Here is a 144179-nt window from a genome sequence, read left to right on the forward strand (position 1 = left end):
CTGATTTGGGAAAAGAATTGTGGAAGAATTTTTATGGGCAGAAAGAAGACAGAGGGAAGGAGAGTGTTACAGGCTGAATTGTGGCCCCCCTACATTTTGTATGTTGAAATCCTACTCCTAATACTGCAGAATGTGACTGTATTTAGAGACAGGGTCTTTAAAGAGGTAACTGCAGTCAAATGAGGTCATTGGCGTGGGCTCTGATCCAACAGGCCTGGTGTCCTTCTAAGGAGAGGAGATTAGGGCACAGACACACAGAGGGAAGGCCGTGTGCAGACACAGGGAGAAGGTGGCTGCCTGTAAGTCAAGGAGAGGGGCCTCATGGACATATATACACTACCAAACGTAAGGTAGATAGATAGTGGGAAGCAGCTGCATAGCACAGGGAGATCGGCTCGGTGCTTTGTGACCGCCTGGAGGGGTGGGATGGGGAGGGTGGAAGGGAGGGAGACGCAGGAGGGAAGGGATGTGGGAACAGATGTATATGTATGACTGATTCACTTTGTTATAAAGCAGAAACTAATAAAAATAAAATAAAATAAAATAAAAAGGAGAGGGGCCTCAGAAGAACGAACCCTGCCGACAGTTTGATCTTTGACTTCCAGCCTGTAGACTGTGAGAGAATAGACTAATGCTGTTTAAGCCACTCAGTGTGTGGTACTTTGTTATGACGGTCTGAGCAGATGGAGGGATTGCAAGTGCTAGGAGCTGGGTCAGCAAAAGCAGGAGCACCTTTGGTAGGAGAGGACCCTTTGCTTGCAGTAGAAAGTCTCCCGGTGCAAGGATATGATGAAAGAATAGAAGGAGTCCAGGAACAAGGTCCAGGAGCAAATGGACTGGTGGGATAGAGACGGGGCACAGCAGCACCAGAAAAGCAGGAACACCTTGCACTCAGTTGGGTTTTGCCTACAGTATTTCTTCTGGGGGACTAATCATTGCTTCATGCTAACATGAAACCAAGTTTACAAGATTAATCAAGGCCTCAGAGGCCCTGAGGCACACATGAGAGGGAAGTGAAAGGAAAAACAGCCGCAACAACAAAGGCAAGAGACACAAGTTGAAGAAGAGAAAGAGAAGGGGACTTTGCAGGGTCCCTAAAGACTTCCGAACTGTCTGAGAGTGAGAGGTGGCGGTTGGTAAAAGGAGAAACGCACATCTTGGGGGAGGGAATAGATACCACTCCCGACTCTTTTCTGAGATGTGACTGCACATGGTGTTTGTAGCCTTCATTTGGAACGAATAGTATAAGAAGACAAAGACAGCAATCCGGGTAGAGGGTAAGGGTCCTTGCGGAGGCCTCACTTGCGCTCTCAACTGGCGGGGGGTGCGGGGGGCGCGGTGGAGGGGTGTCTCTTGCCCTGGACTCACTGGAGGGCACGGACCTGCCGTGGTAGGGGACAGAGCAGCTGAGGGAAGCCCCAAGTTGTCAGCACTGTACCCCGTGGGAACTGGCCCCCTCTGGGACAAGGGCACCTACCCCAGCATCACCATGGCTTGTAAGCTTGGCCAGAGAGGGAGGGCAGAAGGATGGAGAGAGAGGAAGGGATGAGACAGGAGACGGGAAGGCAGGGAAGGAGATGGTGAAGACAGACAGGGCCGGGAGGAGGTAAGGGACGCTGCCACACGGCGCCTGCCCCAGAGCCTTCCCTTCTGTGCCCACCACGGGCAGTGGTGCTATTACTGACTGGTCTCGACGCTCCCAGGTCCTTCCCGATCAGGTCTGCCCCCTCCACCCCCATCCCATGCCCCACCCCAGCGGAGTCTCATCTCTCAGCCCCGTGCAAACCCGGTCCTGGGCCAAGGGAACGGCACACATTGCTCCCTGCTGGGACAGCCTTCCTCGCTTGACTGCCCATCAGAACTGGGAGGGGCCGGGGAGGAAGCCCCGCCCACAAAGCGCCCAGCTCAGAGAAATATGGCTCCGTCATCCCAGGGGAGGTCTAAATATGTTCCCCATAGTAACGCCATTTCGAGGCTAGTTAGGTCATTTCAGACTTAAACAAAAAGGAAGAGAAGAGAAAGAGAAGGAGGCAGAGGAGAGCGCCTGCTGGTAACTAGCACCAGTCTTTTGGCTGCTGAACTCCCGTTTTGGCACCTCCTCTGGACCCCAGGTCCTCAGGAGCTCCAGGGCAGACCCTCAGAGGCCCGGGTGCCTGCGCTGTGGTGAGAAGGCCTTCCCAAGGAGCCAAGTGTGGCCCCTAAAGTCTCTGGGGACCTCCCTTCAGCAGGCTCTAGGGGGCTGGGAGGGATTTCACATTGACCTTGGTCAAATGGCTCTGATTGGCTGTTGCTTCTCTCAGAGTTGGCCAGATTGTGCTGGGGCATTTTGCCAATGAGGGGAAGGGCTGAAAGACCCCCGTGGATGCCCCTGGGCTTCTGCTGACTTGCTTGTTCTGCAGAATACAGCAGTGGGTGAGGGGATAGAAAATCACAATGACATACTAAAGTTATCTTTTCGGTGGGCAGGTCATATGGGGCAGGAGCCAGCCCTGAACATGAACTTGTCACTTGACCTAACAACTCGTACAGTTTGGGAATGTTAATGTGGTCAAGTGCAGATGTGGCAATGGAATTAAAAAAAAAAAAAGCCTGTATATTGAACACCTAAATCCACTGCTTAGCATTATTTGTACTACACTGTAAAGTAGTAATAGCAGAGATCAAGGATGGTAAATTGTGGCCCATGGGCTAAATCTGGCCCATGGCCTATTTTTTGGTATAGCCTGTGAACTAAGAATGGTTTCTACATTTTTAGAGGGTTGTCCAAAAAAAAAAAAAAATTCAAACAAAGAAGAGTGTGTAATAGATCATATGGCCCACAATGCCTAAAATATCTACTATCTAGCCATTTGCAGAAAAAGTTTGCCAATCCCTGGTGGACGTTAAATAGATTTTTATTTTTTGGTTTATCTGGGAACATCCTTCCCCGTCCCCATTTAAAACAATGCCTCTTGGAAAAATGCAACAGATGAGCTTGGAACACACCCAGATCATAAGCTGGGGACTGTCTGTGCCTTTCTGTATTTTTTTGTACCAAGTGCAGCGCCTGGTGCAAGAGAAGAAGTGAACAGCTTGCTGATGGTGACGATCGGGGTGTATACAGTGCTCAGGCTCACTGGAAAACAAACATTCCCGAAACTCTCTCTCTGGGACCTTTCCTGAAGTCCTTAAGGTGTCAGGCACTGCTGGCTTTGCCTTACGTGTCACCCCGAGGAGCAACCCAAGAGCCCCCCGCCTTGCTAATTTCCTTAGCTCTTGCCGCCTATCTAGGGAGAAACAGAATTGCCTCTGCTTGTCTTTTAGTCCGTGAGAGAACCCTAGACAAATATGCACTCAGCCCCTAGAACAATCTTGATCAGCCCAGCCGCTGGCAGAGATACAGCAGGAGAGAAGGTACAAATAGAGCTGAAAATACGGTTCAAGAGGTGAGTGAGTGAATGTCAGAGTCTCAAGAAACGCAGTGGACCTTGGGGATATTGAAAGCATCATGGAAAAAGAAGTCAGAGGCTGGATTTGAAGATATTCAAAGAAATCCTGAAACCTCACGTCACCTTTCCCCTTGTTTTTTCATATACTAGGTAAAGATAAGAATGCCTTCCTTCTCTTTCTGCCTCACAGGGGTAACTTGAGATAGACAAAAGTACTTTGGACCCATGTGAAATATTATATAAATAGAAGAAAATATTAAACTCATGTTGGAATTTTCTGTAGCTTCTTTTCTATCACATTGGAATGAAACTACTATATTCAGGTTTTTTTTTTTTTTTTGGCTGTACGCGGGCCTCTCACTGTTGTGGCCTCTCCTGTTGCGGAGCACAGGCTCCGGACGCGCAGGCTCAGCGGCCATGGCTCATGGGCCCAGCCGCTCCGCGGCATGTGGGATCTTCCCAGAATGGGGCACGAAGCCGTGTCCCCTGCATCGGCAGGAGGACTCTCAACCACTGCGCCACCAGGGAAGCCCCTCAGGTTTTTTAATAGGTCAGTGTCTTCATTATTTTTTTCCCTGCCAAATATACTATTAATTTGCTCTTAGATTTTTTTTTTACCTAATTAAGTATGTATTTCTTATAGTTTCACAATAATCATTTCCAGCTCATAACGTGCAACGTTGACTGTGATATGGAGGGAAAGTATCGTAATAACTCCTGAGCCACAAGTATAAGAAAGACAACTGTTTTGTCTTTGGAAATGAATAAGCATCAGCTTTAGGGAAGTTCCTCGTTTATCAGTTGCTGCAATGCATTATCGAACAGCTCTGAGCAATGTCCACAGTGAGTCTTCTTCCTCCTCAACAGCCCCCTTCCAACGTCATGACCTTCCTTTTAGGTGGGAGACTCAGTAGTCCGTGTTGCAGTAGCAAAGAAGTGACATTTTCCTATATAGAACAGACAAGGTCCATCCTCAGCCCCCATGACGTTTGGGTCTGGGGAAGTTTGAAAGAGGTAATGCTGATGGGATCACTGGCAAGGGCTGGTGTCCTCTGCTCAAATCCCAGCTGGCTTTCGCCAGCCCAAACCCACAACACTCATCTTGAAGGGACTTTGGAGGACCAGAGGCCATCGCTGCCATTGCGTGTTGAAGATGGCGGACCCCACAGCAGCCTGGGCTCAGCCCTGCTCCACAGCAGTTTGTAGACAAGGAGCATGGGGCCAACAGTGTTCCAACCAGGCTCGACCAGAGCTGTGTGCAGGTAGTTTCATGGTTAAAAGTCCTAGTAGTGTAAAAAGAAATCAGAGTAACAAGTGAGCATACCTCGGATGCCTCCATATTTACCACCGCTCTCTTCTTTTCAGTCTCCCTGGTTTTGCTTGAAGAATTTACTTTCCATGTGCTTGGGCTCCCTTCTCCCTTTGCTGACAAGCAGAGCTCTTAATTAAGTCAACAAGTACTCAGACACAGAGGCAGCGTCTCTTTTGGCAAGAGGATCTGAGCAGAAGCAAGTGAGAATGTTTGTCAAGCTGTGATTAAGCAGCTGTGATTAAAGAGAGAATAATTCCCTGCCCAAGCAAATAGTTCCTAACAAGTTATCGCTCCCAGGCCATAACCGTGAAACCTATTGGGCCAGAAGGTCTGTGTGATGGTTCACTTTGAGGGATGGGAGTAGCTGGGACACTCAGGACTTAAAGCTTTCATTTGTGAAATCCAGGAACAAGAGGATGTCATCTAAGAGGCAGCCATAGCTGCCAACTGATTCTTCATTTTCAAAGATTGCCAAGGTCTCTGGCTACTCGAAGACCAGCATTCTGAACCATTTCCTCATGGTGACAGATATGAAATTCACATATTTGACACACTCTCTGGGCTTTGTGTAATTCCTGGTGAAATATCTATAATTCCTTCTCTCTCTCCAACTCAAAAAAACACTTTGTTTGGAGTACAGGTGAATGTAAGTGAGACTGCATTTGCTTTTTATTTATTTTAAATAGGGATATACTTCCTGAAAGTGTGCTGATGAACTGTGGCTGCGCGTCAATAACTTCAACACACTGCACAACGCATTTTGCATCCACAACTGTGTTTGCTGTTCTAAGCCAAGCCAGCCTCTTCTGCATTCTCTTATATGTCCATCTTCACCCAGTTGGATATAATTTGTCCTTCATGCAAAGCCTGAAGAACATTCCAGGCCATTCTCCCCTACAGAAGTGGTGCCATCTGATAGTTAGAATTCTAGACGCCAAACCCTTCCCATTACGACCTACTCTTGGGTTTGGCTGGGATGGAGATTTGGCAGCATGTTTACTGAGATTGACTGGAAGCAAATCCCAAAGAAACAAAACATTAAAAAGTGTGGGTATGGTTTATATACAATTATATACAATGCTCAGCATATACAATCCCAACTGGGGGAGCTTTGACTTTCATTACTTATGAGGCTGGGGTATTGGTGGAGATCATGCGGGCTCTAGGGTTTGGAAAACCTCGGGTCGAATCATGGTTCCTCCTTGGCCTTGGGTGAGTCCTTAGTCACATTTAACTATCAAATTTTTTATCTGTCAAATAAGAAGAATGGAATTGCTATGATGTTTAGAGGCAATGGGTGCCAAATGCTCTGCCAGTGCCTGGCATACAGTAGCACCTAACCAGAAAGCCTTAAGAATTTAAATTTAAATAAATTTAAAGTATTTATTTACCCAAACATCACTGGCTACTATGGATGGACCAATCCAAGTAGGTGGCGAGAGCATTAGGAGCCTTAATATCTTGGGGAGCGTTAGCAAATCCCAAGTGATTTACAGGCAGAAGCGGTCTTTAAATGAGACACAAGGGAGGTAAAAGGAAGAAAACTTGACACGTAAAATGCTTTTCTGAAATCCCTGCAAAGGTCTGGGGAAATTCTTGAGTAAAGAGATTCAAGGTCTCTCTTAAGGCGTGCAATTTGAATTGCAGGAGAAACTCAAATTTCACCTATCCCACAATGTCAAGTTGATTTTTGGTGATGTTTAGACAATCCCAAAGCAACTGCTTTTTATAACACATTAGAGAAGATATTTTGACCACTGTTACTCTGGGTATGTTCTTCAAACTCCAAATAGAAGCAGTAAACATGTGAGTATAAATATGACGATCATTTATTTAACTGTGACAATTTTAGAGAGCTTTTGGCATGCTCAAAGGTACAGAGATTTTTGTGGATGAGTAAAAATATAACTCGTACATTGTTTATCCCGCTTTGGACTAAGTCTTGGGTGACATTATCAATTTCTTGTAAAATTGGCATGTTTATACCTAATATCATGTCATGGGAAAGGAAAAAAATGTTAAAGTTAGCCTCCCTGGAGGGAGTGGGGATAGAGAAGGGTGTAGTAGACAAGTATTTATGGATAGTTTTACATGAATACAATTGTCATGGCTTTTATCTGATGACCGAAAGATTTTCGAGTTATTTTTTTTGTTTTGTTTTCTGTTTTTTTTTTTTTTTTTGCGGTACGCGGGCCTCTCACTGCTGTGGCCTCTCCCGTTGCGGAGCACAGGCTCCGGACGTGCAGGCTCAGCGGCCATGGCTCACGGGCCCAGCTGCTCCGCGGCATGTGGGATCTTCCTGGACCGGGGCACGAACCCGTGTCCCCTTCATCGGCAGGTGGACTCTCAACCACTGCGCCACCAGGGAAGCCCTCGAGTTGTTTATTTTGATTAGAAGTGGAATTAAGTCTAGCTTTCCGGTGGTCCTGAGCTTCCTAGTATCTAAAATTTAAATTTGCCTGAAGAGGTGTTCAAAGAACATCTCAAATATGGAGCCATGTTCTGCTGAAGAAAAGCTATTACCCTTCTTTTCATGGGGACACACCTCCTGTAAGGGGGAGCCTGGTAAGATTTAAAAATTCAGATCCTAAAAGAAGTTCTTCTCAACAATGAAGCTGAAGTGAGGTTTGCCTAGTCAAGTCCTTCCCTGATGCCTACAGGCATAATAGGACACCTACATCTGGAAGAGCTGTCAGGAGACATACAGACAGACCAGAAGAGTCTAAAAATCCAGCCAATATCTACTGCCAGAATCCAAGTTACGAGCACAAGGCACAGTGTCTATCTGGTCAACAACGAGACACTTTCCAGAAAGGGCTGAGAAAGCAGTAACATTCTAGGTCAAAACACAACCAACAACCAAACTCAAATCCACACTCAAGGATACCTTCCAGGGCACTATGCAAAGAAATTAGCCTTTTAGAAAGATTTCAGGAAATTATCATTTTGCTGCAAGAAAAGAAGGAAAGGATGATGGGGACACTACCTTTGCTGTGAAGGTTAAATAATGGCTACAATCTGCCTTGAAATTCTTAGAGGGAATTACCCCAAATAGGGGAAAAAGGCCACAGAAATGGTCAGGAGTTTAAGACCAGTGATTCTAGTCAAGAATTATTTCAAAAACATAAATCTTCTTTTAAATTCTTATTGTGGAATGTGAAAATATTTTAATTTTTACATATAGTCACCATCTGTATCTTTGCAATATATGGAATTATTAAGGTTGACCAAAATTTGGTATACATAAAGCAAAAAACAGTGTGTTCCCCAAGTTCTTGTAAAAAGTGGAGATAGATTAAATAAACGGACTATTGGATATTTTATCAGCATAAATAGGCTTCTGTCAAAAACCATTTGCAAACTTCTGTTTCTGATGGGTTTTTGGTGACCAGAAAGCATCCTCCCAAGCTAAGCGTGTGTATCTTTCAAAGTTCTGGATCATCAGACTCATTCCAACATGTCCCATGTGCCCCGGAGACTGTGGACTTCACTCATTATGCAGTAGTGAAGCAGCTGAGAAAAAATGGGAGTCGTGATGTGCCTTTCAAAATATTATAAGCTCTGGTTTTTCATAATGGAATTCTGGAAAAGGTAAGTGATTTGCCAAGAAAAGCCTTTCTAGGCCATGTTGAAAAGGCTGTGGAGTAATTTTGCAGCCTCTATCTTAGCATGAAATTAGCATACCCCAACCCAACCTCTTGATCTTTAAATATGTTACACAAGAAGCCTTCTTCCACCTGATCTTTGAGACACTTAATGGAATTCTGTCCGTAGAAGTCAAGTTGAAAAATTGACCCTCATATTTACTGTCTTCCATTAGGAAAAGCCATCTTTCCCCGACTGGTTCTTTGAACTCTTTCTAGACCCAAGTGTAGGTGATGTGCCTCCATTATATCAGAGACGTAATGCGTGCCCCTCACTCTCATCCTTAGGGAATCAGAAGCAGTCACATTATAGCCAAAGGTAACTCTCACTGTCAAGTTTCACCCAAGCCGAGAAACTGGATGTGTCAGAAATGGTGGAGTTTAAAACTTGCTCTAAAAATAACGTGTCTGGATACCGGCCACCATCTTAAGGCTCTTCCTCTCCAGGCCCTTTCCCCGTAAAAACCCAAAGTGGTTCTCAGTAAGTTTAGCCTGGAAATAAAATCCCCTCACTCCATCAAGAAATAGCTCCAAACTTGGAGTGCGTGCTCAAAATATTCATGATGAAATCATAATCCTATATTTATAGTCTTTTGGATTGTGTATGAAATTCTGTTTCCCATGGTGTTTTTCGTTGAAAGGGCCAGACATGGAAAGCGGGCTCAGCGGATGACCCAGAGAGCATCAGCCTCAAGGAAATGCTGTTTATCATCATTGTGAATGGGATGGTTGTGTGACATCCTCCCTCTTCCCTAAGCCCTACCCACTGCCCAAGAGTGGGGTCTCCTCCCCAGCCCATTCCTGGTTTAATGGTCCTGTCTCATCATCCACAAAATGTGAACTGGCCTTCCCAGTAGGAAGTGGAGTGGGTGCCTAAGATCATGCCCCTGTCCTTCTGATCTTTCCTGTCCTCTAGACATCCTCCCCATTTTCACTGAGGGAGATGGTATGGATCTTAATGGTTGGAATTTGATGATTCTCTCCATGGCTGGGTGTCGAGGGCCCCATGCAGCAGCAGACCTGCAAAAAGCTTTTACTTCTCACCCGGGCAGTGGTGCAGGCTGATTGGTCTTTGGGCACTGTAATCCTGGCAGATCCACGGGGCAGGGAAGAGAAAAATTTCCATTCACAGACCCCATCCGTCTTGGAGATCTTATAGAAGGTCTCTCCGGATCCCACTGGAATGCGCACCAGGTCCTTGTGCTGCCCCTCCAGGGCATGGCTGGGTGGGTGCAGAGTATAGCCCAGAGCATATTTGGAAGACTGCTTTCGGTGCAGACACTGGATTCTCAAGACATTCTGAAAGGCCTTTTTAAACTCTTGACTGGAGCATGGGTATATAATGGGGTTGATGCAGCTGTTTAGGTATCCGAGCCAAAATGCTATTTTAAAAACTGTTTCTGAGGGCCTGAAATCAGGAAAGAAAGACCCTGGAAGAAAGCACACAGATTCATACATGTTATTTGCAAGCCAACGGGCCAATTGGTTAGGAAAGTAAAGCAAACCAACCAACAAACACCTTATTATATCTTTAAAAAGTTTCAAATGATTCCCAATGCATTTGAGTTTTCACATTTGACTGATTGTCCCCTAGGAATGTAACCCTTTGGTAATATCCTCAAAGTCCATTCTCACTTGGTCTACATGTGCAATATTATTTAAGGGAAAAGACCCAAAGGGTTAGGGCTGTGCTGGATCTTAGTGATAAAACATTACTTGGTGTCTGCTATAAAGCTTTAAAAAATGAAAACATGAAATTTAGGCTGAGTCTACATATGCAAATTGTTTCTCCTGAATTTAAAAATAAGTTGAAATCCATTCAAAAAGTCATAATAAAATAGGGTTACCTGAATGTTCCCTTTGTTCTTTGATGCAGTATTATACAGGCACGGCCTAAATAATTATGAATGCTTTCTCTCCTGAATATTGGAGTTGTATATTTTAATGAGAATCGCAAATTTATAAAATATTGACTTGGCCAACTTTGGCCAATTATTTTTGATTATTTTCCTTTGATGATGCCTTTTGACATTACAGTATACTTGTCTGCTCAAAATACTCCAGTAGCAACCAAATGCTTGTCAATAGGTTGACATGCAGTGTCCTCCACAGTGCTAAACCTACTCTAGATTTCTAACATTAATACTTCCACTCTAAGCAGACTCACTACAAACTTTTCTCCAGATCATTGCTCATGTTTTTTGTTCTCTTAAGTTGGGTCCAGATGTCTAAAATGCTCTTTCCTGTCCTCTTCACCTATTTTAGGTGATTTAGGTGAAATCCACTAATTTACACGGCAGGGATCAAGTTTCAGGCGTCTTTACATCTTATGTGGTCACTATCTCGTAGCTCTTGGAAGCAGAATGGCAAAAGCATGGAACCCTAAAGCAGGAACTGTCTTAGAGGTTATTTTATTCAATTATTCAATTTCCAAATTAAAAAAATGATGACTAAAGTGGCTGTCACAAACTTAATAGCTACAGTACTAACATAGTGATGGATAAAGAGATATAGAACTCCAAGCCCAGTGTTCTTTATTCTCTGCACAACTTTTTTCTTTTGCCTCAGCCAAATAAAGGTCTTGATTTTATGTCTTTCTTTTTGTCTCTGCTCTAGAGACCCATCAGAGTCATGACAAATTGATGGGTAGGCTTAAAAGTCTACTCTGCCAAGCAATGCCCTGAAATTTTGCAGAGAATCTCATAAATATAAACAAAGAATAAAGTTAAATATTGCAGAGCCAGAGAAGGCAAAATGGTACAGTGATTAATGAGAGCATTTTTTTTAATCTCTGAAACACACTCCCTGATAAATTCAGTGTGTCTCAAAGAAATTAAAACACACACACACACACACAAACACACACGCAGATGATGATGCTAAGTGAGAAAGCATTATTCTTTAGCTCCAAAGCTTTTAACATTTTCCTATAATTATAAGTTACTCATATGAAATGTCTGGTTTGGAACAGGCTAAATACTTTACATACAATTTAATCATCATTAGTAACATCAAGAGTTACATGATTCCTACTGTATAGCACAGGGAACTCTACTCAATACTCTGTAATGACCTATATGGGAAAAGAATCTAAAAACAAGAGTGGATATATGTATATGTATAACTGATGCACTTTGCTGTACAGCAGAAACTAACAACATTGTAAATCAACTAGACTCCAATAAAATTTTTTAAAAAGTTATATGATTCGTATCAACATCCCCATTTTACAAATGAAGAAACTGGTTTAATGAGATTGAATAATTCAACTAAAGTCACTCAGCAGATGGTTACTGGTAGAGCTGGGATTTGAAATTGGGAAGTCTGACTTTGGGGCCTATGTTCCTTTATCGAGTCTCAAAATATATTAGAATAATACATCTCTAGGGAATGAGGATGGTGTGTAGAGAATGATGAGGTGTACAGTTGGGGGTGTTAAATTGGAAAGATGTTTCTTCAAACTTAAGCAGAGAGGTGAAGAAAGCAGCCAATACCCACATGAATGGTGGTTTTGTGTGAATGTAGTCAGTTCCAGAAAAAATTCATCTTAATGATGATGCTTATATGTTGTCCAATATTTCTTCCTGATAGTAACAGTGACAGGATTAGGGAAACCTACTTCACAAGGCAGGCCTTGGCTCAGGCTTAATGAGAATATGTGAGAAGGGCATGACCCAAGTTACCTTGTCTTGGAATTTCACTATTCTGTAAATCAGCTAGAGAGGGAAGTGTATTTCCCTTATTTGAAGAGCTTAAATTAAAAGAAAAAAAAACCATATGAATTCTGAATGTGAATGCTAGTGAGGTGATTTGGGGTCCTTAGAATTTCCCACAATTCCTTCAGGGACACTCTTTGTGCTCACAGAGCCCCGTTCTGCATTCAGACATCTCAACATTTCCTTTTAGTCCTTTTCCTCCCATTCCTCTTCTCTCCTTCAAGGCCCCCTTAATGCCAGGTCTGGCCGACCCAGCGCCAAGTCACTCTGGCCTTCCTGTTGTGTCCACAGCTTCAGAGGTAAGTACTGGTCCTTTCCCTCATGTGCCCTGCTCAAAACACCCATTTCCTCACTGCAGCTGAGGTATAGGGTGAGAAAGGAGAGGGTTAAAATGAATTTACACTAAGATTTGAAAGTCAGATAGTCCAGCTCTAACCCTGCAGGAATACTGTGTTGCTAATCCAAGCAAATCTCTAGATTTTTGGCTTTTCAGATAGTGAATGGGAGAGTCTTCTGACCAGAGGCTTTCCCATAAATGAAACCACTTGGTTTATCCCATCAGGTGTGTGACAGCACGTAGATGTGTTTAAACCTAGCATGAGCTGCCCACTCCCAATCTGAGGGGTGGATCATGGGACCTATTTCTCCTGCCTGTTGTGTTCATCCTCCCTTGGGGGTGATTCTCTCTTGGCAGCTCCCAGCTGGGGTTAAGAGAGAGACTCATAACTGTGCTTCCCTCAGAGGCTTTCCAAAAGTTAAGAAAAGACAGCACAAGGCTGTTTCCATCCTTATTTATATTATTCACATCTTTAGACATCTTCCTTCCCTTCATTTTTCCTCTCCTAGGAAGAGAAGATTGAGCTGGGATCAGGCTTGGAAAAGAGTTGTTGCTTCCTGGTCCCGATCGGGGTGTGCTCATCTCGGTATCCACTTCCCTGCCCAAATCTTTCCACTCAGGCACCATCTCCTCTGAGCTCCTCACAATTTCTATTCCCAACCTCACTTTCTTCTCAGATCCCTCTCTTCTTGATGATGATGGTGTTTTTTAGACTAGGAAGGCAGCTGGACCATGCTTCTCTCTGTCGTCCACCCATCATGGCGTGGAGCACCAGGGTTGAACCTGCCTGGCTTAGGGATGGGCACCTCAGACCCAGTCACTAGGTTGTGAACTCCCTCTGAGCCGGTACCATGTCAGTTTTGCTTGCTCATGGAGCTCCAGAACCCAGCACACTGCTGGCATCTCAAAGGCATCCTTCTAATTTTTGCTGAATGAATAGCCGATTCCTTGAATGACCTACCGAATGAATGAACGATCCTCCCCATGACTCTGCTTCACAGTGTGGCCTGGTTTCTGCTGTGCCTGGGTCATAGCTCTTATTTCTCTTCCTGCCCCTGCCTTCCTTCTGTTGTCTCTTTCTTTTTTCTTCAACCCAGTTTCTGCTCAAACCTCTGCTGTTCTCTGGGCTGTTATTACACTATTTTATTTTTCCATGCTGCATCACCTGGTGTCTAACGCTCTAGTTTTTCTCACCATGCTTCATAGGAAGAGCCAGACTTTTGAATTATCCACAGAAGCATAAGGTCTCCTATTTTTCTTGTCACCGTAGGTATGTTGTGCTCTTCAACAACTTCTGTCCAGACTCTGGACAGCTTCAAGAGGAGCAAATAGCTTCCAGCTTAATTCCCGGGAACCCCTCGCCCTGCAGGCCCGGTCATCCTTTGCATATGAATTTGCCTCATTTAATTCTTGAGCTTTGTCCATTCATCAGATGATGGACACTTAGGTTGTTTCCATCTCTGGGCTATTGTAAATAGAGCTGCAATGAACATTTTGGTACATGACTCTTTTTGAGTTATGGTTTTCTCAGGGTATATGCCCAGTAGTGGGATTGCTGGGTCATATGGTAGTTCTATTTTTAGTTTTTTAAGGAACCTCCATACTGTTCTCCATAGTGGCTGTACCAATTCACATTCCCACCAGCAGGGCAAGAGTGTTCCCTTTTCTCCACACTCTCTCCAGCATTTATTGTTTCTAGATTTTTTGATGATGGCCATTCTGAGTGGTGTGAGATGATATCACATTGTAGTTTTGATTTGCATTTCTCAATGGAATATTACGCAGCCATAAAAAGAAACGAAATTGAGCTATTTGTAATGAGGTGGATAGACCTAGAGTCTGTCATACAGAGTGAAGTAAGTCAGAAAAAGAAAGACAAATACCGTATGCTAACACATATATATGGAATTTAAGAAAAAAAATGTCATGAAGAACCTAGGGGTAAAACAGGAATAAAGACACAGTCCTACTTGAGAATGGACTTGAGGATATGGGGAGGGGGAAGGGTAAGCTGTGACAAAGTGAGAGAGAGGCATGGACATATATACACTACCACTCCTAAGGTAGATAGCTAGTGGGAAGTAGCTGCATAGCACAGGGAGATCAGCTCGGTGCTTTGTGACCGACTGGAGGGGTGGGATAGGGAGGGTGGGAGGGAGGGAGATGCAAGAGGGAAGGGATATGGGAACAGATGTATATGTATAACTGATTCACTTTGTTATAAAGCAGAAACTAATACACCATTGTGAAGCAATTATACTCCAATAAAGTTGTAAAAAAAAAAATTCTTGAGCTTTGGAAAATCCCCAAGGCCCTGGGGACTCTTCCCTTCACTGAGTTTTCCTCCATGATTTGATCCTGCTGCAGAATTTCTGACTCTTCTTTTCAGGACCCTCTAAACTCCCTGATCGACTAAAACTTGGCCAGACTGAGATGGGCAGAGCATGAATTTATCCATGAACACCATCAACATCTTCACCCTTGGAGAGTCAAAATCTTGGCTTCCATTCTCAAGGTCCCTAGATTCCAATGAGAAATTGAAACTGATGTGTTCGAAGGATGCCACTTAAGTCTCATCACTTGATGTCCCCTCCCTTGGAAGCATTTGACTTTTTTTTCTGATCTGGGGCTTATCTGTAGTCTTATGATGGTGGACACTGGGGACCATCTTAGTGAAGGCTGTGCCACTAGAGTCACATTTTAGCTACAAAGTTACAGCAAAATTTGCTCTCAATGCCCCCAATACAAAGAAAACCATTTTCCAGCCAGTGTTGGTCTCCTAAGTGAGTTTTCTCCACCAGTGTTCCAGTTCACTCTAAAACACAGTGAGGATAAAAATGGAGTTCTCAAATTCCAACCCAGCACTGGTAATAGAAGGTTCCTCTTCAGCTCAGCTCTTGCAGAATCAGGGGACTCCGTATGGAAGCAGAAAACCATGAGTCAGTCTTCTGGGTTCTAACCTCCCAACTTCTAAGCTTCGTTTCACCTACTTTAAAACTTGACATCTTAATGACAACCTTGAGAGACATTGGGTTTCGACCAACCCTAATTAGCTGGAGTCACAGAATGCTAGGGTGTGAAGAGTGGCAGAAACCTAGCAGGCACTGTCAACCTGTCCTATGCAGATGAAGATAGTATGGATGGGAAGGGAAAGTGGTTTCCACAAAATCATCTGCTCATCTGTGGTCCAGTCAGAATGAGACCCAGACTCTGTTCTGCTTCCCCCATTTCTGCTCCTGATCTTGTGCACCACGTGACAACCCCAGAGTGGCTGGGAAGTGTTAATGGCAATATGTCCAGCTGTGGTCACAGGATGACAACAGGTTCTGCAGCGATGATGAGAAAGAAGGGGGAGGAGAGTAGTATCATCAATAACTACATCATTTTAAAAAGTGGTACTGTTCAAACACTGGAAAAAAAAAACAGTGGGTGAGGATCTTGGAAGGGCTTATCTGAAGGGTATCACATTCTGAAGACTGGAGTTTAAATGACTCCAATTAAAAAAAAAATGGACTCCAAAGCAGAAGCTAATGCTATGTGACCATAGGAGACAATAACCCTTCATCGTTTCTCTTTGTCCAACCAGTAGTCTCTCCATATGTCTGGTACCAGTCCAATGTGGCCGGTATACCTCTAATGAACAAGGGAGAGACACAAGCTGTTACACAAATAGGTGGCCAGTTCCCCAGGCCAAGGAGCTCCAGTGCCAAGCAATATTCAGGCCAGATCAGTTGGCATCTTCTGGCCAGGAAAAAAGTTCTGTCCCATGGATGTAATCCCAGAGAAAAGCTGTTGGAATCAGAGTAGGAGCACAGACAGACCCAAGTTTATTGTCATCCTGGAGTCTACCAGATGCCTCCATGTTTGGCTGCTGATTTCCCTGTGTCACAGTCACTTGCCTGAGCCCTCCTGAAGTTTATCCAGGGGCCACACTTGGGCAATTCTCAACCAGACAAGAATATTTAGGTTAGCTACCTGGAATGGTGGTCAGAAATCTCTAAGAATGCTGACCGGATTAACCGCAGACTAGAACCCTAGGCTCTCAACCCAAGATTCATGGATAGACTTCCCATTAAATGAAATACACTCTGTGTATGAACAGAGGTTTTCCTGAGAACAGGAATTCAGCTTTTGTCAACTGCACACAGTGGTCTTGGAGACGCAAAAGATGGCTGAGCCTGCCTCCCGGCTACTGAGCAAAAGCTGAACCTCTGGCTGGTGCACGTCACTTAGCCCATATGTCCTGATAAGAGCATCCAGCTTACCAACATGGTAAGAGGATGCCAGTTTACACCTCTTTAGAAGGACCTGATCTTTTCTTCTCCTAGTTAACTGGGACTTGAAATAGCACAGCTCTCATCTTGTGCCTCTGAGGGCAGTCATCGGATTGCTCCCTGGAGAGAGTTAATATGTTGGGTCTTTTCTGAACTTTCTGGAAGGAAACTTGAATAGTAATCAAGGCGAGGAAGGATGGTGTGGGAGGGTGTAGTGAGCAGGGGAAGAGAGGCACATTGTTTGCTGGGTATATAGCGTTGAACAGAACAAATCTGGAGCACTGTGGGGACCCAGTGGAGGATGGGAGCACTGCCCCTTTTCTCTTTTTCTGGGACGGAGGCATATCAGCCTATGGTTACTGTTGTCAAAAACCACTGCTTCTTTCAACCATGGTGGGTAAAAAGGTCAGTTGGGGAGACATTTTCTCATACCTCATACTTCTGCAAGTGGGAGACATTCTTCATGGGATCTTTCTGGCTGGTCAAGTGTAATTCTGCAGAATCAGGGATTTTATCCTAGAGGAGTCAAAGCTGCTCGAAGTAAAGCTCTTCAAAGAGTTCCTGCCTCCAGTTACCGAAGCCCCAAACAGTATTTCTCCTTTTAGTAAAGAGGACTATGTCTCCCAGAACATGCATGTGAGGCCCCCGAACCCATGATGACTCGGGAGAGAATGACTCTGACCCAGGTGCACTCGACTCACCATGTACATTTCCGTAGAAGACTTCTTTGTGTTGCCTGTTTCCTTTTGAAATGAATACATAATTCAAACGATTTCAACAGATTGCAAGATTTTTTTCTCCTTTACTTAACAAAATATATTTTGATTCAGGAAAACAATAGTAATTAAGTCACGTGTTCTTTTGTAGGTTGTTTCCTCAAAAGCAATCTCCTTTCATAAACCAACTTATTTTCCAAACTTTGCCTTTTTTCATTAAGGTCACCATTGTTTCATGAGTCTCACATTAGAAGCATCTTCTTATCATCTCTACAAAAGCTTTCTCCTACCACCCAGTGTAAAGAAGAGGCATCCTCAAGCATACACCTGTGAGCATGGTTTATTTCTTTCATGGAGTGTAAGATTTCTTTTTTTTTTTCTTTCAAAAAATTTTTCTTTTTCCTTTTTCTTGTGATGAGGATGTTTAAGATTTACCCTCTTAGCAAATTGCAAATATGCTACTGCATTATTAACTATAGTTACCATGCTGTACGTTACATTCCCAGGACTTATTTGTTTTGTAACTGGAAGTTTGTTATCTTTTGATCCATTCACCCATTTCATACCCTGTAAGTCGTCTTGTTTACTTGTTTTCTTTGACAGTCTCATTCTCCAGAGTGTCTAATAAGCACTCCAGTGGTTTTCTTTTGGAAAACCAAAACTGTCAAAAATGATACCCAAGTCTGTGCCAGGAGGGATGATTAAAGAAATCTGTGGGGAGATGGCCAGAAGGGAAGAGAGCAGATTGAAAGGGGGGAACTCGAGGTCCTAGGTTAGGTTTTAGGGAAAACATCCTGATATCCATCCTGGAGATCTGTGTCTTCTGGAGGGAAAGAAGGCCTGGGAGGAGAAATCCCAGGGCTCTTGTCATGAGGCACACCTGTGTAGAGGCATGTGTGACACTCTGAGGCCCAATGACAGTGAGTCACACTGAGTGGGAATGGCATTTGCTCTTCTGTGGTCCAGGCCGCTGGTGGCTCCAGGGCACCCGTGCTCCTTGGCAACGTGGGGGCTTCACACACGCACATCTAGGGCCTAAAGTGCTATGGCAGACGTCATCTGGTCACATCCAAGGGGACGGGACAGAAAGCAGTGGAAGCCATGAGGGAAAATTCCCAGAAACAACCAGAGGAAGGGAAGGTTTTTCAAGGGGATAAGGGAACCTCATAATAGTGAGATCGGCCAAGATATGTGTTGTACATGATCTTTTTGTTGCTGATAAGATCAAGTTCAAGCTCATCACCTTGTCATTCAAGGCCCTTCATCATTTGGTTTCACCAGCCTCAACACGACATTCTCTCCCGTTATTCATTCACTTAACAAGTAATTTGCTTAGTGCCTTCTATGAGACAGGCACTGTTGTAGACATTGGAGATAGAATGATCAGGAAAATGCACAAGGTTCCTGCCCTTGGAGTTTACATTTTATAAGTATTTCCAATAAATGCCTGTTGAACTGAATTGTGAATTTCCAACAGCAAGGCTATCTTCTTGCCATGGTTGACTTTTCACTGTAACTCTGTTAATCCACCAAGGGAACCATGGCCTCTGCTCTCATGGTTGTCACCTTCATTCTCCTGCTCTTCTCTCAGTGACCTGTCCCTCTCCCCTAGTCAAACTTGGATTCATTCAAAATCTCTGTCTTCAAAATTGTGCTTAAAATCCAGCTCATCCATGAACCTTTCCTTCTTGATAGTGTAACTTGTGTTCTCACCTCCCCTAAGCATTCAACTTTAATTCCTTTTCTCTATATAGCACTCATCACCATCTTCTATGCTTATTTCTTCTTTGTCCCTTTCCTTGAATATGAACTCCTTGAAGGCAGAGGTGTTATTTTTTAATTTAATTTTATTTTTTTTTTGCGGTTCGCGGGCCTCTCACTGTTGTGGCCTCTCCCATTGTGGAGCACAGGCTCCGGACGCACAGGCTCAGCAGCCATGGCTCATGGGCCCAGCCGCTCCACGGCATGTGGGATCTTCCTGGACCGGGGCACGAACGCATGTCCCCTGCATCGGCAGGCAGACTCTCAACCACTGCGCCACCAGGGAAGCCCAAGGCAGAGGTTTTTGTCTTTTCATTTCAGTGCTATGTCCGCAATGCCAACAACAGTTTATAACGTATAGTAGGCTCACAACAAATACTGTTGAACAAATAACACAATCCTTATTTTTTTATTTTTTATTTTTGCGTTACGCGGGCCTCTCACTGCTGTGGCCTCTCCCGTTGCGGAGCACAGGCTCTGGACGCGCAGGCTCAACGGCCATGGCTCACGGGCCCAGCCGCTCCGCGGCATGTGGGATCTTCCCAGACCGGGGCACGAACCCATGTCCCCTGCATTGGCAGGCGGACTCTCAACCGCTGCGCCACCAGGGAAGTCCTCCTTATTTTTAATGTCTCTCTAAAGACACATACTACTCCTATCCTTCATTTAAATTTCCTTCAGTGACGAACAAAATTCTCAATAAATGTGTATCAAATCAATGGATGACATTTGTTGATGGGAGAAAATGACATTTTGTATAAAACTCCTGCTTCAGCCACTTAAAGCTGGAAATACACTCTTAAATGGAGAAAGAGAGCCTGTCTTAACTCCCATTCCAACACTTTATCTTCCCGATCTTCAAGACACTCATATTTACACAAAAATAAAACCATTCTACAAATTAATTTTATACAGCTAAGTTGTAGGCACTTCATAAAATGATTCCTTCCAGTACTTATAAAGACATTTTATAGGGCCCTGTAGGAAAGGTCAGAGCCTGTCATTAAGATGTGATAGTCATCAACAGTCTCTCATATTTGTGGGATGTGAATCCAAGGCCAAACACCACAAATCTGAAGCAGTGACAGAAACAACCAAAATCGGTCACCCAGGGAGGAAGCATGGGAGTTCCTCACGATGATGTGCCTTCATGTTCAGCTTAAAGGCTACTGCAGGCTCTGTTCCAGAGTCTGGTCACCAGGGACATGGGGGAGTTGGCCATGTAAGAGGTGAGAGGTGAGAGGTAAGAGGTGAACAGGGGAGCCAGCAGGGACTGTTGACTCTGGACTGATGGTAAAGATATGGAATCTGAGTTCTCTGGACAAGTCCCTACTTGGAAATGACATCCCAGGTTCTCTCACTGGCCACTGGGTCACCCAGGGGCATGTCCCCTGATGCTGTAGGCCTCCTCCAGGAATGTCATCTAGTTCAGTTCAAGGTAGAATACGAAAAACACTTTGATCTCCACCGGGAGCTCCTGCACATCCCCTTCCCCTGCCTGGGTTACGCCAGGGATAGGGGTTGCCTTTGGCCCCTGCTACTTCTCCCCAGCCCTAAACTCAAGCTGGACCAGCCCAGCAGAATGCCTGACCTCCATCAATAGCACAGAGAGATCAGCTCGGTGGTTTGTGACCACCTAGAGGGGTGGGATAGGGAGGGTGGGAGGGAGGGAGACGCAAGAGGGAAGAGATATGGGGATATATGTATATGTACAGCTGATTCACTTTGTTATAAAGCAGAAACTAACACACCATTGTAAAGCAATTATACTCCAATAAAGATGTTAAAAAAAAAAGCAGATGGTATTCAAACTGACATAACATACACGCATAGGCATTTTACTAGCTTATTTTTCCAAATAAAAGGTGCTTTTGGGGAAGCTGTAATCTGACTTCTAAATATAGCTGGGCAAACTAATTTTAAAATGCAGAAAAGGGTTGGGAAAATTTACTTTTTAATTTTAAAAAGCAATAGAGTATTGCCCTGTTTTGATTATAGACACCTTTGAAAAAAAGAAATGACTACGCCTCCATCTTTTATAATAAATGCAATGCCGAGACATCTCAGTTTTGCTTGCAGGAGACATTCTCATTCTTTTCCAACTTAACCAAGCCTTTTGCAGTCTCAACTGAGAACTGTCTGACACTCTAAGGGGAAAGATAGAGGTCAGGGAAGCTCATCCATTTCCATGGTTTCGATTTCTTTTTTTGCCTTGATGAATTCTCCGATCTCTATCCTGAGACCCTATCTGGCTCCTAAGCTCCAGTTCTGTGTATACTACTATTACCAGACATTTTTCCTGATGTTCCCAAACCATTTCATCCTTAACATAACCAAACTGAGTTCACTGTCTCTCACAAAACCTACTCTTTCTTCTCTGGTCCATCCTCAGTAGATGGCACCCCTTCCTCTTGGTTGTCCTAGCCAGAAACCCACTGTCATCCTCAACCCTTCACTCTCCCAACTCTTCCACTCCATCCAGCCACCCAGTGCAGACCACAGAGCCTTCATTCTTCTTGTCACCATCCATCCTAGTTCAGGCCACCATCATTTCTAGCTAGGATTCCGCATCAGCTTACTAACTAAGCTTCCTGATTCTCATCTCACTGCTTTCCAACCTACTTTCACGTTGTAGCCAGAGAGCGTCTGAGAAAACAAAGCTGATTTTATCTTCCTTGATTAAATCATTTCAGTGACTCCTCACTGCATTCAAGATCCAGCACAAATTCTGTACTAGGACTTATTAGGTTCATGGGTCTGGGAGAGTGAAAATCCACTTTGCTAGATAACTAGTTAGTAGACTATGGTGATCCCAGCGCCATTCAAAGACTCTAGTTCGTATTATAGACAAGTAGGAAATTATAACCAACAGGAATAACGGTGTGTAACCGTTACCTCAAGTGAGTGAGTGATAGAGCATTTTTGTTCGCTAGGATAGGGTTTAGGGTTACAGTGGTTGATGTACCATTAAGGAGTCCTTAATCCTAAGGAACAAATATTTGGCTTCCAGACAGAATCATGCCCACTAAAAAGTCTTCTCAAGGTCAAGGAATAGAAACCACTTATGAATTTCCGGGCGTTCCAGTGGTAGTGATGACAATGGTTCAGAGAGTTTTGCAACATCTGGAAGGTCTGAGTTGGGAATAAAGATGCCTGGAGGATAAACATGGAAAATGGTGAAGAAAAAGCAAAGACACAGACAAATGCCTTCGAGGCTTCCTGAAAAGAACGAATCCCTGGTGCACGGTGTGATTTTCTGTTACCAAAAACAGTCATGTTTCTAAGGAAAGGTTGTTCCCCACTGTGGTGGTTCCCCTCTGACATGCCCACCAAATATCTGCTCGTCAGGTGATTAATTCAGAGCTCACTAGATAATCACAAACAATATTTTTTGGATGCACTGTTAGGAAAAGTAGTTTCCCTCAGCAACTCCAGCCCAGCTGGGTTCAGTCCCCAGGCAAGTGTGGAAGCAGCAGAACTTTTACCTGGATTAGTTGTCAATTTGTCTCTCTCATTCACAGAAAAATGTCCATGGGAAGAGAAGAAAGCTACAGTTTGTCAACATGAAAATAATGATACTCATTGTCTCTTATTCCAATTTGATTCTGGTGAGTTCGAAGTTAGCTCCACTTTACGTCTCGAGATGGATATCAGTGTTAGCAAGTGGCTGGCTTAGGAACATGCTAGAACCTGGGGCTCTGGCAGGTTTCCATTTTCCTAGTATTTTGGATTTTTTCAGAAAGCTTACATATCTAAGAATAACTAAAGAGGGAAGCTATGAGCAGCAGAGAGACCAAATAGGACACTAGTACATTAATCTGTCTTAGATTTCTGACCAATGGCTAAAAGCTGTAGGAAATCAGATTTGGGCTGCCCTGAAAATAAGTCTTAGCATCAGTGAAAGTATCCTAAGATAGGCTGGATAACCACTCACTGAAGCATCATACTGGGGACCCAAGCATCATAAAGCATCCTATTAAAATACTCTTAAGGGAGCCTTCTAACCCTGAAGTTTTAGAACTCCCTAGGAAAGCTAACAGTACTGGGGGACAAAACATTGCTTGTTGTGAATGTCTTGCTTCCTTTTTTTTTTTTTTTTTGTGGTACGCGGGCCTCTCACTGTTGTGGCCTCTCCCGTTGTGGAGCACAGGCTCTGGATGTGCAGGCTCAGCGTCCATGGCTCACGGACCCAGCCGCTCCACGGCATGTGGGATCCTCCCGGACCGAGGCACGAACCCGTGTCCCCTGCATCGGCAGGTGGACTCTCAACTACTGCGCCACCAGGGAAGCCCTGGAAGGATTTTAAGAGGCACATACATATGAGAATATGGACATGTTATTGGATCTGACAATTTACTCAGCTGATTTAACTTTTTCTGGGAATGGGACTAGTCTGCATGTATTTCAATAATCTGTAAATTTTCTTCATAGTCTATTTGGGATCCAGCATACATATGTTGATCTAAATTGTTGTTGAAATTATTTATAACCACTTCCTATAAACTCTTGAGGCACCCAGAGCCAAGCGGACATCTGGGCTACAAATAGATAAGGATGTGAACATGCAGAAAGGCTAAGGCACGTGCTCAGGCTTACACAGCTGGTGAGCAGAAGGGCTAGATTAAGAATTCTTGTCTTCAGACTCCCGGTTCACAAAACTTTCTATTAATTAATACACTGAATTTTTCAATTGCAAGAGTAGAAATATCTCTGATTATTTGGGAGTGCTCAGAGAATCTGCTCTAAGAAATATGGATGCCATCAAGATTATTATCTGTAGCTAGCATTTAGATATTAAGTATATAGCTTGAGCCCTTGCTTATTTTTTGAGCTCATGACCCATACATGCATCTCCACTTAGATGTCGCACAGGAACCTCAATGTTAATCTGTCCAAAATGACACCCTAATCTGTTTGCCTTCCAGTATTCCCCATCTCTATAAATGATATTTAACATTCACTCATTTGTTTGTGACAAAAACATGGCAGTCAATCCTGATACCTTCTTGATATTTCCAGTAGACTATACCTCCTAACATTGCCCAGGTCTTTGCACATCCCTTTATCTCACTGTCATGGCCTAATCCAAGCCACCACCATCAATCATCTGCAAGAGAGTCTTCTCATTGGTCTCCTGCATGCAGGCGTCATCCTCCTTTTCCTCTAGGATGATCTTTATGAAATGCAACTAACTCCAATTCCATGACATCTCTGCCTATATGTCTCAAGCGCTTTCCAGTGCTCTTAGATGAAATCCACAATCGCTAACACGGCTCATCAGGCCATACAATCTGGTCTTGTCTCTCTCTCCTAATCTGCCTTGTATACCTTCCATGACTTCTCCAATCATCCTCACCGTCTCTCAATTCTCTGCCCCAGGACCTTCACACCTGCTGTTCCCTTTACATGCAATGTTCTCTCCATCTCCATCCCCTTTGTGCTTACTCTTCCTCATCCTTTAGGTCTAAGATTAAATTCCAGCTCTTCAGGAAAACTATCTCTGATCTCTCTCTGCCCACCTACACACTCTGGATTCCACCTAGGAATTCTTTTGTTAAACCAAAACATCCTATACTCTTCATTCCTAACACTTGTCACAATTGTTCTTATATGATTACGTGTATATGATTTGCTTAATGTCTTTCCCTATATAAATTTCATCAAGATAGGAATTGTGCCTGGCACAGCATAGGCATTTAGTAAATATTCATGAAAAATACTCACATTCACTGAACACTCATATGCCAGACCTCATGCAATATATTTTGCAAACATTACCCCATTTAACTCCTCCCTACAGCCCTATGTGGACATATTCTCACCCCCATTTTACAGATGAAGAAACTGAGGCTTAAGGAGTTTAATTCACAACTAAAGAAATAGCTGAGCTCAGATTCAAACCCAGTCCTGTTTGACACCAAATCTTATGCTTTTAACCTCCAGATTACGCTTAAGAGTAGGTCTCTGCTTTGGGGGCTTTTTAATGAAAATAGTGTTCACTGTTACAATGCTCAAAGTTCAAAACAAAAACAATCATCCGAGTGGCCAAGAAAATTAATTACACATCTTATGTACTATTTTTCAGAAAGCAGAGAAATGTATAATGCAAATCATTAAAACAACAATAAATTCCTCCAAGTTAATAATTTTGTTTGTTCAGGTTAGACATGATTGGCCCCGTGAAAAACTGTGAACATTATATTCTGTCAAAAAACCTTTGACAAAACTCTATTAATAAAGTAGGCTTAGAAAACAATCAGGTTAGACTAGGTCAGAAGGTATGATTTGTCATTTATTAAAAAAAATTAGAGTTCAGGCCTAAAAGGAGAACTGAAATCTGTAGTTCTTGAACATAGAGAGTAGGAAAAAGTGAAAGAGCAAAGTGAAAATAGTTACCATCTACTGTGGTGCATAAAAATACCAATTCCTGCTACAGACTCTTTAGAGCTGCTCCTTGTTCCTGGGAAGGAAATCCTGAATGCTCACTTACTGGTCTACTGTTAAGGGCAGGTTTCCTACCTTCTCTCTGCCTCAGTTTCCTCCTGCAGGTAAGCACAGTGCCTGGCTGTAAGCACTCAGTACATTGGAGTGATTTCTTCTTGCATATACGTCAGTTCTGCATCTAGTTTCAGGGTAACTCCCTCATTCATTAGTGCTGATCTTGTCTATTTTTAACCTTCAGGAATACTTTCCAAGGTCAGAAACCAGACCTTCTGGTTATCCAGGAGTATATCTTCCTATCGAGATGCATCTGGGATTCTTGCTCTGACAGTAAGGTTCTGGTCTCCTGTGAGCCCTCTCTGACAACATTTCTACTTGAGTATCTCCCTAAACAATGATCAGCCAGGTACCTCACCTGTCATTTTCTCAAAGCAGCTGCTCTGAGAATTCCCAGGTACTTCAAGAGAACTTTGACTCTTATTCACTGTATTGGGGGGAAAAGTACATTCACACTGACGTGGGTTCCCATTTCTTGAATAGCCTGCTGCCTGATAAAACCTAATTTTGGCAACAAAAAGGAAAGGTATACTTTTGTCCATTTGAGAATTTTCTTGGACTGGGTTGAGTCTAATTACATAAGTAGTAGGTGCTTTTCCAAGTTGTGCTGTGTCCAGACTAGGGCTAGAGCCACACGCTCATTCCATTGCATTTCTCTCTTGAATCCCCTCCTCACGAAGGGGCACCTGGCCTTTCTACCACCTGGCACTTTGTTTCTTATTTTTGTCTATATTAGATGAAAAGGCTCTTAGGAATGAGGCATAGTTTTCTTGGTTTTGTCTTCAAAATTTTTAAAGTTTCACGATCCCATAAAACCTGCAAGAATTCTTCAGAGACCATGGGAGTGACAATGGCGGTTCTCATAATAATAACAATAAAAATAAATGTTAATTATTGAGCACTTTCAAGTGTCCAGTACTGTGTTAAGTGCTTTTCATGAATCACCTCATTAACTCATCACAACCCTATAAGGTTATATTGTTATCCCCATTTTGCAGATGAGGAAAATGGGATTTGGAGAGTTTAATAACTTGCCAAAGAACAATCAGCTAGTAAGAGTGAAGCTGTGTTCAAATCCACCTCTGTTTGACTCCAGATTCTGCACTGCACCCCCTAATACTGAACTTCCCAAACAAACCAATCAAAAAATGAGAAAACCTAAATAGACATTTCTCCAAAGAAGACATACAGATAGCCAACAGGCATATGAAAAGATGCTCAACATCGCTAATTAGAGAAATGCAAATCAAAACTACAATGAGGTATCACCTCACGCCAGTCAGAATGGCCAACATCAAAAAGTCTACAAATAATAAATGCTGGAGGGGATGTGGAGAAAAGGGAACCCTCTTGCACTGTTGGTGGGAAAGTAAACTAGTAGAGCCACTATGGAGAACAGTATGGAGATTCCTTAAGAAACTAAAAATAGAGTTATAATATGATCCAGCAGTCTCATTCTTGGGCATAGGTCCCCAAAAGATGAAAACTGTAATTTGAAAAGATACATGCACCCCAATATTCATAGCAGCACTATTTACAAGGGCCAAGACATGGAAACAACCCATGTGCCCATCAACAGATGATTTATTTAAGAAGATGTGGTATAATATATTAAACACACACAATGCAATATTACTCAGCCATTAAAAAACTAATGAAATATTGCCATTTGCAGCAACATGGATGGACCTAGAGAGTATCATACTAAGTGAAGTAAGTCAGATAGAGAAAGACATATAATATATGGAATTAACAGATGCAAACTACTTTACATAAAGTAGATAAGCAATAAGAATTTACTGCACAGCACAGGGAACTATATTCAATATCTTGAATAACTATATTCAATATCTTGTTTTATATTTATATATATATCTATCTAAAACTGAATCACTTTGCTGTACACTTGAAACTAACACAATGTTGTAAATCAACTATATTTCAATAATAAAACAAAAACAATGACTATACACCTATTAGAATGGCCGAAATCTAAAACACTGACAACACCAAACGCTACTGAGGAGGTGGAGCAACAGGAATTCTCATTCATTACTGGTGGGAATGTGAAAATAGTTCACCACTTTGGAAAATAGTTGGGTGGTTTTTTTTTTTTTTTTTTTTTACAAAACTAAACATACTCTTACCATGCAATCCAGTAACTTATGCTTCTTGATATTTACCCAAAGGAGTTGAAAGCATCTCCACAGAAAAACTTGCACATGGATGTTTAGAGCAGCTTGATTCATAATTGCCAAATCTTGGAAGCAACCAAGGTGTCCTTCAGTAGGTGAATGGATAAATAAACTGATACACCCAGACAATGGAATGTTATTCAGTGATAAAAAAGAAATGAGCTATCAAGTTGTGAAACGACATGGAGGAACCTGAAATGCATATTACTAAGTGAAAGAAGCCAATCTGAAAAGGTAAATACTGTATGATTCCAACTATATATGATATTCTGGAAAAGACAAAACCATGCACATAGTATAAAGATCCATGGTTGCCAGAGGTTAGAGGGGAGGGAGGGAGGGATGAATAGGTGGAGCATGGAGAATTTTTAGGGCAGTGAAACATTTGTATGTTACTAGAATGGTGGATACATATCATTGTACATTTGTTCAAACCCATGGAATGTACAACGCTAAGAGTGAACCCTAATGTAAACTATGGACTTTGGGTGATTATGACATGTCAATGTAGGTTCATCAATTGTAATGAATGTAGGACGCTCGTTGGGGATGTTGATAATGAGGGAGGCTGTGTGTGTATGGGGTGAGTATATGGGGAATCTCTGTACTTTCCTCTCAATTTTGCTGTAAATCAAAAACTGTTTAAAACTTTTATATAAAAAAGACAAAGCCTTTCAGAGTTAAAAAAATTAAATATGTACTGTTTGTGAAAGAACCAAAATAAAAAACAAAATATCATTATATGACTAAAAGAAAAATATAGTTTGGAATTACACACACACACAGAAACCAACATGGGGTAGCAATATTAGTGTCAAACAAAACAGAATTCAAAGTGCAAGGCATTTCATGGGATAAAGATGCTTATTTTATGTTGATAAAAGGCATACTTCCCAATAGAGCTATATTTGTTAAATTTTATGTACCAAATGGTATCAAATATATATGTATGTGTGTATATGTATAGATATTAAAATGCTCTTAGAAAAAAATTGATAAAGCTGTACTCATAGTAGAATGACTAAAATATAAACTCAGCAAAATATTTATTGATAATTTTCCAGTTGAAGAGTAAATCAAAACTGCAATGACAGACAACTTAGAAAATACTGAAATCTGAATTTCAAATAATTTTTATGTGTTATAAAATATATTCTTCTTTTGATTTTTTTCAATTATTTAAAAAATGTAAAAATCATTCTTAATTCTCAGGCCTTCAATAAAAGGAAGCAGCTTGTATTTGGCCCGTGGGCCATAGCTTGCTAATACCTAAAGAGGATTTATCCCTCACTTTAAGGGGAATTTATTTGAGATTAGAAATATTTTTCCTGTTCTTTCCTTGATTATTAAAAATGTTTTTTTATGAACAAAGGTGTCTAAAATTATAATTAATGAACAATGTTCTAGAAGGCACAGTCAATGCAATGGCAGAAGAAAAGAAACAGGGGATATAATGGAAAAGACAACTTATTATTATTTGTATACTGCATACTAATGATTTGTTGCCTGGAAAACAAATGGTGTATTTTATCCAAAAAAATCATATTTCTTAGCTTTGACTACTAAAAAGACCTAGAAACAATGAACAATGCAGTGTAATAAGTCTCCTACTAGGCTGTGACCTCAAATACTGTTTCCCACTAAAAAGAACCAAGGATTCCTGGAGAAATCAGGTCTGGGCAGGAAACAGACAAAAACAGACACGAATATGGTAGTCATGAGAAACCATGGGATCATGTCAAAAGGACTCAGGAACTAACTTGAAGAAGTTGCCACTGGCCAAAGCTGGCACAGTTTGAGGCTTGATAAGGATTTTAAAAAAGTGTTAATCATCACAGTAGAAGGATTAATAATGTGTTTCAATCTATAAGTTTGAATCAAGCATTTATCCTGCCTCTCTTGTAAAATCTGTACCTCAACTACTCAAATAGTTGATGAGTGGAAGTTGCTCCTTTTAGATGTTTTCCAGCTAATCATAAATGAAGGTAGAATGACAGAGAATAGAATAGAATGTAACCATTTTGTGATCCTAATAAATAAAGCAAATTGATGAATCGAGGCAGAGGTCCTCATTATCGATAGAGAGAACCAATGAACATTATGTACCTCCTGATGGAAGTACACCATCTAAGCATTAATTTTTAAAAGGAAATCAAACATCTGATAAAGGCTTTTGGTTCTAATGACCAATTTCCAGGAAATACAAGGAGAAAAGGAACATGACAACACAGGGATGAAGTCAGCGGAATCTAGACTACGGAAAACTGTGCATTCAAATAAAATAAAAAAATTTTTAAGGAAAAGGAAAAAAAAGAGTTGAAGGGGGAACTTGTAGGGTGAAAAAGACTTAAGACACATAAAACCAACCGTAATATATGAACCTTATTTGGATCTCAATTCAAACAAAAAGATTATAATAGTATTATAAAAAAATTGGAGAAATGTAAACACTGACTGGATATTTCATAATAAGTAATTATTGTTGACTTTCCTCTTAGAAATGGTAATGATATTATGGTCATGCTTTTCAAAAACGAGTATTGTATAGAGGTACATAGTGAAAAATTTGCAGATGAATCAGTGTGCTGTCCAGAATTTGCTTCGAAAGCATCTGCATGGAGTAAGGAATGTGAATAAAAGAAATGGTCTACATCTCTATTTATAATTGTTAAAATTGGGTGATAGATAGGGCAGCCTCATTACCCTGTTCTCTCTACTTTTGTATTTGTATTTGATAATTTGATAATAAAAATTTTAAAAATTAAAAAAGAATGAAAGCATATAACTATCAAAACAGTTCACTTATTACCTGATTAACTTCTAATATGGTAACATCAACAGATGTAATCCACATAAACAAAAGCTCTTTGAGGGTCTCAATAATTTTTAAAATTGTAAAGGAGGCCTGAGACCAAAAAGTCTGAGAACTGCTGTACTCAAGTGTTTATTAAGGATACAGAGAAAAAAAAGGAAAAATGTCAAGGGAAAAGTGGTCAAGATGTAGTAATTATTTCAGTAAATAATCACTAAACACTCACTATGTCCAAACCACTGAAATGAAGCTGGAGGGTTAAAAGTTATCCTCAGGCTGTCAAGCTGGCTGTCTGATTCAAAGTCAGACACAAATTGTTATCTGCATTGACAAGTAAGTTAGCTTTCAATAATTCCTAGTGATGATCTAAATTATCTGCTCTTTTAGCTGAGTGGATGGACAAAGCTTTGAACATCTCTTACTAAGAAAAGCATAGCTTTACTAACCCATGGAGAAAGAACGTGTTCTAAAAAGGACTCCTAATATATTCAGCAAATCCAAATACACTTATCCCTTTGCTTATACAAGTCATCAACACTAACAGTTCTCACCTACCTCCTGCTTATTCTCATTTACTTTTGTTCCAAGGACATTTTCATAGTTCATTTTTCTTGACATATCATTTAATGCATGGGTAGGGAAAGCCAACTTCTTTGATTATCTGGAGTCTAATGAAAAATAGAGCTAGAAAGGTATATGTCTGCAAAAAAGACACAAAGCTGTAAAATATTCTAAACCTTACAAGAAGAGTATATTTTAGGAATTATGTAGGTTACCATTCTTCAAAACCCAAATGGAGCGTTACTTCTTTAAGAAACTTTTCCAAAACACTTCTCACCCACCACCAACCCCATGTCAAAATTAAATACTCTCTTGTGCTCCTCTGAGCACTTTGATTTTCATTTTACGTCCTTTATTAATTTCTTGTATATGACAATTTATTACACTACTTTCTCCTTTGCTTCCCTGCCTAGGGAGGTCTTTTTGAGCAAGTACTTTACCTTATTCACATTTGATTCTCAACAATGTGGTACATGGTGCCAATTTTCAGTAATGGATGTTAAATTTAATTAGCTAAAAAATCCTAAGAGTTACTTACCTATGTTGCATTTGTTTATTTAATGTGTGTAGTTCTGAACGTTACCAACTGCCTCGATCTACTGTCATTTATATAAAACATTACTTTCAAGGAGCGTGGGGTACATATTCTTTTTCAGTTCACATAGTGCACTCACCAAGATAGATCATAAGCTGCTTCATGAAACAAGTCTCATTTCATTTAAAAGTACTGAAATCATACAAAGTCTGACCACGTAAGAAATTAATAATGATAACATATGTAAGAAAACTCACACTATCTTATAATTATGCAACATATTTCTAAATAATTCATGAATTAAAGATGAAATCGGGGGGATATTAGAAAATATTTTGAACCAATAGCTAATGAAAATAAAACACACCAAAATGAATGGGATGCAGCTAAGGCAAGCAAAGACACAGCTAAAGCTTAGAGGGAAACTTAGAGCTTTAAATGATTACATTAGAAAAGAAGAAAGATCTAAAATCGGTGACCAAAGCTTACACCGTTAGAAACTAAGGAAAAATAAAACCAGAATAGTAAATTAAGAATAAGTAGAAGGAAAAAATAATAAAAAGGAGAAATCAATGGAATAGAAAACTGACGTATGGTAGAGAAAATTAACAAGTCAAAATCAGATTCTTTGAAAAGATCAGTAAAGTGGACAAATCTCTAGCTAGACTGATTCCCCTCCTTCTCTGCCAAAAAAGAGAGAGAGAGAGAGAGAGAGAGAGAGAGAGAGAGAAAATAGGAGTCACCAATACCATGAATAAGAATGATGCTACCACTACATATTATATAGACATTAAATGGATAATAAGAGAATATTAAGAGCCACCCTGTGTCAACGAATTTGACAACTTAGATGAATTGGACAAATTTCCAACAATATATGAAAAGGATATGACCTTTCATGTTATGACCTATTATATCCAATTATAGATTATTCCAGTAATACAAGCCTGGTTTAACCTTCAAAATATCAAGTAATAAAATTCACCATATTAACAGAATGAAAGAGAAAAACTAAATGATCATTTCAATAGATACAGAAAAATCATCTGATGAAAGTAAATAATCATGATAAAAACTCTCAGTAAACTAGGAATGGTAATTGATAAATGACACCTATGAAAAACCTACAGCTAATGGTGAAATACTGAATTGTTTTCCCCTGATATCTGCTCAGGGCATTAGGAACTAAAAGGCATAGAAGTGGAAAAGGTGAAGGAAAACTATCCTTATTTGCAGATGATAAGATTATGTATATAGAAAATCTCAAAGGCTGAGTCTACAAAATACAGAAACTAGGAAATGCATTTAGCGAACTCATAGAATACATGGTTAATATGTAAAAATCAACTGTATTCTTATATGCTAGTGGGAAACATTTGTAAAATATAAAGGTAATCCCATTTATAGTAGCACCTAAAACATAAAATACTTAGGAATACATCTAAAAATTTGTCAAAGACTTCTATACAGTTTTGTGTGTGATAACTGTACTTGAAATCACTCTCTTAGCAAATTTCCAGTGTTTAACACAGTTATTATTAAGTATAGTAATCATGTCTATACATTCTATCTCTAGACTTATTCATCCTACATAATTGCAGCTTTGTATCCTTTAACCAGCATCTCCTCACCCTCTCCCGCCCCATCCTTGCCCAGCCCCTGGACCACTCTTTTATCCTCTGCTTCTATGAGTTGGATTTTTTTTTGTAGATTTCACATATAAGTGAGATCACACTGTATTTATCTCTCTCTGTCTGGCTTGTTTTACTTAGCCAAATGTTCTCCGGGTTCATCCATGCAGTCAAAAAAGGCAGAATTTCCTTCTTTCTCATGAAAGAATAATATTCCATGGTGTATATATACCACATCTTTATCCACTCATCTGTTAATGGACTTGGGTTTGTTTCTGTAACTTGACTACTGTGAATCATGCTGCGATGAACATGGGAGTGTAGTTATCTCTTCATGATCTTGCTCTTATTTCCTTTGGTTAGATACCAAGTGAGATTACTGGGTCATACAGTAGTTCTATTTTTAATTTTTTGAGGAATCTCCATACTGTTTTTCATAGTAGCTATATCAATTTACATTTCAACACATAGTGCACAAGGGTTCCCTTTTCTCTACATCTTTGCCAACACTTATCTTTTTTCTTTTTGATAATAGCCCATTCTAACAGGTGATATCTTATTGTGGTTTTGATTGGCATTCCCTCATGATTAATGATATTGAGCACCCTTCCATATATCTGTTGGCCATTTGTATGTCTTCTTTTGAGAAATGACTATTCACATCCTTTACCCATTTTTAAATCAGGTTATTTGTTTTCTTGCTATTGAGTTTCTTACATATTTTGGATATTACCTGCTTATCATGAATGGTTTGCAAATATTTTCTCCCATTCTGTAGGTTATCACTTCACTCTCTTGATTGTTTCCTTTGCCATGCAGAAACTTCTTAGCTTGATACAATCCCATTTGTCTATTTTTGCTTTTGTTGCCTGTGCTTTTGGGGTCATATCCAAAAAATCATTGCCTAGATCAATGTCAAGACACTTTCCCTCTGTTTTCTTCTAATAGTTTTACGGTTTCAGGTCTTACATTTAAGTCTTTAATCTATTTTGAGTTGATTTTTCTATATGGAGTGAGATAAGGGACAAGATTCATTCTTCTGCATGAGGAAAACCAGTTTTACCAACACCACTTATTGAGGAGACTATCCTTTCCCCTCTGTGTATTCTTGGTACTTTTGTCAAAGATCAATTGACTATAAATACTTGGATTTATGTCTGGGATCTCTATTCCATTCCATTAGTTTATGTGCATATTTTTATGCCAGTACCATGTTGTTTTAATTACCATAGTTTTGTAATATATTTTGAAATCAGGTAGTGTGTTTCCTCTAACTTATTTTTTTCTATTTCTGTGAAAAATGTCATTGAAATTTTGATATGGGTTGCACTGAATCTGTAGATTGTAGTGTGAACATTTAAAAATACTAATTCTTCCAATCCAGAAACACAGGATATCTTTCCATTTACTTGTGTCCACTTCAATTTCTTTAATCAATGTTTTACAGTTTTCCATGTACAGGTATTTCATGTCATTAGTTAAATTTATTCTCAAGTATTTTATTGTTTTTGATGCTACTGTAAAGGGGATTGTTTTCTTAATTTCTTTTTTGGATAATTTGCTGTTAGTGTATAGAAATACCATTGATTTTTGTATGTTGATTTTGTGTCCTGCTACTCTAGTGAACTCATTTATTAGTTCTAGCAGTTTTTTGTTAAGTCTTTAGAGTTTTCTACATATAAAATCATGTCATCAGAAAACAGAAAATTTTACTTCTTCCTTTCCAATTTGTGTGCCTTTCTTTCATTCATTCATTCTTTCTTTCTTTACTCCTCTCTTCTTCCTTCCTTCCTTCCTTCTTTCTTTTCTTTTCTGTCCTTCTTCTTTCTTTTTCTTCCTAATTGTTCTGGCTTGGACTTTCAGTACTATATTGAATAGAAGTGGTGAGAATGGGCATCCTTGTTTTGATCCTGTTCTTAGAAAAAAAGCTTTCAGCTTTTCATCATTGACTATGATGTTAGCTGTGCGCTTGTTATCAATAGCCTTTATTATGTTGAGGTACATTCCTTCTATATCTAATTTGTAAAGAGATTTTATCATGAAAGGATGCTGAATTTTGTCAAATGCTTTTCTACATCTATTGAGATGATCATATGATTTTTATCCTTCATTCTGTTAACGTGGAGCATCACAATTATTGATTTACATATGTTGAACAACTATTGTATCCAAGGATAATCTCACTTGATCATGGTGTAGGATCCTTTTAACGTGCTTTTGAATTCAGTTTTCTAGTATTCTGTTGAGGATTTTTGCATCTATGTTCACCAAGGATATTGGTCCCTAATTTTTTTTCTTGTAGTATACTTGTCTGACTATGAGAATAATTTGGGCCTTGAGATGAATGGATAAGTTCCTAGAAACATGCAACCTACCAACAGTGAATCATGAAGAAACAGAAAATCTGAACAGACAAATAATGAGTAAGGAGATTGAATCAGGAATCAAAAATCTCCCAAAAAATAAAAGCCAGGAACTAATGGCTTCACTGGTGAATTCTACCAAACATTTAAAGAAGTATAAATACCAATCTTTCTTAATTTTTTCAAAATATTGAAGAAGAAGAAACATTTCCAAACTCATGCCAAAAGGCTTTTTTGTTTGTTGAAATTGACAAGTAAACCTGTAAAATTTATATGGAAATACAAAACATCTAGAATAAACAGAGCAATTTTTAAAAGAACAAAGTTTGAAAACTCATATTACCTGATTTCAACACCGTAGAAAGCTAGAGAACTAAGACAGTTTGGTATTTGCAAGACATTAAGTATGTAGATCAACTACACATTATAGTCCAAACAAAAGCCTACATAAATATTGTCATTTGATTTTTGACAAGGATGCCAAGTTAACACGTAGTAGGCAGAATAACAGCGTTCTAAAGATTTCCATGTCCTACTCCCAGGAATCTGTGGAATATATTACTTTACATGGCAAAAGAAACTTTCCAGACATGATTAAGTGAAGGATGCTGAGATGGGAAGATTATCCTGAATTATCTAGGTGGACGCAATGTAATCATGAAGATCCTTGTAAGTAAAAGTGGAGGCAGGAGGGCTGGGGTTAGAGTGGAAGTAGAGGTCAGAGTGATGTGAGTGCTGACTTTGTAGATGGAGAGGGCCATGAGGCAAGGCACACAAACAGTCTATCGAATTCTCCAAAAGGCAAGGAACAATTTCACCTTTAGAACCTTAAGGAACACAGTCTTGCTGATTTTGATTTGATTTTCGTGCTGTAAGATCTATTTTTGACCTCAAGAACTGTAAGACCACAAATTTGTATTGTTTCAAGCCACTAAGTTTGCAATAATTTGTTATAGCAGCAATAGTAAACTAATACATATCCAATGGTAAAAAAAAGTGTTTTTCAACAATGTTTCTGAATCATCTAGTTATCTATATGGAAAAAAAAAGAACATTAACCCTTATTTCATACCATACATAAAAATCAATTCAAAATGGATCATAAATCTAAGTGTATAACCTACACCTATGAAATTTCTAGAAGAAAACATAGGAGAACAGCTTTGTGACCATGGAGTAGGCAAAGGTTATTCAGATAGAATACCAGAAGTATGAAATATAATGAAAAATATTGATAAATTGGACTTTATCAAATTTTTGCTTTTGGAAGACACTATTAAAAAAACAAAAAGACAGGAAGAAACTAATCTGCAACATATATATCAGATAAAGGATATGTGTCCAGAATATACAAAGAACTCTTACAACTCAATAATAAGACAATATATGTCACATAATAACAAAAAATGTGTAAAAGATTTGAAGATATCCTTCACCAAAAAAGAAACAAATGGCCAGTAATCACATGAAAAGATAATACACGTTGTTAGTCATCAGTAAAATAAAAAGTAAAATCACCATGAGATACCATTGTATACCCATTACAATAGACAAAAAAAACTGACAATAGCACATGCTGGTGAAAAGCAATTGGAAACCTCATACACTGTTGGTGGGAATGTAAAATAGTCGAATCGTTTTGCAAAAGACTTTGGGAGTTAAAAAGTTAAAACACACACTGAGCACATGACCCAGTCATTTCTATTTACTCAGGAGAAATGAAAACATATATCCACACAAAGGCTTAGATAGAAATGTTCAAAGCAGCTTTGTTTGTAATAGCCCCAGACTTCAAAGAGTCCAAATGTTTAGCAATAGTTGAAAGTATAAACATGTTATAATATACATACTACTCAGCAACAAAAAGGAACTAACTTGATACACACAACATAGACACACCTCAAAATCATGGTGAATTAAAGAGGCAAAAAAAGAGTACATACTATATGATTCCATTCACATAAGACTCTAGAAATTCCAAGCTAATATATAGTGACAGAAAACAGATTAGTGTTTGCCTGGGGGCACAAGTCCATGACTCCAGAGTTGTGTTCTGAATTACTCAAACATATGTCACTGTTTGTTTAATGAACAAATGCTCATATAAAGTGGAGAATCTCTAAACTAAAAGTTTGGGGACTAATTTCAGAATGACCACTGACAAGTCAGGTAACCTCTGTTCAACCCATCAGAAGAATATCTAACACCTTAGAGGTTGGTTGTATTAGAGATGAGATGACTTATGAAAAATAATAGCAATTATAAGGTCTGATAGAAATTTAATTTATTCTTATTGTTTTGTTATTAACAGCTAGAGAGAAGTCATGAAATTGGGATTTCATAGCTCATCAGTGAGCATCAACCATGGGTGTATATTAAAATCAACTTTGGAGTCATAGACACACACACACACACACCCCACTTGGATTCCACAGATGTTGATTCTGGAGATCTGGGGCATAGCTCTGAATTTTTTTCTAATGTCACCGGTTTAGGCTAGGATTCAAATCCTAAAAGATCAGTTAGATGGGGCTTCATTGTGACCACTGAAATTGGGGTCACGTATGTCTACCTATCTCTTTTACTTAAAGTCACCTTCCTAGTTTGCCCAGGGCAGAAGCAGTTCATGCCGGTTGTCTTGGCATAATTATTCATAGCCTCTCTTTCATTATCTAAAGTGTCATGGGCTGGACAGCAGATTAACATGAATTGGTATTTGCTGGTTAGGATCAACAAGGTGGGTATATCATTTCCACCTTAAAGATGAGGCAAATGATTTGTTGTAATGAAGGGAGCCCAAGACCAGGTCAACCAAGACCCAACATTTATTTCATGTTCACTCTGTGCCCAGAACTTTATAAATGTGTTCCATATATTATCTCACTTAATTTTCCAAGAATGCTATGAAGTAAAGTATTACTACAGATGAGGAAACAGGCATGAGAGGCTAAGGAACCTGCCTGACACCACTCAAGAAGGAAATGGAGGAAGAGGATTTGGACTCACGCAACCCAGTGATCTGGAACCTATGCTCTCAGCCTGTACCCCTTGGCCTTACCACATGCAGCCACATTCTTTTTGTTTGAAGAATAAGCTGGCATGTTGATCTAACAGTTTTCTTCCCCGGAAGGAAGAAAGAAAACCTCTATCTCTCAGGCCACCACTCCTGCCCCACCTCTGCTCTCCCCCCAACCCCAGCATGACCCACTGTGGGGAATTATTACTGTTCTATTTTTAACTGGCTGCAATTCATTCAGCCTCCTAACTGTGTTTGTATCAAAATAATTTCCACCACAGCTTTCCTTTGGATATGGTGAAACTAGCCCCAGAAGCTGAGTGTTTACGCATAAGAGTTTATTTTTTAAATTGAAACCAGGCTTCTGTTTTGCTCATCCTTTGAAGTATAATAGTGAAGAAGGTGTAAAAAGCTCTTTATCAGTTAATACAGTGGCCCTAGGTGGAAAAAAAAAAAGCACTATTCAAGTTTTCTGTGGCTTCTGACTCAGTTTTAACGGAATGTAAGTACAATGCCAGAGCCTGATAAAAATAGAAATTCTCTGGTGTCCAGGCTCTTCTCCAGATGGTGCATGGGAATCCAGATAGTAACTCATCACTGAGAGGGTCACTATTAATTAGTGGCGAGATGTCAAGCTTTACACAGGGCAGTAAGTGAAAATAGCTTAGAGTTTAGAGTCGAGCTGTTGCTATGGCCAGAGAATCGGGGTTGCTCCCTAAGTGTCTTTGGGAGCAAGTCTCTGGATTAATTGACAGCTCGGTCACTATAGAAAGCAGCCACATGCCTTGAAGGATGAAACAAGAAGAGACAGTGTGGTTGGCCCTGGTTAGTTATGGCCTGAGGGCAAGTCCTAGAAAAGGAGAAAGAACCCACCAGGTATCCACGGAAAGGAAAGTGACATTCTAGACCCCACTTAAAAGAATTGAAAGGAAAACAGGGCAGAGCCCTCCACCTCAGGTCACCAGAGTGGATGGGAATAGGGGAAGCAGACCTTGTGAGCACTGAGAGAGGATGGGTGAGTGGGAGGGGGGCCAGGGCTCGGATACGTATGGACCATCTCCTTCTCTACTGAGGGCCTGCAGAGCTTGACTTTGGCCTTGTTCATAATGTAAAACTTATGTAGGGGAAACACTACAATAGAAAATGTGTTCAATGAATGAGCTTAAAATTCCCAAAACCCGTGGCTCAATGATGTCCTATAACCAGGTGCAATCAATATAAGAAGAGAGAGTCTTATAATAGTTTTCACAACGATAATTATTTTCCTTCATAAAGATTACAAGCTTACCTGCCTCCCATTAAGCATAGCCTCCTAAGAGGAATTAGCTTCCAGCCTTGAGCAAGCCACTTACCTCTCCAAGTCTTCCTTCTTTATCTGTCTAATGAGGATGATCATAGCTATTTTCACAGGATTTCTCTTAACAATGAAATAACAGTGTACGTGCAAGAATCAGGGAGGGTGATTAAAATATTAATTTAAGTAATGAAAGAAATGCAAATGATTGGTACCATTAAGTTAGAATCAGAGCAAAACAACTCTTTCTTTCTGATTTGACTGCAGGGTATCTCTCCCCTAATCAATTCTTACTAATTTTCACTATTAAGAGTCAGTGTCATTTACAAGCAGCTCATGCAGCTCAATATCAAAAAAACAAACAACCCAATCCAAAAATGGGCAGAAGACCTAAGCAGACATTTCTCCAAAGAAGATATACAGATTGACAACAAACACATGAAAGAATGCTCAACATCATTAATCATTAGAGAAATGCAAATCAAAACTACAATGAGGTATCACCTCACACCGGTCAGAATGGCCATCATCAGCAAATCTACAAACAACAAATGCTGGAGAAGGTGTGGAGAAAAGGGCACCCCCTTGCACTGTTGGTGGGAATGTAAATTGATACAGCCACTATGGAGACAGTATGGGAGTTCCTCAAAAAACTAAAAATAGAACTACCATATGACCCAGCAATCCCACTACTGGGCATATACCATGAGAAAACCGTAATTCAAAAAGAGTCATGTACCACAATGTTCATTGCAGCTCTATTTATAATAGCCAGGAAATGGAAGCAACCTAAGTGTCCATCAACAGATGAATGGATAAAGAAGATGTGCCACATATATACAATGGAATATTACTCAGCCATAAAAAGAAACGAAACTGAGCTATTTGTAATGAGGTGGATAGACCTAGAGTCTGTCATACAGAGTGAAATAAGTCAGAAAGAGAAAAACAAAATACCATATGCTAACACATATATATGGAATCTAAAAAAAAAAAAAAGTGGTTCTGAAGAACCTAGGGGTAGGACAGGAATAAAGACACAGACGTAGAGAATGGACTTAAGGACACAGGGAGGGGGAGGAGTAAGCTGGGACGAAGCGAGAGAGAGGCATGGACTTATAAATACTACCAAATGTAAAATAGATAGCTAGTGGGAAGCAGCCACATAGCACAGGGAGATCAGCTCAGTGCTTTGTGACCACCTAGAGGGGTGGGATAGGGAGGGTGGGAGGGAGGGAGACGCAAGAGGGAAGAGATATGGGGATATATGTATATGTATAGCTGATTCACTTTGTTATAAAGCAGAAACTAACACACCATTGTAAAGCAATTATACTCCAATAAAGATGTTAGAAAAAGAAAAAGAGTCAGTGTCCCCTATCTGAGAAGCTGCTCTGGAATGCTATGCTACATCATTAACCTCAGTGTCTGTTCTTCTTAATAGGCAGTGAATCCCTTCGAGAGAGGGACTGTGCCTCATTCAGGTGTGTGGTCTGCCAGCATGTCTAGTGAATGGAGGTGCTTGGATATTCACTGAATAAAGGAATGAATGAAAATTGTGTGTGTTGGTGAGAAACACTGGGCAGAGTACTCCCTTTGGTGGGAATGTGACATGAGCAAAAGAAGCAGCATACTTATGATATTCAGGAAGAGGCAGGGGAGGGTGGCCTGGCTGGAGAGCAGGGGTTGGGAAGTACTGAGAAATAGATCTGCCGGAGAGGCCAGGACCCACCTGCTTTTCCTCCTCAGCTGTAAATTCTGTTCCCTTCTTCCTTGTCACTGCCTCACAAGATGGCTAATTCTCTCCATCATCACCTCCTTCTCCCCTCTGGACACAGACCCAGTTCCCAAGCCTCTTAGGCTACATCCTCTGCAATTCCTTATTTTTTTAAGTTCACACTTGAATGGCTAATACATTTACTTGGTTCAAAAATTAGAACAATATAACAAGGTAGGCACAGAGATGTCACACCCCTAGGCAATTCTGATCAGTCCGGTTTGGAAACCATTGGTGGAGAACTTGGTAAAGATGCAGAGATCCAGTCCTTTCGTATGGAAATGATCCTGGCATTTGGAGGCTCCATTAGCTCTCCAGCTGATTCGGACACACAACAGACTTTGAAAACCACTGTTCTAAGAGAGATGTGAGGCCAAATATCAGAGCCTTCCGTGGTTGGTTTGTTTTTAATGCCAATTGTTAAAAGTTTGCACAATCTTTTGAGACCTTAAAGTTCTCCTCTGTATTAGCCTTTTCAGGTGGAGTTCTTATTACAATGATTCTGAAAATAATAGGAGAGTAACAAGTTCTCTGTAAAAATTGGTTTTTATTCATTGGTTTGAACCCCTGTAAAATCACAAATCCCACAAAAATGGGAAACAAGTTGTAAAAAAAAGAAAAGACTCCATCTATGCTATTCCCCCTCAGCCCTACAAGAAACCATTTTTTATTACTTTCTCATTTACTATTCCAAAGCTTTATTTTCTGCAAACGTAAGAAAGTGTGTCTATATAGTCTTATTTGCTTACATTTCCTCCACAAAATGTAGCATACTATATATACTTTTACTCCTTTCTTTTTCTCACTTAATGCATCTTGGTACTCATCTCTTTATCAATGTGTAAAGATCTTTTCATCCTTTGTCCTAGCTGGATAGTATTCCACTGTGTGTATTTAGCATAGCTTATTAAACCAGTCCCCTATTGCCAAATTCTTGGCTTGATCCCTCCCTCTTTTTCCTACTATACACACTGTGGAAATGGATGACCTAGTAATTTTGAAGAGTTTTTGAATTTGGTCTTTTACTTGTTATTGCCTTGGTCCCTTGGTGATCTCAGCCATTCTTAGAACTCCACAGATGACTTCCACACTGGTGACAAAGCCCTTTTGCACATGTATGTCCTCTCCCCTGTTCGAGTTGCTTGCAGAATATTACAATGTTGTTATCTCAGAAATATCTCAACTGCAGCTCTAAAACTGACCTCATTTCTCCTCCACCCTCCTCTGCTTAGTAGGTTTTCCTACTAAAAAAGTATATACACTGAGATGTCATGCTCGCTCCCCTACTCAGTAAGATTTAAAACTTCTGTTGCCTGTGACTTCTTCCCTCCCTTTACCTCTACATCCAGTGGGGCCAAAAAACCTCATTTTTTCCCCCCTTGTACAACATTTTGGACATACATCCTTTCTTTTGGTTCTGATTGCTGCTATCTCGTTCAGGTTCTTGTTAACTCATACCTGGAGACATTTTAAAAACCAATATATAATTAGTTTTTCCACTATAACCATGCAGAAAGCTTTGTGGGAGGCAGATCACCACAATTTTGATGGGCTTACTTCCTGTCATCACGCATATCCCACTGCTGGTGAAGAAAGTTTATATCACTGCTTGTAATCACACTTAGATGTGAGCTCTGTAAGAGTAGGAACCTGTCTGCCTGTTTACCATCCTACCCCTCTCATGTCTCATGGGGCAGGGCATATGGAATGTGCTAAGTATACAACTGCTGAATTTGTCTCTGCAAAATAATTTCAGTGGGATTTTCCAATCTTACCTCCCACATCCTCTGACTGAACTTTAAACCAAAGCCACCTTGGACACTGTGAAAGATGCCTTTTGGGCTTCTATGTCTTGGGTTATGCCATCCTCGCTGCCTGGAATAGTCTTCACTCTTCCTCATACGCCACTCTGGCCACATACTGAAAACCCATTATTCCCCAAGGTCCAGCCTCTCTGAGAAGTACTTTCTGATTATCCTAAAAATATTGAGGCCCCAAAGGAAGCAAGCTACTTAGTAGAGAAAACCAACCCATAATTCTGATGTCTCAGCTTCCATGAGCCAAGAAACAGTAAGAGACTCTGCTGTTGGAAGCTAGTCATTTCTATTTCAGTGTCATCTGGTCCTAGACCCATACTTGCGTTACAATTTTTATTGAAAAATAGGGAGAATCCCATGAAATAATAGATAGTAACCATTTGTAAAAACACAAAATCTTATCTACTTCAGTGATGCACAAAGGACACTTAAACTCAAATAAATAAACAAACATGTATTCAGCTTTTACCTCTACTCTATGCTGGGCACTGTGCTATACATGGAATGCAGGGAGGGTCTGTTCCCTCAAAGAGCTGAGGGACAGTCATGGCCACTGAGTTAGCCTCATAAAATGCAAAGTGATGTCACCTACTCAAAGGAAGATCAAAGAGTGACAATCCCGAACATGGCTTATCTCTGTAAAAGACTTGCTGCATAATTTTGGCAAAATCTCTCCAGCAATTTGGTCCTCAGATTTCCTAAATGGTTAATAGAATTTCTTCCTTAGATTATTAAAGTCTTTCCTGTGTCTCAGCGTGCAAATTTTATCACAGCAGTCGTACTCTCCAAGGAGATCTTCCCCTGGAAACTGGCTGCCCCTCTCTTAACTATGCTCCATTGGCTTGTACATGTCTTTTTTTGTTAACCATTAATGCTTTCAACTCAGAGGTCAAGTCAATAAAAGCCAACATCTTGTAATGTGACTATCTCAAGTACCAAAGTAACTTTTTTTTTTTTTTTTTTTTTTTTTTTTTTTTAAACAAAAGAGTAGTTATGTAGTTCTAGTAATTCAGGTAATTTCCACTGTGGGTTAATTTCACATTGAATTTCTGAATTCCCTCTGCAGTTTCTACTGAATGTAATTGTGATTGCAGATTTTTCTACTTGCTCCATCCTAGGAGTTGGTGACAGGCAACAAGCTTAAAACAGCTGCTCCATTTCAACAGGGAGAGAGGCTGCACATGTACTCTGAATGAAACCATATGTTAGAATCTTCTAACAGTGTGTTAAGGAAGGAAATGGTGGAGAATATTTCAAGAAGCTCAGTTAAAGGTAACTGAGTATGTATGGGATGATCTGAAGCATCTTAAATAAGAAGGCAAACCCTTATTAACATCTCACTCCTAAGTCACACTGGCAAGGCAGACCTGGCATATTCCAGCCTAAAGTATGCAGAGTGATGTTTCCTTGCAGAAAACCAACTAGTTCATTAGAGAGATGGCATGGAGACTTTAGCAGAGACCAGAACTTATATTTCATTTCTACCTTCCAAATCCCATATACCCACTCCTGTGAATCATGTATGGACAACACATCTTTGTTCCTTGGATGGCAGGTTTTGCAATTGTTTTTAATACGTGTGCTTCCTACTTGACTGACCCCAAAGAGTTTGAAAGTAAAGAAAAACAACAACAAAAAAAGAGAATTGCCTTGATTTAAACTATGATTAACCAATTATTTGACAAGTTACCTGAAAAAAAAAAATCCAGATTCACCTGGCATGGCATTTTATTCTTTCACGATTTCCTCCAAATGTGCTTCTGTGCTCAGTTAGGTTTTGGAATGAACGTGACTTAACGTGAGCTAACTCCAGTGCACGAGAGTATATAAGTGGGGCTCTACTTCAAATTTCTTGCATTAGAAAAAAACTGAGATTTAACTTAAAATTTGTAAAGTGCCCAGATCTTCAGTATCCAGCTCAATGGTCTTATATGGGGGTGAACACACAGGAAATTGCTAACCAGATCCAAATACAGAACATCTCCATCACCTCAGAATGACCCCTCATGCCTGCTTCCAGTCAACACTCCCCATAAAGGTAGTGGCTCTTCAAACCTCTAACATTATAGCTTATTTTACCTGTTTCTGAACTTCATATAAACAGAGTCATGCAGTTTGTTCTCTTTTATGTCTGACTTTGTTCACTCAACATTGTCTGTGTGATTCATTCATACTGTTATATATATATCAGTAGTTTGGGTTTTTTATTGCTGTATAGTATTCCACTATATGAGTACAACACAATGCATTTTCCTATTTTAATAGGTGATGGGTATTTGTGTTGTTTCTTGTTGTTGGGCTACTCCAAATAAAACAGCTTGAACATACTTATAAATGTATTTGGGAGACAAAACCCTTAAAAAAATGTCTAATTTGATAAATTAGATATATTTAATGTACTTTCTCTTGGAAGAAAAAGGCAACGTGACCTGCTGCAATAGGCAGCTGAGAAAACAGGACTCTGATCAGATGAATCCAGAGGTAACCTCTGCAAAATTGTGTCTTTTCTGCCTTTGATATGCCTACTCCTGCCTCTTCCTCCCCTTCTGCATCCACTCCTAAGGATGGCCACTCTTACTCACCCATTCTTGTTCTGGGGCATTCTCCGTACCTTCTCCACATGCCTGCAACTTACATTTACTCAGAAAAAAATTTTAATCAAGTGACTAATACTTAGGCTTAAATAATAATGACACCACTCTCCGGATGATACATGCATATTAACAGGAAACAAAGCAAACATAGTGTAACTACAATTTTTAAGCATTAATTACAACCATATACTTCTAGAAATTATGAGCCGAAGGACAGGTAATGAAAGATTATACTCGTTTTAATAGTTAAACATAGTAGAGGAAGGTTTTTCAGTGAAAGCTGTTCAGTTGCTCTGAAAAAGCAAAAACTGATACGTATTGGCTTCCTCCTATTATATCCGTGGTAGGCAACCTACTCCAAGCCACCAAAAGATCAGGTAAAATGATTTTCAGTAACATACCTAGTGCGAGGCTTTTAAAGGCATGATTAGAAAGAAGGCATAATAAATATTTGGCACTCTTCTGTCTTGCCTTTTTCAGCCCTACCCCTCCCAAACTTTCTGCCTCACAGATTAATGAAGACTTAGTGAATTAATGAAGACTCTCCCTGTAAGGGAACCTGTGGCTGAAAGGGATCTTAACTACCCTTGCATCCATCAATCTATCTGTGCATGCATGCATGCATGCATCCATCCATCTATCCATCTGATGCGTAGATCCCAGACCAGTACTCCACAATGTGGACATTCGGTCTGTGTTTCACTCTTTCTAGTGACATAGGATGCATACAAACCAAGCAGTCAGCTTATTCCTGACAAAGTAACAAGGTCATCAAGTAGCTCTGATAAGTTAGCATTCTTTTTTTTTTTTTTCGGTATGCGGGCCTCTCACTGTTGTGGCCTCTCCCGTTGTGGAGCACAGGCTCTGGACGCACAGGCTCAGCAGCCATGGCTCAAGGGCCACGGCTCAGAGGCCTAGCTGCTCCGCAGCATGTGGGATCTTCCCGGACCGGGGCACGAACCCGTGTCCCCTGCATCGGCAGGCGGACTCTCAACCACTGCGCCACCAGGGAAGCCCAAGTTAACATTCTTGTATTCTCATTATTTTATTCTCCATTGCTATAACCATTGTTTCGGCCACTGTGCAATAGGACATTAAAAACAAAAGGCAATTTCGTATGTAAAGGTCTTTTAAGACTGGAATATAAAACCTAGACAAAATGAAGGGCAAGTTTTAGAGCTAAAGTTTTTCTATAAGATTTGGAGCAGGAGAATGATTTCTCTACAAGTGACAAGGTCCTGATTCTCAGTTTTGCAGTGTGGGGCTCACACATTTGCTTTGTTTGGCCAGCACCATATTTCCAAAATAATGAATACATTGTTAAATTTTAACATTAGACTATTTCACATAAAACTTGAGTCTGGCTTATCCTAACAGAAAGAGGATGCTTAATGATTTTCATGATCCTTTTTCATAAATTTAAAAGAATATCTTTAGTGATTACCATCTGATATAGTGAAGAAACCCTCCCTGGAATGAAATGGTTCCTTTAATTTGGCTTTAATGTATTTTGTTTCTGCTAAATAAATTAAATTTAATACCTTAAAATTTAAAAAGCATATATGTCACCATTTTATGTTTCTTTCCATCCATCCATCCATTCATCCATCTATCCATCCATCCAACAATTTTTCCAGACTGTGTTGGCCAAGCGATAATGGCTGTTATTTATGGATGGTAGAATTTTAGATGGCCTTTAACTTTCTTTTTGTATTTTTCTGAGTTGCTGTCATTTTTAGTATTCAACACATATTTTTACATAATAATAGTCATTATCACTTAACAAATTTCTTTAAAATTCAAATATATTTCTTTTCTTTTATCTCTTGAACTGAACTTTTTTTTTAAATTTTTTTTGTTAGTTTCTGCTTTATAACAAAGTGAATCAGTCATACATATACATCCCTTCCCTCATGCATCTCCCTCCCTCCCACCCTCCCCATCCCACCCCTCCAGGCGGTCACAAAGCACCGAGCTGATCTCCCCGTGCTCTGTGGCTGCTTCCCACTATCTATCTACCTCACGTTTGGTAGTGTATACATGTCCATGCCTCTCTTTCGCTTTGTCACAGCTTACACTTCCCCCTCCCCATATCCTCAAGTCCATTCTCAAGTAGGTTTGTGTCTTTATTCCCGTTTGACCCCTAGGTTCTTCATGACATTTTTTTTTTAAATTCCATATATATGTGTTAGCATACGGTATTTGTCTTTCTCTTTCTGACTTACTTCACTCTGTATGACAGACTCTAGGTCTATCCACCTCATTACAAATAGCTCAGTTTCGTTTCTTTTTATGGCTGAGTAATATTGCATTGTATATATGTGCCACATCTTCTTTATCCATTCATCCGATGATGGACATTTAGGTTGTTTCCAGCTCCGGGCTATTGTGAATAGAGCTGCAATGAACATTTTGGTACATGTCTCTTTTTGAATTATGGTTTTCTCAGGGTATATGCCTAGTAGTGGGATTGCTGGGTCATATGGTAGTTCTATTTTTAGTTTTTTAAGGAACCTCCATGCTGTTCTCCATAGTGGCTGTACCAATTCACATTCCCACCAGCAGTGCAAGAGTGTTCCCTTTTCTCCACAACCTCTCCAGCATTTATTGTTTCTAGATTTCTTGATGATGGCCATTCTGACTGGTGTGAGATGATATCTCATTGTAGTTTTGATTTGCATTTCTCTAATGATTAATGATGTTGAGCATTCTTTCATGTGTTTGTTGGCAGTCTGTATATCTTCTTTGGAGAAATGCCTATTTAAGTCTTCTGCCCATTTTTGGATTGGGTTGTTTGTTTTTTTTGCTATTGAGCTGCATGAGCTGTTTATAAATTTTGGAGATTAATCCTTTGTCAGTTGCTTCATTTGCAAATATTTTCTCCCATTCTGAGGGTTCTCTTTTGGTCTTCTTTATGGTTTCCTTTGCTGTGCAAAAGCTTTTAAGTTCCATTAGGTCCCATTTGTTTATCTTTGTTTTTATTTCCATTTCTCTAGGAGGTGGGTCCAAAAGGATCTTGCTGTGATTTATGTCATAGAGTGTTCTGCCTATGTTTTCCTCTAAGAGTTTGATAGTTTCTGGCCTTACATTTAGGTCTTTAATCCATTTTGAGCTTATTTTTGTGTATGGTGTTAGGGAATGATCTAATCTCATACTTTTACATGTCCCTGTCCAGTTTTCCCAGCACCACTTATTGAAGAGACTGTCCTTTCTCCACTGTACATTCCTGCCTCCTTTATCAAAGATAAGTTGACCATATGTGCGTGGGTTTATCTCTGGGCTTTCTATCCTGTCCCATTGATCTAACTTTCTGTTTTTATGCCAGTACCACACTGTCTTGATTACTGTAGCTTTGTAGTATAGTCTGAAGTCAGGGAGCCTGATTCCTCTAGCTCCGTTTTTCATTCTCAAGATTGCTTTGGCTATTCGGGGTCTTTTGTTTTTCCAAACAAATTTTGAAATTTTTTGTTCTAGTTCTGTGAAAAATGCCAGTGGTAGTTTGATAGGGATTGCATTGAATCTGTAGATTGCTTTGGGTAGTAGAGTCATTTTCACAATATTGATTCTTCCAATCCAGGAGCATGGTACATCTCTCCATCTATTTGTATCATCTTTAATTTCTTTCATCAGTGTCTTATAATTTTCTGCATACAGGTCTTTTGTCTCCTTAGGTAGGTTTATTCCTAGATATTTTATTCTTTTTGTTGCAATGGTAAATGGGAGTGTTTTCTTGATTTCTTGAACTGAACTTTTAATGGATATGATTAGTGAAATCTAAATTAATAATAAAAATCATTTTTCAGATTATAAGAAAAACTTAAAATCCAGAGTTTCTCTATTGGGTAGCTTTTACCTCTAATACCAACCCTTATTATTTAACTCATTTTAATAATTTAGAAAAACATGTATTTTATTCCTTTTATTGGTCAATATCATTTAGACATATGGGCCAAAATGTCAAAAATTTTCACTACCAAATTCTCATCAAGACATACTGGATTAACTTCTATGATAAAAGATGGTAAAATAATACTCTTAAAGAGACTTAAAGATAACATGTAGACTTCCATTTCTGGAAATAGGACAGATGAGATATATTGAAAACTTCCTGTAACAGAACACCTAGACATAATGGGTAAAATTTAATAAGACCCCCTGTATGTTCATAGCTAAGTTATAAGATAGCAAAAAGTTCTCCAAGGCCCAAGAACAAGAGGTTGTTGAAAACAGAGTATCAACATAACACTGACTTAATGTTGCCTTATGGGCGCTTACTGTTCTTGATTATCAAGAGATGTGAGTTTTAGGAACCACATGGGGACAGAACATGAAGCTTTGGGTCTGCATAAGAGTTGGGGGAATATAAACTAAGATCCTTGCATGAAACCTGGAATGCTCAAAAGGCTAGACCTTCAATGAAAAGGTAGATGACTAGGAACCTTATCAGTCTCAGCCTGGATCCTGATTGTGGGAGAGAAAAGTCTTTGTTGAGAACTGAACCATAACAAAAATTAAATATATTCAAACTTGGAGGTCGCAGCCAAAGCAGTACTTAGAGGTACATTTACAGCCTTAAATACTTCTATTAGAAAGGAAGAAAGCTGAAAATTAATGAGTGAAATATCTGTCTCTGTTCTCCATAAAATAGAGGTTGATGCAAGGAGTAAGTGCTAATGCTTTATTTGGAAGGTCTACCTCCATGGCAGAAAGAATGAGAAAAAAGGGAAGTGAGGCAGGAAAGGTGGGAAGCAAAGAAAAATGATGTGTTAGTACACTGGCCATTGATATATTAGAAGCCATGATGGGACTCAGCTGATCCTTTGACAGGTGTATCCATTTGGCCACCTTTTTGTGTTTGTGGATACAGGTGATACAGAGAAATAGTGCCTCAAAACAGAATCCTGAGAAAATGTACCTTTTGGTGTAGGCCTGGGAGAGGGTAATATCAGCCCTTGCAGGAACGGCATAAAATACCACCTGGATCCTTCTCTTTTATATTTCCAATGGAAACAAAAATCTTAAGCTGATGTGGGAAGGACATAAAACCCTCTCATCTTTAAAGCATTGGAGAAAACCAAGCAGGGTAAACACAGTAAAACATAACAAAAATTGCTGATAACCAAAGACAAAGAGAGAAATTTTAACACAGATAGAGGGGAAGAAAATGTACATTACATACAGGAGGATAAGAATTACAGAGTTCTTATCAGAAACAATGCAAGCCAGAAGACAAAGATGTGGCATCTTTAAACTGCTGACCCCAAAAAATCATTCCAGAATTCTATACCTAGAGAAAATATCTTTCAAAAGTGAAAGAGGGCTTCCTTGGTGGCACAGTGGTTAAGAATCTTCCTGCCAATGCAGGGGACATGGGTTTGAGCCCTGGTCCAGGAAGATCCCACATGCTGTGGAGCAACTAAGCCCATGCACCACAACTACTGAGCCTGCGCACTAGAGCTGAAAGCCACAACTAGTGAGCCCACGTGACACAACTACTGAAGCCCACGTGCCTAGAGCCTGCGCTCCACAATAAGAGAAGCCACTGCAATGAGAAGCCTGCGCACTGCAATGAAAGAGTAGCCTCTGCTCGCCGCAACTAGAGAAAGCCCACACACAGCAAAGAAAATCCAATGCAGCCAAAAATAAATAAACAAATAAATTTATTTAAAAAAAAAGAAAGTGAAGGAGAAATGAAGACTTTCTCAGACAAATAAAAATTAAGAGAATTTGTTACCAACAGTCCTGCACTATAGGAAATAGGAAAGGAAATTATTCAGGTAGAAAACTGAATCTACACAAAGAAAATAAAGACACTGGAAATAGAATAAATGAAAGTACATATAAAATCATTTCCCCTTATTTTTAATTGTTAACAGACACCTTCAGAAGTAATGTTTTACCAGCTATCTGGGTATCCCTTAGCCCAATCAAGTTGTCACATAAAATTTTAAAATAATTTAAATTAAAAATTTTAATTTAAAAATTTCCATGTTTTTGCATGAAAAGACATTATGGAAAAAGAGATCTATTCTCTCCAAATTAACCTATAATGAAAATCAACACACTACTTCATGGTCAAATAAAGGGCCCAAAATACCCAGAAACATGTGAAACAAAAGAAGGTGGTGGAACTCAGTTTCCTAAATATCAAGATATTATAAAGCTCTTATAAAGTAAACCAGTGTTATGTTGGTTTAGGAATAGACAAACAAACCAAGAAAGAAGAATAGAGGGCCCAGAGACAATCATATATATATGGAATATTAATGTGTGACAGAGGTTACATTGCAAAGTAATGGGGAAAACACAGATGCTTCAATAAATGGCCCTAGTACAATTGGATATCCAAGGGGGAAAAAAGTTAAATAGGATTCCAATCTCATACTATGCATAAATATAAATTACAGGTGGATCAAAGACCTTTTTTGCATTCATGTACTACTAATTCATGCAATAAAATGAATGAATCTCACATGTACTCTGCTAAATGAAAGAAGGCAGATTCAAAAGGCTACCACCCCTACTTTGTTCCCAACCCCAAGTCCTCCTTACCCTCTGGTTACCATTAATCTGTTCTCCATTTCTATAATTTTTTCATTTCAATAATGTTTATAAATGGAGTCATACAGTATGCAATAATTTTGGAATTGGCTTTTTTCACTCAGTATAATTCTCTGGAAATTGATCCAAAGAATGTTGCATTTATCAATAGTTCTTTCCTTTTTATTGCTGAGTAGGAATGGATCAGTTTGTTTAACCATTCATTCACTAAAGAACATCTGGTTGTGTCTGGTTTGGGGCTGCTACAAATAAAGCTGCTATAAATATTCCAGTACAGGCTTTTGTGTGAGCACAAATTTTCACTTCTCTGGAATAAATGCCCAGGAATGTAATTGCTGGGTTGCATGATAGTTTCATGTTTAGATTTTTAAGAAATTGTCAAACTTTTTCAGTGTCTGTATCATTTTACATTGCCACCGGCAATTTATGAGTGATCTAATTTATCTGCATCATTGCCAGCACCTGATGTTGTCACTATTTTTTATTTTAGCCATCCTGATAGTTGTGTAATGATATCTAACTATTGTTTTCATTTGCATTTCCCTAATGGCTAATGACGCTTTTCATTATCATTCAAAAGTACATCTTTTCGTGTACTTATTGAGATGGATGTTCATGTCTTTTGCCCATGTTCTACTTGGATTGGCTTTATTACTGTTGTTTTGAGAGTTCCTCAGATATTCTAGATAGCAGTCTTAGGATTGCTGAATATAGGATTTGAAAATATTTCCTCCCAGTATGTAACTCATCTTTTCATCTGCTTAACAGGGTCTTTTGCAGAGAGAAATTTTTAAATTTTTATAAAGTCCAGTGTATTAATTTTTCCTTTTATGAATAATGCTTTTAGTGTCAAGTCTTGTCTAAACCTAGATGTCAACGATTTTCTCCTTTGTTTTTCTAAAAGTTTTATAGCTTTGTGTTTTTTAAACTTACATCCATGATACATTTTGAGTTAATTTTTGCTTCGTGTGTAAGGTTTAGTTTGAGGTTCAATTTTTGCCTCTGGGTGTCCGGTTGCTCTAGCGTTATCTGTTGAACAAGCTATCTTTCCTCCATTGAATTGTTTTTGCATCTTTGTCAGAAATCAATTGGGCATATTTGTGTGGGTCTATGTTTGGGTTTTCCATTTTGTTCCATTGATCTGTGTGTCTGTCCCTCTGCTTGGTTACTGTCACTATATAATCAATTTTGAAATCTGATAGAGTGATTCCTCTCACTTTAAATTTTTTTCCAAGTGGTTTTAGCTATTCTAGTTCCTTTGCCTTTCACATAAATTTTAGAAGAGTCTTATGTATAACTACTGATACAAAAAAAACTTGCTAGAATTTTGATAGTGATTGTATTAAACCTCTATATTAATTTGGGGAGAATTGATATCTTTGCTATATTGAGTCCATGAACACAATATGTCTCTCCATTTATTTACATCTTCTTTGATTTCTTTCATCAGCATTTTATTGTTTTCAGCATGCAGATACTCTATAATGCACTATTAGATTTAAACCTTAAACCTAAGTCTTTGTATAGTATTGATATATTTAATTTTGATGTCCATGTGCTCATTACTGCTACATAAATATATGTATTTTTTGTTTTGTTTAACTTGTATTCTGAGACCTTGCTGAGCTCTCTTACTAGTTCTAGAAGGTTTTTTAAAAAATAGATTCCTTTGAAGTTTCAATGTATATATCATATCATCTACAAATAATGACAGTTTCATGTCTTTTCTTGCCTTACTGCATGGACTAGAACTTTCAGCAATATGCTGAATAAGAGTAATGAGAGTGAAGATCATTGCCTTGCTCCTGATTTAAGGGGGAAAGCATTTATTCTTTTACGATTATGTTGAATGTAATCTGTAGGGTTGTTGTAGATAATCTTTATCAAGGTGAGAAAGTTTCACCATCTACTCCTAGTTTTCTGAGGGTTTTCATAATATCTGCATATTAGCTTTTGTCAAATGCTTTTTCTACATCAATTGATATGATCATGTGACTTTAGTGTGTTAATATGATAAATTACACTGATTGATTTTCAAATATTAAATTAGCCTTGCATCCTTGGAATAAATTCCACTTGGTAATGATATACAATTATTTTTATATATTGCTAAATTCTATTTATTATTTTGTTAAGAATTTCTGCATACATTCATGAAAGATACTAGACTGTAGTTTTCTTTTTCTCCTTTTCCCCTTCCTACCTCCTTCCCTCCCTCTCTTTCTCTCTCTCCCTTCTTTCTTCCTTTCTCCCTTTCTTTCTTTCTTTTTCTTTCTTTTTTTCCCTTCCTTCTATCTTTCTTTCCCTCCCTCCCTCTTTTCCTTCCTTCTTCCTTCCTTTCTGGTACTAGCTCCAAAATAAGTTGGTAAATATTCCATCCCCTTCTATTTTCTTTGGATATTATTTTTCATGGAAACCACCTGGGTCTGGAGATTTCTTTTCTGACAGTTTTAAGGTAACAAATTCAATTTCCTTAATAGTTATAGGGCTATTTAAATTATCTATTTATATTGTGTGAGTTGTGATAGTTTGCACTTTTCATGAAATTAGTCCATTTCATCTAAGTTGTCATATGGATATGTGTAGAGTTGTTTGTAGTACTATCTCATCCTTTTGATGTCTGCAGGATCTGCAGTGATATACTGCTAACTCCTGATATTGGCAGTTTATGTCTTCTCTCTTTTTTTCCTGGTCAGTCTTATTAAATGTCTGTCAATTTAATTGATTTTTTTCAAAGAACTAGCTCTTTATACTCCATCTTTCTGGAAGAAGTCACTAGTCACATTTTGTCAGAATTTTTTGTTGCTATTTATCCATCAGAAGTAACATACACTATGGTGGGTTAGAGAGGAGATTTTGGAGTCAGACTAGCCAATATCCACCATGCTTCCACCATATATGACTTTGGCAAGTGAACAAATATCTCCAAGACCTACATTCTTCATCTGTAAGATTGTACTTACCTCATAAATTGTTTTAAGGGCTAAAGGAGATTACACATACAAGTTATTAGCATGTGGCTATTGAGAACTTGAAATATGGCTAGTATGATTGAGGAAGTGAAGCTTTTAATTTTAAGTCACTTAAATAGCCACATGTGGCTAGTAGCTACAATATTAGACAACACAGACTTAACTGTTATAAATGAGGATAAAAATAATCCTCACAGGATTGAGGTAAATAGAAATACAGAAAATAAAACTGCTTTGAAGACATTCTAGTATGTAATCTAAAATGATATTTGTAGTCAATATAATAAATCAAGGACTTTTTGGGTACAGACTGAGAAAGGTTTTTTCTGCCTTCCAACTGAGAACTGACTTCTTTTATTATAGGCATGAAGAGAAAAATAAATACTTGGATGTAGAGATTATCATACTAAGCGAAGTAAGTCAGAAAGAGAAAGACAAATACCATATAATATCACTTATATGTGGAATCTAAAATATGACACAAATGAGCATATATATGAAACAGAAACAGACTCAATGACATAGAGAACAGACTTGTGGTTGGCCAAGGGGTGGGGAGGGATAGATTGGGATTTGGGATTAGCAGATGCAAACTAGTATATATAGGATGGATAAACAGCAAGATCCTACTGTATCGCACAGGGAACTGTATTCAGTATCCTATGATAAACCATAATGGAAAAGAATATGAAAAATAATATATGTATGTATGTATAACTGTCATTTTGCTGTCCAGCAGAAATTAACACAACTCTGTAAATCAACTATACTTCAATAAAAATTAAAAAAAAGAAAAATAAATACCAGCAAGAAATGGACAAAGAGAAGGAGGATGGCAACAGGAAGCAAAACGTGCGGCTAGTCTTTCTCCAGAGTGTGCCCCTCTCTGTGACACACTCAGACACCCGCACAGCATGGCAGCTTCCTTCCACAATGTCACCTGATGAGCTCCACCCTACATGGTGGCTCTCTGCTGGGGGTTGGGCACGGGTAGCAATTTTCTTCTGCTTCCTCACAAAGCATCATCTCACAGAATTCATTATGGAGATAGGTCACCCACAGGGATGTGCTCTGGCATGAAAAACTTGTCCCTGATTAGCCCCATCTCTGATTCCCCCCTCTCAAAAGTGTGTACAAGGCAAGTAGTTGAGGTTCATTGACAGATAGTTCATTATTTCCCCGTGACAGGTATAAATTCCTGAAGCAAAAGAACTTTTCTTCCATCTTGGAAATGAGGACAAGTGGGCTGGATCCTGAAGCACTGGGAATGCTATGAGGCTGCCCAGGTTCTTGACATATTTGTGCCACCAACTATGTATGTGGCACCAGGAAATTCAGCTCCTTTTCTTCCTGTGTAAAAGGGAGGATCAGAACTCAATGGCTCAAGATCCCCACCAGGACCACAATTCCATGATTTACACTTGGCATGTACATTTTTATGACTACAAGGAAAAGGAAACATCACTCCCTGATGTATATCACAATTACAGCTGTATAGATGAGGAACCAGAGGTACACTAAGACCACGATTTGGTCAAAGCCTCACAAGAAGGTGGCAAAACTGGAAATGAAAACCTCAAACTCCAAGCCCTCGGGTCTTTGCCATATACCATGGTGCTCTGAGCTCATTTACTAGGTTTTTTTTTTTTTTTTTGGCCTCACCGTGCTGAACGTGTGATCTTAGGTCCCTGACCAGGGATCGAACCTGTGCCCCCTGAAGTGGAAGCACAGAGTCTTAACGACTGGACCACCAGGGAAGTCCTCTGAGCTCAGTTAGAAGACAGTACTGTTCAGGGCTGGAAAACGGAATGCCTAGTGAATATACCTGCTTCTCTCTCCTTCCCCTCCCTTCGTTGCTCAACCCCTACTTCTGTTAACGCGAGCCCTGGTTCAGATATGTAGAAAGGATGATAAAAGCAGAACAAAAGAAATAGGGAGCCAAAAAAAGTACAAAAGGTGCTTAATAGTTTCCATTGGTTCAGAAAGAAAGGCACTTAGAGTTTCCATGACAGTCAGCATCTTCATAGAATCATGAACAGTTAAAGAAAGGGAAGGCAGGAAGGTGAAGTGACTTGTTTCAGGTGACAGAGGTTTATTTAGTAAGTGGACACTAATAATGGACAGCAGAGCCTGGGAATTCAGGCCAATTTGAGTTCCAATCTCAGCTCTGCCACACTCCAGCTGGGAAACCTTGGTCAGGGCAGCTTCTCTGAAATGTTATTTTTCTCATCTCTGTAAAGGGGGTTGTGATACCGTTTCATAAGTTTATTGTGATGATTAAACAAGATAATGTATGTAACACAGCTGTCCAAGATAAGAATATAATAGAAGAGAAGATTTATTAGTTTGGACTAGAACCCAGATATTATTTCAATCAAGTGATCTTCCTGTTATAATATGCTGTCCCTCCTCTTCCCTCCCTCCTACCCCAATGCCAGCTCATACCCTTAAGCCATCTAATTAGCTAAATAAAGCGTGCAGACAGGGTCTATGTAAAAATGCTCTCGGAGCCACGTGAAATCCCCAGGGACGCGAAGAAACCTACATGGCCAATTACCATAGCATCATTTCATTTCCTGGGAGTGACTAATATCCAGAGATGGTCGCTTAAACACTAACTGCAGGAGAACAGGTAGAAATCATGTTAAATGAGCCCAACACTATTTCTGGGGAAAAAGACAGCAAGCCTCTCTGATCCACGCGTATGCTTGCTTCTTAATCTACAGAAAGACGGTGGCTTCCATTTCCAACTGGACATAAGATTTCGATTGCATCGGTAATTGTTCTAAAGCTAGTGGGCAGATTTACAGCGTGGAACTGAATTATCATCACAAAAATGTGCCAGCTCCATTCTGTGGGCATGTGATTTTTCTGAATTCAAGCAGTGCATGAAACAACGATGCTTCAGAGAAGCCATCCACACCCACACCTCTTACCCTGCACTTGCTAGACCTTCCAGGGCCTTGTTGCCCACTTCTGTGCTGAGAGCAGGGGAGGAGAGAGCCTCTTCTTTAAGAGGGTTTTAGGGCAACTGTGAATCATCCCTCCCCACCCCCTAGCTGGCTTTCCACCTTCCAACAGTACCTTTGTTTCCATTCTTCTCTCTTCCTGCTTTTAACCATACATCCATCCAACACCAAAGACAGAGAGTTGGGCTGCATTACAAAAGGTGTAAGGCAAGCAAGGAGGAGGATGGATTTCCTTCACTTCCTAAGTCAGCTCCACTTCCTTACCTGCAAGGAGATCGAAAGCCCTTCTCACTGGTCAGCCTTGGGTCTCTCATCCCCCAAAGGCTGTGTTTACCCCACCCGCAAGCTGTCAACCATTCTTGTCAAAATGTCCTAATCCCTCCTACTTGTCTTATTTATTCTCTAAGTCCAGGTCAAGTACCACCTCCTTAGAAAGTCTTCCTTAGCTGCTTCAGCCCTCATACAACTCCTGTTGCTTCTTTAGAAAAACACAAAGCGTACTTCATAATTATATACAAATTGTATTGTTGTGTAACGTAGACTCCTTGTCCTGATTTAATGATCCTGAAGGAAGGAGACCAAATCTCGCATCACTCTTGTATCCCCCATGGGGGTCCTGGTTCAATGCTAGGCACAGACCTGGTTGCCTATCTGATACCTGCTTAAAACAGAAAACCCACTTCCAACTTCCACACGCTGGTGTTTGCATGAGGGCACGAACTTGGTAAGCCACAGAGACAGCTTTCCATGGTGCTAGGGTTCAATTCAACACAGAACCTATTTTTTTGAATTCCCCCAGTGTTCCAGGTACTGAGCTGGCCACTGGTCATATCAGAAACACACTCTGGGCAATGCAGTCTTCACCTCTTCCTTCTCAGGAGATGGCCAACCCTACAATGTGGCTTTACTCTCATCATGAAGATCATGAAAACAGGATGCCTTACAGCTGAGCCAATACTTCATGTCTGTCGAGGCTCAGCTCAAGTTGGACTTCCTTCTGTAACTTTCCTCAGACTGCATAACCATAAGTACCTTCACTTTCCCCAAGGAAATGAAATGAGGAATGTTAGAATAATTGACTAAGACGATTGTCCCACGAGATGATCTTTTGGATCTATTTCCAGTCGGTGGCTGGGTGTTCTGACTGGCAGGCAGCTCTTCAGTAGACCCCTTCCACCTGTGCTCTGCCAACCCCGAAGGCCGCGGTGTCACCTGTGATCAGGAGATGGCGGTAGGGCCACATTACAACTTTCATGGCTCTTCTCCATACAAAATAGTAAACATTATATTTTATGACTGTTGCTATAAAGATGAATATATTATGTATGAATACATTTTCTTTGACCTAAAAGTTTATTTTTTGATTCTGATTTTAAAGAAATTAAAACCTTCCATGAGGCCTTAAGAGCATCCTGGTTCCTAGGTACTGTTCTTATCCAGTCTGTGCTCATCTCTCCCTGGTCTGAAGCTCCATGGCGCTGGTCCGCCCATGCCCTTGGCAACCAGCTCGTGGGGACTTGCTCTGCCTATGTGATATGTACACATCAGACAGATAGTAGAGCCTTAGGCCTCTTGCTAGCTCTCCAGTGTATTGTACAGTGCTTGGTCCAGAGCTAGGGCTCTATGTGTTATTGATGACACAGCTGTGCATGATTGGACAATTTCCTTGACTCAGTAAACTTCTGTTTCCTCATCTGTAAAATGGAGCTCAAGATTTGAATCTTTCTCGTGGTATTGCTGGGAGGATGAAATGAGATGAGTCATGCTTAACACAGAATCTGGAACATGGTAAGCACTGCATAAATGTTAACTTCATTATCATTATGATTTAATATGATGATAACTCGTAGTTATAGAATGCTAGGGTTTTCAAAGAACTGCCACAGGATGATACTGTGTGGCCACAGTTTTCATGTCTCACTGCAGCCAAAGCTGGTTTATGGAGAATGTTGAGATTTAATCAAAAGGTTTTAGAATAAGACAGATGTGGATTTGAATTCCACTCTGCCACGCACCAACTGGGTGACATGTGACCTATTTAATCTCTCTGAGATTTCATTTTCTCATCTATAAAATCAAATCATAATAGCAGTTGCTTTACAAGTACTAAAAAAAACCAACCCAGAGTTTGGGATTGACGTGTACACACTGTTGTATCTAAAATGGACCACCAACAAGGACCTACTGTATAGCACAGGGAACTCTGGTCAATATTATGCAACAACCTAAATGGGAAAAAATTTGAAAAAGAATGATACACGTATATGTATAACTGAATCACTTTGCTGTACGCCTGAAACCAACACAACATTGTTCATAAACTATACTCCAGTAAAAATAAATAAATAAATAAATAAACCCACTTAGTTCATTTTGCTGTTCAGTTAAAAAAAAAAAAACCATCCGGGGTCTCCCTGCCACCAGATTGCCTTACTTTCTTGTTGAGGAAGATTAGTCTAACGAAATCCCTCCCACTTGCCTGTGGTTACGAAAGCCTCCAAGTCCTCATGGGAGACCAGGAGATTTGGTACAAAGGTCAAGAATGCTGGGTCCTCTTCCCTGTCCCATCCCGTTGAAATAAAAACACTGTCCTCCTGGAAGGGGTGAACGCCCAATCATCACTCGTTAACACCTTAACATAAACGTGCTTCTCGTCTCCAGAGAGCAGCTCCAGCGGCTGGTGAAGGGAGGGAGGATTTCAGAGCGCAGGGCTGGGGGCTAAAGCCCGAGATGCTGAGGACTGACTGTGTTTCTTTCTTTAGGCATCTGTTGTTTCTGTGATACTGGCATGACCACAATATGATGAAATCCTCTTGGTTTTAGAGTGACTACGCTTCCTGTAGACCTCTTCTCTAATAAATGAAGCCGTGGGGTGTACATTTCAAGTCTTTCAAGTCTTTGTGGTCAGTGGCCAAGAGTCAGTTGACCTAAACATTGGAAATGCCTGTAGCCTAGTGAGCATTAATATTTGCTAGGGACACATCCTAACCACACACAGGGTATCCTTGATTAGAACCCAGGGCCTGATGCCAGTCCTGCCTTTGCCACATACAAGCCACATCACTTAATCATGGGATTCCTCCATTTCTGTTTCTTCCTTTAAATTTGAATCATAACAGTACCTACAGGGCTGTACGCATGAGGTAGTTCAGGTCAAGCTTACGGTGTCTGACACATAATTTTGCCAGAAGCATTGTATCTCAGTACAGCAGAGCCACGGTACACAAACAATTGCTGGAAGCTGGGAAACACACCAGGAACCATGGTGCCTTCCAGCTTCCACCTGAGCCGGGGATCAAACCATCACCCACCCCTACCTGTAGAGCCACACGTAACCTGCCTGCCTCACTTGCTGGCAAAGCCAGAGTCTGGATGAACCCTGCTAGATTCAAGACCAGGTGACAAGAGGGGAAATATAGGGCTGACAAGAAAATGACCACAAAACAAGGCAAATTCTAATGGCTACCAGTAGTATCCATTAAGAGGAAGCAACAGGAAGACAAGACAGTTCCAGAACATTCCAAAAAAATGAGAAAATGAAGAGATATGCATGTCTCTTTTTTTTTTCTATTTTTTTATTAGTTTCTGCTTTATAACAAAGTGAATCAGTCATACATATACATCTGTTCCCACATCCCCTCCCTCATGCATCTCCCTCCCTCCCACCCTCCCCATCCCTCCCCTCCAGGCAGTCACAAAGCACCGAGCTGATCTCCCTGTGCTCTGCGGCTGCTTCCCACTATCTATCTACCCTACGTTTGGTAGTGTATATATGTCCATGCCTCTTTTTCGCTTTGTCACAGCTTACCCTTCCCCCTCCCCATATCCTCAAGTCCATTCTCAAGTAGGTCTGTGTCTTTATTCCCGTTTTACCCCTAGGTTCTTCATGACATTTTTTTCCTTATATTCCATATATATGTGTTAGCATACGGTATTTGTCTTTCTCTTTCTGACTTACTTCACTCTGTATGACAGACTCTAGGTCTATCCACCTCATTACAAATAGCTCAGTTTCGTTTCTTTTTATGGCTGAGTAATATTGCATTGTATATATGTGCCACATCTTCTTTATCCATTCATCCGATGATGGACACTTAGGTTGTTTCCAGCTCCGGGCTATTGTGAATAGAGCTGCAATGAACATTTTGGTACATGTCTCTTTTTGAATTATGGTTTTCTCAGGGTATATGCCTAGTAGTGGGATTGCTGGATCATATGGTAGTTCTATTTTTAGTTTTTTAAGGAACCTCCATACTGTTCTCCATAGTGGCTGTACCAATTCACATTCCCACCAGCAGTGCAAGAGTGTTCCCTTTTCTCCACACCCTCTCCAGCATTTATTGTTTCTAGATTTCTTGATGATGGCCATTCTGACTGGTGTGAGATGATATCTCATTGTAGTTTTGATTTGCATTTCTCTAATGATTAATGATGTTGAGCATTCTTTCATGTGTTTGTTGGCAGTCTGTATATCTTCTTTGGAGAAATGCCTATTTAAGTCTTCTGCCCATTTTTGGATTGGGTTGTTTGTTTTTTTGCTATTGAGCTGCATGAGCTGTTTATAAATTTTGGAGATTAATCCTTTGTCAGTTGCTTCATTTGCAAATATTTTCTCCCATTCTGAGGGTTGTCTTTTGGTCTTGTTTATGGTTTCCTTTGCTGTGCAAAAGCTTTGAAGTTTCATTAGGTCCCATGTGTTTATCTTTGTTTTTATTTCCATTTCTCTAGGAGGTGGGTCCAAAAGGATCTTGCTGTGATTTATGTCATAGAGTGTTCTACCTATGTTTTCCTCTAAGAGTTTGATAGTTTCTGGCCTTACATTTAAGTCTTTAATCCATTTTGAGCTTATTTTTGTGTATGGTGTTAGGGAATGATCTAATCTCATACTTTTACATGTCCCTGTCCAGTTTTCCCAGCACCACTTATTGAAGAGGCTGTCCTTTCTCCACTGTACATTCCTGCCTCCTTTATCAAAGATAAGTTGGCCATATGTGCGTGGGTTTATCTCTGGGCTTTCTATCCTGATCCACTGATCTATCTTTCTGTTTTTATGCCAGTACCACACTGTCTTAATTACTGTAGCTTTGTAGTATAGTCTGAAGTCAGGGAGCCTGATTCGATATGCATGTCTCTTAAAGCAAAGAGCAATATTGCAAAGATTCCAATTCATCCCATATTTTTAATAAATTTACTTTTAATGGAATTTTCATCGGCACTTAAAATTATGTTATAAATTTCACCCATAAGAAAATATGGCAAGGAAAAGATGACAATTCAATAAATGGAGAAAGCAAACAACAACAGGGCTTCCCTGTTGGCGCAGTGGTTGAGAGTCAGCCTGCCGATGCAGGGGACGTGGGTTCGTGCCCCAGGCCGGGAAGATCCCACATGCCGCGGAGCGGCTGGGCCCGTGAGCCATGGCCGCTGAACCTGTGCGTCCAGAGCCTGTGCTCCGCAACGGGAGAGACCACAACAGTGAGAGGCCCGCGTACCGCAAAAAAAAAAAAAAAAAAAAGAAAGAAAGAAAACAACAAAGGAACACTAGGCAAAAGGATAAAAGGCTCAATCACATAGCAAAGAAATGCAGCTACGTAATCTTTGATCCCACTTCTGAACATACAGAGCCTGCATTTGGAGTTTATTGTGAACGTGGGCAAACAGCTAGTGTCCGGGGCTCAGAAGACTACCTTACAGAACATGGAAACCTAGAAAACGCTAAGTAATTCCATAACACGTACTCCTGGTAAGGGTCTTCAGAGGAAATACTGAAAACCCTTATCTAAGATGCAGGCAAGCTGAGTTGAGGCAGATTCATTAGGGAAATAGTGGCTGTACATTCCTAAATGCAGACGAAGGTGGACTGGGTATTGGAGGGAGAAGAAATGTCAAAAGCTTGAAGAGAACAAGGTGTGTGGGAACAAACCTCTAATAGACTCAACTCAACTCTTTGTGTCAGAACCGCGAGGACCCAGCCCAGCCCTCGTGAGGCAGAATATCTGGGAGTGGGGCTGGGAATCTGTACATTTAATAAGCTTTCTAGGTCATGCTTATGCTCACCAAAGCTCGAGAACCACCACTTTAGCACCTGCCACCCAGACACCAATGGCTGCCTTTGGGCAGGGCCCAGTGGTCCCATGGGGTGGGTAGCAGACTGCTGGGTCAAAGCCCAAGACCACTGTTAGCAGAAGATGCTTCATGGCCTATTCCATCTGCACCTGCCCTTGATCCTTGGAGGCAGCCACGGATACCCTGCTTTTAAAGAAAGGGGGGGACCTGGAGGCACGTGGCTATGAAATGAGGATGCTCTTCACGATCTAACACTTGTCGACACGGTCCCAAGCCTTGCTTGCTTTTGCTGTCTCCAGAACCTCCAACTTAGTCATTGGGACCCACATCTGGACCACAGGGAAATGGCCCTGAAAGGATGAGGCTGTTGACGGTATTCTTTCAACTCAAAAAGGGGAAAAGTTAACAGAAGGTAAAAACCAAAGATGGTTTGGCTGGAGGGACAGCGGAGTCGGACCTTCCTCAGCGTGGCTACAGCCAGAGTTGGCAGAGACGATGCTTTACTAAAGGAATTAACTGAGAAAGAGCTGTTCTGCCCAAAGTCATCTCAGCTGCCAAAACCTCAATTATTTTCTTACCCTGAAATGATCTTAGGAAAAGAATCACTCAAGCTCGGCCACAGGGTCAGCTACTCCCACTGGACTGTGTGGTAACCCTTTCAGAAGATTAAAATATGATGCTGCATAATGACTAAAAGGACCTTGACTGCATGGGAAAAGCTCACAAATGTCTAAAATACCACGCCTTGTGTGATTCCACGTATATGAAGGCCAAAGGCTGGCAAAACGAATCTATCGGTTAGAAGTTGAGATGGCAGTTACTTGGGCTGAGAGGAAGGGGGCTATTGGGGCCTTTGGGTTCTGGTGACCTTGGTTCTTAAGCTGGGTGCTGGATACCCAGGTGTGCTCACTTTGTAAAGATTTATCAAGCTGGACACTTAGGTGCACTTTTCTATGGGTATATTACGCTTCTATAAAGTTTTTTAAGTTAAATATATATATATATATATATATATATACACACACACACACACACACACATGTGTGTATATATATATATATATTTGATTCTGCAGCTTGGAAGCTGGTTGCTGCATAGCCTCCCAGATGGAGTTGGTTGGGGTCTTTTTTTCTCTCCCATGCTCTCTCTCTCTCTCTCTCTCTCTCTCTCACACACACACACACATTTTTCCTCTTTACTTATTTTCACAAGATTAAATTATTTGAATGAAGCCCAAGATATTGGTCTTCATAAGGTCTTTGTTCTCACTGATGCATCCTTACTTCCCAGACTTCGGGAGACAGAGGTCTTTTATAAAGAAATATGCTGGGAAGATGAATCGTCGGCCAGGAGGTGGGCGGGCAGCGAGGCTCCAGAGCCGGGGTCGCTGGAGCTGTAACCTAATCATGTATCCTTGGCAGCTAAGGCAAGATCCCCTGCTGACTTGTCAAACTCTCACATGGACGTTAAGAAGATTAAGATAACAGCATGCCTAACATAGCTAATAAAAGAGACTTAAAACAATTGGCAAAAATAGACTGAGTTATGAAACGCTTGTTAAGGGTAATGATCCTGTGTCACAGTAATAGCATATAGGGTCAGCTCAGTTTCACACACCAGAAAGAGGGAGGAGGTGCCAAAGAAGACCAGCCAGGGGATATGCTTTGTGCCCAGTGCCCGACCAGGCAGAGACACACCCGCCTGGCAACAAGCCCCCCACCATACTCCATCACTGATCAAGGCCAGTTTGGAAAGGGTGTAGAGGTCATGGAGGTACCAGGTCACATCCAACGTCTCAGACATGGGAGGAGGTGCATCTGTGCCCAAATATCCTAAATAGAGTTTTCTCAGTTTAAGAATACTCACCTTGGTCTTCCCCCTGTCCAGTCTGGGTACATCAGCGACACGCCAGTTTTTTTCCTGTCTGTGTTTAGGGACAAGAAGAGCATAATTCCACTCATGGGGTACTAGCTAAGGACCCTTTCGGGCCCACTGTGTCTCCCATCCATTTAAAGGAAGGAGTCACCTGGAGGCCTCGGGACTCTCTCAAGCCCGTCAACCTTGTCTTTCCCTCACCAAACTCTCCTTTCCAACAGGGAAGAGACAAGGTTGGCTCTGCAGTGGGAAATGACGAAGGCCTGAGCAAAGCGCTGATGGAAGATGAGCCCTTTGATCTTCAGCGGGGGAGCAAAAGCAGCTGGGAAGTCTCCTCCGTTGCTGGTGAAATGATGTCCCCGAGTCTTAAGAAGGTTATCCAGCAACGTCTTATAAAATTGAAAGCACACATACCCTTTAAACCAGCAATCCTCCCCTTAGGGATCTATGTTCTAGAAGCCAAAGCACCTGTGTACATAAGGGAGAGTTGACAAAAAAAAAAAAAAAGAGCAAAAGAATGACACTAAAAATTCAAGCAGATTGTATAGGTCAGGGAAGTGGACTGAGGTACAGACTCTGGGCAGTAGACTCCACTCCTTGGGAAGTAGACTCTGAGATGGAGGTTTGCGTGCAGGAGGTTTATAGGATGTGCCCTTGGGGTCACACCTGTAGGGCAGTGAAGCCAATCCCACAGGAGCTGGGAGAGCTCTGGACAGTTGCCCTGAATTAGGACGAAGACTGTCATTGGACGTGGGCTGCTCCCACCAGCAGAGGTGAGACTGAACTGTGACCTGTGGGCCATCAGCACTTCCAGCACCTAGAGGATGAGTGCTTTGGTCCTGGAGGCAAGGGACCCAATGGCCAGCACAGCATCCACTGCATGGGATATGATCACATGTATGTGTATTTGAGAAACTACAGATATAGTGTCTGTGCAGACATATAAAGGAAAAGCAGAAGCAGAAGAAAAGAGCAGCCTCTTTGACTTTCCGATTTATCTTGTACTTCGAACGTTGACAATTCTGAAGCCTAACCAGACTCCATATCGAGGAGAAACAGAGGAGATGCCCAGCCTGGGCAGTTCTGGTGATTTCCCCTGACCTTGTCAGAGTGGAAACCAGGCACCCAGTCTCCCAGCTGAACCAACTTCCACTCCTGAGAACTCTGCCTGCCTTCTATTTTTGAATGGGATGGAAATAGAACCAAGGGATAAATTTTATCTTCCTTTTGCTTGTCAGGGGTAGGTACCTTGCATACGGGTTTGAATTAAAGTCAAGTAGGAAATGCAAAGTAAAGACCTCAGAAGGACCCCCACTGTCTCCCTAAAGGGCAGAGCTATATAGGGTGCTGTAAAATTGGAGCAATTGCTCTGACCCAGCCCGCACTAGGGAGCCCCGCGGTGACTCAGGTAAGCACCCTCTTGAGACTAATTAAGATGCTATAAAATGTAGGAACCTCATAATTAAACTAGAATCAGTCCTTCAATCCCACCTTCTCCTTCTTGCCCCATATTATTAAGGCAAAGCCAAGAGAAAGCACTCAACTTGCATATTTCTCCCAAGATTGCCTTTCACAGTCATCTGAACGAGATTTTACTTTTATCAGCCAAGTGTTTGAGAAACAATGGAGAGGAAGAGTAGGCTGACACAGAGCTTTAAAGTTCCATGTTTCTGCTGGTAAGAAAGAAAGCCTATCGTCCCAACAGGATATCTTCCTTTATTTAACATCGTTCTAGAAATAATAGCTAATGCAATTAGCCAAGAAAAGGGTGAATTATATATATCGGAAAAGAGGACCACAGTTAGTAAGGGCAGATGATTTTTGTATACCTGGATAGCCCCAAAGAATTAGCTAAAAAATTACTAGAACCGTAATAAGAGAGCAGGAAGGTGACTGGTTAAACCTAAAGAGTATTAAAATCTGTAGCTTTCTTATCTACCAGCAATCATTAGAATTAGAATGCAATGGGGTCAAGATTCCATTCACAGTAACAATAAAAGTCTAAAATACTTAGGGATATATTTAACAGGAAATGTATAGAATAAACAAAGGGAAAGCTACAAAAATTAACTGACTTGAATGAAATGATACATGCTTGGATGGGAAGTCTTTATATTGTGAAAATATCACTTTCATATATTTTAATATACAAGTTAACAGAATTCCAAATTAGAGTTTATTTAGAACTAGGCAATTCTAAATTTCATCTAGAAGAATAAATATGGATGAAAAGCCAAAATCAGATGAGGATTGTCCTGTTCGATATTAAAATATATTTCAAAGTTACAGTTGACTGTCAAACAACATGGAGGTTAGGGGTGTCAGTGCCCACGCAGTGGAAAAAATCCGTGAATAACTTTGCAGTTGGCTCTCTGCACGCGGTTGGCATCTGCAGATTTAATCAGCTTCTGATTGCGTAGTATGTAGGAGGTACTTATTTTTAAAAATCTGCATATAAGTGGACCTGTGCAGTTCAGACCCCTGTTGTTCAAGAGTCAACTGTGCATCAATTTATAAGTATCAATGCCAGAATGGAAAGCAGGCTGTCTGCTGATCATTTAGCCACTTCTGATGGTCCAGACATGGAAATTAGCATTCTCTCCTTCCTCAGCTGACCATGGCCTCCTGTGGATGGGATTTCTTCTCCTGGCTACCTCCACCCACGTGACATTGGTCCTGTGGTCCTCGACACCACCTTAGGAAAAGCGCTTGTAGCCCTACACTCTGGGCCTTTATTCCTTTTGACGATACTGGGTCAGACTCCGAGGTTGGGACATTAAAGCATGTCCTCTGGTTGTGTTTACAAGACACCAGACATCTTCGAGAGAAGTGACCCATCCAGCTGGAACAAACTCTTACATTTTCCACTTCCTGTCAGCCTCTTAAGGGATAGGTAAAACATGCAACCCTTATTTTAATTTTTCACTTGTTTTCTGGATTTTTGATGCCCCACATACTACAGTTTCTCAAATCTGTGTGAAGGGCCAGTTTTTTCCAAATACAACATGTACCAGTCCTTTTTTTAAATGTAAGAAAAATAAATTTTAAAAAGGGAGAAAAATACCTTAAAGACCGAGCAAATACAAGCTCCTATTTTTATTATGATATTCAACAGACATAAAATTTCTGTCATCTTGCTATAAATGTCTCTAAATACTCTCTTCATAGACCAGTGACAACCGTCCCTGGCCAGGCACCCGGTCCTTAGACTGCATGTTCTAAACCTCGTCACCACCAAACTGGCTACCACTTTAGACAAGGATTATTCATGCCCTGCGGTCTAGGTAACAAGGCAATCCTACATTTGTATAACACAACATTTTATAGCACTCAAATCTTCTCCCTCAGATGACTCTCCAAAAATATTCTTCTGAGGTAATTGAGGCAGCTTTTAAACAAACCCCATTCGTCAGGCAAGAAATTCAGATCCTGGCAGAGATATTTAGTGACGCAGCCAAAGTGGTTAGTGAGGAAGTTATATTCACTCACCTGGAGTGTTCTGATTCATGATCCCGAGATCTTCCCACGCCTTACAGGAGCCACACACGTGGCAGTGACCTGGTTACTGGTCTACGCAACGAGTCTAATCTCGTGGCCCTGGTCCACAGAGCATGTTTAGTACTCACACTACAGAAGTCCATCTCTACCTTTCTGGACCCCATATCCTCGAAGAGGAAGCCCACCAAATTGTCCAGAGCCCTAGGGCTAATGCTACTGTTCTTATACTGCGACACTGTGTTAGGAAACAAATTTCAAAGATCCATAGTTCTCAAAAACAATAGCAAAATCAAACCGCAACCATGGCACTAAAAACTAAAAACTCTCATTAAATTCTTTGAGAAGCACAGGAAATTATTTAGGCTCCATGGCCATAACTAAGGTGGCTATGCTCACCTCCTAGTTGTTTTTCCTACCTGCAGGTACTTTATGTAACAGCAAGTAAGTAGCCTCTCGTATGCCAAATTTGCAAATTAAACTACAAAGAAATCTCAGAAATTTCAAACAAAATCTCTGCTCATTATTCAAAAGGGGATGCTTTTCTCTGTCTTCTGCAGGAGGTGCCAGCAATGGTGTTTGGTGTGGGTGATAGCTCAGGTCACCTCAGGCTTCGTGCGGTTAAATGCAGTCCAAAAGAGCTGCAGGGAAGCACATGACCAGCTCTGGAAGGCAGTGTAGTGCAGGGGCAAGGCCTTGGTTCCAGAGTCAGAGGGTCCTGGTTTGAACTCCAACTCTGCCGCTCCTTATTGGGTAATGGGCCTAATAGAACAACAATGATTAAACAAAGGTATATGGAAATGGCTTAGCACATAAGTGATGGAAAATACTTGTCTTTGTAAATAGAAAGAAAAAAGCAGGTAGAGTTCACTTCCTCTACCAGGCATCTGCCTGCATCTTTTTCAAAAGACCCTTCTGAAAGATTTTTGATTTATTTTGGTCCCACACAGATTCTATAGTATTAAAATAGCTTCAGGTGGAGTGTAGAATCTACAGGAAACTACACAGTCAAAAGGAGAAGCAGTAAGAGGTGCATCGAATTCTGCACTAGCTATTGGTACTCAAATGCATAGCCGAAGGGCTGCTCAAAGTCCACAGTGGGGATGCTTTATTTTCTGTGGCTATTCTGACACCCACCGCAATGATCTAACACACAAGGAGAAGATGTATCATCTATGGCTCAGTGTTTCCACCTTTTCTGGCTTTGATTCCTGTCCTAAAACTTTATTCTCTAACAAGGCAACTCAAGACAGGGAAATAGAATTGTCTTTAAGTTATTGGAAGCACAACATACAATTAGGACAATTCAGATTTTTTCTTCTTTTTATTTTTTTTGCTTGAGTTGTTCCAGTTGGCTGTAGACACTGATCACAAGACTCCTGTTTCTCAGGGCTATGTAGTTAAGCCAAGTAACCGAGTACAAACCAGGACAGGCTTTCGATCATACAGATGTTTCACACTGTTTACTTTTTTTTTTAGTGATGTTTTACTTTTCTGGCACCAAAAGAAAACTTAGAGACTTTTTTAGTTTACAAGATCACATATAAGTGTTTTGGATAATTGAATTTTTTTTTCTTTTAACTTTAAATATTTAACAACACGAGGCTCGGGCCAGTCTTTGCCTGAAGCTACATCTGAAGATTAAAGTTGGACCAACTTAAAGAGCCAAGTCACCACCAAGTCTCTGTGACAGGGAGAAAACCCAAACTCTTGGTTCTGCTATTTATATACAATATGGCACAAGATCTCGAACTCTACATTAAGACCTGTTTTATCATCTCAGGTAGAACTGATTTTGAGTCTCTTTAATTTAATTCAACAAATATTTATTCAGTACTTACTACTGTGCATTGGACATGAGGATTCAAAGCTGATTAAGACAGATTTAGGTGAGACCTGTAGAATATAAAACAGAGCTTAAGAGACATCACCTAAACCAGGCCCATCATTCTTTTGGTGAAGAATTGAGGTCTACAGACATAGAAAACAAACTTACGGTTACCAAAGGGGAAAAGGGTATAGGGAGGGATAAATTAGGAGTTTGGGATTAACAGATACACACTACCATATATAAAATAGATAACCAACAGTGACCTACTGTATAGCACAGGGAAATATACTCAGTATTTTGTAGTAACCTATAAGGGAAAAGAATCTGAAAAAAACAGATATACATGTATGTATAACTGAATCACTTTGCTGTACATCTGAAACTAACGCAACATTGTAAATCAACCATACTTCAATAAAAATAAATAAATTAATTAATTTAAAAAAGATGGACTTCCCTGGTCGTCCAGCACAGGTTAAGACTCTGTGCTCCCTGCAGGGGGCACGTGTTAGATCCCTGGTCAGGGAGCTAAGATCCCGCAGGCCACACAGTGTGGCTAAAACATAAAAAAATAAATAAGTATATTAAAAAAAATAAGAATTGAGGCCAGGGGAGAAGGAACCTTCCCAGAGGCATATAGTAGCAAGTGTGAACCTTTAAAAGTCATGCTTCTGAACCAAGGTAATTCAAAAGTTCAAAATCATGGTTAAAATGTAGGTGTCATTACTTTTAAAGAAATGGTAGAAAATAAAAAGAAGTGGTAGAAAATAAGAGTAGTGTATGCATGTCCCGTATTCTGTAGATCTGGGGCTTAGCTGCCAATCCATTTCCCAGCTGGACGCTACACACGCAGCTGTCCAGCCAGCCACTCCTTCACATAAACTGCCTGCAGATTCTCCAATCTGTCTCCTCAGTTCTGAAGGCAGAGTCAAGGCCACAGTGACTCTCACTATGTCCTCAGCTCTATTCTAGGTAAGTCAGTTATTTAACCCACAGTAATAAAAACCAGGTTTTCATGCTGAAGATATTTGTAATCTAAGGAGATATCGAGACAGACTTGCATGCAGATGTGTGAATTTAAAATCTACATTTTAATTATGAAATGTGCATGCTAATTACATTAAAAAGATCATACTCATCAAGTCACTTCTCTTAGGAAGCCTTTTTGACACGCTGCCCCCAAATTGGAAAAGGAACCTCTTCCAACGGTACCTGTGTAATAATCACAGCTGTTTATTGGGCTCAGTTACTCAGGTCTCCACCTTGAAGTCAGGGTCTGCTTGCATCTGCCACCCAGTAGGCTCTCAATATGTTTCTTGCATAAAGTAAATAAAAGATATTTTGAGATCCTAGTCCACTCTGGGGTGGCTTCCCAGAAGAGGAAAGCTGGGATTTATTTTAAGAAATGGAAATGGTTTGGTGGAAGGAGGCACATTTCTTCCTGGGTTCCTTCGCTCTGCCTAGAAAATAGGAGCAGGGCGTGGGATGAGGGTGGTGAGAAGGGCGTGGGGAAGAGGAAAGGCATTCGCTGTTCCTATGATTCTCCCATGATCGGAGGGAAGTTCTCAGAGGCAGGCTCTTCTGCCAGGTTCAAGGGTGGGAACAGGAAAGGCATTCCTGACTCTCGGTGCAATTTCTTTTGCACTGTCATGCCGTATATTCTCCATACAAGACACCTTTGTACCGAGCTTTGTAGGGACCTTGGGAAATCACTTCCCTCTGGAAGCTGGGGTCAGTCACAGGAGGGCAGGATGCAATTTCTCCAGTTTGCAATTGGCCTGGACTATCGAATCCACGTTCTAACCCTTATGAAACATGATTGCTCAAGAGTACTGACAGATGCAACATTGGTAAATCAAAGCGTGTGGCTCTAACTCCCACCCAATGAACACAGTTAGATAGAGAGAGAAGTCACAGTTGGACGCAGCTGATCGTTTGACTTTGAGAGGACGGCGGACCCTGGGGAGCTCTGGGCACTTGGTCAGCACAGCAGCAAGGTACAAAGGTGTGGGGAGGCAGTGGTTGGGTGGAGAAGGTGTGCATGCAGTATTCTTCTCTCTGGTGTTTGTCCCAGGAGACCTGTCTGATATTGACACCTGAACTTTGTGACAGCTGGGTGCTGCTCCACTGACGTCTATACAAAAAACATGATGCAAACCAGCTGGGGTAAAAGCAGTTCCCATGGAAACCCCCGACTTTACTTTGGAAGGTAAAAGTGATATTTAGGATGACCACAGCTATGGTTTGTATCAGCGCACTTCCTGGGAAGTTTCTTTTTATCCTGAACTTGAGCATTCCTTTTTTTCCCCTTGCCCTGCGGAACTTGGCAACAGAAAAAATTTAAATCATATTGAAAATATTACCTTCCCAGTTAAATAGCTAAAACAGGAGGTCTTGATTTATTCAAACCATACTTGTTAAAACAAATTTAACTCTAAATGGAGAAACTGTGTAAAGGTCAAGTTTTGTCTTGGATACTTCGAAGGGTTGCTAAGCATTTTGTCCCCCATGGAGGCCGGGTTGACACCAGGAGGTGTTATTTGTGTTATTTCCCCATAGCCATTTTTCCACCTCTCAGTCACAAAAGGAGAATTACAGCTCTAGAGAGCAGACACATCCTTATGTGGGCATGATCACAGTTGTGGTCAACATGGTCACGATAGCAGGAATAGACTGGTCGCTTTAGCACACTAGCCTGAGAACACAGAGGACATTAAGGGCACGAGGGTTGGGCGCCAGAGAGAATCATGTTCCAATACCTACTCTGCCACTTGTACTTGCTGCAGGAACCTGGGAAAGTTACTTAACCAGCCTCTGCCACAACTTCCTCATCTCTGAAGTGAGAATCAGAGTACCTATTACTCCAAACGTTTGCAAGGATTCAATGAAATAATGCACACAAAGCATTTACTATCAGCCCACAATAAACTAAAATCCAAAATTAAATCAGTCTCTAACAACTGTTTACCCTAATGGCAACGAGGGCAAATGATCTCTGTCTGGCCAATAGAGCTGCCAACACATATGTATGCACACATGCACACGTATTCAACTGTATGCATCTATTTTTAAAAGCAGCTCTTCAAACACAAGTGTAATTACTGATTTTTATAATTAAATAGTATTGAATTAATTGCCCCTATGTTCATAGTAGTGTGATGAGCCCTGTGCAGCTCAAGTTAAACTGAGCCTGTCCTTGTCCTTACAATCTAAAACAGATGACACGGGCTTCCCTGGTGGCGCAGTGGTTAAGAATCTGCCTGCCAATGCAGGGGACACGGGTTCAAACCCTGATCTAGGAAGATCCCACATGCCGCGAAGCGACTAAGCCCGTGTGCCACAACTCCTGAGCCTGTGCTCTAGAGCCCGCGAGCCACAACTACTGAGCCCGCGCCTAGAGCCCATGCTCCGTAACAAGAGAAACAACCACAATGAGAAGCCCGCGCACCGCAACGAAGAGTAGCCCCTGCTCACCGCAGCTAGAGAAAGCCTGCGCACAGCAACAGAGACCCAACTCAGCCAAAAATAAATAAATAAATAAAGTTTAGAAAACAGATGACACTGACCTGGACAAATAATAAGTGTACATGTAGACTTGCAAGAGTTTTAGAGAAATCTAGAAAGCTAGGGAGTAATACTATGCATAAATGTTAAGGTCTAATTCATTAGAAAAAAAAGTCAGAATTAAATCGATCTGAAGGAAGACTCCAGTGGAAAGGAAGTGGGGAAGACAGGAGAGCGAGACCAAACTGAGCAATTCCCTGGCTTCATGAAACTCTTCTGATCTCAGAGGACAACTGCCACAAGCCCACCCACAGCTCCCCTGCTCCCCCATCCCCTGGGCCCCCCAAAGTCCAACCCCTCTCCTCATGCCCCCTTTCTCATTCCATCCCAACAGTAAAGGTGTCTGGTTTTCACAGGTACCTTCTTCTTCTAATCCTCTCAACCAATCCCTGAAGAGTCTCTCTTTTGTATCCATCTTCCTTTTCTTGGGGAAAGAAAGGATACTTGACTGTGACGCTCTTGGTGGTGACAGTCCCGTCTGCTTCCTTCCTTTCCCTTCTCCCGGCTGCTGGCTCTTCTCCCCACATTTATTTTCTTCCTCCACATCCTCCTCACCAAGCCCTGGTCCCACCACTCTCCTGAAACTGTTCCTAGTCCCCGAAATCCTACCCCAGTCTCAGCGAGAGCGGGTAACATTCCTATTTAATCACATCTCTCGCTCCCTCCACCATCGAGTTTGATAGGTCACCAATGACCTCAGATTACTAAACACGATTTCTCTTCTGGTTCTCTCTCTCCGTGACGTCTCTGCAGCACTTGACATTGGCACCACTCCCTCCTAACTGACGTTTTCTCCTTGTTTTGTTGCCAGGATGTTATGCTATGCTGAGTCTCCCACTTTTCTAAAACTCAGGGCAATTTTTGTTTGTTCTTCTTATGCCTCATTCTCTCAACTTCATGTATGTCCTAAGGTTCATCCCTAGGCCCTCCTCCTTGAGAGATGACCCATTGAATTAGCATCACCATTTCCCCTTCCCATCCCAGGAGCTACCCCATCACCAATATGCTGATATTTGCTACTGATGTCTAGATCAGTCCAGTTAACTGAACATCCCGAGATGATAGAAACTGTTTTATACCTGCAACTGTCCAATATGGTAGCCATTAGCCATATGTCACTAATGAGCCTTTGAAATGTGTGAGCCTGAATGAGGAACTAAGTTTTTATTTTTATTTTATTTTTATGGAACTGTGTTTGCAGCTGACATGGCATTTATATCTGGTATGGGGTATTTCCAAAGCACTGAGAAATTTAGGGGAGAGGGGATGTATGAAATGGGATTTAGAGTGGAACCACATGGGAAAAATGTTACATGTGTTTTTACAAGAACTAAGTTTTTAATGTTATCTAAAGTCAATGAATTTTAATTTAACTTCAATGCACCACATGTGGCTAGAGTTTACTGTATTGAATAGCACAGCTCTTGATAGTTTCACTTACACACCATGATTTCCGGCTGAACGTGGTCAAAGCTGAAGGTCTTGCAGAAGATATTCATCCTCCCAGCATCACTGTCCTTGGCACTACAACCCCACTCCACACTCAAAGCACAAATGCTACGTTTTGTTTATCCCACTCTGATTCTTCACATGCAGCCTCTGATTCCCATAGATTCTACCTTGAAATATCCCTATTCTCTCTGTCTCATGGCCTCACCCCTGTTCAGGTTCTCATTCAAACATAGACAGTCAGCCTGGGTCTTGCCCCCACTGTTGATCTCATCTTATTCTAACACTTGCCCTCCATGCCACCTCCCTGCTCTCTACCCACAGTGACTCCCCAGTTTTTCTTAACTCAAGGCCAAAATACTTGTCTAGTTTTCAATGAGACACGCAGGAGAATGGCGTCCACCAAACCTGGTCATTGTTGTCTTTGATGGCTGTCCCTTGCATGTGTGTGCTTACACACACACACACACACACATGCTCAACCACACTCCCCAGGGGGATGAGCTCACTAGCGCATAAACATGCCATGTTGACTTCTGCCTTGGAGCTTGGCTTTTCAAATCTTACCTTTCAACACCCAGTTGAAGACTCTTTCCCTCCACAGAGATTTCCATGACTATCTAATCCCTGCCTGACCTATCTTGCCTCTGAATCCTAGAACTTGTTCTGATAACTATTGTTTCATGGGTGTCATCCTTTTCTTCCCAGTTAGACTTGAAGGCAGTGGATCACCTTCTCCAGTATCCTCCATTAGACTTAGAACTGAGTACATAGCAGATGCTGGGTGCTCCGTAAACACTTCTGATTAATCAACAAGTTCAGGAGAGGAACTGGACATGGAAACATCTGAGAACTCAGCAAACATTAGACTCACATTGTTAATAATTTACTCCCTGCTTCCTCTCATTTTCTGCTGATCCCTCTACTTGTCCTGGCTTTTTCCAGCTTCAATTCCTTTCATATAACTACTTTTTCCCTTCATCCAGGAAATTATACGAGCTAATCATGACAGGGTCAGGGTAGATCGTGCAGGGTTTTCTGTTTTCTCCTGGAGATGATGGCCAAGGCTAATGCCTTGTTTGCCATATGATCGACATGGTTCTATTGAGGAAGTTAACACACCATAGAGGAAAAATCATGACGGACCTTCTGTTACTAGCTTGGTGGCACTGGTTAAACTCTTTAACACATATGAGTTTCATTTCTTGGGCAGGTAAAACAAGGATAAAAATACCTCCTCACAACTTTATAGGGCAACTGTGGAGTTAAGGAAAATAATACTTGAATAATGGGCTAAGGATATAGGGTTGGATGTACCAGACGAAGAATGAATGCACCTCATGGATGGCCAAGGCATTTTTCATTTTAAAGGATGTTCCAAAAGGGCAATTTTAAACCAAAAAAACCTCATAAAAGTGAAAAATTCCAGACTCTGTAAACTAGTCCAAAGGAGGAGAATAATCCAGAAACACAAATAGCCCATGATGAGGTGAGGGGGTATCTGGGCAGATCTGCTGCCTCTCAGGAGCGACGATACAGAGCAGAACTATAAAAGGGAAAGGAGCAGTCCCCACACAGGAGCCAGACAAGACATCAGGAGAAACCTTCCTTTGGTTTGCCACCCACAGGACCTAAGCAGGACCTTGAATTCATGACAGAGCTTTCCTTTTCAGTTTCTCTTGCTGCATAAAAAGAAGCTCAGAAAAACCACTCCAAACTTTTTTGACTACCAAGGGTCACTTTCTTATTTTTCCCAACAGAACCTGTGTTTTGAAAATTTTTATGTGAGATAGAGTAGGTAAACATTGACTAACACAGATCATTTTGCCATAGATGTTAGTTACAGAAAACACATTGTGATTGTTTCTCCTCCTGTTTTTCCACTCAAAGATAGAAAATCGTCAGAGTTTTGAGCATCATGAGATAACCAGTATTGCCCTAATAGAATGACACACGTCCACCATTCCTTTTCTTTTGGAGCCAGATATGTTTTGGAACCCAGGATGTTTCAGATTTTATAAAAGTAATACAGATCACATACTATACATTGAATAATACCATCAGAGAGGCAGGGGTACCCCACAATCAAACACATGCATCTTTTTGCAACTTGATGTGTGAATTAAAAAACCTAGATAAAATATAAATATTATATAAAATTTATTTAAAATATAGATTTTATATTCTATAATCTCTATATTCTGAAATCTATATTCTCATAGATCTCATAGAATGTACAGATTCATGTGAGTTCAGGTTAGGTTCACTGCTAAATGAGTTCTCATTAGCTCCAAATTAGTAATCTAGAACTTTCCATCTTTAGAATTTTTGAATTTAGGAATTCCAAAGGAATCATGCACTATTTTATGTAGCATTAATATTTTTTTAAAAAGAGGTAATATTTTTTAAAGCTTCCATCAAGCTTTAGGAAATGTAAAAATACTGGGTAGCAATCTCAAAACTACTACAAAGCTACAGTAATCAAAACAGTGTGGTACTGGCATAAGACAGTAATATAGACATATGGAATATGGAAAAGAAAGTCCAGAAGTGACCCATATATCTATAGTCAATTGAATTTCTACAAGAATGCCAAGATCACTCAGTGAAGGAAAAGATAGTCTCTTCAACAAGTGGTGCTTGAACAACTGGATTTCCACATGCAAAAGAATGAAGTTGGAACCTTACCTCACAGCACACATAAAAATTAATTCAAAATGGATCAAAGGCCTAACAGTTAGAGCTAAAACTAAAAACTCTTAGGAGAAAGGATAGGGATAAGTCTTTGTGACCTAGATCAGGCAATGATTTCTTAGATATAGCACCAAAAACACAAGCAACAAAAGGAAAATTAGGTAAATTGGACTTCATAAAAATTAGACATTTGTGCATCAAAGGACACTATCAAGAAAGTGAAAGGACAATCCACAGAATGAGAGAAAAGTATTTGCAAGTCATATATCTCATAAGGTTCTAGTACCCTAAATATATAAAGAACTCCTACAACTCAACAACAAAAAAGACAATCAACCTAATTTAAAAATGGGCAAAGGACTTGAATAGACATTACACCAAAGAAGATACACAAATGGCCAACAACCACATGAAAAGATGTTCAACTTCTGTAGTCATCACTGAAACGCAATTCAAAACCAAAACAGATACTACTTTATGTCCAGTAGGATAGTTATAATTAAAAGATGAAAGGAAAATAAGTATTGGTGAGGATATGGAGAAATTGGAACCCTCATACATTGCTGGTAGGTATGTGAACTGGGGTAGCTGCTGTGAAAAACAGTTTGTTGGCTCCTCAATAAGTTAAACATAGTAGGACAATATGACCCAACAATTCCACTCCTAGGTATAGACTGAAAGAAACTAAAAACGGGTATTCAAGCAAAAATTTTACCTGAATATTTATAGCAGTGCTATTCACAATAGCTAAAAGGTAGAAACAACTCAAATGTCCCTCAACTGATGAAAGGATAAATAAAACATGGTATATCCATATAATGATATTCAGTTATGGAAAAGAATACAGTACTGATACATGCCACACAGGGATGAGGCTTGAAAACATTATGCTAAGTGAAAGAAGCCAGACACAAAAGGCCACACAGTGTATGATTCCATTTATATGTACTATCGGGAATAGGCAAATCTATACAGACAAAAGCAGATTGATGGTTGCCGGGGGCTTGGGATGGGGGAAATGGAGAGCGACTTTTAAAGGGAACGGAGTTTCATTTTGGGGTAAAGAAAATGTTTTGGAAGTAGATAGTGGTGATGATTGCACAACACTGTTAATGTACTAAGTGCTACTGAATTGTATGCTATAAAATGGTTAAAATGGTAAATTTTACCAAAATAAAAAAATAGTGAGTAGACAACTATTACTTTTTTAGGGACCTTGAGGCATCTGGAGACTGTTTTTGTTTGTTTGTTTTTTTTTTTTTTGAATCACTAGCCAAGATATTGAAAACACAGTTTAAAAAAAAAAAGTCTGAATCATAATCAGAATTGTTTTTTATTTCTTTTGCTTTGAACGTGGTGTTTCTAAAGATTTTGATTGATTTTAGGAATTCCTTTAATATAAACTATGGCTTATCAGTCTTGGCAATGTTGTCATTTGGGGCTGGATAATTCTTTTTGTGGGACCATCCTGCACATTGCAGCATGTTTAGCAGTATCCCTGACTTCTATCCAGTAGATGCCAATAGCACCTCTCACCTCAACTGTGACATCGTGGCAACCAAAAATGTCTGCACACATTGCCAAATGCACCCTGGGAGTCAAAATCGCCCCTGGTTGAGAACTCCTGCTGTGAATTCTTTAGGAACGGTTTGTTATTCTGGGAGCTCACCCTCTCCTAGAGTTTCCTTAAAAAAAAATATCCATTTCTGAGATTGTCTTTTAGTTATCTCTTGATGACAGCAAAATCATTTTACAAAGCAAATGATTGCAGATGGCAGGTAACCTTCAAAAACATTTCGCATCATATGGGATCAAACTACATGACCAATTTGTAAACAGCAGGTTTCTCACTGGCAACTAAATGCCCCAGCGATAAGCTAAATGCGGAGAGTACACAAAAAAATAAAGTTAGTGTGCAATGTTCCCTTTTCAAACCCTTTTTGGGCAAAGACTACGGCTCTGCCAGCATTCCAGAACAATGACAGCCGATGTGCCCTTTGTCAACTTTCCCTCCTTCTCCTTTGAAAATGCAAACCGAACTTCTTCTGATACCCTTTACTGAGTGAGTCTGGAATCAGATACTATTACAGAGAGCAACCTGTGCTCCAGACGCCCCCAGCGGCCACTGCCAGTGGGAAGGCGAGGACTCAGTGTCCAGGACTCAGGGTTCCCTGGCCGCTTCCATGGGTGCAGCACCACTTTCATCCATTTCGTACCTTGAGCTTCTGAGTAGGATATCATTGGAACAAGGAATTGTGAAGCTGAGAAGCTGGAAATCTACTGGTCCCATGCAAGCCCCTTTTTCTACAGATGAGGAGCTGGAACCCAGGGCTTTTAACTCATGGCCAGAGCACTATCCTCTGTTCCAGGGAGAACAGCCAGGTGGCTCCATCAAGATGTCATTTCCTCCTCCTTGTGCCTTGGTTTCCACTTCTCTACATGAGCCTGGCGATTTCTATCTTACAGGCTTTTTCTAGGAATTAAATTAGATGCAAAAAGCGGACTGCAAGCACCACTGCTATGGACTGAATGCTTGTGTCCCCCACCCCACATTCATCTGTTGGAGCCTTACCCCTCACTGTGATGGTATTGGAGGCAGAGCCTCCAATTTGGGAGGTAAGTAGGTTTGGATGAGGTCACAAGGGTGGAGTCCCCATGATGGGATCCGTGTTCTTATAAGGAGATAAAGGGACCGGAGCTGATTCGCTCTCTGCGGTGTGAGGACAGAGGGAGAAGCTAGCCGTCTGTAAACCAGGAAGAGGGTCCTCACGAGAACCTGACCATGCTGCACCCTGACCTCGAAACTTCCCAGCCCTGAAACTGTAAGAAATAAATATTTGTTGTTTAAGACATCTTGCCTGTGGTGTTCTGTTACAGCAGCTTGAACTGACTAGGGCAACCACCCCTCACGTCCCATACGTAAACTCCTTCATTTCTTTATCCTAGAAGAAGACTTGTTAAGCTCTTCACATGATTTCATCTCATCCACTTGTGATCAAGAGAAAGTTCAGCCTGCTTACCTACACAGTCTCTGCCCCATCTGACTCCATAGGTATCTCCCTCTGGTTGCTTTGTCTTGAACCACAAGCTTCCATGAAACCACAGGAAATGATCACATGTCAGGCTATTCTCATTTCTGCTTCACATTTTGATATCAACCTGAAAAGATGGCAGGGCTGAGGCAGTGATGTGTGGATCAAGCTGCACTTCCTCATCCCTTTTCTACATTTTTAATAAATCTAAAAGAATACACATATAGGTGAAATTTTACATCACTACTAAACAATACTAGGGAAGGGCTATATCCTCAAGCTAGAACCTCTGAGAGATTTCTGGAAACTATAATTCCATCACCACCAGCCTGAATGAAGGACTAATGAGTCCTCAGTTTACCTCAAGAAAAGGGGTGAAGGGAAGACGGCTCCCAACTGCTGCCAGGTGACACCCCCAGGGGCTGGGAATAGCAGATGCTAGAGATACAGGCAGACTCAGGGGTAGCTTTTCAAAGACAAATCATAACTGCACTCGAGTGTCTGAGGAGAGTACTGATGCTGAGGTCCACACAGGGTGGGAAATCCCTCGGGTTTCCCATCAAGACCAGCAAACAAGTAAAGGGAGGCTCTTCGGGACGTGGATCCCAGGGGGCCGGTCATCCCACCTGGAGGAGAGATCACTGCACCCACTGTGTCAGCCAAACAGGGCAAGGACTCTTCTGCTGTGCAACAGTGAACCTTTGTCTTTCTACCTCCTCTCTGCTCACTCCGGATGAACAGATCGGTATACTCTGGCAAATATAAACTACAACAAAGACAATTTCTTCCTTCTCCCCTTAATATGGGTCTGAAAGATTTGAACCAGGACCCAACCAGTTCCAAACAGAACCCATTTCAAATTTTATCCCTATGTCACCTTCGGTGAGGTTGAGCAAAAAGAGAAGAATTACTGTTCCCATGAAAAGATTCAGCTGTTCAGGAGATGAGATCGATCTGAGGAATCTGAGATCCTCAAATATAAAACTCCATTTTGGGACTTCTCTGGTGGCGCAGTGGATAAGACTCCATGCTCCCAATGCAGGGGGCCTGGGTTCAATCCCTGGTTAGGGAACTGGATCCCACATGCATGCCACAACTAAAGAGCTGGTGAGCTGCAACTAAGGAGCCCACATGCTGCAACTAAGACCCGGTGCAACTAAATAAATAAATAAATAATAAAACTCCATTTTTAAAACAGTGATATGGAAGAAAATCTCTATGTTGTATTGAAATGTAACTTAAGGAGCTACAAATTCAGTGTAGGCGATAATGAAGATGGAACAATATGCCAATAAAATGGAGTGGACTGGAGCAAAGGTGGTGGAGGTAGCTACGAAGGCTAACTAGGTAAAATAGAACACACACTGGAGAAACATGAGAAACTTGGAAGTCAGAGGAAAATAGCAAGAAGATGACTAATGTGACTAAAAGAGCAAGAGAAAAAGGGGGCAGGTACAGGAGATCCAAAATAGATCTAATATGAATTCCAAGAGAAAGAGTGAAGCAGATGAAGTGATCACCGAAGGATGCTATCTTTAGCTTCAGGACAAAAAAGAAAAATGTGCATGGGGTTCCAGGCAATCACAATGAAAAAGTTACCCCACAACCAGAAATGTCCAGGGGACATTTTTAAATTTGATTGGGAAAAAATTCTATAAACATCTTGGTAAAAAATAAACACATAAATAAAGAGTATACATGAGAAAAGGAAAACAATAATCAAGTTGGCCTCAAGTCATTTATAAAGCACTAAATACCAAGAGACAGAAGAGTAACAACAACAGTAGTTTGAAATTAAAGAAAAATATAACTCGAGTTCTATACTCAGAGAAGTTGTCTTTCATGTATTTAGGCTCAGGCATATATGGGCTTAAAAAATGTGTTTGGCTTATGTTGTTATTGGTCAAAATTTACTTGGTATTATACTCTAATATAATAGCAAATATTTTAAACCTTGTGGGCCATGCAGTCTCTGCAGCAACTACTCAACTCGGCCACTGTAGCATGGAAGCAGCCATGGATGATTTGTAAGCAAATCTTTATGGCTGTGTTCCAATAGAACTTTATTTACAAAAACAGGCCATAGTGTGCTGGTCCCTATTTCACATGGTAGATAAAGCAAAATCCAGAGCTCATGAATGAGTAAATCATAGTATATAATCAGAAGGCTATTTGTATTACTAAACTAAATTACAGAAAGATACAAAAGACAGGATAGGAAATATAAACATTTAATAGCAGTAACCGACATTTAAAACACAAAAGTTTATTAACCAAAAGATGTAGGTTTCTGGAGGAAGGGAAAATAAGAGTGTGATAAACTTCCTCCCTTATGTGGGCAAAAGTGGGTGATAGGGATGGTTGTTTAAGAGAGAAACAAAGGTTTAAAAAATGCTTTTGAAAAGCTCAAAGATAATCTCTAGTAGAATTAAAAATAGGAGACCACCTTTACAAAATACTGCAGAATTTAAAAAGCAAAGAATAAAATGGTCCAGTTTGCAAGAGACAGAAAACAAAGAAAAGGAAGGAAACATAAAACCAGGAGACAAAAATCAACCCAAATATATCTGTTACAATCAGTGGAAATTATATTTTTACTAAGAGACAAATACCCAGATAAGACACGTAGACACTGAAAAATCCATTTGATGCAAGTTACACAAGCTGATGTATAAAAAGACGGGCAGGGGCTTCCTGGGTGGTGCAGTGGTTGAGAATCCGCCTGCCAATGCAGGGGACACGGGTTCGAGTCTCGGTTTGGGAAGATCCCACATGCCACGGAGCAGCTAAGCTCATGTGCCACAACTACTGAGCCTGCGCTCTAGAGCTTATGAGCCACAACTACTTAGCCCGCGTGCTGCAACTACTGAAGCCCGCGTGCCTAGAGCCCATGCTCCACAACAAGAGAAGCCACCACAACGAGAAGCCTGCACACCACAACGAAGAGTAGCCCCTGCTCACTGCAATTAGAGAAGGCCCATGCACAGCAACGAAGACCCAACACAGCCAAAAACAAATAAATAAAATAAATAAATAAATAAATAAATAAAAAGACGGGCAGAAGTATGTTGGTAAATGCAAACAAAAATATATTAGAGATTGCAATATTAATTTCCAAAAATGTACATATCAAGGAAAAATAAATAGGACAAAAAGTCTATTAAATAAATAAATAAATCTAAATAATACTTTAAATGAAGGTATTATTGACTTAATCTCTTAAGTATCATGCATCCGCATCAACATGTATAAAGTAAAACCTGTTAAAAATATAAGAAATAATTGGAAGAATTATTCCCAGTAGGAAGGTTTACCATACCTCTCTCAATATGTAACAAATAAAGTAGATCAGGGATAAAGGTAAAGATAATGAATACTGGATAAAGATGATCTTAAAAACATCCCTGTTAACGTTTAATTAATATATATCTTTCAAACATTAAATCTATTAAATGTGTTAATTATTGATCATATATCAAGTCATTAAAAAAACCTCAATTCATTTTATAAGCTAGAAATTATTGGATTCACATTCTCTGACCACTGTACAGTAAATTCAAAATTAATTTTTAAAAACACCAATTATTTTTTAAATTAACAAACAACAATAATACAATGAATCCTCTTCTGTCCACATAGGACTAAGGCGCTACTACTAAAAGAGGAAAAACAGAAAAACTGGATGAGAGTACTGCCTAGCGAAACATAAAGTAAGGAATTCAAGTCTGCTTGGAGGAAAATGTACAACTTTGGTTGTTTTTAATCTTAGACAGGAATAAATTAAAGTATGTGAACCAAACATTTTCCTCAAGTTAATATAAAAGAACAAAATATAACCAGAAAAATAACTTTCTAGAGATTAAATTAGTGCACTGGAAAACAGAGCAAAGTGATTAATAACTCTAGGACATGGGTTCTTTGAAAAAATTAATGAAATAGACAATCTTTCAAGATATCTCAGTGAAGACAAAAAGCAGCAAAACACAAGTATATGATGTGGGAAATGAGAAAGATAGAAAAGAAATGAAAAATAACAGAGTTTCATGTAGAATTCTGTGCTAAAATGTTAAATCTCAATGAGAAGGAAAATAGAAAATAAGAAAACAAAGATTATCAAATCTGACAATCAGAATAGACCACTATCCATGGAAGAAATAGAAACCAGTCTCCTAGAGCTGCATCCATAAAAGGAGCTGTGCCCAAATGTTTTATGGGCAAGTTCTTTCAAACCTTCAAGGAACACATAATTCTTATGCTATTTAAATGGTTACAGATGGTAGAAAAAAAATGGAGAGTGTCACAATTCGTTTTATAAAGTTAATATAAACTCAAAACCAACATGCAACAAAAACACACTGTAAAATAAAATGATATACTCATTTCACATAGAAATATAGATGCAAACCAGAAATAAAATACTTAGTATAATGCAGTAACATAAAAAAGAATAATGTCACTGATCAGATAGAATTTAATCCAAGAATATATGGATAGGTTAATATTAGGAAATAAAATTTATCAAATCAGTATCAATGAAAAATATTATATTGATGCATATTTTAAAAGCAGCATTTGATAAAAATTCGTTTTTGATAAAATTATTCTATAAACTATAGAAAGATACGTCCTTGACATGATGAAGGGTACTGATCTAAAAACCAACGTGTTGTATCTAACATTGAAATACCAAAGCAGCATTTCCTGACTTCACTGTAACAATCATTTTTCTAGGACATGATAGCAAGTGTGATTAAAAGTAAAGTTTAGCGCTTCCCTGGTGTCGCAGTGGTTGAGAGTCTGCCTGCCTATGCAGGGGACATGGGTTCGTGCCCCGGTCTGGGAGGATCCCACATGCCGCGGAGCGGCTGGGCCCGTGAGCCGTGGCTGCTGAGCCTGCGCGTCCAGAGCCTGTTGCTCCGCAATGGGAGAGGCCACAACAGTGAGAGGCCCACAAAAAAAAAAAAAAAAAAAAGTAAAGTTTAAACAATAGTCCGAAAGTAGTTTGGGAAGTAAATGGAGAAACATGTCATATATTTTTATTGAAGTAGAGTTGATTTACATATGTCATATTTCTTAACAGGAGGTCTCAATGTGATAAAGATGTCTCCTTTCAAATTAGTCTATACGTACTAAAAATTATGATTAACATGTGACAGGATTTGTGTGTGTGTGTGTGTGAGTGCGTGTGTGTGTATGTGTGTGTGTGTGTTGGTGTTGGTGGGGGTAAGAGATGTAACTTGACAAAATGAGTCCAGACTTTTCCTGGAAGAACGTGCAAAGACAGACAAAATCATTTTGAAAAAGAATATTCATCCAGAGCTTCCCTGGGTGGCACAGTGGTTAAGAATCCGCCTGCCAATGCAGGGGACATGGATTCGAGTCCTGGTCTGGGAGGATCCCACATGCCACAGAGCAACTAAGCCCGTGCACCCCAACTACTGAGCCTGCGCTCTAGAGCCCGCGAGCCACAACTGCTGAAGCCCGTGCACCTAGAGCCCTTGCTCTGCAACAAGAGAAGCCACCACAATGAGAAGCCCGCGCACCACAACAAAGAGTAGCCCCCGCTCACCACAACTAGAGAAAGCCCACACGCAGCAACGAAGAACTAACACAGCCAAAAATAAAATAAAATAAATAAATTTATTTTTTAAAAAAGAATATTCATCCAGGGGCCTTAACGTAGAAAATATGAAAATGTATTATGAAACCACAGTAGTTAAAATAATGTAGCACCAATATTAGAGAGATAGATAAATGTAACAGAAGTGGGAGTTCCAAAATAGATTCAGGATTCTCTCTAATACAACAAACGTAGTTTTCCAGAAAAGATGGGAAAGGATACATTATTCAATAAATCTTTTAAGAATATCTGGTTAACCTTTCTACATAAATACAGTTAGACATCACCTACCAAAATACAAAAGTAAATTCCAGGTAGATGACAAATGGTGCTTTAAAAGAACAAGAAGAAAATAGAGGTTATCTGACTTACGTGGGGGAAGATCTCTCCAAGCATCCCTGAGAAGGCACAATCCATGAAGAAACAGATTAAAATATGTGACTACATAAACATTTTAAATGTCTATGTATTTGTAAAAGCCACAAAAAGGATGAAATGCAAAAAAAAAAACCAATGGGAAAAATAGTTGCTGAATATGTATAAAGATTATAACATTGTTTAAAACTCCTGGTCTTTACTCCCTTTTTAGTGAACCTATCTCCCTCTCTCTGCCTGCATCCATTTGCCATTGCTGTTCCATAGAAGATGGATGCCCCCCAGAGAGGAAGAAGACATGGTTCTGAGGAGGGTCCCATTTAGCCAGAAAAAGGAAGGGAAAGCCTGCCACATCTGTCCTCCACAGGTGGACTGTGGGGAAAAGTGGGGAAGGAGTTAGTGAAAAGAGGCAGCCTGGTGTTTGTTCTGAGCTCCCCTCTCAACAAGGACCACAGAGGCATTTAAGAAGATAAAGGTGGTAGTGAAGGTGATTTTCCCCACTCTCCATTCTGGGCATCTGGGAGAGGACACAGGAGGGCTCTGGCACCCATTAAAGTGACAGCCAGTGTGGGTGGGCAGAGAGTAAGTCTAGGTTGGCACACCTGTTTGGTGTGGTGTGCTTGGGTGTGGAATGAGATGGTGTGGTGTGGAGGGGTGTGGAAGGAACCCACAGGGCTCTCCATACCTTGAGACAGGGATGAAACATTGCTGAGGGTTTGGTTCAAAAGCTTGTGAAAGGTGATCACGGGGGCTGTTATGGATAAAGTGACTCCTTGGCTAATGGTCACAGAGCAATTGTCACCCAGCCAGGAGCCAAATGGAGACACACATCAACTTTGAGTGTCTGTAGTCACAGTAAGGACTGAGTGGGGGTGAGTCATCTGGTGGGTCAATGGTCCATGGGTGAGCACCCTCAGACTTATTGGAAGACGGCTGCGTGATGGCTGGGGACTAGCGCCTGGGGACCGGTCACTAGACTAACCCAACGTCCCCAGTGAAGGAAACTAAAAATCACCATGAAAGGTCAACCGAGGGCCCGACAATTTCCTCTCTCCCCGACCCCAATAGCCACGAGGTTATGTGTGCCCCTGATTAACAATTTAGCAGGCAAACCTGAAAGGCTGAGTTATCCAAGGGAGGCTGAGTATATAAAGACGCTGCTTAAGTGACTGGATTTGACTGAACTTATTGGATTCAACTAAAAGTGTGTGTGTGTGTGTGTGTGTGTGTGTGTGTGTGTGTCTCCGCTGGAGTTCATGAAAAAGATCATATCAGTTTTTGAAAAATAAAGAAGGTACATTTTCTCAGCATGTCTGAATATAGCAATGAGAAAGCTGGCAACCCAGGATATGCAGTAATAAGTGATTAATGTTCAATGTATACAATAATCTTACAAAAAGAAAATAAGTGAAAGTCAATGACTTGATAAAATGTGGCCAAAGAGCACAGAGGAGCAATTTCACATCCCAAAATCGAAATACAAACGACTGATAAAAATATGGGGGGAAATTTTTAAATAGTAAAGAAACAAGCAGTTTCAAAATGAGAAGCCACTATGTCAATGTCCAGTTAGAAAACCAAGTAGAAGGGCTAAAAGACGGTGAATCTGCCACACAAAGAAAACGCCTCAGGAAAACATCCTAGCATCTGAACCTGAAACTATGAAGTAACAAAACACAGCAATGCGTAGGTCACTAAGTATCGGCTCCTTCAATGTAATGACTTGCCAGCGTGCAGCCGGTTTGAAAGAGGTGGCTATTGTTCAAAGCTTTGTTAGAACTTATAGTAGACGTTTTCTGAACCTGCAGCAGATTCTTCTGAATATGACGGTAAATCTCTGTTGACACACTCGTCTTGCGGAAAAGAGCCACAATTAACTTAAAGCCAAGTCTGGTCAGACTATTTGTGATCAGGGAAAGCATTTCTCGTAAATCTGCTCGGGAGGCAACGACAGAAGACGCGTACAAGAGCTATGTGGCAGCTCACAGAAATAAATATTTTCAATCACGAGTGAGAAGGATCCGACTTGGCAGGAAACCTCTCAACTGTCCTGTGTAAATGTCTCCCAACTGGTCTATCCACAGTCTTCTTTTCACTAAGCCTTTGATACTTTAAAATATAGACTTGATCATGTCATCTCTGCTCCTGGTCCTCTTCAGATAAAAACACAAACGCATAATATGACTTTAAAGGCTTATTTGGTCAGATCTCTTTTTTGTCCAGCTTCATTTGATACTAGTTTTCTATCAGCCTTTCATCTCTGGCCACACTGGCCTTCTGGAAAATCCTCATTAAGCATCAGGCCAGTCCTATCAGAGTTTTTACCCATCCTGTTCCTTCCCTCCTCCTTTTAGCCAATGAAGAGTTCCTCATTCTACAGATCTCAGCTCAAACGTCAAGCTCTCCTTCCTAGCAAGACTTTTCCGCCCTCCTGCCCAGGGTCACCCTTATCCACAGCGTAGGTTTCCAGGGTACCACCCCATCATCTTCACTGGACTTTTTATGTGGTTATCTGATTAATGTCTATTTCCCTGTGGAGATTAGAAGCCTGCGGGAAGGCAAGCACCCAGACTGGTGTTTACACGGTGCATTGTGTAAAGCCCAGCATATGGGGAGTTCTCCAAAAATAACTGGAGGATGAAAGAGAAATGCTATTTGATATGCTTGTGAGGAAGAGGTGCTGCAGGATGGTCACAAAAATCTCCTCATCCCGTTATGGATCTGCTCCCCCAGCAGGAGGTGAGTCTATTTCTCTCCCCGCCTTGAACGTATCCTGGCCTCATGACTTGCTTTTCCTGCAGAGTGAGGGAGCAGTGATACTGGGCCCGGTCTGGGCCTCTCTCTTCAGAAGCCTGGCAGCTCCTGCCCTCTTGGAGAGAACTGCCACACTTCCGGAGAGCGAGTCTCAACCCCTGGAGGACGAGCGGCCACCGATTCTGACATCCAGCCAGACAGCCCAGTGAACTGGACCTGGACTCATCCCTGCCCCACAGAGTCACAAGCCATAACATGACTGCTGCTTTAAGTTACTATGTTTTGAGATGACTGGTGGTACAGCAAGAGTAACTGAAAAACTGGTCTCATGTTAAAATCACAGTGGCTCTTCGATTCTCTCCACACCGTTATCTCTCGGAAGTCAACCTTTTCCATACATATCAGGGGCCCGATCTTTTGTACCTGCAGCCAAGCAACCTAGTCTCGAGTAGTCTCGGGCATGCACAAGAGTCAGGGTCATTATGTCATTACAGGTACTCGCCCCTTTTCCTGGCTGTTTTTCACGTCACCATCTGAAACTTTGCTATGTATTTAATTGTGCAGATTTTCAGCTCCACTAAGGCAGGGATTTTTTTTTTAATGTTTACAGTAATCATATTGCTGGTTGTGCTGTTATTTTTATTCTGAGAGTGTTGTATGTATGCTCTGGGTAAAGCAGATGAATGTTTATTTATTTATTTGGTCACACCAAGGAGCGGCATGCAGGATCCTAGTTCCCTGACCAGGGATCAAGCCAGTGTCCCCTGCATTGGGAGCTCAGCGTCTTAACCCCTGGCCCGCCAGGGAAGTCCCGGCAGGGATTTGTTCATCTTTATCTCCAGGGATTCTCTAGCTGCCTGGCACATACTACACACTCAATGAAATTTTGCAGATTAAGTGAAGGAATCATTCTCTGCCTCACTGCTTCCACCTGATAATCTCCTTGCCAGTATAGCTTTTCCCCGAACACTCCATCTTAAAACTTATTCTCCCTCCTTACCATGTGCTGTCTGCTGTCTTTTTTATTTTAAACTAATTCTCAAATAGTCGATGTCCACCTGAACCACAGCTCAGCCCAACGCTGTCTCCTTTCATTCAGAGATAACAGCAATGTCTCAGTCTGACAAGAATGCCTATTTTGTATTTAAATCAGATAATGTGTCCAGAGTTCTGACACATAACCATATGTTCAGTAGATGTGGCCCCCCTTCATCCCTTTCTTTCTGATGCTTTCTTTTTCTCAGACCTCCAAGGGCATCCACTCCTCATGGCAACTTCCTGCATCAACATATGTCAGTGGGGACTTCCCTGGTGGCACGGTGGTTAAGAATCCGCCTGCCAATGCAGGGAACACAGGTTAGAGCCCTGGTCCAGGAACATCCCACATGCCACGGAGCAACTAAGCCTGTGCGCCACAACTACTGAGTCTGCGCTCTAAAGCCTGCAAGCCGCAACTACCTAGCCTGCGCCTAGAGCCTGTGCTCCACAGCAAGAGAAGCCACCGCAATGAGAAGCCCGCGCACTGGAACAAAGAGTAGCCCCCGCTCGCCGCAACTAGAGAAGGCCTGCGGGCAGCAACGAAGACCCAACTCAGCCAAAAATAAATAAACAAATTTATTAAAAAAATATGTCAGTGATGGTCTGTGAATCATATGAATTCAGATAAGATTAACATTTATTGCCATTTGCTTTGTGTTAGGCGCTATGCTAGGCATATTTTATGAAAAAGAAAGCCTGGGTTGAAATCTCAGGTCAACACTTTTTCCACCCAGCACACTGCCTTTGGTACTGTTGGGCTCTAGACAAAAGGACGATATGAGCAAAGATGATGCACACACGACAGGTGCCCAGGCTTCCTCGTGGCACAGTTATATCCTTCCTTCTTTCATATGTTGAAGGCTAACACCTTCAAATTCTCTTTATTTAGCTTCATGATCAAAACTTGTTTTTTAAAAACATTCACTCTAAGGTGTAAATGACTGATAACAATGTGAAGCATGATCCCCCCACCACCCCCGAAGGGGTTCTCAATTTCAACCAAACATTTAGGATGCAGAAAGAAAACAAGACTAGCAAGACTTACACTTGAGAGCAGACAAGTCAGATTCCTACCTGCAATCACACTATTCAATCCAGCAACCAACCCAGCCCTGGTTGGGAGGAGCTGGGGAGAGAGTGAAGTGTAGAGTCCAGGAGGAGACAGAACCTTCTCATAAATCCAGAGGGACCTTCAGCAATGAAATGGAAAGTCCTCAGTCACCTGATTATCCTGGTCTGGTTCTTACACAGGTGGGTGCTTCACCTCTCAGCTTTGTACACTACGCTCACTCACCCCTGCTCTGGGTTTAGTTTCCAGTCCCACTGTTCTCTGGTAGCCTAGCACAAACTGATAAGCTATTCTTCCCAAGAGACTACTTGTTATACTTAAGAGCTCCTGTCCCTTGTGTATAATAACATAATGGCATGTTTATCCTTCTATTCACATTTTGCATGAACTATGTACTTAAGATAGTTACTAAAAACAGATAACACCTCACTGATGGCCCAGCAGACGTAGTGCTGTCTTCAAGTCCCTGCTTAGTCAACTGCAATACTTCTAGAAGCTTCTGTAGTGATCTCCAGACACAGTTAATTGTTATATTCCTCAGCACTTGTAATACCACTTTGGGGACCAATTTCACAGATTTGTGATAATCTTTTCAATTTGTCTCCTTAACTAGATTGTGAGGTCCTTGAGGGCTGGGAATGTGCTTTAGTCATTATTATTTTTTGTCTAACGCAGTGCCTGGAATTTATTATACAGCCATAACTCCTGGAAGCAATCGTGTCTTACTAGTTTAGTGTCAGGAAGAAAACGTGGACCATAGATGTGGTGGGTTCGGTGATCTTGTGCCCGTCTTCACTTCAACATTACCAGGTCTCCAAGACAGCAGATCCAAGAGGGAGGCCATGATTGGACCAGAGTCTCCCTTCCCCTGGAGAACCTCAAGACCCAGTCTATCATGCTCATCTCCTTGGATAGCTAAGCCACCACCAGCAGTCCCAACCTCCCAATCACCTATCTTTTCCCAATCACCTGAACTTTTTCCACCATCTAACTCTGTATGACCCCTAATCTGATCTAGCCTATGTCCCTTCACACACTCCTCTTCTTTTTTTAACATCTTTATTGGCGTATAATTTCTTTACAATGTGTGTTAGTTTCTGCTGTATAACAAAGTGAATCAGCTATAACACACTCCCCTTCTTTACCAGGGTCCCTAGACACAGTCAGTCATCAGCAACATTCCCTATCATCCTCAGCCTCTTAGCTGTGAGAAAGCAGCATCCTGCCTTCTTGATTGGCCTTCCTTTAAATTTATGACCCTAAGTCTCAAACACATCCTCAGGACCTCCTAAATTTCCATCATCTATTTACTCCCTCATCTCAAAGATTAATCTTTCACATCTTCTTTTGCTCCTCAAACCTCCCTCATTTCCTATTCCTTCCTCACTCTTAGGTGATGATCTTGATTCTTACTTTTTTCTTTTCAACTCAACTCAATTTACTGAAGATAGGGAATATAGATATCACAGGATAGTTTCATATACATTTAGATATTTGGTTCATTTATTTTTAAGAAGGAGCAGAATGATACAGAAGGGAACCTGAAGAAAGAGGGATTAAGCTGATGTCTAGTTTTATCTGTCTGACTACAATTTGCTCCTGATGTGCAAAGCAAAGTGCAAGCAATTACCATTACCCACATCTAAAATTTAACTCTCACAACAATGTTTTTGGCTTGGTAGTGAGGAACACCTGCTTTTTAAAAACTTGCATGTTTTCTATTCTCTTGGTCATTATGAAATGAAAAAATAACTTAGTTTTAAAAATACATAAAATTCATCAAATTTTGAGATGATCTTGATCCTTACTTCATTGAGGATATACATATATTTGGAGGAGATCTTTACCTTTCTCCCTTCATACCTACTGCCTCTGTGCTCATACACCCTGCTTTCCCTGTCATTTCTAAACCCTCTGGTCTCCTTCCTTGCCTACACCATCAGGATCTCTCTATTCCCTCATTTCCATCAGAATATAAATATGATATCCTGTCTCCCACCTTTGAAAATTCTCTCTAGATCCTTCTAGCTACACTGCATTTCCCTGCTCCACTGTCTAGCAAAACCCTTCCAAAGAGTTGCCTGTTTTCACTGTCCCCACATCATCTTTCATTCTCTCAAGAAAGCACACCATCAGGCTTTTGTCTCCATCACGCCACAGAAACTACTATCCTCAAAGCACCTCCTCATATCACCAAGGACCTCCACATGGCCAAGTCCAATGTTGATTCCCCGTCCTCCTCTGACTTGGCCTAGCAGCTGCATGTGACACAGCTCATGACTCTTGCCTTGGTGAAACATTTCCATTCAGCTTCAGGGACATCAGGCTCTCCTACCTCCCTGGCCACTCCTTCCCAACTTCTTTTTCTGGTTGGTTCTCCTTTTCCCGACCTTCAAATATCAGGATGCCCCAAGCCTCGGTCCTTATCTCTCTTTTCTCTCCAGACTTTCTCTCTTGCAGATCCTTCCATTTCTGTGGCTTTAAGTATGGTGATGTGTCCCAAGTTTATATCATAGCCCAGCTTCCCCTCTTAGCACCAAATTCATGTATCTAACTGCCTACTTGGCATCTCTACTTAGACATCTAATAGACGCTTCTCAACATGGCTGTACAAAATAAGCACTTGTACTCCACACTCCCACCAGCCCCTTACGACCTTTAGTTTTTCCAATCTCAGTAAAACGCACTACTATTTACCCGGTTGTTAGGTCCCCAGACCCGGGACTTATCTCTAGTCCTCTCCTTTTCTCATATCCCACGTCCAAACTTGTCAGCTCTACCTTTGAAATAAGTGCCAAATGTGATCACTTCACATCACCTCCACCTGTCTCACCTGAGTGCAGGGCATCCTCACCTTTCTCTCCTTGACATCTCCAACAGCCTCCTAACTGGTTTCCCTGTTTCCACTCTCACCCCAAAATAGCCCTCACTCCTCCCAGAAGCCAGAATGATCCTTTAAAAATATAAGACCAGCCACTCACCTGCTAAAGCCCCTTTGATTGGATGGCTTCCCATCACAATTAGAATAACATGCAAATTCTACTTTGGCTTAAAAGATAGGTCAGGTTCCTTCCCACCTCTGCACTTGCTGTTCCCTCTGCCCAGAAAGCTCTTCCTCCCAGACTTTGCAAGGCTTGCTTCTCAATTCAGTCAGGTCTCTGCTCAAATATCACCTCTTCAGAGAGACTTTTCGCCACATCGATAGATAGAGCATCACTCTATCCTCTTATTCTGTTCATTTTTAAAATACTGCTTATTAGTCCTTGACTTCTTAAGATATATTTATTTGTTTTTGTCTATTTCCCCCCAAAGATTGCAAACATCTTACTGCAAGGATTCTTCTGCCTTGTTCATCCTAAGTGTCTAGAACAAGTGCTTAATAAATACTCGACAAGTGAACAGATAGATGCATGAATAAATGTGCAAACTTCAGGAGGAAGGGATGGTATGCAGACAGGCAGGTAAGCAGCCAGTGGCTCAAGTAAAGAGTGTTATTTAAATAAATTCAAAACTCTGATATAATTCTAGGAGCAGAGAAAGCAATAATGATGAAAGACCAGGGAGTGGACTTGGAAGGGCCTCTCAAGCAGCCATGCTGGGTAGAAATTTCTGCAGTGATGGAAATGTTCTATATCTCTGCTGTTCAAAACAGTAGCCACTGGCCACATGTGGCTATTGAACACTTGAAATGTGGCTGGTGGGACTGAATATTAATTTTCTTTAATTTTAACTTACATTAAATAGCCACCTGGGGCTGGTGGCTATGGTGTTAGACAGCAAAGCTCTAGAACCCAAAGAATCCCTTCCCCCGACTTGTGATTACAGGATAATAATGCATACCTCACTGAGTTATTGAGAGGACTAATGATATAAAATTGTCAATGTCTGAAACATAGTTAGCCCTCAAAAAATAATAGCTGCTATTACTACACAGTGTTGCAAATTACTTTCAGTACATGCCATGTAAACTGGCTCTAAAGTACAGAAACAGACTTTTATTAATTTTTTTATTGTAATTTTTTGTTTGTCAGAGTTAGTGGATAACCAATGTGTGGGTCTATATTTGAGCTCACAAACTAAAAATAGCAAACAACCATTTTTGGATCTCAGGAAGGCCTTCCAGAGATGGACGACGATTCCAAGTGGATCAGCTTGCTGATATTTATAATGAACTAATTAGTTTGACAACAGCTAACTTAGCGTTTGAGAAAATTGGATTTGTAACATTACTGTATTATTTTCAGTGTCATCTGAAGCTTCCTGAATGATTTTTGGATAAGAGTAGTGTTTGCTTTATTTAATACTTGGTATTAAAATAAAGCGGAATGTATTTACTTATTGGAAACATTATGTTGAATTCTTAAAAGGTTAAATTGGTTTGGACATAATATCGTTTTTTTTTTTCTTGTCAGTGGCTCACCATGCTTTCTTCCACACTGAATCCAGAAAACAAAATGAACACAGATACAGAACATAAGCAGACCGTTATAACTAACCCTTAATAATCTAATCTAATAATAAAATTACACGTTTGTTCAGAATAAGCATGGTGCTTACTCTTAGGACACAAGAATCTGCAGTCCACAGCAGCAGAGGTGAAAGTGGCATTCCATGGCCCCTGCCTAAGTGCCTGGTGGAGACTGAGACTTGAAATCCGAGGATGGATGTATTTAAATTAAACACATGCTTTAAAGCATTAAGAAAACTTGACGTTCTTATTAAGGAGACCAATTAACCTGCTTCGGTAGGATGCCACTCTGCATTAGTTGAAAAAGTGCCCTAGGACGTTATATAAATGAAACCCGGAGCAGAAAGGGAATGAAAATTTACTTTTCTACGTAGGAGCCTTTCCTAACTGCCCTCCCTAGCTTTGCTGTTTGAAATGCAGATCCTTTTTCTTCCACCCGTGACTGTGAGTCTGGGGTACCATCATGGGAAGAGGGTGAAGACTCCTAAATCCTAAATTAAGGTGCTGTAAAGACTTACCAATGGGCATCACTAAGAAAAAGGGCAGCCAGCAGAGGACGAAGCAGCCGACCACGATGCCCAGTGTTTTGGCCGCTTTCTTCTCCCGGGAAAACTTGAGGAGTCTCACGGAGAAGTGTGTCTTGTTCTTGGCGCTGGACACCCCGCTGCCTCCTACCGGGACCTTTTTGCGATGGATGCGGAGCGTCACCTGCTCCGAGTCCGACTTGTCGGTCTTGAGGCCGGACTTGAGGCCCCGGCTCTCCCTCTTGGCCACCACGTAGACCCGGCAGTACATGACCAGGATGATGGTGAGCGGCACGTAGAAGGAGCCGAGCGCGGAGAAGAGCACGTAGCCCGGCTCCTCATTGATCTGGCAGATGGTCTCGTCCTCGGGAGCCGGCTGCCTCCAGCCGAACAGAGGCCCGATGGAGATGACCAGGGAGAGCGCCCAGACGCAGAGCAGAGCCATGAGACCCCTCTTCTGCGTGACGATGGTGGGGTAGCGCAGCGGGTAGCTCACGCCGATATAGCGGTCGATGGAGATGATGCAGAGCCCCATGATGGACGCAGTGCAGCACAGGACGTCCACCGCCGCCCAGATATTGCAGAAGACCCTGCCAAAGGCCCAGTAGCCCAAGATCTCGAAGATTGCGGAGAAAGGCAGCACCGTGGACGTGAGTAGAAGGTCGGCCACCGCCAGGTTGACGATGTAGTAGTGAGTGACCGAGTGCAGATGCCGGTGGCAGGCCACGGAAAGGATCACGAGGATGTTCCCCAGTACCCCGAAAAGGATGAGGCCCCCCAAGATCACCCCGAGCAGGATGGCCTTGGAAATGTTCACCGGTGGCGGCGGGTGGGTGCAGTTGGAGCTGTCCGAGGCATTTCCAGAGAGAAACACCATGGTCCCAGCCGGGGCCGGGCGAGGTCCGGCTGTTGAGGGCCACTCCGGGCCTGGGCGGAGGTGGGAGAGAGGGAGCGGGGACTCAAAAGGTCTCTGCTCCGGGGAGCCTTGCCTGCTGAGGTTGTCTGGCGGTAAGAGAGAGCGTACGGGTGGGAAGCAACCCGGGCCAGCTCTGGAAACCCTCAGAAGGCCACGCAAAGGGGCAGGGCATTAAAGGCAACATGGCCATGGGCGCGCGGGGCTGCCCGCCGACCCTCTGCACCATCAACGCTGGCCCGGGGCCCCAACTCCCTCCCTACGCGAGGCTCAGCGCGGAGCTCGAGGAGACGCGATGCAAAATGCAGTCCCAGAATTACGCGAGTCCCCTTTCCTGCACTGTCGGATCCGTCCGGGTGTGAAGATTGAGCATTCCGCACATAATTTGGAATTCAAAAATCCAGCGCCTGTCTCTCCCACAAACCACAGGCACGTACGGGTCTGCCGTCGACTCTCAAAGGCGGGGACCGTTGGCATCTGGGCGCTTCTCCCCACCCGCAGTTACCCTCAGTGTGGCTGGACTCATGGTAGATCCAGCTTCTAGGAGCGCAGGCCGGGGGACGTGGATGTGAAATGTTTGCCAAGACCGAGGCGGCTGCGGAGCGTCGTTTGCCAGCGTCCTCCTGAAAGAGCGCAAAGAGAAATGCGGAGTGTGAGCCAGGCGCCCTGGGGAGCGAGGCTGTGCCCTGCCTCGACTGGCGGTCGGACGCGGCGGGGAGTCCCGCCGACTCTGCGACCCCGAAGCGGTTCGCGCTGCAGCAGGCGAGCGCGCGGGAGGGGACCGCGAGCCGTGCCCCGCCGCTGGGAATCTGCCCTGGCGCGCTCCGCCGCGCAGCCTCTCGCGGGGTTCGAGATCCAAAGCACACACCCCCTAAACTGCAGCGCCCGGCGGCCGGACTGCTAGCAGCCGTGCAGTGAAATTAAAATCCCAGAGCCCGAGAAGCGCGGCTGACGGGCTTGCAGCGCCGAGCCAAGCCGGTGGAAACCCGGAGGATCTACCACCCGGTTGCCACTTGAACAGGTTGCTTCGCAGTCACCTGGAGGAGGCGGCCTGGGAGAGGGAGCCGCTGCGACCCGGGGACCGCAGGGCCAGTGCCACGCGCACGCTCACGCCCGAGGAATTCACACTTGAGTGTGCGGAGAGCGTCGGTCTGTCGACCAGCCAAGCCGGCCTGAGAGCCGAGTCCAGAGCAAAGCCCTCGCGACCCAACGAGGGCTGAACGCGACCTAGATCGGTCCAGGATTCCTTTTCTACCCAGAGGATCAGCGGTCCCGGAGGACTCGAGCCTCAAGCCACACCCAGGCGGGCTCCGGGGGTCCAAGAGGAAGAGTGGGAGCGGGGAGCGTCATTCTGTCTAAGGGGCTGTTCAGGCGGCAGTCACTGCGGCTTTTGTACAGTAGGCGTAAAAATCAAGTCCGCGCGCCGGCGGACAGGGGACGCCTCGTATTTTCCGAGCTGGGGACCACGGTCTGCGTAAGAAAGCTAGGTTTCCACAGCTGCGGGCCGACCGCAGGGACTCGGGCAGGAATGCGGGGAGTGGGGACACACCTTGCCTTGTAAGGACTCTGCGGCTGGGCCTTGAGGCGGGATTCCCGGGCAAAGGCTGCTGTGAACATCACAAGTTCTAGAGCTCACAGGCGATACAAAAAGCAAGCAACTGCAGAAACCCGTTTCCCCTACCTCGGAGCGGTAAATACGGGGTTAAAAAACACACTTGTTAACGAGGAGATAACTTCCCAGAATATAAGGGAAACGAGGTGGGGGTAAGGGTGCGGGTGAAAGAAGCGGGAGGAGCCTGGGGAAAAGTGGGAGTTGGGTCTCACCCTGAGGCCCAGGGAGGTTTTCTCTAATCCACCCGGCCCTGCTGGACGCCGGCGCCCGGCGCTGCAGCGCACTCACCTGGAGCGCGGATGCAGAGCCACTCGCGCGCGCGTGGCGGGGACCGGACGGGCTTTCGGTCCCAGGAGCAGCCCTGCTGCCTCCTCCCTCGGCGGAGAGGGAACCGTTTCCGATGAACCAATTCCTAGTCCTTTTGCACCCGCTGACTCACCCCTTTCTCTACCACAGACGTCTTTAAGCTCCTGTCTCACAGACGCTTTACCTGGAGATTTTAAAAATAAAGAGAGAAAATAGAAAAAGAAAAAACCAAATACTGCCAGGCAATAACTCCACCTTCACCCTTTTAATATTCAGCTCCCCGACATCAGCAAAGAATAGCAAGGAACTTTGCAGCTCTCGCTGACGTAACACAGTCAGTAGCCCCAGCTAGTACCGTAATCTCCTGCTGTTACCGTATTACTCCGAGGTAACAGGAACAGTGAGCACATCAGTATTTTTTTTTTCTCTTGCCTTGGGTGAATTGGGTTCTCGCTTCACTTTAAGAAAGTGTGTGTGTGTGTGTGTGTGTGTGTGGCGTGGGGGTGGGGAGAGCGGGGAGAAGGGATTTTTTATTTGTAGTAAATAACTCTTTTAAATGATCTGATTTTAAAAATAAAGAAAAATAGACACTTGCCAGACACATATTACTGTGTGTATGATGTGTTCAAAGAAATGCCCAGTAAAGTTATTTTGAACAGCTTGATTCAAGGAACACTTAGGTTCTGTTAAAATCAAAAAGAAGCATATGGTTATGCCAAATATGCAGGTAAATTATATTATTTGCAGATGTTTTAAGATGAATGTAAAATCAGATAAAATTCAATAAATCTGATTATAATAAAATTATAATTCTAGGAAAATAAAGTAAGCATATCTAAACCTTCTGAAATACGATCCATCTCTCATTTCTTCAGACAAATGGACTTAGAAAGTATGATGGTCGCACTGCAGTTTCTTACGTGGCTTAGTGTTATTAAAGTGTTATTAATTATTTTCCAGTTTCTGTAAGAAAATGTACCCTTTAGGGCTTCCCTGGTGGCGCAGTGGTTGGGAGTCCACCTGCCGATGCAGGGGACATGGGTTCGTGCCCCGGTCCGAGAAGATCCCACATGCCTCGGAGCGGCTGGGCCCGTGAGCCATAGCCGCTGAGCCTGCGCGTCCGGAGCCTGTGCTCTGCAACGGGAGAGGCCACAACAGTGAGAGTACCGCGTACCGCAAAAAAAAAAAAAAAAAAAAAAAAAGAAAAAAAAAAAGAAAATGTACCTTTTAAAAGAGTGTTACTTCTCTTTAATGCATGAATAGTTGGAGTATGAAAAGGTGACATCAACAATCTTATTTACTTTTTTTTTCTGGTAAATTCCATGTTCTGTTTAGCTTAAAATTGAAGAAAACCACCTGTGTTTTAGAAAATTGGGGAAATACCAGAATTTCCTCCACTCTGATTCCCACCTCCTAAGTCCCCGTCTTTCATCTTTATTGATTCAGACAAAACACACTGTTCATAAAGTAGTTAGTAGGTTCTCTTAAACCTAGTAATAAAGAGATAACTTTCAGTACAGGTAAGTAGGTACTTGAATTCCCTCACCTGAACACAAGTTTATTAACATTGTGACCTTTTCCAAGGGGGAAGTTTGGGAGACTTCGTTGTAGCAGTATACCTCCAAATGCCTCAGAGGCATGCCCTCAGGAGGAGCAGGGAGCCCTGCTTCATCAAAGACCTAATATTTAGATGACCTCTTTCCTGTAAACAATGCCATCCCACCCGCCACATCTATAGGGGGATGAATTTTATGTTGTAGGAAAAGCATATGGGGTGAGGAGACAGGAAATCTGGGTTCCCTCTAATTACTAAGTCACTTGCTCTCTGAGCTGCCGTCCCCTCCGTGGAAGAGGCTTTACTACAGTTCCCTGAGACTCCTACATCTTATCATCAAATATGTATACAAAGTCTGTTCTTCAGAAATCCCATCCACCAGAGGATGATATTACTGTTTAGTTTCGTATTCATTAACCTTACACCGTGAATGCAAGCTTTCTAGTAAGACCTGTTCCGTGGCAAATAAGGGAAGTAGTGCTATCCAGAAGAGCGACTGAAAATTGCCCAACTCTGCAGGGTCAAAAAGTACAAAGGCTTTTGGAACTCCCAGGACCCCACCTCCAACAAACAAGCATACTCACAATCCCACCCCCTCAACCCATTAGCTAGTGCCCAGACGGAGAAAAGCAGCTCTTTATTTCCACCTTGGCCTCTGTATGCTACCAGGTAGGTTTTCAAATCCACTTCCAAGCCGGTGAACACCAATCTTGGCTAAACTAGCTCTCAGAACCAATTTTTCCATGGCTGATCACAGACCTGCAAACAGGAAACTATTCATCTTCATAAAGAATGGTTGATGCGGGTGTCCCAGAAGATGCTGAGATAGACCCATGGGAAGGTGGAGTGAAGAAAGAGGAGGCTGTGGAGTGGTAAAGATCTGCTCCTGCCCTCCTATGAAACCAGGGTGAAACTCAGCTTTTCTGAGCCTTGGTTTCCTAATTTTTAAAGGGAGACAATAACCCCCAACCCCAGGGTTATTTGGACTGAGTGAGATTATATCTCACGAAGCTTATCAACTCTCTTGTAATTAATCTTAACCCTTTTCCTTTCTGCTTATTTTGTGTGCTACTTTAAAGTGAAACATACTTCTAACCCAGAGTGGTCCAAATTCCACATTTAACAAGAGCACAAAGTATTCAGCTGGAGAGGTGTTTGAAATGCCCTGCGAACTATGCCCCGGTCCACTGATGTAACCAGGGTGACCCTACACGGCAGAGTGGGAGAGCTGGCTATGACTCCTGTCTGCTCCTCCTCTTCTTCCCATCCCTTCTTGTCCCACGTCTTGAAGGGCCATGCAGATATGTGTGAACACTTCAGTCTGTACACCCAAACCGCTGCCTCTTGGCCTTGGGCCTCAGGGTGCACACACCTGTGATATGGTCTTCCCTTGAGAGGGTAGACCCAGAAAAAAGGCCTAAAGTCCTTGAAAGTGGTTGTGTGGCCATTTGGGGCAGGAGATGCTAGATCCCAGAGCATGACCTAGAAGAGAGGGCACAGACTCCAGGCTGGGATATTATTCTACTCCTGTGGACTCTTTGCTCCACGGAAAGGGCCACAGCCAGAGGGAGTCCGAGCTGGGCTTTCTAAAGCACGAAACCCAAGGCACGGGTCCTATTACCTGGACCTAAGGGTGCTAGTCTGTTCAGATGTGCTGGAACTTGAGAAATCTCCTGCAGGGGAGATTCAGATGTGCTGGAACTTGAGAAATCTCCTGCAGGGGAGGTTCTGGGAAGCCTCATGGGATGATGTTGCTTGACTTAGTGCTTGCAGGATAAGCAGGATTCGGATTGGTAGACAAAAGTAAGGTAAGCAGATGAACAGCAGCTGTCCAGTAGAGTGGTGTGTGTGTGTGTGTGTGTGTGTGTGTGTTCACAGACCCTGGGGGAACCAACCTAATTGGAGAAGAAGGGCTTGCAATCGACATACACTGATGCCTTAGACTGGCAGGACTCTGTTAGTGACTAGTGAGAAAGTCAGCTAGTGTGGGAAGCTTTGAAGAAAAAAAAGAATCTGTCAGTCATTATCTTACAGGACAATACACAATGAAATTAGGAACTGATTTCTGGAATTTATAATTCCACTGACAGGGTAGAGGGTTTAATGTTAGTATCCACCAAGACGACCTGGCTTTTCAAGGCATTCTCCTAAGGCTTAAAAAAAAGTGTGAGGGAAATGAAAAACTTTGCTCAGAATGATACTGATGCAGTATCCAAGTCATGATTCTCCAAACAAACATTGTGTTCTAATCCTTGAATGAACCGAGAAGACTCACAGTGCACAGACACTGCTGAAGGAAGCCTAGGATGAGATAATGATTCTGTCTTTGGCATCATTCATCCCGATTGTTCTCGTCGCCCTAAGAAAATTACTTGCTTCAAGTTATGGGAGTCACAGTGTCCCATCCCTACAGTGTATGTTATGGTGGAGTCAAGCCAGCCTGTAGCCAATTATACTTTTAAAAGAATAAAACTCTGCTCTTTGCATAGCAAATATTAGTTGATTCATATCAATCAAATTCTTTCAATACCTTTGTCCAATAATAACAGAAAGGGAATTGAAACACCTAAAGCAATATCTGTAACAAATTTAGAAATTCTTTATCTCATTTCTCCATCTGCTGACCTGCTCTTACAGGCACATTAAAATTCTTATTGACCTGAATTTCATTATAAAATATATGCTCAGAGTAACACATTTTAAAAAGTTAGAAATATATAAAAATAAAACTAATCTGTAATTCTCTCATTGGAGAAATAGACACTGTTAAATATTTGCAATATTTTCCCTTTTTCTAGACTCACATGTATAAATGACATACTTAGATATATATATACATGAAATATATTATATACATGTATTTACAATATTATGTGTGTAAATATACATTATATACAATACTACAATCATACTGTATCTACAGTTATATATCTTGTTTTTTCATTTAATATTATTAACGCCATATTATTAAATTTCTGCCCAAACATGACTTATAATGGCTGCATAGCAATTCCATTGTGTGTATATGTCATGATAAATTTAAATATTTGGATAATTAATACTTGGATATTTGTTTTTAACAGATGTCTGATTTATAACTTGTACTGTGATAAATACCCATATATAACATTGTATTCTAATTTTTTCTTAAGAATAACTTCTATAAGTGAAATTAAAGAATCGAAAATTATGAGCACTTAAAAGGTTATAATACATATTGCCTTCTAAGAAGGTTTTACAAATGCAAATGGAAAGTGTAAACTCCTAAGAGTAGTGTATGGCAGAACCTCCTTTTTTTTCCTCTTGTTAACCTTGAGTATTTATAATAAAATCGATAAGTACATAAATAAGTATAAATGAAATAAATCTTAGCCAATTTAACAAGTAAAAAAATCTCATTAAACTTTTTATTCTGGGGCTTCCCTGGTGGCGCAGTGGTTGAGAGTCCGCCTGCCGATGCAGGGGACACGGGTTCGTGCCCCGGTCCGGGAAGATCCCACATGCTGCGGAGCGGCTGGGCCCATGAGCCATGGCCACTGAGCCTGCGCGTCCGGAGCCTGTGCTCCGCAACAGGAGAGGCCACATCAGTGAGAGGCCCGTGTACCGCAAGGGAAGAAAAAAAATTTTTATTCTGTAATTATAAGTGTATTTTTATACACTGATTTGACATTTTCATTTATACTTTTCTGATTTGCTTGTCCATGTTTCTATCAGTCAGGATTTAGTCAGAAACTGCCGTAGGTGTTTCAAGCAGGGAGTGATTTAATACAAGGAATTAGAGGCTCATAAGACAGTTAAGAAAGACTGGAAAACAGATCAGGGAGAGCTGCTATTTGCTTTCAGGAAATCTGTAAGTACAGCAATATCAGGAAATCATAATGGTGAGTTCAGGTGCCTGAAGCATCAATAACGTGCAGGACACCCAGAAAGAATCTTCTGGCAAATCCTCACATGTGCTGTGGGCTGAAGCCTTCATTCCTACACGACAGTGTTACATGGGGCACAATGGTTCCTGCTTCTCTTTTACAGGAATTCCTCTTATTGGTACATTGTAACCCAAAATCTGGTTGACAGAGATTCTTCCAGCTGTTGCAATGCAGAGAGGAGCATAGAAGGGGGAAAATGGTTCTAAGTGGCTGATGGTTAATTTGGTATAATGTCCACTGGCCATTTTTATATTGGTGTTTCCCCCTTTTGTCTTGTTGCTTTGTAAGTACTCTTTATATATTATGGCAGCCATGCAAATGTACCATCAGATCTCACACTTCCTATAGGCTGCTCCCTACCGATGGCTAAGCATAGCAGAAGTTCTAAAGCAGGCTTGTTACTGCAAGACCTGGGATTTCTTTTTTCTTTTTAATTAATTAATTTTATTTTATTTATCTTATTCTTTTTTGGCTGCATTGGGTCTTAGTTGCTGGGCGCAGGCTTTTCTGTAGTTTTGGCGAGCAGGGGCTACTCTTTCGTTGCGGTGGGCAGGTTTCTCATTGTGGTGGCTTCTCTTGTTGCGAAGCACAGGCTCTAGGTGCGTGGGCTTCAGTAGTTGTGGCACATGGGCTCAGTAGCTGTGGCACATGGGCCTAGTTGCTCTGCGGCATGTGGGATCTTCCCAGACCAGGGCTTGAACTCATGTCCCTTGCATTGGTAGGTGGATTCTTAACCACTGAGCCACGCGGGAAGCCCAAGACCTGGGATTTCTTGAATAGGGGATTTTGTCTCAAGTGCTCCCCATCAGCTGGCCAAAACTTTCTTCCAACTGTGCAACTATCTGACACTTTTCTTTCCCAGTATTCCTTTCTTCCTCTCTGCTTCATAGGATTCTGACTTGGATCATGGTCTGAAGGTTCTCCTTCTCCAGCTCTTCCTTTCGCCTTCACAGGAATTTCCCCCTTATATCTTTTGTATGATTAATTATGTCTTGGTGTCTGCTTACTGGAGGACAAAATTAACACACACATTAAGGATGTCAGCCCTTTGTGATATATGTTGTCATTTCTTCCATTCACAGATATTTAAAGGAAAACATCTCATGAATTTTTAAATAAAACATAAAGAATAGAATTTTTTAGAAAAACTGACAAATTTACATCAATATTCAATACTTTTCAGTATGATAAAAGGGACAAAAGGGCAAGGCTAAATTATAACTTTAATTGGGAGCAAGTATTATAAAATGTATAACACACCAAAATTATTTTCCAGAGTGTGTATGTTCTACTGTCTAACCTTCATTGTTTCTGAGAAGTCAGACAAATTTATATCATTCTGTCACTGTAGATAATACACAGTTTTTTCTAGCTGATTCACATTGATCAGCTGGTGAAGATGTGACCAGAGGCTTGCAGAACCTAACCTCATATTTCCCGTAGGAGCAATGGTTCCATATTCACTAATTCAGTGTTTGCAGTGACTGTATGGAATATAACTACCACCAGCGTGAATAAACTGTGTGTGTCTGTCTGGGTATGTCTGTATCACACACACAGACATGTACACAGTGTGCATATGCACACACATACATATAGATAATCCAGGATTTATAATTGTTATGTGTGGGATAACTATGACAAAAATACTCCACCATTTCCAGAAGGTAGAACTGTCATTTGAATTTTAATGAGTTCATTGGTTTTCAACAAAAATATTAGTGGAATTTTAATTGTAATTGCAAGAGTTAGACTGTGGAGAATGAGCATATTTATGATAGTCCTATCAGCTACATTGGTATATTTCTCCTTTTACTCAAAATATATTCTTTAATAATTTTTAAACAATTTTTCATAAGCATCTGGCCTGATTTTGGTTAGTAATTTTTAGATATCTTATGTTTCTTGTTCTTATTATAAACAGTGTCTTTTCCCTATTAGATTTTGCTGACATATGGGAATGGCATTAATTTTTGTATGCTGATCTTATTTGCTGAATTTCTTCTATTTCTTTTCCTTTTCAAAAAATTATTATTGATTTCTAAAATTTCTGGATCATCTTGGATTTCCTACAAAGACAATTATCTATATTTAGTAACAATTTTATGCCTTTCTTTCAAATGTTTATACCTTTTCTTAGTTCTTTTATATTTAATTATAGCCCCAGTATAATGTTGAATTTTAGGGATAATTATAGACATTCTTGCCTTAATCCTTACTTTAACGGGAGTGCTTCTAGACTGCAATGTTTAGTATGATGTGTATATATCTTTTGCTAATAATTTGTTAAATTGGTTCCCATTTATTTCTAATTTGTTAAGAGGCTTTTTAAAATTCTTCTCGCTCTTAAGATGATCATATGATTTTTCACTTATAATTTATTAGTATGGTGAATTATATGGATTGATTTTTTTTTATATTGAATATTGTTTTCTGCTCTTGATATAAACACTACTTGGTCTTAATATAGTATTTTCTTTTATATACTTTTTGTTTCATTTTCTGTAATTTATTTATAATTTTTTCTAGTGATATTTGCCAGTAAGATTGGACTATGATTTCCTTTTCTTATGTTTTCTTTGTTCTGCTTTGAAATTATAATTGTACTCGCCCAGAAAATGATACCTGGTTCTCCCTCTTTTTCTGTTCTCTGAGACAGTATAAATAAATTGGAACTTCTGTTATTTGAAGGTTGTGCTAATTCAGGTACAAAACACTTGACTTAGTATCTTTTTAGAGGGGAAAGTTTTGTCTATTTCTATTTCTTTACTAGTTTATAGTTTACTTTGGTTTTAACTTTTTTAAGTTATATTTTAATTTAACTTTTTATGAAAATATGCATTTTCATGATATTGTCATACAACTTTTAAAATATTTATTCTATTTTATGTCTATTCATGTCTTTTTATTCCTAATATTGTTTAAATACTCTTTCTGTCCTATTTCATAATCAGTCTTTCAGGAGAGCCTTTTCTCTTTTTACATCTTTATTTGAGTATAATTGCTTTACAATGGTGTTAGTTTATGCTTTATAACAAAGTGAATCAGCTATACATATACATATATCCTCACATCTCCTCCCTTTTGCGTCTCCCGCCCACCCTTCTAGGAGGTCACAAAGCACTGAGTTGATCTCCCTGTGCTATGTGGCTGCTTCCCACTAGCTATCGATTTTACATTTGGTAGTGTATATATGTCCATGCCACTCTCTCACTTCATCCCAGCTTACCCTTCCCCCTCCCCGTGTCCTCAGGTCCACTCTCTATGTCTGTGTCTTTATTCCTGTCCTGCCCCTAGGTTCTTCAGAACCATTTTTTTTTTTTTAGATTCCATATATATGTGTTAGCGTACGGTATTTGTTTTTCTCTTTCTGACTTACTTCACTGTGTATGACAGACTCTAAGTCCATCCACCTCACTACAAATAGCTCAATTTCATTTCTTTTTATGGCTGAGTGATATTCCATTGTATATATGGGCCACATCTTCTTTATCCATTCATCTGTCGATGGACACTTAGGTTGCTTCCACATCCTGGCTATTGTAAATAGAGCTGCAATGAACATTGTGGTACATGACTTTTTTTGAATTATGGTTTTCTCAGGGTATTTGCCCAGTAGTGGGATTGCTGGGTTGTATGGTAGTTCTATTTTTAGTGTTTTTTAGTTTGGTTTTTTTTTCTGAAACACCAGTTTTGATTTTGTTGTTCATCTCTTTTGTTGTTTTGCTTATTTGTAGTCTATTAATTTCTGCCATTATCTTCATTCTTTCCTTCCTTCTTTCTACCACCTTTGATTTTACACTTCAATCAATATCTTAGTTTCTTGGTGTTGAATAACTAATTTTAATCTTTATATTTTGACATGTATTTAAGAATATAAATTTATTTCTAAATGTCACTTTAGATATATTCTAGAGGTTTGATGTCCTTACTTTTTTATTAAGTTCTAGATATACTTTAATATCATCAGGAATTTTCTTTAATTAGTTTTTTAAACTTTTTCTTTTAGATAGTTGTAGATCACATGCCATTGTAAGAAATAATACAGAGAGATCTCATGTAGTCTTTACCCAGTTTCCACGTTGATAAAGTCTTGCAAAGTCATAGCACAATATTACAATCAGGATGTTGACCCTGACAGAGTCAAGATACAGAATAACCTCACCCCACAAAGATCCCTCATGTTGCCCTTTTATAGCTGCTCAGATTCCCTTTCCCACCTCACCTGTCCCATTCCCCTGACAATAACTAATCTCTAAAATATGTCATTTCAAAATATTATCAAAGGAATCATGCAGTTTTTGACCTTTTTGGGTTGATTATTATGTATCAGCATAATACCCTAAATATTCATCTAAGTGGTTGCATGTAACAGTAGTTCATTCCTGAACAGTATTTCAAGGTATAGATGTACCACAATTAGTTTAACTATTCTCCTTTTGAAGGACATATGCATTGTTTTCAGTTTTGGGCTATTACAAATAAAGGTGCTATCAACATTTGTGTACAGGTTTTTATGTGAACACGAGTTTGCCTGTTTCTGAGATAAATGTCAAAGAGTGCAATTGCTGGATTGTATGGTAAGTATATGTTTAGTTTTATAAAAAACCACCAAGCTATTTTTCCAGAGTGGCAATACCATTTTACTTTTTTTCTAAATATAATTTGACAGTTCTGTATTTTAATAGGTAAGTTTCATCTCTTCACATGCATTATGATTATAGATTGTTTGGATTATTTTATCTGTTTTCAAAATTGGATTTATTTCCATCATATCATTTTGCTTTCTGATTATCATCACTTCTCCCTGTTTCCTCCCCAGTTTTCCCTCTTTCTACTGCATTAATAAAGTTATTCTTTATTCTTTCCTTCATTTAATTTTTTTTGAATTTTTTTGGTATATTTTTTCCTATTCTGTTAGTACTTACTATCAAATTTTTGTTATTTGTAATTAAATATATGTTTTTCAAGCAAAAGCTAGACTTCTGCTGTGTTACTCTTCCTCTCCTAAAACTAACCATTTTCCATGCTTTAATTACCCATTGAACTACACTTCCCAATTCTGCATTCTTGCCAATTAGAATTTAATTCCACCTTTTACAAATAAAAATTAACAATATTATAATTGAACTTACGAGCATATTTCCTAATTTTTCCTCACTTTGTTTATTGCTATCTATTTTTTTTCCTGTTCACTTTTCTTCCTCATTCAGTAAATATTTATTGAGAATTTCCTCTGTACCATGCATTATTTTAGGCAGTTGAAAAATATCAATGATCAAAGGAGACAAAAATCTCTTCTATAGATTTTTAAAAAAATATTTTATTTTATTTATTTATTTTTGGCTGCATTGTGGTCTTCGTTGCGGTGCACGGGCTTCTCATTGTGGTGGCTTCTCTTGCTGCAGAGCATGGGTTCTAGGCACGCAGGCTTCAGTAGTTGTGGCACGTGGGCTCAGTAGTTGTGGCTCACAGGCTTAGTTGTTCTGTGGCATGTAAGATCTTCCCAGCCCAGGGCTTGAACCCGTGTCCCCTGCATTGGCAGACAGATTCTTAACCACTGTGCCACCAGGGAAGTCTCTCTTCTATAGATTTTAAAATTCTTGTTAAAATATAATCTCTAATAGTTCTTTCACAGAAGTTTTGTAGTGACATAAAACTTTCTTCATGTGTGTATATCTGTGTATATAAAACTATATATTTTTATTTCATATTTACTCTTGAAAGATAGTTTCATTGGTGATAAAATTCTGTCAACTTTTATTTTCTCTTTATTATTTAGAAGATTAATCCTTTTTATGCTGTTATTCATTTTTGCTGATGATAATTTTGCTATCAGTCTAATTGGCATTTGTATGTAATCTTTTATCTCTCTAGTAGTTTTTATTTTTACCTTTTATATTCTGCAGTTTCATAAAAATGTGAATTTGTTTCTATTCTGTTGGGTACTATTTTGTCTTTTCAAAGTGAAGATTCATGTAATCATTTCTGGACAATTCTTATCTATTATTCTTTGTTTAAACTTTAAAAATTGAAATAAAACACATATTCAGAAAAATGCACCAACTGTAAATGTGCAACTTGATGGATTATCACAGTGACCCAGGTTTTAAACAAAAACAGTGCCAATTCCCTAGAAGCCTCTTTCATAGGCAATTATCTTCTTCCCTAAAGGTAACCACTATCTTGATGTCTAACTTTATACTTATGTCTATTTTTGAATTTTATGTAGGTCATACAGTACATATTCAATCATATCTAGCTTCTTTAGTTCAAGATTACGTTTGTGGGATTCAATCATGCTTTTCATATGAATCATGTAGATCATTTATTGATGCTGTTTTATAGTATGTCAGTATATAAATAAGCCAATATTTATTTATCCTTTCTTTGTCCACTGTATAGCTATTATGGATAATGTTGTTATGAACTTTGTGTAAAGATTCTTGGTGCACATGGGCCAGATTCCATTGGGTATATTTCCTAGAAATTGAATCACCGGATCATAGGGCAAAGTGTAACTTCTAGATGTTCTACTTTAGTAGATATTGCCACATACTTTCCCATAGTAGTTGTACCACTTACACTCCTAATATAGGTACAAGAATCTCTGTTGTCAGTCTTCTTAATTTTAACCATTTTAGTGTGTATGTAGAAATAGTTTATTGTGGCTTTAGTTTACGTTTTCCTGATTACTAATGAATTTGAGAAACTTTTCATATGTTTATTGGTCGACTATCTTTTTTGTGCAGTGTTTGTTCAGGTCTCTTTCTGAAATTTCTATTGAGTTATCTGATTTTCTTTTCTTATGAGGTTTTATTTTTTAAATAAAATTTTTATTGAGGGATAACATGTGAAAAAAAAAACCAGTAGAATCGTTAGTGTACAGCTAGCTAGATATTCACAAAGTAAACATCCTGATTAAGAAATACAGTCTTACTAGAATCCCAGTAGGAACTTTCATGCTCACTCCCAATTATTATTATCTCTGTCCTTCCCAAAGTTAACAACTATACTAAGTTCTAAGACCAGAGTTTACTTTCCCTATTTTTTAAATATTTATATGATTGGAGTCCCAAGCATATATATATTATAATGGATATATTATATATATTTTGCTTTCCAATAAACCTCTGTAATGATAGAAAATTTTTTATATTCTGTGCTGTCCAATTTGGTAGCCACTAGCCACATATGGCTACTGAACACTTGAAATGTGGTTAGTGTGACTGAGTAGTTGAATTTTAAATTTTTATTTAATTTTAAATAATTAAATTTAAATAGCCATATGTGGCTAGTGGCTACCATATCTAGCACATCTCTAGAATAATCTCTTGTATGAATATGCTACAAATTATTTATCAGTTGTACTGTTTATGGATGTAAGGATTACTTTAACGAAAAAGTTGCTGTCAACATTTTTGCATAAGTCTCTTGGCACACTTTTGTACACATTTTATTGAGTATATACCTAGGAGTGAAATTGCCGAATCTTAGCATACATGTATATTAAGCTTTAGTGGATAAATGTCAAATGGTTTTCGAAAGTAGCTCATACTAATTTATTCTCATAGGTCAGAATATGAGAATTCTAGTTCCTTCACTTCCTCAAATATCTTTATCATTTTAGTCGTTCTAGTGGATGTGTATTGCCTCTCACAGCAAGTTTAATTTGCATTTAATTAGTGCATAATGAGGTTGAACATCTTTAAAAATGCTTTTTAATTATTTGGAGTATCCTAATTTTGGAAGTCTCTTATCCATTTTTCTAATGGGTTGTATTTTTCTTATTGATTTGTGGGAGTTCTTTATATATTCTGAATACCTGTGTTTTAGCAGTTATATGTATTGCAGATCGCTTCTCCTGAGGTATGCCTTGTCTTTTTACTTTCTTAATGGTGTCATTTGATGGACAGAGGTTTCTTTTTTAATGTTAACATATGTATCCATCTTTTCCTTTATGTTTCATACATTTTATACCCCAAGGTTGTGGAAATATTATCTCATCTTATCTTTTGAAGCTATATTATCTGCCTTTCAAATTTGGATCTTTAATCCACCTGGAACAGGTTTTGTGTTTGGTGTGAGGAATGGATCAAGGTGAATTATTTTGCATGTGACCCAAATTATTTTTTTATTTTTCAGTGTCCCAGAATCATTTATTGAAAAGATCATCCTTTCTCTACTACTCTGTAGTGTCTTTTTGGTCTTAAATAAATTGAGTATGTAAGGCTAGCATCTGGTATCATTCTGTTTTACTGGTCTATTTGTTTATCATTGCACCATATCAAACTGGTTAATTCCTGCATCTTTCCAGTAACTTTGATAGTGAAAGTTCTATACTCTTGTCTTTCATTATTGTGTTAACTACATTTGGCCCCTTCACACTTCCATATAGACTTTGGAATCCCTTGCTAATTTCTGAAAAAAAACCCCATAAAAAACAAACACACACACACACACACAAACAACAAACAAAACAAACTCAAGTGGTAAACTTGGCTCTGGTGCATTTTGTTCCTCATTCTTTAGAGTAATAAAAGCTTTGTCTTTCTCTGTCTCTAAAATCTGGGTTCAACAAACCTGTTTAAAGCTTACTTACTACTTTGACCATATCTGTTTTTTAGATCCATAAAGGTATTTCTCTTGGAGTATGGTTTTATATGTTTAGCCTTTTAAAATGTTTAATGTTTTGTATATTGTTGCTGTTTATACGAGTGGGGAAGAGGGAGGGCAAATAAAAGCTGAAATTCGCAGTGCCAGTTTGACTAGAAATCTACAATACGTTTTCCCTACCCTAATTCTCACTCTTGCCCTTTCCTCACCAGCTGTGTTGAATTACTTGCCAATCACAAAGTTTTGTTCTCAGTGTTCATTCAGCCTTATTTGCTGCCATATCTACATGTGCAAATCAGCTCTGTATTTCAAAACTCAAATGTTACATCTTCTATGACCCTTCCCCTAATAAAATCCCCAGCCAAAATTAATCTTGCTCTTAAACTTCCAGAATTTTGGTAGTTATCACTTTGTACTTAATTTCAGAGTTACTTGTGTTTATCTCCTGTAATAAGGCTTATATTCTGTGAGGCGGGAACTATTTGTATTGTATACACCTTTGTATTATGTATGATTTCTAGTATAGTTCTTCGTCCCTAGCTAAGGTGATCACATGCTTCATTTTCTCAGGACAGCCCATGTTTATGCTGTCGTCCTGATGGTCCAACTAGTTAGCACTCCTTTCTACTCTCACCATTGTCCTAGTGTATATGTGGCACTATTTGGTCTCCCTACCCATATTAGAAGCTCTCCCACTTCAAAAGACAGAATTGACAATAACTTAGACATTAAATTGCTGTTTGATAAAAAGAAATACCTCGAAGTGACTGAGAAAATAGCTGGTGACATTTATGAAGGAAGTCAGGAGGAGAAGATTTATGAGGTGGATGATAAGTGTGATAAGTGTGGCTTGAATATGATGAGTTTGAGGTTGCTAGTGAGCTATGTGGCAGAATACAGTTCTACAGAGAATGCTGGGTAACAGTGGTGATTTAAACACTGGGTGTTGTTACTGTGAGCCACCTTCCATGTTTCTTACATAGGGATTTAGCAGGAAGGAAAACAAAGTTCCTGTTCTCATGGAGCTTAAAATCTAATGGGAATAGGCGCATTAGACAACTATTTATAAGTATGAGTGATTTTGTTTTCTGGAGGATGCAGCTGAGGAGACAATTGGGTCAATCAAAAAACGTTGGCAAATACTCACGTTTTCAGGGTTCAGTAAGGAAGAAGAGCCAGGGAAAAATAAAGAGCTGGGAGGATAAAATATCAAAAGTTTCAGGCTTTTTAAAAAAAAGCATGATCTGATGTCAAATGCTAAGGCTTAAAAGGAAAGACTGAGGCATTAGAGATAATTTATTATACACATTTTGGAAATGGACACACTATTTGCTATCACCATTTACCACAATTTGTTGATGTTCTTCAATAACTTTTTTTTTTTTTTTTTTTGCAGTACACGGGCCTCTCACTGTTGTGGCCTCTCCCGTTGCGGAGCACAGGCTCCGGACGCGCAGGCTCAACAGCCATGGCTCACGGGCCCAGCCACTCCGTGGCATGTGGGATCTTCCCGGACCGGGGCACGAACCAGTGTCCCCTGCATCGGCAGGTGGACTCTCAACCACTGCGCCACCAGGGAAGCCTTTCGATAACTTTTGAGGAGGGAGAAATACCTTAAGAGGCTCAAGGGTGGAATATAATTTCATTTTTTGTTTTGTTTGTTGCCAAGTTTGGTGACATTTAAAAGCTCTTCAATTCCTGAATATATTAGACAAGGTAGCATTGTGATCACAATCAGCCAGAAGCATTTACTTGAATGTGCTTTTTCTCCTTACCAAATGTATTATATTAATTTGCAGCAAAATTTTGAATTTCTCTTTTTCTACAGAAATGAGTCTTCACTCATTTTAACTTCAGGAGGATAGAAGCTTTGGCATTTGAAAACAAATCTCTACAAATAGTTTTTGGAAAAATATATTTTTTTCTTTTGTGGTTTTTCTACTTTGAGTGTGGAAGGTTAAAAAACCACAATTTCTTTTCCATGCAAGTAATTCCCCACATAAACCAAATAACAGCTTCTAAGAAAAGTTCGAAGCTTTCGAATAATTTATGATTCAAACCAAATATTTCTTTGGGATTTTTCCCACACTCTATCATTGGAACTATATATATACAAACTAAACCATAATGTCATCAGAGGGATTCTATTTCCTAAGAGTTCAATAACATTAAGAGCAATAATAGCTAAAATTTAAATAAAGTTTATAGTTTACAAAGAACTTTGACGTATGGTTTGTCACTGGGGTATTTGAACGGCCCTATATGGTACTCATTTATTACTCATATTTTTAAGATGAGGTCACTGAAGCTTAAGAAGTCATATGAGCTGGCCCAATCACACAGTGTCTTAGAGGTAGAAACCTAGGTTTTCAGAACCTAAATCCTTAACACATTTAAATAAGAAAAGGTCCAAAATAAGATGAACTTATTGTTGGTTCGGAGGTATCAACAAAATGAAAGAACAGTGCTAACATCTAGCACATCCATTTGGCGTTTTACAGGGTTGGTGAACTGTGACCCATGAGCCACATCTGGCTCCTTAAATTATTTTTTGTAGATGTCCTCCAGCTAAGAATGTTTTTATATTTTTAAGGTTTGTGAAAACAAACATACAGAGAAGAATATGCAACTGATATGTATGTGACCTGCAAAGCCTAAAATACTTAAAATTTGACCTTTGCAGAGAAATTTTGCTGATCCCTGTTTTATGGCATGGTTGGTATTAGGATGGCCTGGAGCCACCTGCTTCTCTGGCAAATGCTCCTCTAGCCTGAAGAGCTTGGGAGGAGGATAGTCTTAGGAGTTTTCAGGGCACCTCTGGCCTGTACTTCCCAGAAAGTCTCTAGGAACTGACCTGTGTGACTTCTGAAGATAAGGAGCTGGTCCCCAGTAGAAAAGGGCCTGGCTTTTCCCTAGGCTTTTGCTTCAAGGGCAGGCTGGCTGTCCACCTTTGGTGAGGATAGGAGCAATTTTAGAGCCATTCTATATTTCAAACTATCCAATGATATTCTGGAACGTCTGGCTTAGAACCCTACATGATGGCGGTAGCCTAAGGAGTATTTTCCAATAATGAACACAAAAACAGGGTAGTTTTCCCATTCTTATACTAGGGGGGTGATAAAGAGGTTGAAAAGCTTTCTATTTGAAATTAAAAAAAAATTTATTGGAGTATAGTTGATCTACAATGTTGTTTTAGTGTCTGCTGTACAGCAAAGTGAATCAGTTATACATATACATATATCTACTCTTTTTTAGATACTTTTCCCATATAAGTCATTACAGAGTATTGAGTAGAGTTCCCTGTGCTATACAGTAGGTCCTTATTTGTTATCTATCTTATATGTATAGTAGTGTGTATATGTCAATCCCAATCTCCCAATTTATCCCTCCCCCTTTTATATATCATTTAAAATATTTAACATGGGACCCATAATTGAGAAATGTAGTTTCTAAAGATGGCTTTTCCACAGACTTTTATTGAATACCTAGTATGGAAGGGCACTGTGCCCAAAGCTAGGAGTATGAAGATGAATAACAGCTATAGCTGCCCTTGGGACTTCATGGACAGGAGAAGGAGGTAGACGTGTAAATAACTGCATTAACACATTATAATAAGTATTAAAGAGAAATTCAGTGAAACAGATAAATGCATTTTTAATATCAAATATGCCTGGATCTTGGCAACACCTGTTGCTTTTTTACTGCTAAAATGAATTTTAGAGATAGCCTTATATCAATGACTAGGAAGTGGAGGTCCAGGAAATTCTGCAAACATTTACTAGGAACATACTGTATACCAGGAAGGCATTTTGTCCTTCCAACTAAGAAAGTTCTACAAATAAAATGGCAAGTAGCACCAACGCCAAAAACCACTTAAGCCTCCAGTTAAGTATTGAGCCAGGAATCCTACCACTGCCGAAAGGCAACTCAGGTAGGCACTGGCAGCAGCCAAACCTGTTTGCTGTGTCAACCTGAGAAAGTTATAAGGAAACCAGTGGCAATTCACATCTAACGATCAAAGCGAGTTTGGGAACGTGAGAGGGTTTGGCAGAGGGAATGGCTGAGGCATTGGCTCATGGATACATTTGCTACATGACAGCTACTTGGGCAGGCTCTGTTCTTACTGTTTTGAATCACATGCAAATATAAGCTTTATCTGCTGCCATTGCAGACTGGCTCTGCTTTTTCACTTCCTGGTTTTGCTTACTCCCTTTCAGATATCACAGCTTCTACTTTACACTGGAGCAAAAGAATCACCAGAACGAAACCTACCCATGGCAATTTTTTTCCCCTCTATACTCAGAGTTTCCAAAGGAGCATTTGCTTCCATTTAAACTGGCCTCAAGTCCCTGGACGTTGCTGACTGGTGCTCACAGAATTATTCTCTCACGCTCTGGAGTTTCTTTGGCTATCAAGGCATTTTGAGTTGTCCCAGGCTTCCAGATGAATTATGAGAAATTGGCAGAGGGAGCGGTGGTATCAAAACCAGAGAAGCCAAAAGTATTGATGCCACGCCAAGTTCAAATGGAAATAGTCATTCTCCTTTTAAGCCAATGAAAACTTAGGTTTATGTGAAGCATTTAGAGGAAGGTTTCCTTCACTGTATCATCCAACAAATATTTACTGAGTGCAAACCCTGGGTGCAGCATGTACCCACTAAGAATCTCCTCCACTGCAAGGAAGACCACATGGAACTAAGTGAGCTGGAAAAGTAAGTGGTCTCTATTTCAAAGGTAAAGGCAAAACTAATCAAAGACATTTTGGAATTTTCCTATTTGTAGGAAGAAACGCAAATAGGTTCCAATCCCAGTTTGTGAGAAAGCTTATCCCCATGCTGTGCTGCAAACTTGTGGGAAGATACAGTGATGGCTGCTGACAGATGAACCATGATTTCAGGTGTGGGGTTATTGAAGAGGAAAAAATTCAGAGGTACAAGTGAAAAATCCCCTTTGCTTTTTTATTATGTTCGACTCAAGTCAATTTATCCCAACTCATTTTTATGGCAGGCTGTCAATGTCTATTACATACTTTCAGGATGAATATGGGAAAGGGATGAATCAAAATCCATTGAGGAAAGTGGGCTGTCTTCTGAGGACTTTCTTTGAGCTAATCTTTGTGGAGTTCAATCAGAACCATAGATGCCTTTCCTGGGATTTTCAACCTCTCTGCTCCCTGAAACATACCACAGTTACCCAATAGCAGAGGGATTTGCAGCTCAATCCAAAGAAGGTAAACACCCCAGAGTCAGCTTGCAAACTAGAGCAAGTCACTTCATAACTCTTTGCCTTTACAGGAACAGATGTAGTCATATTTCTTTATTTTTCTGGTTAACACTTGCTCAAAGCCCCACCTGCCATACTGGAAAGAAATCAGATAAATCTGTCTACATTCCCCACTACAAATTTTCCAGAACCCTAAGGACTTACACAGTCTTAAGGGAGGACACTGATGTCCACTCAGTGGAATGAATGGATGAAATGATGGGCTCTGTGACCAGACTTCCTGGGTTTGAATGCCAACTCTGCCATTTACTAGCTTTATGATCTTGGACAAGTTGTTTAGCCTCTCTGTACCTCTTTTTCCTCCATGGTGCGATGTATAGTAATAACACATTTTCACTGAGTCACTGTGAGGATTAAATGAGTTAATCTATGCATCTTAGTGTGCTTGGGCTTCTATAACAAAATACCCTGGACCGTGTGGCTTAAACAGACATTTATTTCTCACAGCTCTGGAGGCTGGGAAGTCCAAGATCAAGGCACCAGCAGATTCAGTATATGGGGAGACCCCTCTTCTTGGTTTGCACACAGCCTCCTAGTTCCTATGTCGTCATGTGGTGGAGAGATGGAGAGCTCTGGTCTCTCTTCCTCTTCTTAAAAGGACACTAATCCCATCGTGGGGGCTCTGCCCTCATGACCTCATCTAAATCTAATTACCTCTCAAACGCCCTACCTCCTAATTCCATCAGAGATACCAAGAGATAATAAATGTTTGTTGTTTTCAGACACTAATTTGGGGAGTAATTTGTTAACCAGCAATAAGTAATTCATACATAGGTTGTTAAAGTCCTCTGGGGGCAGATGAGTGCGAGGTTCATACCAGGATGTTCCTATGTGGGCTTTTGTCTAGTTGATGCTCAGCTATTTTTCCAAGGTTAGAAGCACCATGACAGTGTGTTTGGTTCGGAGGAGCTCCCAGGATCAGCCCCACTGAAGAAACCAATCCTTTCATATGGAACCTTCAGTTCTTATCCTGAATCCTCTTCTTGAACTTGCACTCCACTTTTCTCAATGAAATTGTATTTCAGGGACCTCACTGTCCTTCCCTGTAACTGGGACTTGGTTGAGGTCACATTGGTTTAACACATTAGAACTCCTTAAGTTCAAGTGTTGAGAAACCTGGGTGGTTTTTGTTCTTTCTCTTCCATATTCACAGGTGATGACAAACAAAAATGAGTCATAAAAACTTATACTGACATCCCAGAGTTTAAACGATGCACTCAGGTTGATAATCCTTCAAAAGATAGTGTGTCCTTTCCATTTGCCCTACTGGTTGTATGTTTCTTTTTCTTGATTTTTGGCCTCTTTTGGATTTACTATATTATTCCATTTATTTCTTCTCTTAGTTTGGAATTTATGCACTTTTTAACTCTTATTTTAGTACTTACCCTAGAAATTCAAGGATGTACACTTGAATTACCAAAGTCTAATTTTAATCAATTATTTTACCCTTCTCTGAAACAATAAAGGACCTAAGAACACTTGGCTTTCTTTTAATCCTCTCTTGACTTTTATGTTATTGTTCCCATTTAATTCAATCATAGATATAATATCCAAACAAGACGTTATCACTGTTGTGATAACATCAGTGCTCATTTTGGTTTACCTTTATATTTATCAGTTTTGTTGTTCTTCCTTGTTTTCTGCATCTTGAGCCTTCCGTGTGGGATTACTTTTTTTCTGCCTTAAGACCTTTAGGATTTCATTTACTATAATCTTTTGGAGGCAAATTACCTCATTTTTGTTTACCTGAAAATATCTTTAGTTCAGCTTGGTCCTTTGAGGTATTGAAGTTGAATTCTAGGTTGGCAGTTATTTTCTTTCAGTATTTTGAAGGTTTTTTTGTTCTACTGTGTTCTGATTCCTGTGAGGTAGACTATATCCGGTCATTCTTTTGAAGGTAGTCTGTTGTTTTAACTCTGACTGCTTTTAAGATTTTCTCTTTAGCTTTAGTTTCCTGAAATTTTACTATGATGCATCTAAGTTTCAGTTCTTTTTTATTTATTCCACTTGGAACTTATTGGGCTTCTTTTTTTAAAATTTATTTATTTTCTTTATTTATTTTTGGCTGCATTTGGTCTTTGTTGCTGTGCACGGGCTTTCTCTAGTTGCGGCGAACAGGGGCTACTCTTTGTTCTGGCGCACAGGCTTCTCATTGCAGTGGCTTCTCTTGTTGCAGAGCACAGGCTCTAGGCAGGCGAGCTTCAGTAGTTGTGACAGGGGGGCTCAGTAGTTGTGGCTCGTGGGCTCTAGAGCACAGACTCAGTAGTTGTGGCACACGGGCTTAGTTGCTCCGTGGCATGTGGGATCTTCCTGGAACAGAGCTTGAACCTGTGTCCCCTGCATTGGCAGGCGGATTCTTAGCCACTGCGCCACCAGGGAAGCCCCTTATTGGGCTCCTTAAATCTGTAGATTGATCTCTATCATTGGTTTGGAAAAATTCTTAGTCATTATTCTTTCAATTTTTTTTTTTCTCCTTGTGGGACTTTAATCAACTGTATATTAGAATTTGTTACTGAATTTCCCACACCACTTATCTGCTCTTTTTAAAATTTCATCATTTTATCACTCTGTGCTTTTTTCTTGATATAATTTTTGACCTAAATGTTATTTACTAATTCTCTTTTTTCAATTGTGTGCAACTTGTTGTAAAACATATTTAGTTAAATTAGTAAATTTCTAGAGTAACTACTAAAATAATAGCAAAACAGTGCCTAAATTCCAAAATAATTAAATTCTTACTTTTGATTATTATACTTTTCAGTTCTAGAATTTGGGGTTTTTTTTTCAGTCACAAGATATTACTGTTATGTTCTAGTACAAAAAGCAATAGGACAGAGTTGTTCAGGAGGGTTTAGGACCAGGAAAACTTCAGGAGAGATGAGAGGACGTTTGGACGCTTGTGCAAGTTCTGACATTTGAGGAGGGAAGTCCTAAGAGGCCAGTTAAAGCAGGAAAGAGGAGGAAGATGAGGTTCAGAACCACCATCTCAGAGAGCCATCTACAGTAGGACTACTGAGCATTGTCAATGGATGCTGAGCCTAGGACTGATTTACTCTTTCCTATATTATATGCTGCCTGTTGGGTGTCACAGGCCTGTGGACAGGCACTAAATGAACTAGAGAGTAGGAAAAATCCCATTGCTGAAACTAATCCCTAATTGAGAAAAGGAAACTAAACTTCCTTACCAAAAGACTACATAGGCTGAAAGTTTTGTGGTAAAGAAAAGTCATAATAAAAGTAATGTTTTAGTATTTCTCTTTCTCTCTGAGTGCAGTATTTTGCATTTTTCAACAATTTCACTTTTGGTAACTTTCATTATAAAAATGAATGCATTAAAAAAGGAAGGAAGGAAGGACAGATGGATATTCATACTGTGAATCTAAAACGAGAAATGAGAATTGAATTTACAATTTTCAACTCTATAAATATGAACTGTGTAACCAATTTTGTTTTATAAGTTTAGGCATTTTGTAATTTTATAACCTGCCTAAATGCTTGCAGGGCCTTCCTGCTAAAATAAAGAACACACAACTAATTCATATCATTTCTTCTATTCATTGTCAACATACCTCAGAGATGTATAAATTAAAAGAAAAAGCAGAATTACTACGTTAGAGAAATGCCAATATAGCTCAATTAATGTATCTCTTGGGAGTAAAGCATTTTTGGAGGAAATCCGCTTTGTTAAAAATGACACTGAAACTTCACTTCACTCTGGTAGAATCTAAGCAATAAGAAGTAGAAGAAATTTGAGTGCCGTTAGGAAGAAGGGTCTGTGCTAATGTCTCATTGCTGAATTGTTGGTGGGGGCAGCATCTGAGCTGGGATGGGGCATAGAGATGGTGTTACTTACTGAAGCTCCTGTGATTCTATAGCAGCAGCAGGGACAACTGTGGTGATTGTGCCTGAGGCCACAGCAGGTGCCCCAGAAGAAGTGGAGTTGGTGGCTCTGGAGTGGCAGCCATGTTGGCTTAGTTACATGTCATGTGTGGGCAGGATAGAACCTAGGAATCAGGATGTACTTGTAGAATGGTATCTGGGAGTGAGAAACCAAAAGTTTCTTCTTTGGCTTCTGTCACCAACCAATTATGTAGCCTTGGGTAACTTGCCAACCATTTGAGGTAGCAATTTCCATATCTCTAAGTGAGGGTGTTGGAATAAATGTTCTCTAATACTTTTCATGGTTCTAAAATTCTCTGATATTATCGATGTATTCTCAAGCCTTATATTGTTCCTACTGCTGCAAAGCTTAAACTTCTTATAGTAAAAAAAAATTTAAGCATAATGAGAAGTAGAAAAAAATGCTATAATAATCCTCTAAAAATTCCTCAGTTACATTCAATAATTATTAACATTTTTGCTTTATCTATTTTTGCTTAATTTTTAAAAATTTGGATACCTTGACATTCACCCCTAAACAATAAAGACATTTGCTTACATAGTCACAATACTATCATCACAACTAATAAAATTAATAACAATTCTTTGACATTGCTTAATACTCAGCCTTTAGTCAGATTTCCCCAAATGTGCCCAAAATACTTTCTACCTTTGGTTTGTTTGAACCAATTAGGGTCCACACATTTCATTAGGTTGTTATGCTTTAAAATTCCCTTTTAATACCAAGCGATCTCCTCCACCTTTTTTGTGTGACATTAACTTGTTGAAGAAAACAAAATGTTTAAAGGCAAATAAGCTATTAGCCTGCATTCTCTCCAGCAGTAGAGGTGCAATATTATGCTGCCTTCGGTTGGACTGTAAGCACCATTTAACTCAAAGTCCCCTCTCCGATAACCCCGTTCTCAGTAAGAAACAAAACAGAAAAAAACTGACGTCTTTGGCTCAGACAGCTGTGACTCAAAGTAACCAGCTCCTGTCCCCAGGCCCTGGAGTCACAATTCTTCAGGGAGTCAGACTGGGGTGCAAGGTCCGTGGCTGATAACTGCAAAAGGAGACAGAAAGAAAATGTTTTCCTTGCTGAATGGGGAGAAATTTAATGGAGGATATTAAATCTGCAATATCATTTAAATTAGTTTCTACTTTATTAGATACAAGCTTAGAGTTTCTTTAATCCTAGGGGAATTTTAAAAACAGTCAGCTATCTTTTTCCATTACAAAAGCCATAATTTTTAATATGCTTCTTAAGGATATTTTAACCAAGTACTATAATGTTTTTGATTTTATTGAACATGATGAAGACGAGATTTTGGGAAGACTTTAAACTTTGATCAAACAATTTGGACTGAGGTTGTTCATTAGACAAGAGTCTCATTAGTGGCATCTTATAACAATGCTACTTGCAATACAGACTGTTACTCCCATATTTTGATATTTGCTATCAATTGAACATTTAAATCTTTTCTTTTTTGTTTATATATCAATTTATTGGAGAAATTTTCACTTAGGTTAATACATCTGTATTTGAAAGAAATGGAACACCAGAAATTGTCTTCCCATTTCTCAAAGTTCCTGATAAGACCCAGTGGACCCATTGTTAATCCTGCCTGCAGCTCAGTTCTCTGGAGATATTAATTTTGTCATATGTAGAATAAACAGAAGAGTTTTTCTTTCTTCTTCTTTATTTTTTCATCAATTCAAAATGAACATTTAAATCTTTAATGCTAGCTATACATGTCTGCTTACCTTTTTCTTTGTTTTTCTGCCTACAGTTTGTATATCCTTTCTTTTTCCCACTAGTTGTACCCTGGTTATGATTTCATCATCCAAACAGCTGACCTCCCAGATTTGTGGTTACCAGAAACAGAGGTAAGAACAATTTTAAAATTCAGTTATGCCTTAAAAAACTTGATGAAAATAGCTAAGCATAAACAGTAATTAATGTTAGTCATGGTCATTTATCTTCATTTAAAAAGTAACATAGACACATTATATAAAATTAATAACAAGTATAGAAGAAAAAAGGACCATCAATAATCTGATCATCTAAAATCTTTGCTGTTAAAATGGTAACATATTTTGTTCCATTTTGAGTTTATTTTGGTATATGATGTGAGAAAGTAATCCAGTTTTATTCTTTTACATGTAGCTGCCCAATTTTCCCAACACTATTTATTGATGAAGTTTTCTTTTCCTCATATATTTTTGCCCCTTTTGCCAAGATTAATAAGTGTGGGTTCATTTCTGTGTTCTCTATTTGTTCCATTGATCTGTGCATCTGGTTTTGTGCCAGTAACATACTGTTTTGATGACTGCAGATTTGCATTATAGTTTGAAATCAGGAGCATGATACCTCCAGCTTTGTTCTTCTTTCTCAAGATTGTTTTGGCTATTTGGGGTCATTTGTTGTTCCATACAAATTTTAGAATTACTCGTTGTAGTTTTGTGAAAAATGCCATTGGTGTTTTGATAGGAATTGCATTGAATCCGTAGATTGCGTTGGGGATTATGGTTATTTTAACAATAATAATTCTTCCAACCTACGAGCATGGTATATATTTCCATTTATTTGTGTCATCTTCAATTTCTTTTATCAATGTCTTACAGTTTTTAGAGTACAGCCTTTCATCTCTTTGGTTAAATTCATTCCTACATATTTTATTCTTTTTGATTCAGTGGTAAATGAGATTGTTTTCTTCATTTCTGTTCTGATAGTTTGTTACTCATGTATAGAAATGCAACAGATTTCTCTCTTTTTTTTTTCAAATTCATCACAGGCTAAGACTTTAGAACTTTAAAAACTTCACCGGTATCTTCATCTTTAGCTCCTTGACCAGTGAAATAAAAACTTGGATCACTATTATTCAGTTGGTAAGCATTTGTGACCCTATCAGATGAAGAATAATGTTCCATGTTTTTTAAGAAACTACAGTTACACAAGGTTTACATTCACAGTAAAACTAGACATGTGTTTTCAAACACATTTAAGCAAATTATACAAGCAACTAACTAGATCTCATGGCTGATTAACTAATTCAGCTTCTGTATAATGAAGAAATTTAAGTAGAAGGGAGCTGCTTTGGAGAGGAGCCCTCTGTGCTCTGAAGGAAGGCTCTGTCTGCCCTTCTGTGCAGATCAGGGTCTTCAACTTCCACCTCTTCTATTGTTTATTAACTACTCAACATTCCTGAAACCTGCTCCCTGTGTCTGAGCTCATCTTGGATGCTAACCTGTTAGAGTCTTATTTCATTTTCTCCCATTATCCCTATGGTGTCTTTCTTGTACTCATCCATTTAAAAAAAAATAAGAGGTTTAACGTTTTTAGAGCAGCTTTATGTTTACAGAAAAATGGAGCAGAGAGTCCCCATACACCCCCTCCTCATCCACTACCCAGTCTCCCCTATTATTAACATTCTGCATTAGTCTATTTGTTACAACTAAGGACCAACTTGGGTGTAGTTTACATTTGGGTTCACTCCTGGTGTTGTGCATCCTATGGGCTTTGAGAAGTGTATAACAACGTGTATCTATTCTGTTACAGAATAATACAGAATAGTTTCACTGCCCTAAGAATTCCCTGTGTTTCATGTATTCATACTTCCCTCCCCCCGCAACCCCTGGCAACTACTGATCTTTTTCCTGTCTCCATTGTTTTGCCTTTTCCATGTAGGGAGAATCCTACGGCATGCAGGCTTACACATCCATCATTTGTTACTAGTTTCACCCTAACTGCCTACTCACCCCCAGCCAACTCCACCCATTCTCTCTTCTTACTGGGCTAGCCCCTTGCCAGTTCTGGTCTTTTATGTTCTTCAGATGTATTGCATGCTCATCAGAAATGTGGTCCATCTTGACATAGCCCTCAACTGACTCTGCACAGGGAATGGATGTACAATTATCAATGTTTATCAGCCACTGATTGCAGATTGCCTAGGGAGTATTGGCTTAAAGATGACCTTGGAGGTGATCCAATTGTTTGGTGATTCCAGTGAATTTAAGTGTCTGACTTGGTTTGTTATTTCAGTGATCTATTCTGTCACTGGGTTTTAGACATTATGCCAGCTGAAAGGGGCAGTGTTGATCTTCAGCTAACTCAGATTAGTCTGAAGTCTCCTATGCTTCATTGTTCATCTCCAACAATAATAGTTAATTGCTTTTCATAATGAAAATAATCAGCTGTTAAGGTGGGAATCAATTCTATTTGCAATCATTGTTGAAAAGGAGTCTTATGGCATCTACTCTTTTGAAATAGGATATGCACACCAGTAGGTGCATATTCGTGATGATCTATTTTGAGGAAATGTTTTGGTTAAAGGTTTCTATTGTTTTGATGTGAACAAAAAGAGTTACTACTACTACTATGAACTGAGCCACTATGGAATGGTTCCTGGGAAAGCAGTGAAAGATGAACACAAGGATTACTGAGAGAGGGCAAACATGCAAGAAGAATCAACTCTGATGGTGGTGGAGGGCATTAAGTGCTGAAGTTGGACACACAGGACAAACATGAAATATAAGAAACTGAGAACAAAGATTACACAGTTTCTTTTAAATACCCCTGTTTCTGATAATAACTGTGGATTTCAGAAGATGACATTTGTTCCTTTTGTTGTGAACTCTTTGATGGCTTAAATAGCTTTCTGTTTACTGTCCGTTTAGGAGGAAGGTCCATGTTTGCTCAAGATTAGCTTGTATAGTTAGGATTTCATGATTTTGTGTGTGTGCTTTGTCTAAGACTAGATGATTTCACCTCTTCCTCAATCTTTCAGTCTAGAGGAAGGGAGACAGGAGTGCTCAGCTTTTCTCTGGTTTACCTCTTAGCAGTTCCCTTCTGGCATACCTCCATCCCCTCTTCAACGTCAGTCACTGTACAGCCTGACCCAGGCATCTCAGCTGGGACCTTCCCTGTGTTGAATCCCTAGAGGACCAGTCCCCTGATGCTTGCCATGATGTGTACTGTCTACATGGCTCCAGCACACAAGAATGTCCAAATATGCTGGAAGAATGGAAATGTTTCATTCAGCTCTTCAATATTACACTGGATATTGAATATTGGAAGTAATACATCACCATCTCCCTCCACATGACCCCACCGCCTGTCAGTACTAATCCTCACTGCTTTGCATCCTAGGATTTTAATGCAGTTTTGCTAGATTCTCTTCCCTTACTTTCTGGGCAGAGAGCATGGTAGTAGATGATTCTTTCTTTTAATCCAATCCTATCTCACTATATCTGAATGATTTCTTCAATGTTTCTGGCATCTATCTATCCATCTATCTCTCTATCATCTACATGTATGTATGTATATACAATCTTTCCTTGAACTGCAGCACTGGATGTCCTTCCATAATCTTTATCATCATTTCAGTAGGAATTGGGGAAAAGTAATTTGATGTTTGTACACATGTCATCATCTTGCCTGGTCTCCACATTGCTTCTGAATGCTCTCTGTTGAGTCTTGAATGTATCTCTAACTAGACCGCAGAGCAAGCCTTAGGTTTTGTTGCATTTTCAACACCATAACCAGAGCTTTGCATATCATTTACATTTTATAAACTGCGGGTGAATTGGATTGAATTCTAATGCAGTCTCCCCCACTTTCTTACCTCCAACTCAGGATTTAAATATCAATATTTTTGCTGGCCAGGGATTCTCCTAAAATAAGACTTGAGTCTCCAGTTTTCTTTTTCAGTTTTAGGAATAAGAAGGTAATTCAAACACCAGATAAGAGAAATTTTCTGTAAGTAATTTAATAAAATAATTGGGTTAATATGCCTGAGTCTATATCATTATAAGTGAAATCCATGCTTCATTGCTTTCACACTGAGTGAATTACCCAGGGAAGCTGAGAGACTGAATTGGAAAACAGCAGCTTGTCTTTCCCTGACTGTTCCTGCCTCCACCTTCATATTCAGCTTGTGCTCAGAGAACAAGACAACAGGAGAAGATGGTTGGAATCTCTTCTGAAATGTTCATGTAGATATGGTTCTGATGGCTGTTATAAGTGTCAAGTTTAAGCCACTGAATTGGTCGAGTGAATCACCTGTGAAGGCTATGTCTGAGAATGTGAGCCGACTAAAGATATTAATTATAACCCACTTCCCAGTTTATTCCTTATTCCTCTCTAAGTGACTGACACAACCACGTGGTGATGCAGATTAGCAGCTTGACTCCTGTTTTACAAGAGGCAGTAACTGAGGAGGGAGGGCAGTGTCTTAGTCAGCTCACTGCTATAACAAAATACTCTAGACTGGGCAGCTTGAATGACAGAAATCTATTTTCTCACAGTCCTGGAGGCTGGAGGCTGGGAAGTTTATAATCAAGGTGCTGGCAGGGTTTGGTTCTTGGTGCGGGCTCTCCTCCTGGTTTACAGATGGCCGCCTTCTCACTGTGTCCACACAAGGCCTTTCCCCAGTGTGTGTGGGGAAAAGAGCAAGAGAGTAAGCTCTCTGCTGTTTCTTCTTATAAGGGCACTAATTCTGTCAGAGCACCCTATGACCTCATTTAACCTGAATTACTTCTTTATGGGTCCTATCTCCAATTAAAGTCACATTGGGGGTTAGGGCTTCAACATATGAATTTGGGGAGACACAATTTAGTCCATAGCAGGTAGGCTGGGGGACATGGGTATATGTGGAGAGATTTGGACCAGGGATCAGAAAGCACATTGTCTTAGTTTCAGTTGTACAACAAAGTGATTCAGTTATACATATACATGTATCTATTCTTTTTCAGATTCTTTTCCCAATTAGGTCGTTACTCCAATATAAAACAAAAAGTTTTAAAAAAAGGATTATATAAAGATTTAAAAGAAAAAACATAAAGTTACTGTGAATTAAAAAAAAACCCCATTATCTCCCCTGTTGCTATGTGAATTCAGCAAGTCATTTCACATTTCAAATCTTAATTATGTCATCTGAGGGAATTGCATCAGAAAAATCACAAGGCTTCTGTGCACTTGACCCTCCAAGGTTTTATGGGTCACACTAGCAGCAGACATGTCCCAGCCTGTCCAGTTGGGTCAGTGCACCAGCCATTGCTCCTTTGTCCACGGACATCACTATGTGCAGAAGGACCTTGTGTTAACAGACAGTCAAATGAGATCTCTCCAGTCCTTCAGAGTATCTCAGATTCATCCATCCATTCAATTACTCTATACTGTTTTTTGTTTTGTTTTGTTTTGTTTCCTGCTTTGTTCCAGGCTCCATTTTAGGTTCTGGAGTTGTCCCTCCTCTGATGAAGCTTACATTCTACTGGGTGTGCTTGGATAAAAGGGACAATAAACAAACAAGCAAATACATGGTGTGTCAGATGGTGACAGGTGTTATGGGGAAAAATAAGACAGGGCAAGGGGGTAGGCTGTCCTGGAGGGGTGGAGGACCAGAAGGTTGTTATTTTCTATTAGAGGGTCAGGAAAGGGCTTTGTGCAGGTGTGCAGAGAATGTGAGCCAGCTAAGCACATGTGAGGGAAGAGAGCTCCAGGTGGGCAGCACAGTAAGTGCCTGGAAAAGAAGGCACAAGGGGGAGAGAGGAAAAGAAAAAATATCAGAAAAGTGGTGGGGACCAGGTTACACAGGGCCCTGAATCTCCCCCTTTTGTTGAGTTTCCACAAACCTCAAGTAGTTGCTTTTTCTTGTTTCACAGAGTTTACACTATTATATGTGGGAGACTGGTTTGTCAGGAGCTCATTCCTCTCCACTGGAAACAGAGCTCTCCGGATTTATACATCTTAAATGTAAATCGAATCATGTTAGTCAGTTGGTTAAAACACTTAAAATTTTTTTTTCCATTTTATTATTTAAAAAAACGAAACTTCGGGCTTCCCTGGTGACGCAGTGGTTGAGAATCTGCCTGCCAGTTCAGGGGACACAGGTTCGAGCCCTGGTCTGGGAAGATCCCACATGCCGCGGAGCAACTGGGCCCATGAGCCACAACTACTGAGTCTGTACATCTGGAGCCCGTGCTCCACAACAGGAGAGGCCGCGACAGTGAGAGTCCTGCTCACCTCGATGAAGAATGGCCCCTGCTCGCCGCAACCAGAGAAAGCCCTCGCACAGAAACGAAGACCCAACACAGCCAAATAAATAAATAAAAGTAAAATGAATTTATAAAAAAATTTAAAAAAATAAAAACACGAAACTTCTCACCATATCCCTTTCTTACCATCCTAACCTCATGTTGGCTACTTCCCTCCCCCATGCCTTCCTAAGCTCCAGTCACACTGGCCTCCTTTCAATTCCATGAATCCTTCAAGTTATCTTCCTTCGGGGCTATTGATGCAAAATGTTTCCCCGGCAGGTCCTCACCTTTTACCCTGCAAGTCTTAGCTCAAATATCCTCTTCTCAGGTAGACTGAAAGTGACACTTTCATAGTACTCATAACAATTTGTAATTATTTAATTGATTGCTTTTTCCCTTCTTCTTTTTTTTTTCTTTTATACTCTAAACTTCATGAGAGGAGAGACCACTTGCTAGCATTGTATCTAAGGGTCTGGAACATGACAGGTACTCAAAATATTTGCTGAATGAGTAACTGAGGACTATATGAGTTCCGTATTTGATAGCATTGCCTAAAGAAAACTCTGATTTTCTGTGGGTTTGGGGCTAAACTGGTTGAGTGAAGGCATTCTCAGTCCTCATCTTTCTTTACTTATCAGCAGCATGTGACTCAATTGAACTTGCCTCTTCTAGATTAAAAAAAAATCCAATTAAAATATAATTTTAATAATAGTCCTATTATAGATAAAATCTGCCTTTTCTCATCAATGATCTGTACTATTTGACTTTATATTAACTGTGTAAAAAGCATAATTTGTTGCAAGTATAATTTGTTGACAAATTAGGAGTGACTAACTTGTTTTGGTGTGGGAATGAAATGTGTATTAATATGCATATTAAAATATAAATATTAATCACTTCATTAAAAGTGAGCAAAAAGCTGTCTTCTTGATCATGAATTAAAAAAATAACTTTTTAATTTCTATGTTTCTACATGATGAGACAAGAGTAGATTTTAGGCTGCTGTGTCCAATCTATTTCTTTCCTTCCCTCCTCCCTCCCTCCCTCCCTTCCTTCCTTCCTTCCTTCCTCTTCCATTGTTAAATTAAAATATAGTTGACTCAGAGTATTATGTTACTTTTGGGTGTACTGCATAGTGATTCGACATTTGCATAGATTAGGAAATGATCGGGAGGATAAATCTAGTAAGCATCTGTTCCCATACAAAGTTATTACAATATATCAACCACATTCTTTATGTTGTATGCTACCTCCCTGTGACTTATGTATTATATAACCAGAGGTTTGTGCCTCTTATTCCTCTTCCTAGTTCACCCACCTCAACCCTTTCCCTTCTGGAAACCACCTGTTTGTACTCTGTCTCTATGAATCTGTTTTCCTTTTGTGTTGTTTTCTTGTATGTCTTGTTTTTTAGATTCCACATAGTGAGATCATGTGGTATTTGGCTTTCTCTGTCTGACTTATTTCACTTAGCATATATCCTCTAGATCTATCAATGTTGCCACAAATGGAAAGATTTCATTTTTTAAGGCTGAGTAATATTCCTTTGTTTATACACCACATCTTCTTCATTGCTTTGTTTTTTGATGGACACATGTTGCCCCCGTAGCTTGGTTATTGTAAGTGAACGTTGGAGTACACATATCTTTCAAATTAGTGTTTTCGCTTTCTTCAGATAACACCTAGGAGTGAAATTGCTGGGTCACATGGCAATTTTATTGTTAATTTTTTGAGGAACCTCCATACTATTTACATAGTGGTGGCCCCAATTTACATTCACACTATCAGTGCAGAAGGGTTCCCTTTTCTCTACAATCTCTTGCTCCTTGGGGAGAACCTCAGCAATTGTAATTATCCTCCCATTTGTGGGTTGTCTACACAGGGGTGTGGGTCTTCATCATATCACTTCTCCAGCCCCTGCTTCCCATCTCATTGTGGTTCCTTCTGTATATCTTCAGTTGTGGAAAAATGTTTTCTGCTAGTCTTCAGGTTGCTTTCATAAATAGTTGCTCTGTAAATAGTTGTAATTTTGGAGTACCTGTGAGAGTAGGGGAGGTCAGTGTGTCCCTACTCCACTGTACTATCTTGGTCACCTTTCCAATCTATTTTCTTAAACAACATAGAGTTTTATTCTTTATATCCAATAAATGGTCGACTTAAATATATTCATTACTGCATTTCCTCTTTTTCTTTTTTTAAAAGTAGTAAATATATTGGTTTCTGCATAAGATCTATATATATGTATAAATCTGCTGCAAAGATAACTTGTTATTTATACAAGTTACAGATCTGGTGAAGAACAGTTTGAGATAAGATTGCAGAATTGTTATCTTTATTCTCCAAACTTGAATTTTGACATTATATTCTTAATGCTTTTTTTTTTTTAAAAAAAAGGTCCATTATGGGTATAAAAGAAAACCTAAGACTACAGCTCAAAGCAATTCAAAACCATCATGGCTAGTGGGATACAATCGAGTAACAAACTGCATGAGACATGAGCTTGTTCACTTTGAAATTCACTGACCACAGTGGTCCCTGTTCATTAGGTATGAAGTAAGAAGTTAGCAAAGTGTTGCTTTGTTAAGAGAAAGATGCTTAAAATCATTGATTTATTTATTGATTAGTTTTGACAATTTTTTTCCTATTCTATTAACTGATTGGTAAAACTAAAAAGGAACAGGTGCCATTATTGTGAATGACATAGACCTTCTGGAACTCTTCCATTAAATCCCCAAGACTTCTGTGACCACCAGCTGGGCAGAGTCACTAGCATTGATGAGAGGCCAATAAAGGGATTTAAGCAGTGGACACACCTGATTAGATTTTCCTTTTAGAAAATTCACTTTGGATTGGATTACGAAGCCACTGAAGGCAGGGAAAATAATTGGGAGGCTATTGCAATAGTCCCCCAGGTAAAGGTTAGTGAGCAGGGATTCGAAGGGATGAAATCAAGAGATTTTTAGGAGGTAATTAACTTGGAGGAGAGGTCAGAAGCCTAAGGTGATGAAATGCACAGTGGAAGGTGTCTTAGACAAGAAATGCAGATGGGGAGCAGGTTGGAAGGAGGGGAAATGAGTTTTCCTGGGAAACATGGAGTTTCAGGTGCCCGTGGGATTTACACATGGACTGATTCACAGCACAGGCAGTTAGAAATTTGGGTGAGGGCTTTAGGGCACAGATTGTCCTGGCTGAAAACATATATTTGGGGATTTTGGAATCAGTGTTTTAAAAGCATAATTTGAAACTAAATGGGGGCATTTGGGGTTTTCAAAATGACTACATGTAAATTGAAGAGGAGAAAGAAGGATGCTGAACTATCCTATAGAGAAAAAGATGAGGAATTGACCTTCTAAATATCAGTTAGCACCCTCTTAACAAACAGTGGATGCAGTGGTGGAAATCATAAGCCTGTGTAGAGGGTATAGAATTTTAGCTATTCTCTACCTGTCTGTCTATCTATCTATCTATCTATCTATCATCTATCTATCATCTATCTATTATCTATCTATCATCTATCAATCAATCATCTATCTATCTATCTATCTATCATCTATGTATCCTCTACTTATCACCTATCTATTGATGTTTTAAGCAAGGGAAACTGCCATTTAAAATTGTGCAACTGCACCTAAATCTAGAAGTAACAATAGCATGTCATCCTGGGCATATTCTTTAGTGTAGCAAATGTCAATAGATTTGTTTTTCTAGGTTTATAAATACAAAGGAAGGGTGTTTTACTCTCTGAGGAAAGGTGTTAGAAGACCCTCTACTTTTACCTTGCTCTCTCTGACTTGCTAAATTTTGTTCCTCCCAAAACTATTTGAGATGCAGAAGTCTGGCTGATGGTGAGGGTATCATCAAAGATTTTGCAAAGGAACTCAAAGGGAGAAAAGGGAATGAGACTCTCAATCTCTTCTTCTCAAGTTCAAAGTTAGATCAGTCTGCTTAGGAAAACCTGGGTGACCCTGCTCAAAGCTCTGGGGCAGCAAAAGGCAATAAAACTTCCAAATAAAATTACTTTCGGTCTGGAAATAGTTGTTACCAGTAAATTGGTCCTTGCTCTAAAGGCAAAAGAGGACAGTTCTAGGATTCTAAGGTGGTAGATATCTTAATGCAGTACTTCTATGCCTGGCACACTAAAAAAAATATGAGTGGAGGTAGCCAGCAGATTAAGTACATCTGCATATCTAAAAGTACGTCCAGGCATTAACATTATTAAAAAACTTTCCAACCCACAAAATGGGAGAAAATATTTGCAAATCATATATCTGATAAGGGACTCATATCTAGAATAGATTTTAAAAGATTTTTAAAATTTTATTATTTTTATAATTCAGTAATAAAAAGATAAATAACTCAATTGAAAATGGGCAAAGAACCTGAACAGACATTTATCCAAATAAGATAAACAAATTACCCATAAGCACAGGAGAAGTAGCTCATCATCATTAGCCAAAAGGTTGGAAATAAAAGTCAAAATGAGAAACTTCACATCTACAAGCACAGCCAGAATAAAAAGTCAAATAATGACAAGTGTTGGTGAGAATATGGAGAAAATTAGAAGTCATACTGCTGGTAGGAATATAAAAATGTGCAGTCAAAAAAAATGTGCAGTCATTTTGAAAAACAGTCTGAAGTTTTTCAAATGTTAAAATAGAGTTATCATTTGAATACAGCAGTTGTACTCGTAGATATATATGCAAGAAAATTGAAAATTATGTCCACATAAAAACTTGTACATGGTTTCCCTTGTGGCGCAGTGGTTGAGAGTCCGCCTGCCGATGCAGGGGACACGTGTTCGTCCCCCGGTCCAGGAAGATCCCACATGTTGTGGAGCGGCTGGGCCCGTGAGCCATGGCCGCTGAGCCTGCGCATCCGGAGCCTGTGCTCCACAACGGGAGAGGCCACAACAGTGAGAGGCCCATGTACCGAAAAAAAAAAACAACGTATGGAGCTTCTTTCTGAGATTATGAACATGTTCTAAACTAACTGTTACTCTACTTTGTGAATATTACTAAAGCCATTGAATTCACGCATCTTTAAATGTGTGAATTATATACTATATGAATCATATCTCAATAAAGCTGCTACCACACCCTCCCCCCACCAAAAAAACCTCCCAAAGTGATTCTAATGTTCAGCTAGAACTGAGAACCTCTGTCCTAACCTATTCTAACCCATCCCTGGAGGACAAAGAGTAAGACGAGGTGGACTGGAGGTATTTGTGAGCGGTAACTGAGAAACCAGATCAGTTTGGGCATGGGATATTCTTGATTGAATTTCCCAGGAAGTAGAAGCTGTAGTCCTCCCTCCCTTAAAATATCATGGTAGCCTTGGTGGGTTGCTATACCAGCAGGTGCAACAGGCTCAGTCTGCTCAGTGGCACCTCAGACTTGGGGAGAAAACAGGGCAAAGCAGTAGTGGTTCCTCACACACTGGTGAATCACATGAGGGGTATGGATTGAGGTAGGAATAGTCTGGATTACTTGCTAATAGTCTATAGTAGGGCATAATTCGCATCTCAGCTGAAATGGTGACATGCCATTGATACATGGTCAGTATCACTCAGGGAAGTACATGATAAGAAGAAAGGGGACTATAACCAACTTGCTTGTTTAATTAAATTTAATGATGCCAGCATGGTGCTAAATCAATGAGCAAAAGTCCATCTGTTGAATACAAAGAAAATCAGTTGCAGAATTTTGAAAATGGATTATTCCCCAAGGAGCAGTAAACCTAACATATTTTCTGATGAGTAAGCAGGGGCACCAAAAAGTCAACTGATCTTGGCAGCACAACACAAACATTAAAAAAATCTGCTTATGGGAACACTTCCACGTTGAGACAGTAACTGTAGCATTGTCTGGACAAGAGCTACATTGCCCTTTGGTTCCCATGGACCCTGCCCTTACACAGGAAGTACAATGTCAGTTGTGTGTACTATAGGATTTGGCATCTCAACTTTGGACATCAGTATGCATTCCTCTTGGTACCTGAGAGCCAAGGCCCTGTGCTAGAAATTTCTTAATGCAGGTGAACAGGAGAATTTGCTTCTGGTGTATCATGGAGGCTTAGAAAGATGGTAAGATCAGTGTGGCCCGAAGCAGCTGGAAGGGGTTTCACAGAAGTGATGTGAATTGAGTGATGCCTTGGAGAAAGACTGTTTTCCTGAGTGGAGAGGAGAGAGAAGGCAATCCAGCTGAGAAAGCAGCAGGAACACAGCCACAGGTCTGGGCGTTAGCATGAGGAAGTGGGAGGGGTGACAGAAAACAGTCTGACTGGGACAAAGTGCATGCTGGGAAACAGGAAGAAACAAGATGGAGAGAGATGGCACCTTAGAAATTAGATGAAAGTATTTAGGTTTCATTTAATAGTAACAGGAATCCATGTTCTTGAGCTGGGCATGCATCTGATGAAAATGGCATTCAAGAAAGTGTTGTCTGCCATTTCAGTATAATACTTAGAGATAAATAAATGGACAGAGCATGAGTCTCCAACAGCTCCCTTATAATGAGTCACCTAAGAAATCATAATTAAGTGTATTTCACTTAAAATGTAGTAATGGAAACTAATTCAGTAACAACAACAACAAAAACTGATTTCATTCTGCTTTTTATGTGCTGAGAAAATTAAGAAGGAAACTCTCCAGGCTTTGTGTGAATTTAAAAACTATCCCCATTTTTACATATAGCAAACTGAAGCAAAGATTTCAGAATATAATGTAACAATGCAGACTTATATTCTTAAGACTTGATCATCATTTTAAAGATATAAGGTTCATCATTTTTAATTCAATTTTTATACTCTTCTTTCAATAATATTGCTATCAGTCTTGGAATATACTTGCGCTCTGGGAATATTTATTTATTTATTTATTTATTTCATTTTTTATAACGGCATCCCCTTTGTATAAGGACCATTGCTTATTACTTATTGCTACCAAGATCCAGACTCTGGTCTAAGTGCTTTACATTCATTAATTTGTGTAGCCCTCACAATAAACCATATAAAGAAGGTTTCAGTTGTTGTCCTGTTTGACAGATGGCAAAGTAAGGAGCATAGTGATTGACACCCAGACAGTCTGACTCAAACCTGCTCTTAACCATTAGTCTATCCTTCCCTTCCCTTTCCCCTTCAATGGCCATCTTGCTCATGAGGATTTCTGAAATGTCTCTTCCCTTGAGTCCTCCTCTCATAAAGCTTTCTGATTTCTCAAAGAGATGAAATGACTTGCTAAAATTTGCACAGTGAGCAAGTGAGGGAGCTGAATTTAAATCCAGGACTTCTGATTCTAAATCCTATTATCTTTAATGACATCACACTACTGGTTATAGCTGAAAATTTCAATTTAGGAAAAACTGGCTCTAAATAAAATAGCTGGCACTATTTCATTTCTTTCAGAAATAAATTCCAGATGGATTTAAGAATTAAACCTTGCAAATGAAACCATAAAATTACTGGAAGAAAATTTTGGTGAATATTTATGTAATCTTGGGATGGCCAAGGCCATTTGAAAAACGGTCTTAAAGTAAGAAAGATGGACCCATTAGATTTCATAAAAATAAGAAAGTCAGTATGTGAAAACACTATAAATAATGAGGAAAGGCTTGACTTTTAACCTGGAAAGGTTAAACCTTATTTCCTTCCCTGTTGGAAAGTGCCCTCAAGGCCAAAGGGAAGGAAACAAGGAGCAGTAGGTAGACACCAGTTACCAACAGGGAGAGGGTTTCTTTACAATAACCGTGCCCAGGACTGTAATAAGGAAGAGCCACTTCTGACTGATGCTGGATCTGTTTCTTTTACTTTAACCTTTGCTTTTAGTTGCTTTTGTTATTATAATCTTACATAACGGCCTGCCTGAGGGAACCCTGCTCCTCTGCCTGACGGTTAAACTAAAGTGCCTTTGTTCAGCTCACAGGGAGACAATCTGACCCTGCCCACCTGTGAATGGCTGCAGAAAAGATGATTTTAAGACATTCCCTTCCTCTCTGCGGGCCAAGCAGGAGATATTTTGTAAGGTAAATGGCCTTTTTACTTGACTTTCTCACCTCCTCCCCCTCTCCATTCTATAAAAGAAACTGGCATTCAGACCCTGATAAGATGTTTTTCCAAGACACTAGTCTGCCATCTTCTCAGTCTGCTGGCTTTCCCAATAAAGTCGCTATTCCTTGCCTCAGCACCTGGTCTCCCGATTTATTGGCCTGTCGTGTGGCCAGCAGAGCGAGCTTGGACTCGGTTACAGGACAACTTGGCCATAAGAAACACTAAATTGTCAGGGCCTGAGCAGAGAGGAAAGGGCCCTTGCCTGGGAAGAGCACATGGCTGGTGAGCGTCTCCAAGTCATCTTTGCTAATTCCTCTAAGAGAACGGGTTTTACAAAATTGGCAGAGGAAGGGCTTGGAATCTTATTTCATTCTTTTCCTGCTTCCAACATGCTTAGCATCAGGCAAGCTCTCTAACCGTTGATTAAAGTAAAACACAGCCTAAACAGTGGTCCTCAATGGAGTGTGGCTGTTCTCCACTTGGAACTTCTGACAATGTCTGGAGACATATTTCATTATCATGACTGTGTGGGGAGTGGTGCTACTAGCATCCAGTGGGTAGAGGCCAGGGATGCTGCTAAACATCCCATGATGCACAGGACAGCCCAACACAAGGAATCATCTTGTCCAAATGTCAACAGTGCCAAAGTTAAGAAATGTTGATCTAGAGACGTAAATATTCCTTCAAACAACCTCTCAGAGCAAAATCAAACCAAAACAGAAAGGCATGGAGCTTTATGGGTCATTTTTTTTTGGTGAAATGTAGAGTAGAAAGGATTTAATTTTATTTCTTCTATATTTTACATACAATTTTTATATATTTTACAAATAAAAGGGGATTAGTAGACATTACATGGTGTGGAGTCAAGCTTTCACCTCGACAGGTGAGCAGGTATACTTACTAGACTCTCTTTTTCATAATCCTTACTTCAAAACCAAATCCAAGATCTCTTTCAACATCCTTGAAAAAAGACGTATTCACAGTAGTACACTGTTTGGATATTTCCTCTCTTAACTCACAATACTATGTATTTTCCTACTGTTTTTTAACTTTATAGCTCATTTCAATGGGCAGTTTATATACATTTCTTCTTCTAAAGTTTTTGTGAGGCTTTGTCCAAAAATAAGCATACCTTGACTTAATGTAATAGCATTTTTTACTATCATCTTTAAATTATTTCAACTTATGTGTTTATTTTCATGGTCAACTAATTTAACTTGTTTCTGAAAATAAGCTTATATGGCTTAATTTCACAGAAATGTTTATAAAAATTCCTTTTCTTGCTGTAAAATTTGTTTTGAAATATGAGCACATGTTTATACATGGTCACAACTTCTTTATTAAGAACACCCAGATGGTTGGGAAGTTACTCAAACTGGTATTCCAAAAAGAACAGTGGATAAATGTTTAACTTCCTTAGAACTGACTCCTCAAAGGCAATTCTTAGGACCTCTGATTTTTAATATGTTAAATGTGGTTTATCACTAGGAATTGCATTTGGTTGTAACTGACAGAAATGAATACTGGCTTGCGCAGGACAGAATTTTATGTTTCACTCTTAAAATAGGTCTGGAAACAGGCAGTCTGGGACCTGCTATAGTATGATGGCTCCATACTGTCATCCTCAACTGAAGTTCTTCACTTTGAGTTGCGTCATCCTCAATGCATGGTTTCTGTCTCCAGTGTCCCCTAGAGCTCAAGGTGAGGATTGGAACTCTAGGCATCACCTGCACATTCCAAGCCAGAGCAAAGGAAGCAAGGGAGAACCAAAGGGTGGCCCTACCTTTCAAGGAGTCTTCCCAGAAGTCTCATGTAATAGTTCTGCTGACATCTCATTGGCTAGAATTTCATCTCTGTGACGGAGGGTGGGAAATGTAGTCTTCTGAGCTGGGTACCTTGTCATCTCAAGTATGAATAGAATTTTGTTACTAGTGAGTACTAATGAGAAAAGACTTCTTTAAGCTAAGCAACATTTTTCTCTTCTTTCCCTCCCCCCAAAAATCTTTGGTGGCCCACTTATTTTCCTCTGACACTCCTTGCCCCCCGGTCCCTCCCAAGGTCCTGGAGGACTTCCGTAGAATCCTAAGGGTTCCATGGGTTTGAAAATCATTAGCTAAGATAATTTCTAAGGGTGTATAAAATATTAAAAATTCTGATTCTTTGATGTTGTTAATTTCTAAGTTGGTAATGTCTAAAAGACATTTCTCAGTGATTTTAATGTGCTTTAAAAATTATGGTTGCTAAAATATAGGTGTAAACAATCAACGTTCTAATTAACTTTCCTCTAACTGAGCATTCCATATTCATGGACCAGTACCCTCTCTTTCCCTCCAAGCAGCACTAAGTTCTAAAAATGGACAAGGTTGAATTAGATTTGGGCTGAATGCATTTTTGAAGAAATCTAATTTTTTTCCTCTGTTTTCCTCTTAGCATGTATGAACAAAGTGTTGTTGGAAAAGTTCTGCTGAATCGGTTAGGTTGTGTTTGATTGACTCTTGTGTTTTGGGGGTTATTTGTAAGGCACATATTGTTCCCCCTACAGCTCAAAAAGAATTCTGCATTTTAGCACTAATGTGAGAATTTGTAGGAAGAACAAGTGTGTTGGGAGCCACACTCTTATACTCAAATATTGTTTCTGTCAGTTAAGAGCTGTGAGATCATAAACAAATTAGTTTTCCTAAAAGTTTATTTATGAAATTAACAATAGTATCTATCTTGATTTTTAGAGCTGGATGAAGTAGTGCATTGTTGGTGCTCTATTAATGTTAGCTTCCTTTTAGAGAGTAGAAGTTATTTACATCATAAGTAAGCTTTAGGCACTTCTTTGAAAGTGAAAAACTGGAGGGGATGGGTGTATAGATGAAATCAGAACTATTAAGGTGGCTTCATCTGGGAGCTCATGTCAAAGAATCAAGGAGGCAGCTGTTGTAGGACACAGGTTAGTGTATTTAGTCTCACTCTTACATATACAGACACACACACACAATGTGAATATGAAACACAAAGCATCAACAGAAATATGACAGCAAAAGAGAATTTGTATTTTCTAGAATTATGCTCTGGTAGTGATTCTAAAATGTCTTGGCTTCAAAAAGTGGCATTTGTCTGATTTAGGTTTATTCTTGGCTCACACATGAAAACAGCAGTCCTGGCCAAAGGCTAAATTATGAATCTTTCAAGTTTGACGTTGACAAGTCTACTCCTTTCAGCACCTTCCTGAACTCCAGAACAGGGTGGAGGAAAAGAATGGGGAGGTAGGGCTTCCCTGGTGGCGCAGTGGTTGAGAGTCCGCCCTCCGATGCAGGGGATACGGGTTCGTGCCCCGGTCCGGGAAGATCCCACGTGATGCGTAGTGGCTGGGCCCGTGAGCCAT

General features: G+C 40.2%; 1 protein-coding gene across 2 annotated transcripts; it reads right to left on the reverse strand.

The window, feature by feature from the left end:
* Window positions 1–2824: 2824 nt before the first annotated feature.
* On the reverse strand, window positions 2825–101770 carry ADRA1A (adrenoceptor alpha 1A). Of its 2 annotated transcripts, XM_060102596.1 has the most exons (4): window positions 101451–101770; window positions 98632–100173; window positions 9429–9814; window positions 2825–4711 (listed from the first exon to the last, which is right to left on the reverse strand). In XM_060102596.1, the coding sequence occupies exons 2-4, from the start codon at window positions 99512–99514 to the stop codon at window positions 4703–4705; spliced, it is 1278 nt and encodes a 425-aa protein (XP_059958579.1). In that variant the 5' UTR covers window positions 99515–100173; window positions 101451–101770; the 3' UTR covers window positions 2825–4702. The 2 variants fall into 2 exon arrangements, with proteins under 2 accessions (XP_059958579.1, XP_059958577.1); XM_060102594.1 differs by lacking the exon at window positions 2825–4711 and having other exon boundaries at window positions 6539–9814.
* Window positions 101771–144179: the final 42409 nt, after the last annotated feature.

This window comes from Mesoplodon densirostris, chromosome 6 (genome assembly GCF_025265405.1).
Source record: "Mesoplodon densirostris isolate mMesDen1 chromosome 6, mMesDen1 primary haplotype, whole genome shotgun sequence".
NCBI lineage: Eukaryota > Metazoa > Chordata > Mammalia > Artiodactyla > Ziphiidae > Mesoplodon > Mesoplodon densirostris.

Excerpts from the sequence above, each read along its gene's own strand:
- ADRA1A (XM_060102594.1), bottom strand. The coding sequence starts at position 99,514 with ATGGTGTTTCTCTCTGGAAATGCCTCGGACAGCTCCAACTGCACCCAC. Across the intron at positions 9,815-98,631 it reads TTTCTTAGTGATGCCCATTG|GGTCTTTCTTTCCTGATTTC; the intron begins GTAAGTCTTTAC and ends GCTTTCTTCCAG.